General features: G+C 34.2%; 11 protein-coding genes and 1 pseudogene across 19 annotated transcripts; 10 read left to right on the top strand and 2 right to left on the bottom strand.

The window, feature by feature from the left end:
- The first annotated feature begins 16,280 nt into the window (after nt 1–16,280).
- On the top strand, nt 16,281–22,351 carry LOC142629524 (uncharacterized). The gene is made up of 7 exons (XM_075803532.1): nt 16,281–16,491; nt 18,338–18,432; nt 18,843–18,922; nt 19,015–19,070; nt 19,195–19,307; nt 21,674–21,735; nt 21,948–22,351. Exons 1-7 carry the CDS (start codon nt 16,380–16,382, stop codon nt 22,243–22,245), a joined length of 816 nt encoding a protein of 271 aa, XP_075659647.1. The 5' UTR covers nt 16,281–16,379; the 3' UTR covers nt 22,246–22,351.
- Nucleotides 22,352–23,091: 740 nt separating this feature from the next.
- On the top strand, nt 23,092–27,304 carry LOC142629522 (amidase 1-like). The gene is made up of 9 exons (XM_075803531.1): nt 23,092–23,319; nt 23,568–23,720; nt 23,998–24,122; nt 24,199–24,324; nt 24,827–25,009; nt 25,380–25,527; nt 25,661–25,829; nt 26,732–26,866; nt 26,978–27,304. The coding sequence occupies exons 1-9, from the start codon at nt 23,204–23,206 to the stop codon at nt 27,128–27,130; spliced, it is 1,308 nt and encodes a 435-aa protein (XP_075659646.1). The 5' UTR covers nt 23,092–23,203; the 3' UTR covers nt 27,131–27,304.
- Nucleotides 27,305–48,354: 21,050 nt separating this feature from the next.
- LOC142627951 (amidase 1-like) lies at nt 48,355–52,579 on the top strand. The gene is made up of 9 exons (XM_075801852.1): nt 48,355–48,523; nt 48,994–49,146; nt 49,448–49,572; nt 49,649–49,774; nt 50,072–50,254; nt 50,625–50,772; nt 50,908–51,076; nt 51,986–52,120; nt 52,232–52,579. The coding sequence occupies exons 1-9, from the start codon at nt 48,414–48,416 to the stop codon at nt 52,382–52,384; spliced, it is 1,302 nt and encodes a 433-aa protein (XP_075657967.1). The 5' UTR covers nt 48,355–48,413; the 3' UTR covers nt 52,385–52,579.
- A 2,593-nt stretch (nt 52,580–55,172) lies between these two features.
- On the top strand, nt 55,173–59,410 carry LOC142627950 (amidase 1-like). 3 transcript variants are annotated; one of them, XM_075801850.1, is made up of 9 exons: nt 55,173–55,380; nt 55,810–55,962; nt 56,262–56,386; nt 56,467–56,592; nt 56,889–57,071; nt 57,431–57,578; nt 57,714–57,882; nt 58,778–58,912; nt 59,063–59,410. In XM_075801850.1, the coding sequence occupies exons 1-9, from the start codon at nt 55,235–55,237 to the stop codon at nt 59,213–59,215; spliced, it is 1,338 nt and encodes a 445-aa protein (XP_075657965.1). In that variant the 5' UTR covers nt 55,173–55,234; the 3' UTR covers nt 59,216–59,410. The 3 variants fall into 3 exon arrangements, 2 of the variants coding, with proteins under 2 accessions (XP_075657965.1, XP_075657964.1); XR_012842967.1 differs by having other exon boundaries at nt 55,205–55,380; nt 57,714–58,043; XM_075801849.1 differs by having other exon boundaries at nt 55,207–55,380; nt 56,199–56,386.
- Nucleotides 59,411–62,008: 2,598 nt separating this feature from the next.
- On the top strand, nt 62,009–65,842 carry LOC142629383 (uncharacterized). Of its 2 annotated transcripts, none has more exons than XM_075803359.1 (3): nt 62,009–62,182; nt 63,555–63,707; nt 65,331–65,842. In XM_075803359.1, exons 2-3 carry the CDS (start codon nt 63,560–63,562, stop codon nt 65,591–65,593), a joined length of 411 nt encoding a protein of 136 aa, XP_075659474.1. In that variant the 5' UTR covers nt 62,009–62,182; nt 63,555–63,559; the 3' UTR covers nt 65,594–65,842. The 2 variants fall into 2 exon arrangements, with proteins under 2 accessions (XP_075659474.1, XP_075659475.1); XM_075803360.1 differs by having other exon boundaries at nt 62,029–62,166.
- Nucleotides 65,843–81,351: 15,509 nt separating this feature from the next.
- Nucleotides 81,352–85,816, top strand: LOC142628056 (amidase 1-like; annotated as a pseudogene).
- A 3,858-nt stretch (nt 85,817–89,674) lies between these two features.
- LOC142628055 (mevalonate kinase) lies at nt 89,675–94,482 on the top strand. Of its 2 annotated transcripts, none has more exons than XM_075802008.1 (5): nt 89,675–90,083; nt 91,186–91,429; nt 91,536–91,789; nt 92,399–92,812; nt 94,123–94,482. In XM_075802008.1, the coding sequence occupies exons 1-5, from the start codon at nt 89,951–89,953 to the stop codon at nt 94,239–94,241; spliced, it is 1,164 nt and encodes a 387-aa protein (XP_075658123.1). In that variant the 5' UTR covers nt 89,675–89,950; the 3' UTR covers nt 94,242–94,482. The 2 variants fall into 2 exon arrangements, with proteins under 2 accessions (XP_075658123.1, XP_075658124.1); XM_075802009.1 differs by having other exon boundaries at nt 89,687–90,083; nt 92,399–92,831; nt 94,098–94,482.
- A 2,227-nt stretch (nt 94,483–96,709) lies between these two features.
- Nucleotides 96,710–98,984, bottom strand: LOC142626696 (NADPH-dependent aldehyde reductase 1, chloroplastic-like). Its single transcript, XM_075800404.1, has 4 exons — nt 98,752–98,984; nt 97,866–98,242; nt 97,177–97,535; nt 96,710–97,071 (listed from the first exon to the last, which is right to left on the bottom strand). Exons 2-4 carry the CDS (start codon nt 98,102–98,104, stop codon nt 97,049–97,051), a joined length of 621 nt encoding a protein of 206 aa, XP_075656519.1. The 5' UTR covers nt 98,105–98,242; nt 98,752–98,984; the 3' UTR covers nt 96,710–97,048.
- Nucleotides 98,985–106,445: 7,461 nt separating this feature from the next.
- LOC142627460 (putative GPI-anchored protein At3g06035) lies at nt 106,446–108,116 on the top strand. The gene is made up of 2 exons (XM_075801325.1): nt 106,446–106,530; nt 107,475–108,116. Exons 1-2 carry the CDS (start codon nt 106,446–106,448, stop codon nt 107,978–107,980), a joined length of 591 nt encoding a protein of 196 aa, XP_075657440.1. The 3' UTR covers nt 107,981–108,116.
- A 6,279-nt stretch (nt 108,117–114,395) lies between these two features.
- LOC142628476 (uncharacterized) lies at nt 114,396–119,253 on the top strand (the record flags this gene model as incomplete). Its single annotated transcript, XM_075802565.1, has 3 exons — nt 114,396–114,740; nt 117,996–118,069; nt 118,888–119,253. Coding segments are annotated over 3 exons (507 nt in total), but the record flags the coding sequence as incomplete, so codon positions are not given.
- Nucleotides 119,254–123,909: 4,656 nt separating this feature from the next.
- Nucleotides 123,910–125,822, top strand: LOC142629489 (putative GPI-anchored protein At5g19250). Its single transcript, XM_075803488.1, has 2 exons — nt 123,910–124,038; nt 125,198–125,822. The coding sequence occupies exons 1-2, from the start codon at nt 123,954–123,956 to the stop codon at nt 125,698–125,700; spliced, it is 588 nt and encodes a 195-aa protein (XP_075659603.1). The 5' UTR covers nt 123,910–123,953; the 3' UTR covers nt 125,701–125,822.
- A 2,743-nt stretch (nt 125,823–128,565) lies between these two features.
- On the bottom strand, nt 128,566–138,650 carry LOC142627205 (mannosylglycoprotein endo-beta-mannosidase-like). 5 transcript variants are annotated; one of them, XR_012842784.1, is made up of 7 exons: nt 138,540–138,650; nt 137,405–137,629; nt 137,185–137,243; nt 136,143–136,191; nt 135,597–135,827; nt 132,776–133,200; nt 128,566–130,136 (listed from the first exon to the last, which is right to left on the bottom strand). XR_012842784.1 is itself a non-coding variant. In XM_075801013.1 (6 exons), exons 2-6 carry the CDS (start codon nt 137,549–137,551, stop codon nt 133,006–133,008), a joined length of 681 nt encoding a protein of 226 aa, XP_075657128.1. In that variant the 5' UTR covers nt 137,552–137,629; nt 138,540–138,650; the 3' UTR covers nt 132,618–133,005. The 5 variants fall into 5 exon arrangements, 3 of the variants coding, with proteins under 3 accessions (XP_075657128.1, XP_075657129.1, XP_075657130.1); XR_012842783.1 differs by having other exon boundaries at nt 128,567–130,136; nt 132,743–133,200; XM_075801013.1 differs by lacking the exon at nt 128,566–130,136 and having other exon boundaries at nt 132,618–133,200.
- Between the last annotated feature and the right edge of the window lie 5,529 nt (nt 138,651–144,179).

The following is a 144,179-nucleotide window of genomic DNA, read 5'->3' as shown; positions in this document are numbered from 1 at the left end:
GGGTTACAGAAATATGTTCATATGTTCTGAAGGTTCAGTAAGTAGGTATATAGAGTTAAAGAAATATGTAATTTGAGTCATTAAGGGTGTGTTTGGACACCACTTATTTTGCTAAAATCGAAAATTTATTACTGAAAGTACTATAGATAAAGGTAAAAATTAGTTGAAATAGTACAATAGAGCCCGTGAATAGTACCAAAAAATGCATGAACAGTACCATGAGACCCACCATTTTTTTAGCAAAACGCAAAAATATTTCATCCCCAACACAAATAAATGCACACTAATTAGTTTAAGATTAATGGTGACCATATGAGAACAGTTTCACTACTAGAACTGCTGTGTAGGTCTTATCACCATGTCGATTTAAGGAACCACTTATGAATGAAAGAGTAAAGTGTACACAACCCTACTCTCACCTTTGCAATAAATGATGTTAAATATATATATATATATATATATATATATATATATATATATATATATATTAAAATGAGTTGTGCATATTTTCCTTCACTGTTAAGAATGTCAAAAATAATTAAGTGATGTTAGAGGTATTGTAAATTTTATTATATATGTTTTACAAATTAACGTGTCATCAATTACAAAAAAAAAATAAATAAAATTGCATTTTTTTTTTAATTTGTTGAAGTGTCACGCCCCAAACCCAATTAAGTCCAAAGCATGAGAAAAGAACCATTAAAATAAACTGTGGAGGATTTTTATTTTTTATTTTTTGATAAAGATAAATAAACATTGTGAACTCTCCACACTTTAAGTCAAAGATTAATGAGACATTTACAAACAATACAAATTACAAATTATCTCTCCAAATATACATGAAATTCCAAAACTCCAAATGGATCAACATAAAATCACAATCCTTCCTATGATACGCAACCTCAATGACAAAATCTAGGCCTACCATGCCCAGGGCTAGCAAACCTCAAGATCTCAACTTATGATAGAATTAACTTTGGCCTCGATAAATTTAGTAAGTTGAGTCACCAACCAATCATAGCATAAATTTCTCAATTATCACAATACTCCAATCACCACCAATAAAATAAGCTTCATGCCCAAAGTATAGCAAATTGATCTGAAAAATTGTTGGAGAGTAGGATGAGCTAAAGCCCAGTAAGTAGCATAATTAATGGGGTGGGGGGAAATGCAAGTCTCAAGATAATAAGCATTTTACAAAACATGTTATAATTTGGGAATTTCCATTTGGGTCATGCAAATCCATTTTTCTTAATAAAATGATAAGTATGATTAAAAGAATTTAGCACCAAGCTTTCTCAAAATATTTCAACATGTAACTACATACTATATACAGTGAGCTAGCAAAACACCATTCAAAAACCTAAAAATCCAACCCAAGGCCACATGACAAGCTGCCATAAAGACATTAGGTGTGCCACGAAGACATCAAATTATGTCACATAAACATCAATTATGCCACAAAGATATTAGTTATGCCACAAAGACATCAAATTATGCCACAAAGACCTCAAACTACCACAAAGACGAGGTGCCAAGATACTGATGTCACAAAAAGTGTGGCATCTAACTGGGGTAATCACACCTGTCATGGACAAGGGTTGAAACAACATAAAGCTCACAGTTAAATGAAATTGAAACTCGTAGTTCATTTCCAAGCAGTTTCATAAAACTTTATAATATCCAAGCATTTCACAAAGTTTCCAAATTTTTCAAAATCATTTCTTGTCAATAAGATTTTCTATCAATTTCCCAAATAATATAAGTTAAGATAACAGATCTTTAGTATTTCCAAATAATACCATAAATCCATGAAATCCATTATCAAAGGAATTCAAAGATGCTTATCATTTTCCATGCCAAATACTCATACATTTCCCCATATGCAATATCAATCATGATGCGCTTTTCATATTTAATCATATATAGTACGGTCACAATACGACACTTTTTAGAAAAACATATTTCCACACATAAATTTCCAAAATGTGTTTAACCCAAAAACAACGTTTTATGCAATATAATTTATAGAAAAATCTCATTAAGAAGCCACTTATCTCAGAATGCCAACCAATTTTACCTCAACCAGGCACCATGTATTCAAACAATCCAATCACTAGTTCCGTCTCCAAGAATCTTAAAACCTAGAAACACAAGGATGGCCTATCGCAAAGTTTACCATACATTTGTCTCCAAAATCAAGAAGGGTCCTCTAAATCAAACCAACGGCACTAAAGTCTAACTGGGCCATCCTAAGACAAGTACCCCTTTCCCAAACGGGAACCAAACAAGCATACAAGAACTCATAGTGCCACAAAACAAATCTAAAGCATTTTAATTCTCAACTGCAAGCAAATGTGCATATCTCATAAGTTATTCCTTTTGGGTACTAAATGATTAAACCAAACTATAATTAAAATCAACTTAAGTAAAATACATGTCAAGGAAAACATATGAATTTACAAGCCAATTCATTCAACAAAGGTTTGAAGTAAATTCCACAAAACCTCAATGTTTTCGTTGCACTTTCAGATTCACTACATAGCAGGGCAGCTACTTTGTAATAATGGTTTGGTCCATGAACAGTTATCAAATTAATTCAAAAATTTAAGGGAACATACCCCTATATGTATACAATGTACCATAGAAAATTCATCCTAAAAATATTTTTCTATAATTTACTAAAATTCACGCATTGCAGCTGACTCAACTCTATCCCTGATAGATTTAGGATCCCAAAACAAAATTGCTATATTTTTAATACTAGCCCAAATGCTTTGAAACTTGATTTACATTAAAAACCACGTGTCAAAGCATATTAAAAACAAGGAATGAAACTCATAATCTTATATAAACAATTCATCAAACACTTGGTATGCAAGAAAAACACATGCTCACATCACTTGCACAAATTTATAGTTAACAATAAAGTCACACCCACATATACTCAAGTCATTCAAAATGCAAGGAAACCCTCTTTCAAAAATTAACTCCAATCTCCCATATACATAAAAAATAATAATAATAAATTAAATAAATAAATAAAAAACCCACATGATTCTCAAGAAACCCAACTTACATGGTTGCCAAACAATACTTCCATTTCATCACATTAAATGAACAACCTCCAACCAAGTCTTAAATGTCCCAACAAACACAATAAAACAACCCCTAAAACAAAACTCACAATATCAAAGAGCAATCCAATGAAAATAGGATAAAAACCCAAAGATATTAAAAGGTGAGTCATGGAGATTTTACCGTAAATAAGATGAGATGTGGGAGCTTAAGAGATTCTTATGAAGTTTTTCAGGTAAAACTTGCCAGAAAAATAATTGTGGAGGGTGAAGTGATGCACCGGTGCAGTTTTTTTTTTTTTTTTTTTAATTGGTTGGGGCGTTACATAAAGTGCCACCAATCATGTTTATTGCCACATAAGAACCTACTATTATGTCATTAAGAAAAGTCCAGGTTCATTGTTGCATCTAATGTGTTATGACAACTGCCCATTAGTGTAGTTTTTGGGGGATTTTTTTTTTTCCCTAGAGTTTATTAGGATTGTTGTTTTGAACCTCCTAAAACAACTAGTCACATTTATTAAAGTTGGCTTTTAATTCTACAAGAACTTTACTAAATTCTCCATTGTACCTACCAGGCAACCACTCGTGATGTAAGCAGCAACCCCTAGGTGATTTTATTTATTTCATTTGTGTTCTTTTCGGGGGATTTGGAATGGTTTGTGGTTGACCTTCTATGTTGGGGTGTTTTGAACAACATTTTAACCAATTTTGGGTGTGCATGTGTGTTAGGGTGCTGGGACGGAGGTGTTTGGGTATGTACCACCAGTTTGACGAAAGGTCTTAGAAATCTGTAAGAAGTCTCATGTTGCATCAATTACATAATATACTCGTAACTTTAAAAATTCTACATTTATTTATTTTTTGGTAAAAAAAAATTTATTGTTTTGTTGCAACAATAATTATTAGTTATTCTTAAATACAAATTCTCTAAAAGTAAATGAAATTTTTTAGAAGTAATTGTTACTAAAATGCGAAGCTGGACCTTTCTTCTAGAAGAGATCTACTACTATTTTGCTTAAATAATACCCAATATATCAAGAATATCAACTTTGCTACATTTCAAAGTATGGAGAAATCTTCTGAACAGTTGTGACCATCAGAATAGCCCAATTGGCAACCCTCTTAGAGAAGATAAACCAATTCTAGAAAAGCCGGCATCCAAACTACCAAATGTTATTTTAAACCAATTCAGTCATTTGCGTTATTTTTTAGGTTGAAGTGCTAATAATTTTAGAACGAAATGTGCATCTTTGAGTTTGGGAACATTGGAGATATGATGTCACCAAGCCAATAGAAATCACCCCTTCACCCATCTATTGACCTGGGTAACATTTTCAATATCTGATTTCCTTTGAACAATTATATTCAGATCATGATCATGATGATGTTCTAATTCAGGATTTCATTAGCCGCGAGCTCAAATATGGTTTACATGTCTAACAAGAGTAGGATTTATGAAATTCGTGTGTTTTGGAAATATTCTATTGAATGTTGGTCTTTCATAGAGGAAGTAAAAGTAGGTGCTATCATTCAAATGAATTGCATTCATTTTTTCGTGGCAAACTTGTGAAGCAACTATTCTCCTTAACTTGGTTTGTTACATATGTAACTCAAAATTCCTAATACTGTTGTAAATGATGATTGTATGTATGTGCGTAATCTTTAGCTTTTTCCATTTCATATCTAATTAGTGAGCTCCCAAGGTGCCAAGGCTGATGACAGGAGATAGCAAAAGGAACTAAACCTTCTTAATGGCATAACAGCTTTAAAAGAAATATTGCACAATCTCAGTAAGGAGGCTAGCACAGTACCCACTCTATCACATCCTAGAATTTGTATTACTTGAACAAGTCCTGCCTCTCTGTGTATGTGCGTAGAAAGATACAACCAGTGAAGCGTCGAATGAAGAATAAAGCACAGGTTTAACATCCTCGGACATGATAAGCAAATAGTAGGAAGATAAAGTTTGATAGAGAAAATTCCACTCATGAGTAAATATATGGTGGGAAGCATAACAGAGTTGACATTTTTCCAACAAACGCCAACTTGCTTGGCAAAGTTCCTTTCTCTATGCATACATTCATGTGGAATGTTGATGGTGTACTTGTAGTGATAATTACATAAACATGATGTTTTTATAGCAACTATTCGCATTTATTCTTTGCTAGTTTTTTGGAACAAAAGTTGCAAGTGATCTTATTATAAAAGGTTGGATATTCAAGCTTTTGATTGCGCAAGGTGCACTCAATTACTCTGTTCTCCATAAAAAATGAAGAATCAATCTATCTCTGTGTGACATTTGAAGACTGGAATCAAGCAGAATCTCCATTACAAATATTGACTCATATAGATTGTTAAGAATATAAAGTGAGAGAGAACGACTGAATAGTCTGTATATTCTGTATAAACAATAATATACAATAGAGAGTCTTATATAGGCTAGGTATGTGTGTAGTACAAGTAATATGTGTGTAGTACAAGTAATATGAGTAAACTACAAGTACAGTATATTGGGCCAAGCCCAATAGGCTAATCTAGTCTAAGCTATACACTAACATCCCCCCTCAAACTCAAGGTGGCAAGGAGGAAGCCAACTGGAGTTTGGATATAAGATCTCGAAGACAACCAGGCAGGTGAGTCTTGGTGAAGATATCAGTAGGCTGGTCAGCAGAGGAGATGAAGAACAACTGGAGATTGTCTTTCTTGAGATGCTGGCGAGTGATGTGGCAATCAATCTCAATGTGCTTGGTGCGCTCATAGAAGACATCATTATGAGCAATGTAGATGGCACTATGATTGTCACAATAAAGAGGAGTGACAGTGGGCTGTGGAGCATCCATATCAGCCAAGAGCTAGCGAAGCCAGACAAGCTTGCAGGTGGTGTCGGCAAGGGCACGATAGTCAACCTCATTACTGGAACGGGAAACCACATCTTGCTTCTTGCTACGCCATAAGACAAGGGAAGTACCCAACAGGAAATAGAAACCAATAATAGAGCATTGATTAGTCGGATCACCTGCCCAGTTTGCATCTGAATAAGCATAAAGCTCGAGAGAAGACCGAGAGGAGTAGTGGAGACCATGATAAAGTGTGCCTTTGACATATCGGAGAATCCGAAGAATTGCAGCATAGTGGATAGAACGAGGGGCATTCATGAACTTACTAACCATACCCACGGCATGTGAGATATCCGGACGAGTAACAGTGAGATAGATCAGACTACCAACCAACTGACAATAACGAGTAGCATCAGATATAGGTTCACCATCCAAGGGTGTAAGCTTTGCATTGTATTCCAAGGGAGTGGAAACAGTCTTGTTGTCGGTGATGCCGACTTTGGAGAGAAGATCAGAAGCATATTTAGCTTGGAAAAGATAGTATCCATCAGAGGATGAGGTAACCTCAAGCCCAAGAAAATAGCTGAGAGTGCCCAAATCTTTCATCTCAAAATGCTGACTAAGGAAGTGCTGAAGAGAGCGGATACCTGCAGAATCATCTCCAGTAATAATCATATCATCAACATAAAGAAGAATAAGAGTGATACCAGCAGAGGATCTTTGGACAAAAAGAGCAGTGTCATGAGGACTCGAAGTGAAACCCTACTGAGCAACAACTGAGCTAAACTTCTCAAACCAAGCTCGAGGAGCCTGCTTAAGGCCATAAAGAACACGACGAAAGCGACAAACTTGACTTCCTGAGTGTGGATAGCCAAGGGATGGTTGCATGTACACTTCTTCTTAGAGGTCTCCATTGAGGAAAGCATTCTTCACATCCATTTGATAAAGAGGCCAATGGCGAACAGGAGCCACAGCAATGAGACATCTGACAGATATAAGGTGAGCAACAGGAGCAAATGTTTCTTCATAGTCAATGCCATACTCTTGAGTAAAGCCCTTGGCAACGAGGCGAGCCTTGTATCGTTCAACAGATCCATCAGCCTTGGTCTTGATCTTGTAAACCCACCTACAACCTACTACATATTGACCAGGAGGCAAATCAACCATATCCCAAGTGTGATTTTTATGAAGAGTATCTAGTTCTTTGTTCATAGCTTGCTACCAAAGAGGGTCAATATGGGCCTTACGATAGGTGTGAGGTTCATAGAGGGTGGCAAGAGCAAAAGATCAGTGATAATCAGTGAGATAAGGGGAAGGAATGCTTACACGGGTGGAACGACGAAGTTCAGGATCAACAGGTAACTCAAGGGAGGGTGGTGCCACAGGATCCAAGACAGGAGGGTCATGTGCCGGGGACAGAACTAGAGATGAGTCGTCTGGAGAGGCAGCCGATGTTGAAGAATCCTCCATAAGTTCAGGATAGAGTGGGAGGAAAAGATCGGTAAAAATGGGAGACTCTGAGGAAGAGGATGCAGGAAACTGCTGAAGACTCATGAAATGACGATGTTCTCAAAACTCAACATGACAGGAGACACGAAGTTGATGAGAAATGGGATCATAGTAGCGAAACCCCTTTTGAGAGACACCATAACCAAGGAAACAACAGAGACGAGCACGAGGCTGGAGCTTTGTTCGTTCATGAGGAGGAAGAGAGACAAGCAAGCACAACCAAAAACCCAAAGAAAGGAGTAGTCAGGGGTTTGATCGTAGAGAAGCTCGAATGGTGATTTATTATGTGTAGTTGGTGAAGGAATACGATTAATGGTGTACACAGCAGTGAGTGCTGCCTCACCCCAAAAGCGCTCAGGAAGAGAGGCAAAAATGAGAAGGGTGCGGATGACATCAAGAATGTGACAATGTTTTCGTTCTGCATGACCATTTTGTTGAGAGGTGTAAGGACAAGACTGTTGAGGAAGTGTACCATGACTATCTGAAAAGGATAGGAAAGATTTATCATTATATTCTTGGGCATTATCTAATTAAAAGACTTTGATGGTGCGATTAAACTGTGTTTCAATCATTTTATGAAATGTTTGGTAAATAGACACAAGGTCAGACCTATGGTGAAGCAGATAAATCCAAGTATATCAAGAAAAATCATCCACAAATATGACAAAATATCTAGATCCCCCCTCAATGGGAATCAGTGCAGGACCCCAAATATCAGAATGTATAAGATCAAAAGGTGCAGAGAAAAAAGAGTTACTATTATTAAAGGGCAATTTTGCTTGTTTGCCAAAATGACAGGAAGTACAATCAAATTTTTGAAACTGAACTGAACCTAAATGACCTTGAGAAGCTAACAACTAAAGACGAGATAAGGATGGATGACCAAGACGAGCATGCCATAAATCAGGTGAGGGGGTGGCAGTGGTAGCAACTGCAGAAACAATTTGTGAAGGAATCTTCAAATCATGAACCTCAAACATGCGACCAACCTTACGCCCTGTCCCAAGCACTTGACCCGTCCGGGGATCCTGCACATCCACACCACGATTAGTAAATAGAATATCTACGCCTAATTCACAAAGTTGACCAACAGAAAGCAAATTGAGGGATAACTTTGGGATATGAAAGGTGTCACTAAGGGATAAACCAGAAGAAGAGACTATTCATTTATGACTAACAGGCATAGGAGTTCCATTAGTAGTGCAAATAGTGATAGGGTGTTCTAAAGGTGCCTTATCTGAAAATTGGGATTCATCAGGAGTCATATGCTTGCAACATGCAGTATCAAAAAACCAAGGTTCTTTACCTGAGGTGACAAAAAGGGCATTGGAAGTTTGGGATAAAACCTGTTGAACTACTGCCTCAATATCAACCATAGTAAGTGAGGAAGGCAAAGATGGACTTGTACCGATGGATCTGAAGGACATACAACAGCTGCCTGAGGAAGAGAAGCTTTATTCTGCTCTTGCACAAATTTCTACAATTTGCGACAAACTGAGATGTCATGGCCTTTGGCAGGACAAAACTCACAGCGAATAGCTTTGGAAGACTGAGAGGTGGGATGCCCAGAGTTTATTCAAGGAGGAGCAGTGAACACAGCAACAGGAGGCTGTGGAGATGGTGTAGCCAAGACATAATCAGATGATGATGACATGTGATAAGTAGGCCGACGATTCTCCTCAGAAATGAACTCCTTGACTGCAGCATCAAGAGAAGGAGTAGAAGACCGGCTTAGCAGAGAAGCCCTAGTAGGCTCAAAATCCTCACGTAAACCCATCATGAAGTGCATAAATTTACGGCGATCCCGATATTTGACAAAGAGCTCAATGTCCTTAAAACACACCAGTGGAGGATTTGCAGCAGAGAGTTGTTCCCACATAATAGAAGTTTGAGAATAATAATCAGAAATAGACTGACCTGTCTCTTGGCGCATTTGATAAAGCTTTGATTCAATGTGGAACTCCAGGCTTGAATCATTAGTGCAATTATAGCGATCGGCCAGAAATTTCCAAGCTGCCTTAGCAGTCTCAAGACGAGGAAGAAGATTATGAATGGAGGGAATAGAGATATTGATAAACCAAGACAAAATCTTACTCTAGATACTCTCTCATTCCTCTAGGCGTTCTTCATAATCATCCACTGTAGCAGCGGTCTTTAAGGCATCTTTAGCAACTGTGGCTTTGGATTTAGGTTTTGGTACTGGCTTAGGAATTGAACCAGTCACATATCTCCACAATTTACGACCCTTGAGAAAGACAGTCATATTTTGATACCATGCATGATAGCTAGCGAGACCATGCATGATAGCTAGCAGGACCATCCAACATAATGGTGATGGGACGTATGATATCTTGTTCGTTCTGTGGAGCCATAATGAAGAAAATGACCAAAAAACTGGGATTTAGATACCTCAAATGCAGAAACAGAGCTCACAATCGGAATCTACGCAAAAAACTAAGCAAGACAAGTTCTGTTGAAAAATTTTGACTTTGGTCAAAAAGTCAACGGTCAACAGTGATGGTCAACGGTCAAAGTCAACAGCTGGCGTGTGCTGACGTAGGCGGATGACTCAAACACTGATGTAAGCAGGATGACGTCAGCCTAGGGCTGACGTGGACAAACGTGAATGGTCTCAGGCGCGTGGAGCGCGTGTCATGAGTGAAGGCGCGTGGAGGATCTCGTTCCGGCGCGTGCAGCGCGTGATGAACCTCTGGTGGAGCATGGAGGCACATGTAGCGCGTATTCGACAGTCAGAATCTTCAGGCGGCATATGTGGGCGCGTGTGAGGTCATTTCTGGCTATTCTTGGTTGGGTTTTGCTCAGGATTGTCTGTTCTGTCACTATATGTCTTTGCTTTGACAGTTAGATGAACAAAACGGTGAGATCCGAGAGTTGCAGGAACTGTAGGCGTGACGACGGTGACTTGCTTTTGAAAGTGGCTACTGGATGAAGGCGAGGGCAGCGGAAGAACGCCGGAGATGTCCACAGGAACCAGAAAGTCAGAGGAATGGCTTTGATACCATGTTAAGAATATAAAGTGAGAGAGAAAAACTGAATAGTCTGTATATTCTGTGTAAACAATAATGTACAATAGAGAGCCTTATATAGGCTAGGTATGTGTGTAGTACAAGTAATATGAGTAAACTACAAGTACAGTATATTGGGCCAAGCCCAATAGGCTAATCTAGTCTAAGCTATACACTAACATAGATTGTTTGCTGTATGGTGTCCTAAATGAATTCATGCAACTCTATTTTGCTGCAACTCAAGCTCCTTGGAATTTTCCAACTAGTGTAAAAAAAATAATAAAAAAAATTAAAAAAAAAAAAACCTTTTTTCTTTTTTCTTTTTTGAGAATCACAAAAAAAAAATTTGCTACATCTTAACTGCCCTTGCTTAATATTTCAATTCAACTCAACCACACCTTAATCCTAATTAAATTGGCATTGGCTATGAATTCTCATCAACTAATCATTTAAGATATTCAATTGGTATAAAATATTAACTAATAAACTGAAAATCATATCTTTGATAATCATACAAGATATCAGGTTAAAATTCGTTACAACTTCAACTAAATTTAACTTTAATGTCAACTTCCTATGGTCTCAAGAAATGTGCTTTCGAATGTAATAGTATACCAAAGCAGCAATGGCAAACGAGACAATAGCCACTTTATTCAACTGGACAAACTTCCAGGTGGAACAAAAACTTTTTTATTATTAGTTAAATTTTGTTATGGATGAAGGGTTGATTTAATGGCATCCGATTTTCTTTCATTATATTATGTTGCTCGTTCCTCGGTAACAAGTGACAATATTGAACAAGGAAATCTAATAATGTATTGTCCAAAAGCAAGGATTTTCTAAGCTTATTAATACAATAATACTTTGCATCGTGGAAAAAAACTTAACTGATTCTCAAAAGCTTTGAAAAAAACTTAACTGATTTTCAAAAGCTTTGAATCCATTTTTTCAGGGGTCAAAGAGTTGCAACTCATGAAACATCTTCAAATCATGTGTAGCTCCTTCCACCCCCACCCCCCCCCCCCTCCCTCTGCCTCTGCCTTTTTGCAGTTCAATGAACTACGCATGATCCTACAAGCTCTGATATCACCCTTGTAGTTTTGATTGTTTGAATCACTTTGATAAATTGATCCAAGGAATTAAACATCTTCATACCACTAATTTTCAAGTCTATCTTCAAACTTTAAGTTCTAAGCATTATTTTCTAGAACATTCAAGCACAGTACATCATCGCCAAACCAAAGTGCTTTTAGCTTTGTGCAGGCCATCTATGCAATGTCTTATGGAGCAGTGTAGCGATTTAATTAGCGAATGAGCTACCTACCCAAACTAGCAAGCTCAATTGCTATCTAGAGCTACTCTTTAAGAAATCTATGAACTCAGAGAAGGACTAGAATTTATTTATAATTTGTTGTAGCTTGTACTTAATTATTTCATATCCACCACAACCATTGCTGCATTAATTAGGATATTACTGTGACATGGAGCGGATACTAGGACTTGTATGCAATCTGACAACAACTTACCTCGAGGTCAATTTTTTTTTTTTTTTTTCAAATCAAGATTCAAAATTTTCTTAAACTGAAAAGAAGTCATTACAAACTAAAGCTTCAATCAGTCAATGTCTGGCGAACATCAGCCATAGAAACCAGCAAATTAGAAGAGGCTACAGCTCTCCTAGCTTAGGCATGAGCAACCTTGTTTCCATTTCTTCCCACATGAGCAACAGAGTAACAATCCATATTTTTGGCCATCAATTTAGCTTCCTGCAGAATAAATTCAACAGGTGACAGATTCACATCCGAGTCATTTAGAATTTTCATTACCACTACTATTTCCATTTTCCATATTCCAATTTTGAGAGCGAATTCCATGGCCCTCTTAGCAGCTAATGCCTCCACCATTGCTACAGAACCTTGGAAAGGAATTCTTTGCAAAAGCGCCCCCATGACCTGACCAAGATGATTACGAATCACCACCAGTAAGCCCACCTCATTAGTACCGGCCTTCTTGAGGTCAATAATGTCAGTAACAGTAAATGCTATTGTTGAATTAGAGCAAGATAGGGAAATTCACTTAATGACATAACTGGCAAAGAGAAAAAGACTCTTAAAAGGTAAAATCTTTTACATGAATGATCTAATAAGGAATCAATCACAGATAAGGAAAATCACTAATGAAAAACAAATGGTATGAATAATTTTCCAAATATAAAAGCAAGTTTTGGTCAATTCCTTCCACCTCCTTTCTTTCTCCTGCTTCAATTCTAGTTCATTTCCATGATGAAGAAAATGGCAAGGGATGGAAGTGGCATAGGAGAAGATAGTAGCAACAAGGATAAGGAAGTTTGTAGCAATTTGCCAGAAGATAGCAACTCTTGGCCACTTAGGATTAGACTTACAACAGATCATCTTTGTTGGGATAGCCTCAAGATTTCACCTTCAAAGGAGTTTGAAGAACACATATTAGGTAACATGAATGAGGCCAGCCGTAAAGCTCTGAAAGCATGGCTTCCTGTTGAAATATCAATTTACGATGTTGACACTTGTGAAACGTATCCTGCAAAATTGGCAAAGAAAGAGTCATTCTGGTTCAAACCAACACCATTTTCTTATGAGAAGCCAAGAAAGGAAAAAACAATGATGGAGCAGCCAATTTGTTATGATTTGGAAGAAGCAAGGAAAGAGTTTGCTTATTCGATTGAGCCTTTTAGACAACTTGTAAATAAAAGGAATCTCAACTATAACCAAGAAATTGGATTGCGATGGTCAGGTACCAAAGCTGTTGAGAAGTTGGAATTTTCAGTTTTATACGTACCAAGGATGGACTTAAGCAGCTTAAGAATTTGAAAGGTATGTGGAACAAATTTCAGACGCATGATAAATTTTAGTTTAAAAAATGAGAGCATACATAAGTGCTAGGCTGCTAGCTAGTGAGAACCTTCGAATGAAAGGATTATGTTTCTGTACTCTGTGATTTCTGCTTTTACCATAAGTAATTTTGTTGATTCTTTGATATTTGGAAGAAAAAAAATCATTTTCCAATGTGCAGGTTATGCAAGTAAAAGAAAATTGTGTAAAATAGAATTAGTGTTCCTTCTTTTTTTTCTTTTTCTTTTTTGGTAAAGAGGAGATTTCGTAGTCTAATAAATTGAGTAATAGTGGCATTATTCAAAGAACACTAGAATCAATGGACTCTTCACCTTTATAACAACTATCCCTTTTATAAATTTGATGAAATTGTTTTTTTTCCCTCATTTGTTTTTAGTGTATATTCTAGTCTTTTAATTTTTTTTTTAATTTAAAACTTTTATTCTTGCATAAACTTTACACTCATTGGCATTACAGCTATGCTACAACAAGAGCGCTTGGTAACCCCCCCTCTTTCCCTCTTTTTTATACCATTTTTTTACATGTAAAGCTGTACTTTGATATAAACAAAGAAAAAGAAGTACTTATTTTTCAATCTGAAACTGGCTAAATTTAATTCTGCAACAAGTAAATGCAAATGCTTGAAACGCATAGCAAAGGCCAAAGCTCCCACTGCATCAGATTTGCAGTGCTTAAGAAAAAGCTGAACAAATTGGACTTCATGTGGTTTAGATTTTGTGCTACTTAATAATTGACCGTCCATCTTCATCTTGGGGGACCAATCTCATTTTCTCTGCAGATAATGACAACAGTTTGTACATATTTTCAGCTTGTTGAACTGAATTTACCAAATAATTTTATTTCAGCTAAGCTTGGGAGCCTGAAGTCTTGATTGGTTCTTGCAAAATTAGATCTGTCTAGCCTGGTTGTGGTTGATGACTAATGATGACTAAACATATATGAAGCTTTCCTTAATTGGGGTTTGAATCAGCATCTTTATTAGTAATGCATTTACATTGTGGGTTTTATTGCCTTATTCCAAGGCACACCCTGAACCTCATCGCCCATTCTCTCATTTTGGAACGCTAAGACAAGTGTCACTGTGTGTGTGTGACAAGCACTAGCATATGACACAAGGATAATTAGTTTATCTGAATTTACTAAATATCTTGTAGTTTTAGGGGTAAAAAAAAGCACAGATTTATTGAAGATTTGAAGTTGTGTAGGAACGTAGGATTTAATCTTATTTTTGTTATATATCATAGATTTAAGAGGTAAAAGATGACTTCCATATATTGTATATTCCATATATTTAATCACATAACCCATTTAATAATAACTTGATTATATATATATATATATATATATATATATATATATATATATATATAAGAGAGAGAGAGAGAGAGAGAGAGAGAGAGAGAGAGAGAGAGATACAATCAAGTCTAAGACACCAATTGATTTTTGATGTAGTCAAAGGCGGCCCAACATAAAATGAGGCCTAAGGCAAAAAATATATGTGAGGCCTTTAATATGTATATATTAATTAAACAAAATTATTTAATACTAATCAAATCAAGGTTAATTTAATATATTAAATACATAATTTGATGAATAATACCAACTAAACTAATGTTAATTTCATATAAAGAATTGAATATCATAGTTGAACTATAAATATTAAAAAAAATAAAAATATATTATGATTAAAAAATGTACTTTATTTTGGATATATGACAATGCATGGTTAAGTAAAGTTATAATCTAATTTTATTTTTATATCTTGTTTTTAAGAGAGAGAGATAGATATGATTTGGTGTGTTACTATCAGTTTACAAAAATTAAAGTCTCAAATTATTAGGAGAGATTAATCTATAATTGATCATTTAACACATTTGTAACATCTTTTTGAAACATTTTATGGTTTCAATTGGGTTAAGGTTTTATTGGTCTCGTACTTTGAGAGTCTTAATATAAAAAAATAAAAAATATATAAAAAAACAAATATGCTAATTAAAAGCACTATAAAATGTTCAAAATATAATATGACATTAACTCTCATTGATGAACTTCAATTTAACTAATGAATATTTATATCACTTTTTTGTGATTAATAATATGGCAATTTATAAGTCAATAGTAAAATTTGTAGTATCCTTGACATTACTAATTAAAAAAAATGTACAACCTTTAATAAATATATATAATATTAAAAAAAAAATTTGGACATTTAACCATGGGAAGTGAGGCCTTTTTTCCTAAGGAATTTTTTTTTTTTGGTGGGGCCTTAGGCCTAACTTGCCTAGGCCTTGGGCCGGCCCTAGATGTAATCTAGGTTCGAATCTAAAATCTTTACTCAATGACAAAAGACTTATCGAAACAAAATGTGACTCTTAAATGGATTATATGACTATGTATTAGACTCATATGAGATTCGTGAAATCTTCAATTCAAAACTATTAACTATCATTTTAAGGCTACTTCCAACAAATTCTTTCTTGTAATTACTATGATATGAGATGAGATGATTGAGTACAGCTGAGATCATAGTTAAGTACTAAAAATCCTCTAAATACTCACATTAGTTAATAAAATAAACTTTATATTAATAACCTGATAGATTATAACTCAAATAACACTTGTTAGTTTTTCTAATAAAGACGTGCAGGATTCAAAAACTTGTCACTCGCCCAATTGAGCTTGAAGCAATGACACAACTTCAAGTAACTCGTCTCAAAACAACTGGATCCCAAACATAGAGGTGATAAGTCATCTAGCTCCTAATCTAACAAAAATCTTTCTCGCCTCTCATAAATCCTTTTGTTACAAATCTTCCCCAAACCAATTCCATATCTATTCATGAACTAATCTAACAACTTCGAATCCAGTTGACTATCCCACGTGCTGATCATGTTTAACTCACGTGATTTTTTTTCCTTTTTTGGACAAGTAACCCCTAGTAATTGTGTCCCTTTTTTCCAAATACATATATGGGTTTGCTAAAAGATTGTACTTCGTACTTTGTAGCTTTGGCACTGAAAAAAAAAAACACAAACAATGAACCAGGAGGCCAACAAGAGCAACTCTCACGCTTCAGGGGACCCCTCCAACCCATGTCCCATCTGCCTCGGACCCATCCTTCAAGATTCCTATCTTGACAAATGTTTCCGTACGTTTCTTCTCTACCTCTGTGTCTGTGTTTGGTTGCCGAGAAAATTACTAAAAGGAAAAGAAAACATTTTGGTGTTTTGGCACTTTTTGCATTCCCTGTCATGTTAGTTTCCAAATTGTGAAAATTTTACAAAGATTGGAAATTTGGGTTTACTTGGCAATCAAATGGAGCATCGATTTTCTTTGTTATCAGTGTTATAAGCTAAAGGCTGTTCTTTTTTCCTTTCTTTGTTCGATTTCATGAGTTGGGTTTCTCCAAAACCTTGCCAATTGTGATATAAAGAAACCCTTTTGAGCTTTCTCGTTGTCTTTTCAATTATTTTGTTGAAATTTGGTTTATATGAAATATGATCTAAAATTTTTGTTTAAGTTTAATTGTCTGTTGCAGTTTCTTTTTTCCCAGGTGAAAGAATTGTGTGATGAAATAATCAGTGTAGTTTCATGAAATTGAGAGTCATTGAAACAATACTAAGATGATAGATTCATTCTCAAAAGCTATAATCTATATAGTATGTAATCCCCTCTCTTTATAGCATATAAGTTTTATGATTTACATAGTTTGAAAGCTTTCTTATTGAAAAGAAACTAAGAACAGCCAATTGTCCATTGAGACATGTAATGGTAAGTATTGAAGACTAGGAAAACATTACCTGTTTTTTTATGGTGATACGTTTGCAGCCGTTTTGTGAGTGTGGTGCTGATGGGGGTGGGGGTTTTGCCATTTTGCTCATTTGAAATCTAACGGTTTGGAAGAATTTTCCTCCAAACTGATTTGAAGAAAAATTTGGTGCTAGAGAAAATAAGCACTCGGGAAACTAGGGTGGGATGGCTAATATATTCTTGGCAGGATTTTAACTATTCTCCAATTATTCTTTCTGAGCATAAGTTATTACTTGCTTATTGTAACAAGGATAGTTATATGCAAGTCTGTTTGTATTCTGTGGCAGTGGTGTTGTTGGGAAAATCTCAGTAAGCTTTACATATATATCTATAGAAGTAATATAAGTTTTTTTGAAATGAAAATAGCATGCATGTTCACAGGCAGTGTACTAGGGACATGGGAAAATCTCAATAAACTAAAGAACATAAGCATTTGGGAGCCTAGGGTAGGGTAGATACATGCATCTCTGTAGAATTGTGACTGTTTACAATTTATTGTTGGCTTCTTGGAAAGGGAATTTGGGAATATTTGGATATTTGGGCTACAACTCTGTCATGTATCATGTGGTGTCTTTGGAAAGATAGACATACTTTCAAGGGAAAGGAGTTATCCATGCCACATCTCAAGTTTCTCTATCTCAAGACAATATACAAGTGTACTTCCAATTCTTCCAATTTCTCCATGACTAACTTCTTGGACCTATTTTTTAGATGTTAATCTCTCTTTCTTTGGTCCTTTTCGTTTTCCTCACTATTCTTTTATATAGACCTCATGTACTAGGATAGCACTTAATTTTGCACTTTTTAAATGAAATTCTATTACATGGATGTAGGTGTACCTAGTGCCCAAAGCTACAACTTTTTTTGAGGCCTAGGAGAGGTCATGTAGGCAGCCTTTCCCCCCAATTTGTTTTAGAGAGGTTGATTCTCTTAATGAAATTCTATTACATATTAAAAATAAATAAAGTTATTTTGAACACCTTTCCCATATATATGTATTTTTCTTTATTGTGTTGCATACGGCTCAAGAAGTTAGAATGCTATATATAAATTTTCCAATTGTGCAGGGAATTAACACATGATGGTTTTTGTTTTTGGTAATTTCCTTTTGGAATAATGAATTTACTGCTGTAAATCATATTTAGTTATTTATTAAGCCTAGTCATTCCATTTTTGTGTTTCAGATAAGTTTTGTTACAATTGCATTGTACAGTGGACCAAAGTGGTTGCACGCAAGCACTCTAGCCCACCTACTTCTGTAAAATGTCCTCTGTGCAAGGTTCAGTTTTTTTCTACTGTTCTTACAATTCTACTACATGCCAGTTAGATTTCTTCTTCTTCTTCTTCTTCTTCTTCTTCTTCTTCTTTTAATTTCATTTTTCTTTTGGTTTTAATTCTTTTTCCAATTCAATTGCACTCCAGTCTTCTTCCCCTTTTTTTTGGTGGGTAATAGCTTCTGGGATTAACTATGATCTAAAAGATTTTCATTGAAAGCAAGCAATATGCACTCCAAATTTCCTGATCCAAACTTGACGTGTCAAATAGATTTGAAAATCAGCCCTCAATATTGCAAAAAATTATATGCATGCTCTTGTCCGGGTGGAAAAGAATGCAAAGGGCTGTTTAGATTGTGTGTCAACAATACTAGCATTATTTGAGACTTGAATGGCTATTTTGTCTAATTTGCAGACAGAAAATTTTTCTATACTACATGGATATGATGGAAGTTCATTTCAACGGCATTACATTAATCGAGATTTTGGATATAGGTATCATCCTTTTGATTTCTTTTCTTTCAGTTTTTTTCCCTGGCAGTTATTATATTCCTATATTTATGTTACTTCATGTAATGATGTTGCAGCTTTCTCTTAACAAGAGCACACAAGTATAGATTACAATGCTATTACACTGAACCAGGTCTTATGCTGCTTGTCTTTCTATTTATTGGTTCTTCTTAATGCTACCTGTTTGTAACATTATTTCCTGACAAAATCACTATTACCTGTATTTATTCTTTTCGGTTAACCATGTGTTCAATCAGGTATCGTAGATGACATATTCAACATACTATGGTATTGGAAATCTCATAAGTATCTTCAGCCAAACCACTGGCTCCAAAGTTGGTTGAGAAGGGAAATACAAGCTCTTATACAGGTCTGCAAATTAACCAGTCTAATGTTTCCTTATAAACACTATAAATTGATTGTAGATTATGACATAGAACGCAAGCTGCATGTAATAAAACATGTTGCTAATCCTGAATGAAGCTTTCCAACCATTTATTATCATGTTAGCATCAGCCAATTTGCATAGGTTAAATTCTAGAGGAAAAATCTGTATATCCACCAACTTCATTTTTGCTGGGCATCCAAAGCTGACTATGGCCAATCTTATTCATTAAATTGAAAAGACAAAAACAGAGACATACCATTGTTGGTAAAAGAGCACTGAATCTCACTTAAAGTGCAAAGTGTTGAGGGTAAAGCAAAGTGGAGCACTTTGAATCTGATTGGTATTAGCCCAAACCTCAAATATTTACTTAATTTTAACCTTTTAATTATAGTATTTTAAGTTAAAATAAATTTTTTTATTCTATTATAATTACTAAGCAAAATTCACCATTTTAAAAGGATGAGAGAGAGAGAGAGAGAGAGAGAGATTCAGACTATGGTGCATTCATGGAGAAGTTCGTTCTACAACCAAGCCCATCAGCCCATGAGCTTCCTTTGAATGCACTCACCTTTGCTGTTAAAGACATGTCAGTCCTAATAACACTCTTTCACTTTTATTCCTCTGAGTTATTATACTATCTATCACTCTTCTTTGTCCTCCAACAATTCAAAGCCTCGTACTTGTTTTCTTTTGCTTTTAACTACTGGGGTTTCTCAATTTTTTTTCTTTGGAAGTGTGTTGGTGCCTGAAAAATCATGTACAGTAAAATTCAGAATGAGATAGTCTTTTTATGAATTTTAACTATTGGATTTAAGCCATGCTCATTTGAAGTTTGAAGTTTGTGTATCTATATTCTTTAATTGTGTGCACAAGCTTATGCATCAATGTCAGCTATTTTTTGTGATTACCAATATTATTTAGAAGATTTCGTGTGTTTTTGTGGTGTGTGTGTGGATAACAATATCAGTAATTGGGTATTTTTATGTGTTGGTCTGCAGATTGTGTATGTGTGTGTATTAGATTTGTCTTTTAAGTTTTTTATTTGGAAACAGATATAATGTCGATGGATATGTGACTGGGTTTGGAATTCCTGACTTGGCAAGGACTCATCCGGCATTTTGTGCTTCTTCTTCTTTTCTTTTTTTTTGCTTTTTTCTTTTTTCTTTTTTCTTTTTTGTAAAGATAAATAACCGATTAAATGCATTATATCTGAATACTATATATATGGGCCCTGATTTGTTATATAAATACCAATCTTATGTTGTGATACACATTGGCCCACACCTCATTATAAATTCTAGAAGTAGGGGAAAAATAAAAAATAAAAGGAGCACACAGTCCAATATCTTTGAAAGTTATAGATGATAAGAATGAGGGTTGACTGGGTGAATGGAAGAAAGATAACCCAATGAATGTGCTGACAATGATCTTGCATTTGATGATTATTACTTGACGTGGTGTAATGTTGCTAGAGCTGCTGGAGTTGTAGAAGAAATTTTCAACATGAGATCAAAATTGAGGTCACTAGGAAGGACAATGGATTTAAGATCTAGTTCACAAATCTTAAGTCCTAATGAAGGAGAGAGACTATTAGTTTAGATGAAGTAGATGAGGAAGATGATGAATGTTATTATGCTTAAGATTTCATTGCATTGGTTATATTATTCATAAAAGTCACTATTTACCATTCTAGTGCTTTTTGTTATTTGCCCTTTGGGTATATTAGGGTTTAGGGTTTAGGATTGCATTGAATTGCATTGTTTATGTTATTCATAGAAGTAACTGCTTACTATTCTTGTGCTTTTGGTTGTTTGCCTTTTGGGCATATATGATTCAACCATGTAGTACATTTTGATAATGGCTATCAAATATCATAAGTTTGTATGTTTTTAAAGCACAAGAGAATTATATAATATGTCATGTTTAAATTTTATATGATTAGTTGATCACTTGATTGTCATGTTACCTATTGATAATTGTTTTTGAATTTACTTCATTGTTTTAAAGAATGTGCGCTTTACTTAAAATAAGCATGTGCTTGCGCTTATGCCACATACTCAATTCTTTTAACCTATTTCTTTCAAGATGTATCTAAATGTCAGTGAGTTTCAAAAATCCTTTGATTGTTTAACTTTGCTATTTTGAATTTATTAGCCGATTGCAACCAATCATGGTCTAAAAGTAAAATGATGCTTAACGAGATGTCTGAATGAATTTTCCTTAATCTTCATGTGGAATTTTTTTACAATGAAACTACATATGAGGAGGTTGTACCATATTTATTACCTGTTTTATAAGGCAACTACATATTGTTGACTCTTGTTTTCCTTTTGCGACTTTATGTCTAGGAGGAAGATGTTGACATTATCCTTCACCACATACTTGGTGTGATTGTAACATCCTTGACAAGGTGATATGCTATCATTGTTTGCGTCTTCAATTGAATATGAATGGATCATGAAAAACATTCCATACTCTTCACAATCTATTTCCTCATTCTCTGGATATTTGTTTTTGTTGGAAGACAGTGTGGCTTATAGCTTTAAAAAATCATTATATTGGATGATGATATTCTATTGATTTTCACTGTGCCTGAATTTGCACCAAACACTCGTTTTTCAGGAATGACCAAAAATATCATTTAAAAAGGCCTGAAACAAAACAAGAAGAGTTCAAGGCTTTAGTCTCTGATGCAGCAAGGCGTTTTCTAGGAGCAAGAACAGACCGATTTGTAAATGAGGTGGAACTGTTTCTTGCCTCAGGTTTGAACATTGAAGCCTATGATGCAGTTTACATGCAGCGGTTAGGATGGAGTTATCCTGGAGTCACCAGTGAGGCTTCTGAAGGAGCAGCTATTGAACAGACACCTCTAATACCTTACTTGTATATCTTTGATGAGGACTCTGATGGACCTGATTGAATTTCGTTGCAATTAAAGCACTTAGAATTGTTTTCCTTCATAATATATTGTTACTGTGTTTTGTTTTTCAAATTAGTAAAGATTGAAGAGCCTTAACTTGCATATATTCCCAGTGCCTCACCGCAAGTTTATTGGAAGTCTGATTGACTCAGACGAGTAAAGTGACATAACATTTTGGTCTTTTTTCTTTTTTCTTTTTCTTTTTTTTCCTTTTTTAATATAAAGAAATAGTATTCCAGTGACCATATTATTTCACTCTCTACCCTGAGATACCTTGTGAACCCCATGGAACTTGAGATTTTTGGGTTTACGATGTGTCCTTCAAGCCTATCTTGAGCTCACTCTAGCTTAATTTGCGATCTTGTATCTATGTAATAATATTTCTCTTCTTTTTCTTCATTCTTCCATATCATCGATGGAATATTCCCGCATCGAATTTCCTGTGGATGTGGTTTGCTGTAGAAATCTTATTTACACGTCCGACCTCATCTAGTCTTAAAAAATTAAGAAAAAAAGGCCCACCGAAGCAATTGCCCCAATAAATAAAGGTAGCTCCAATTGAAATTTTCCATTGAAATATGATCGTGAGACATCTATTTTTTTTTCATAACATGTGACTTCCACGCAGGTAGATCTTACATTTTTTATGAAATATCTCACATGTTGTGAGAGGGCACCTTCTCATCCCACACTTATCGTTGACCGTTGTAGTCAAAGGAATCTAGATTTGGCCTTTCGTTGTATCAAAGGAATCTAGATTTGGCCACATATCAAAGTATCCATGTGTGTTTCTTGACTTATGTTGCAAATACCAAGGCAACTTCACCACCAATTATTCATAAGACTGCTACGACAGCTTTTTAACCTTGTAAAATTTGCCTTGTCAACATTCATTTCTCTACTTTAAAACGTATAGATGAGCTTCAGTCAGTCTGAGAGAGCTCAGTAGTAAATAGTAATGGACACGGCAAGAGACTCAGACTATGGAGCTTTCATGGAGAAGTTCCTACTACAACCAAGCCCTTCACTTCATCAGCTTCCCTTACATGGCCTCACCTTTGCTTTTAAAGACATGTGAGTCCTATCACTCTTTTTTAAGAAGAAAAATCCCCATGGAATTGGTGGATACGTGAAACTTATAAGAATAGTACTTGTTTTCGTTACTCTTAATGAACTTATGCATCAAACCAATTAATGGGTTTTAACCATGCAAAAGTCATACATCAAATTTCATGTTGGATACATGAAAATTCCCAAGTACTTAAGTACCTTACTTGTGTGCGCTCATTTTCTTTAACAAGTTTTTTTTTATTTGGAAATAGATTTGATGTAGATGGATATGTTACTGGGTTTGGAAATCCTGACTGGGCAAGGACTCATCCGGCTGCCACATCAACAGCCCCGGCTATTTTGGCTGTCTTAAGGGGAGGTGCCACGTGTGTTGGTAAAACTGTCACGGCTGAACTGGCATACAGGTTAGTATTAAGGATAGGGGGTAGGGTAGAAGATGTTTAGGTTGATTCCAAATAATAATTTTGGGAAATGATAACAATTCAATTATGTTTACACAATTTTCTCTATGTATGAATTATGAAATATATCTAGTCCAATCAATTGTTTCCTGTGATTTCCAATTGCTTCCTAAATGGGCTGGGGCTGTCACTTGGTGAATTAGCCATCTTGGAAAAATAGGTCCTTAGAATGATCACATCATAGTTGATGGGATGTAATTGAATGACCTGTTTTTGGCAGTATTAATGGAGAAAACAAACATTATGGCACACCTACAAATCCATGTGTGCCTGATCGGGTACCTGGAGGCTCTTCTAGTGGATCTGCTGTAGCAGTAGGCGCAAAGCTTGTTGATTTTGCTTTAGGTGAGTTTCGGTAAAGAAAATTTTATGTTTCTTGGCTTGCCTTAATAGATCTAACGAAAAGGTTTTTCTATCATAGGAACTGACACTGGAGGAAGTGTAAGAGTACCTGCATCATACTGTGGAATTCTTGGGTTCCGGCCTTCTCATGATGCCATTTCCACTGCTGGAGTTATTCCTTTGGTGCAAAGTTTTGATACTGTGGGTAAGGAACAAATTGTTTGATGGCTTGAGTCAAGTTGTATGTTATATTAAAATGTAGTGGGAAAAAGTTCAACTCTGCACTTGAAAGTCTAGCAAATGCTGATGATATTGTTCAGATTGGCAGATTGGCTTATACTGTGATGCAGCAAAAAAACTTTAGTTGTTTCAGTTTTTCCTTAACATTTCTTGACCATGTTTTTATCATTCCAAGTTGTTACGAAATATTCGTGCACTAGCTATCAGTGTCTGCTGTATGGTGTGTGTGTGCGCACGCTCGCACATTCATAATAACCTATGATACTTTTGAATGACAGAGTTTAAGCATTCAGAAGAGATTTTTCCAGAACCTTTAGGTCATACTGAAATGATGAAATCAAATCAACAATGATTTTTTTAAAACAACAAACCAACCAATTACTGCTCCTTGTTTAAGTATGCTACAGAAATTTCTACAGCATTGGTTGGGAGAGGATCTGATTCTTTGACACCAACTTCTCATACAGGATGGTTTGCTAGGGACCCTGTAATTCTTAATAGAGTTGGACGAGTGCTTCTACAATTACCTGATGTGGATCATGTCAGACCCAGTCGGATAATTATTGCAGAAGATTGTTTCCAGCTTTCAGACATTCCAAAGGATCGAGTTACTCAACCTCTTGTCAAATCAGTGGAGAAGTTATTTGGGAGTAAGTGCATTGACCATATGCCTAATTTATTTGTCTAAATTCTACATATGGGAGTATTCATACAACGCATAAATTTTAAAAAGTTCTATTTGGATTCCGTAGCAATTCAAGGGCAAAAGTGTTATTTGGGGAGGATTTATTGAAGTAGAATGCTGTCATCCTGAAAAAGATGTTAATCAACTAGATTCTCCTTTTAGGAACGCAACAAAAGATACATCTCAAATGCAGAAAAAAGAAAAAGCTTGGCTTATTAGAAATCTTTTGTCGTAAAGAAAATTTTCATTATTTTCTTTGTCAAAATACATTTTGTGTTTAGATCAATGTGTTTCTTATTTAATGAGATCACTTTATGTTTTTAATAATAATGCAGGTCATCTTGTATCACGTGCAATCCTTGAGGACTATGTCAAGGACAAAGTTCCAAGTTTGAAACAATTCGTCAATAAAGGAAATGCAGATCAAGAGTCTCATATACCATCTTTGGAAGCCCTTTCAAGTGCCATGCGATTGATTATAGGGTGCTAATTGTCACCTCTTAATTGATTCAACAATATTGAATGACAACTCTGATATTAGTCCAAATCTTGTTAGATGAAATACTGTTCTAATATAAACATTGCCTGCTGAACTTATTAACCATTCAAATAACAGATATGAATTCAAGAACAACCATGGTGAATGGATCAATACTGTCAAACCTGATTTGGGTCCTGGGATATCAGAACGGGTATGGGAAGCCCTTATGACAACAGATGAAAATTTGGATATTTGTCACTCTGTGAAGAACGAAGCCCGTGCAGCTCTTATTGATCTTCTTGGGGTACTCTTTATCTTTCTCTTTCTTGTAATGTTTCACAATCCAAAGATTCTGCTATATGGAAATCTGATATTCCTTCAATTTTTTTTTTCTTTTAAAAAGAAGGTTAATGTTTCCTTTGAATAAGTTGGAGCTTAATATGTGACAATGGATATGTCTACAAAATCACATTTATATGCTTGTATGCATACATGTATTCATCTTAATAGTTTGTTATTTTCTTTCATAAAGACAAACACCCTATTTTATAAGGGCACGATTGATCCTAGAAAGTCAAAGATTTTATCTATGCATTAAAGATGTATATACTTAATGATTTTTCCTTTCTATATTTATACTTATATACACATCTAACACTCTAATTCAAATTCTCGAGGAATCAGAATTCAAATGTAGGAGTAATTTTATTGTCAACATCTCTTTAGGTTCATCTCATTGATGACAAACAAAACCCAGAAAAATTGTATTTACGTTATTGATGATAATTATGCCAGTATATCCAGCCTATTTCTTGGAGAAATGATCCCAAGATAAAAGTGGAACTATATTCTTTAAGAATTACTATTTGTTTTCAACAAAATTACCTTACATTATTTTGCTGCAAAAGCAATATTAATGTTGTTTTCCAATGTGGTTTTTGTCTTCTTTCCACAAGTACCTAAAAGAGTTTGGAAAGTTTTGCTTTAAATTTTTAAGGACTGGCCAGGGTAGTGAGAGTGGCATATGATTATGATGACTAATGTTTGCTTTCAAAACTGAGCAAATTTTAGGAAGTATACACCCTAACTACCTCTCCTCTCCCCTTCCAATCACAAGAAATCCTATAGTAGCAGAAATTGTGACACCATCTCTCATTTATGAATTCAACTTTTACGCTAGCTTGACTAACAATGATGATTATTCAGGATTTTGGTGTCCTAGCTATTCCCACAGTTCTGGGGCCTCCATCAAAGTTACAAACAGATCCAACTATATCAGAAAATTTTTGTGACAGGACATTCAGCTTGCTGTTGATTGCATCAGCATCTGGATTTTGTCAGGTTCTCTCCCTCTCTCTCTCTGTGAGACATAGCAATCTTATTTTTTTCCTTTGTTTGTTTATGTGAGATCACCTTTGGAAAAACTTATAATTTCTTTCTGCATTTCTACAGGTTAGCATACCACTAGGGTTGTATGATAATCTTCCTGTCTCAATTTCCTTGTTGGCGACACATGGTTCAGATGGGTTCCTGCTTAATCTTGTTGAGTCTCTGTATGACACTCTCAAAGAAGAGGTTGGCATTGTTGAGAAAATGGGTTCCTGAATTTTGTCTCTTCCTAATGTTCTTTTTCTTGCATGCCAAATAGGCTCTTTCTCTTTCTTCTGGAAACAAATGATACTCCAAGTGGCTCTGAAATGTTTCTAATAACTACTTCATTATCATTTTATTTCATTAAATAATGCAAATCCATTTCCACTTGAATGCCTTAACTTCAAAGGCCTGGACTTCCTCAGCTCTAAGTACAATTTGAGATGATTAGAGCATGTTTCACATTGGAGATTAGAGATCCTTTTATGGTAACAGATACAGTTGTTGATTTAATATTTGAAATAATAATTTGATACTGGGGATTCTATTGTATAATGTGGACCAAAATGTTAGCCATTGAATGAGATTAATAGGATGATGATAACTTGGTATATTGTTGATGTATCTGAAAAAACCAACTCAAGTTCCTGTTTTTTTTTTGCTGAGAAACTCAAGTTTATTTAAAACATATAGCAATCACACTTTTGTATAGAAATTAGAAAGAGTACCTGCAAGATCAGTTATGCTTCATTTGGTTACCAAGAGGAAAAGAAAGAAGTGGTGTGAGTCGTGTGACACCCAGCAAAATAAAAGAAAATCCATATTTAACCAGCGATAAGACATTTGTAAATCAAACAAATTGTCTCAAAAACCAAATTGCATGTTAAGTCATCTGATCTCCCAAAATGACCAAATGATTTAAACCCCATAAATTTTAGGTTGGGTTAGGTTCATCACGAAGATCTTTGAAGCCTAAGTCAAAGAAACATGTTAGTTCCCAATGATGACATAAATAATTCCATGTCTATGCTATTACTTAACATGAGAGATATTATGGACCAAGAAATTCCAAATATTAATTTTATTCATTGTCAATTAGTAAGATTCTTAAATCAAACATAAGATATATAGATTTAAATTATTGTAGCCCTTGATCACCTCACCCAATTGGATGTTCAAAACCTATAATGAGGTATCATACTTTGATAATTTCACCTTCAATTTGACATTAAAATATTTAGAACATCAAAAGCCCACATTTGGCCTAAGTCCTAAACTTAACGATTTTAATTATTTGATTATGTTCAAAATTATAATGTTTTCACCCAATTGGTATTATAAAACCCTAATTAGATGTAAAAATTACATATTATTTCATCCGATTTTATTAAACCCTTATTTGATTGAAAAATACTAATTTTATCAATAAAACTAATATTAAAACCCCCTTTTTTTGTTAAATAATTTCACTTCGATCAAACTCAGATCTAATTGGGTGTTTTAAATATTGTATTGGAACTCTTAGGCTGAGTTTGGATACAGCTTCTTGCGTCTGCGTTTGCGTTCAGTTTTTTTTTTTTTTTTTTTTTTTCTTCCAGCCGCAATTATTGACCCATTTTTCTGTGAACAGTGCATTCGTGCACTGTTCACGGACCCACAAATTTCACTTTTCAGCAACTTTTTCATTAAAAATGGGTCCCGCGGTACTATTCACACATTTTAAAATTATTTTACTACAGTGTTTTCAGTTTTCAGTTTTCAGTTTTCAGCAATAAGCTCTATCCAAACGGACCCATAATATAGAGAGATCAATTTAATCAATTAACAAACGGATTACAAAATCCCCAATTTATGCATGAATGATGAAACACTAACCCTAAGATGCAATTTTTAAGAATTTGTTAACAAGCCACTATTTTGATCAATTAGTGGTTTAAATCTTCAATTTGGCTCCTCAATTTTATGATTTCGTAATCAAATGAAAGAAAACATAACTAGAACATAGAAATCCCTAAAGCATGTCTTAGACCTAACCTAACTTTCAAATTTCTCCAATTTTAATTAAAGAAATCTGATTTAAGTGAAATTGATCTCAAATATAGAAAGAAAAGCTTGATTGAATGAAATACAAGAAGGATCCAAAATTAGTTAAAAACATGAACTTTTTTAAAAATATTTTGGCGAGGTTTGTCAGAAGCTACTAGCAACGAAACTAGGAAAAGCAGGGAAAGAGTTGGTTAGGGGCAAGAGAGGCCAACTAACACTAGTTAGTTCTTGGTTTGATCTAAAAATGCTTCATTTATGGCATTTTGGTTGTTAAAAACAATTTTCTGATCAGAATTTTTCATTTTTCGGTGACTCTACTATGACGATCCTCCTACGAGGGAGAATTGGGCTCTAGCGTTTCTAGTTTCTACTAGAAATTAGAATTATGGGTTTATATATCCTAGGGTGCTAGGGTTAGACGAAATATGTTTTTTTTTTTTTTTTTGAAATCTAAATTTAAAATTTTAATTTAATTTGTGCATATTACAAATGAAATTTTCTTTAGTTTGCCTAGAAGAAATGAAAGAAAAGTAAAATTTTCATTAGGTTTCCTAGGAGGAAAAAAAAAAAAAAAAAAAGAAGTGAAATTTATAAAAACCCTCCAATAGTCCTAGTGATCTTACTCCTAGCTAGTCTCCTACCCTTAAAATAGTAGTGAGGTCTTAAATGTACTTTTATTTCCCCTTAAAATAGTACCACTAAGTGAGTGAGCTGGATAGTATCTCTCCATACCTTAAATGCACAAGAACTCAAGGTCTCAGTCTGGGAAAATTTTGCAACAATAGACATGCAAGAGATGAGATTAGTAATCAACGATGTTGTTAGCTGAAATTATGTCCACTGTCTTCTGTATCAGCCTGATTTTCCCGGGTGGATATATGATCTTCTCTATGTGAAAGATGCTACAAACAAAGATAATACCTAAAACTACCAACAAACAGAGAGGTGCTACAAACCTAGGTATTATCTCTCTTTTTATGTATATATATATTATAGAATATGTAACTACTAATAGTAATCAGCAGTATTGTTAGCCGAATTTCTCAGTCTGAAACCCTGAATATAAACCAGAAGCATCCATATACCGTGAGGTGATTTATCACTGGATGTTGTCCTGTTAATCTCTAATTGCAAGAACCTTATGGCGCAAGCATAGACCGTCCATCTACTTCACATATGCCATGAGGCTAACGAATGTAAGGATGCACTAGCTAAAAGGGGACGTCAACAACAAAGCATTTTGGAAGTTTATGATACATGCTCATCTTTTCTTTTGTATATACAGCTTTTGTACGAGATATGAAGCACCTCAGGACTAGTAGACTATATCCTTTGGAGGTTTTTGAGCCTGTTGTTGTATAAACTCTTTTATATATATATAAAACTTTCCCTTTTAATCCAAAAATAAATAAAAACAGAAGCATCCAGATTTATTAAGTACAAAACAACTTCAGCAGGAGGGACTGAATAAACTATAAAATCTACACACTGGTATTATTGAACTAGAAAGGCCTCAAGTTCCTCCTCTGACAGTTTGGACATCATAAACTGAAATAGTTGCAAAAAGTCTTCCTTCACACCTCCACACTTCTGTTTCGAGCAGTAGACCCAGCCCATACATCTTGTGCAACACTGCATTCCCTAAGTGCATGAATCACAGATTCCGGACATCGTTGACATAAACCACACCTGTCCTCCTTCAGAATTTGCCATCTAACTAAGTTCACCTTTGATGGCAAAATATTAAGGCAAGCCCTCCAGCCAAAAACTTTTATTTTGCTAGGAACACAGAGTTGCCAAAGCCTATTCCAGACCCGGTGATTTGCCCTCTGTTCTGAGCTCTCTTCTCCTCCATTGGTGTCCCCAGCTAGCATTCGAGCAACATGATACCCCGATTTTACCGTGTACTTTCCATTGCGACAATGCATCCACACCATTTTATCTTGCACCTGCCTCCTGCTCAATGAAATTTTAAGGATTGCCTCTGCATCAAACCGATTGAATATCATGTAAATCCACTCAAAAAAAAAAAAAACTAATTTGATTACATTTTCTTAAGAGGCAAATATAAGTTTTATGGTGGACCACTTAGGTTAGCCTATGCTTAGGACCGTCCATCAAAAACCCGACTTTGACGAATCTAGCCGACCAATAAAAGGATTCAAACCAACTATTTAGATAGGGACAGATCTTGAGCTTTTGCTTTGGCGATGTAATGGTGAGTTTTTGGCCCAATTTTTTAGTGAAGTGAGGTAGGTCCAAAATAATTTGTAAAGGATATCTGTGATTTTGTGTATTTTTTTCGCTGATTGAGTAGGTTTTTTTTAGGGTAAATTACATAATTGATCCCTATCTTTTATACTATATTTCAATTTGGTCTCTATGGTCTCTAACCTATCAATTTTGTCAATTTGGTCCTTAAACTTTTAGAGTCGTATCAATTTGGTCTTTGCCATTGTCTTAGTTGAAAATATATGACATGTCTAACGGTATAATTAAAAAATAATTTTTCTGTCCCGTCAACGGCCAACAATACAGCCACGTCATACTTAAAAAAATTAAGAACAAAATTCCACTCACATGAGTTAGATTAGGGGAAAAAATAAATCCCTAACCCTCACTCTATCTCGTCAAACCCTCTCTTCCTCACTCTCACGCCATTAATCCCTAACTCTCTCATCCAATAGGAAGTTGCAGGTGTCATTATTGATGAGAGCTCGAAAGGAGTGGCAGTAGTGGATCTCGTAGAAGTGACCAAACGGTTGTGAAAGTTCCAGAAGGTAATGTGACTAACCACTGTGAGCAAATAAGAGGAAATCAAGAAATATGGAGTGAAAGGAAATGATTTGCTTGTATTACCAATAGATCTGACCAAGTCCATTAATATATATACTGTGCATAGCCATTAATATACAATGGCTGTAACCGCCGAACTGAGTTTTAGTATATAAAGTCAATTGCCTGGCCTCTAAATACAAACACATGAATCCCTATCTTTCTACAATAATTCAACGCTTACATAATCTTCAGACGACACAGTATGGTGATAGACCTGGCTTTGATTGGGATTGCTGTGCATATCACTTCTCTTTACAACAATACGGTGCCCTTCTCAAATTCGTTCTCACCACTCACCATCAATAGTGATGCTATTCTTCAATTTAGAATTGTTATGATTTTAGTTTTTTACTGCTTTGATTGTCGTTTTGATATAATAATAAAAATTTATATAATTGAGATCATATTGGTGAAAATGAGAAAATAAAACAACTGAATTAGGGGTTAATGGTGTGAGAGTGAAAGTGAGGGTGAGGGATTTAATTTTTCCCCAATTTAATTCATGTGAAAAGAAGTTTGTTCTTAATTTTTTTTAGTATGAGGGGGTCTTTTTTTTTTTTAAGTATGACGTGACTACATTGTTGGCAATTGATGTGCTAGAAAAGCATTTTTTAATTATACTGTTAGACACGTCAGATATTTTCATCCAAGACATAACGACAAGGACTAAATTAACACGATTCCAAAATGTTATGAACTAAATTGACACGATTGAAAGGCCAAAGATCAAATTGAAATATAATGTAAAGGATAAAGACAAATTATGTAAATTACCCTTTTTTATTTTTGGAAAAAGAGTAGACTGAGCATGTGGAAAAAATTGTCTCTCAATAATATGCAATCATTGAAAATAGTCCTTATCTATTAATATTTCTTTCCTCAATCCAAGCTTTAGTAGTTAATTGGGGATTGTGCTTGAAGGGAAAGCTTAGGTAGTCAAAAAACTTTGTACACCATGGTTCTTTAAATAAACAAAGAAGTTGATGTTCTCATGTTCTGAACAACGATACAGAAACACAAGAAAATACAATGTAAGAAAATTCGAGAATTGTGATGCAATCCCTTTATCAATTGAGTATATAAAATATATGAATTTTACTTTATTTTTTTATGCAAGATATTCGGAGGTCGCAATTATTGAATTGAATGATAGGACCCTTGCGGTCCCCACCTCAACTGAGTGATTGGTCAAAACTAAGGGTATGTTTAGTTGGAGTGAAAACAGGGAGGATGAAAAATAAGGAAAGAAAAATAAGGTGAAAAATGACATTTTTCACCGTTTAGTTCAAGAGAGAAAACAAGAGAGATAGAAAATGAAGAGGAAAATAATCCCTCTGGGCCCACATTTTTTTTATCCTCCCAATTTGGGAGGAAATGGAGAGGAAAAGATGCTAAATGATATAATTTACACAAATACCCTCACTTTATTGCACTCACCTGCCCCTCTCACTTTATAACAATGACATAATAGTCAATTTATATAAACTACATTTTACATCCTCCCCTTTTTTTCTCCAACCAAATAAAAAAAAATTTCCACCCTCCCACCCCTCCAACTAAACACATACAAGGAAAAACCAAATCTTTTCTATCCTCCCATTAATTTTCCATCCTCCTACTTTTACACTCTTCCAACCAAACGGACCCTAAAGTAGGATGAAAATGAAAGTTAATAATGGAAAAATGATTACTAAAATGAAGACAAAATTGCTAAAATGAGAAAAAGAAACGTAAATAAATAATCAAAAGTGTTGGGCACTTGCTTACCACTTTTACTTTATCCCCCTATAAAGGCTATAATAATATGGTAGGTTTTAATTAGCTCAATTGGTAAAGTCTCTGACAATTAAATAAGAGATTTGGAATTCAATCCTCACTTACACCAAAAACTAATTGGTGTCTTAGTCTAATAATAAAGAGTTATCATCAAAAGCGGACATCATAGGCTGAGACCCTCTCTAAAAAAAAATTTAAAAAGCTATAATGATGTGGTGAGATTCGTGAGAATCCTATTGGGCCATGATCATTCTTGTATTTCCTAGCTTAGTAGGACCATTTCTATCACCTATAATTTCTTTGTCGCTCTCTTCTTGGATTATCCAAAATGTTGGAACATTTTAATATTAAATAATTAAAATGAATAAATTTTATAACATAAATGTAAAGATGTGGGAGTGAATGTGGAAGATGAGGAGTTAGTTAAAAATGTTTAATCCCACATTGAAAAGGAGAGAGACTATTTTGTTCTTTTTAATTGTGGTGATTAATGGGCTAACATGAATTGTCTCAAATATTGGGCTAGATATGTGCGCAAGGGGGAGATGAAGGGTGGAGGTGGCCCGAATTATTATTCCATTTTTATTATGGAAAATAATGAGCCATTAACCCACTTAATGGACTATCCGTTTTGGTCTTTTCATTATTCAGAAAACTCCTTATTTCACCATTAATTGTGTAACTCTAGCCCATCAGAATAATATCCAACAATTAATCTTGTAACACCCACTATATCATAATAATGGACCTAATTAATCAGATTTATTTGGGTAGTAATTTCGTGAGACCCATTGAGCCTATAAATAGAATCATTCAGACACAATCCAAGTTACTGCAATATACACTAAAAAAAAAATAAAGAGATTCTTGGCAAGGAAGGGTGTTCTTTCTGGACACCCACTATATCATAATAATGGACCTAATTAATCAGATTTATTTGGGTAGTAATTTCGTGAGACCCATTGAGCCTATAAATAGACCCATTCAGACACAATCCAAGTTACTGCAATATACACTAAAAAAAAAATAAAGAGATTCTTGGCAAGGAAGGGTGTTCTTTCTGGTGGAGCTTTAGGCTTGAACACTTTGTGCAGAGGTTGTTCTAGCCATACGACACTTGTTGGGCTGTTCTTTCCTGGGGGAGACAAGTCAGAGACGGTCTGCACCGGTTACAAAGTTTAGCCAACCAAGGACTTGAATCTCCTTAAAGAGAGCGAGTGCCGCGCCTCAGTCCAAATAGTGTTGTGTAATCTCTTTTTTTAAATTAATAAAAAATTCAGAAGTATTATTCATTTTCTCTTCGTATTATTTCCATTATTATTGTGTTTGCACCAACAATTTTAAGGAGATTCAAACACATGGAGCCTACACAAGAGAAACCAAATGAGCCCGTTGGAGATCTCAACAAGCCCTTTCGCTTTAAGGGAGCCCACTTCAAGAGGTGGAAAGGAAAGGTCCTCTTCTATTTGAGTCTTCTCAAAGTTGCCTACATCCTCACTGAGAAGAATCCGTCAAAGGTTCCTACCGATGAGATGAGTGACGAAGAATATATTCTCCATCAAGAAAAAATAGATAAGTATACAAAAGATAAATATAATTGTCGCTCTTATCTATTGAATTGTCTTGCCGATCATTTCTATGATTATTATGATACAACTTACAAGTCTGCTAAAAAAATTTGGAAAACTTTACAAAGCAAGTATGATACCGAGGAGGCAGGTGCAAAAAAGTATGCTGCTAGTAGATTTTTCCGTTACCAAATGGTGAATGGAAAATCGGTGGTGGATCAAGCACAAGACTTCCAAATGATTGTAGCAGAATTGAGATCCGAAAGCATAAAGATCGGAGACAATTTGGTGGTAGCCGGCATAATTGACAAACTACCACAATCTTGGAGGGAGTTCTAAAAGACTTTGCGGCACAAACAAAAGGAGACATCCTTGGAGACCTTGATCACACGCATCCGTGTGGAAGAGGAGGCTAGAGGACAAGATGCACTCATGACACAAGAGAGCAATGGTAATTCCACCACAAAGGTAAACCTTATTTCATCCAATAATAATATGCCCAAAAATCATTTTCCTAGAAATGGTCAATTGAAGCCAAAAAAAAAAGCCTTTAAAAACAATAATAGATCACCTCAAGGAAAGGGAAACCCGAATAAAAAATTACAATCAGAACCAAGGACCCCCTTCACAAGATCAATTTAATAGATCCTGTTTTGTCTGTGGCAAGAGTGGGCATATTGCTCGATTTTGCAAATTTCGAAACTTGAATCTATCCCGCAGGCTAACGTAAACGAAAAGCCTTTAGTGGCTATGATTACAGACATCAATATGGTGCAATATGTTGAAGGGTGGTGGGCAGATTCTTGTGCTAATAGGCACGTCTGCTATGACAAAAATTGGTTCAAATTGTACACTCCTTTTGAAGAAGAAAAAACTGTTATGCTTGGTGACTCTAGCAAAACCAAGGTTCTTGGGAGTGGCGAGGTTGAATTGAAATTCACTTCTGGACATGTGCTAACATTGAAAGATGTACTTTACACTCCGTCCATGAGGAAGAATTTGATGTCAAGTTTTTTGCTTAACAAGGCTGGCTTCAAGCAAACTATGGAATCTGATAATTATGTAATCACTAAAAATGGATTATTTGTGGGCAAGGGTTATGCTTGTGATGGAATGTTTAAATTGAATATTGAGAATAATAAACATCTACTAGTTCAGTTTATATGCTTTCTTCTATAAATTTTTGGCATGCTCGTTTGTGTCATATAAATAGTAGATATGTGGGAATCATGAGTAGTTTAGGATTAATTCCAAGACTGTCAAAAGATTTTGAAAAATGTGAAATTTGTAGTCAAGCTAAGATTACAAAAAGGCCTCATAAAAGTGTTGTAAGAAATACCGAATTGCTTGAGTTAATTCACTCCGATTTATGTAAATTTGAGGGAATTTTAACTCGTGGAGGAAATAGATATATTATCACTTTTATTGATGATTTCTCAAAATATACAACTATTTATTTGTTGAAAAATAAAAGTGATGCTTTTGAAAAATTTCAAGATTTTTTAAAAGAAGTTGAAAATCAATTCGGTAGAAAAATAAAAAGAATAAGAAGTGATAGAGGCCGTGAGTATGAATCAAGTGCATTCAACTCATTTGTTCAGTTTTTGGGAATTATCCATGAAACTACTGCACTATATTCACCTGCTTCTAATGGTGTGGCTGAAAGAAAAAATAGAATTTTAATTGAGTTAACAAATGCCATGTTAATTGAATCTGGTGCACCTTTACATTTTTGGGGTGAAGCTATTTTAACTGCATGTCATGTTTTAAATAGGGTGCCACATAAAAAGTCACACACCACACATTTTGAGATGTGAAAAGGACATAAACCAAATTTGGGATATTTGAGAATATGGGGTTGTCTTGTTTATGTAAGGCTTACTGACCCTAAAATACCTAAATTAGGTATAAGAGCTACTACCTGTGTTTTTCTTGGTTATGCATTCAATAGTGCAGCCTATAGATTTTTTGATCTTGAAAACAAAATAATTTTTGAATCTGGTGATGCAATTTTTCATGAAGAAAAATTTCATTTTAAATTGAAAAATAGTAGGGGTGAAGAAAATATTTTGTCACAACCTAGTTCTTCTACTTCACATTTATAAAATCAAGAAAATTTTGAAATGGAACCTAGAAGGAGTAAAAGAGCTAGAGTGGAAAAGGATTTTGGTCTTGATTATTATGTTTTTAACATTGAGGAAAATCCCCAAAATTTAAAAAAGGCCATAACATCACCTGATGCAATATTTTGGAAAGAGGCTGTAAATGATGAGATGGAATCTCTAATTTCTAATAAAACTTGGAAATTAGTAGATCTTCCACCGGGTTGTAAGACTATAGGTTGTAAATGGGTCCTTAGAAAAAAGTTGAAACCGGATGGATCAATAGATAAGTTTAAAGCTAGACTTGTTGCAAAAGGCTTTAAACAAAAAACTGATCTTGATTTCTTTGATACATTTTCTCTGGTAACAAGAATTACATCTATTAGATTGTTAATTGCTATTGCTGCAATTTTTGATTTGAAAATTCATCAAATGGATGTAAAAACTGCTTTTCTAAATGGGGACCTAGAGGAAGAGATTTATATGGATCAACCCGAAGGCTTTGTAGAGCCTGGACAAGAAAGCAAGGTATGTAAGCTAACTAAATCCCTATATGGCTTAAAATAAGCACCTAAGCAGTGGCATGAAAAGTTTGATTCTTGCATGATTGAGAATGGTTATAAATCAAATGAATGTGATAAATGTATTTATTCTAAATCAAGGAATAATTTACATGTTATTATTAGCCTCTATGTGGATGATATGTTGATTTTTGGCTCAAATATGCATCTTATAAATGAGACAAAAAATATGCTTAAAAGCCATTTCGATATGAAAGATCTTGGTGAGGCTAATTTTATTTTGGGCATGAAAATTACAAAAGCATGTGATGGAATATATCTTGATCAATCACATTATGTTGATAAAATATTGAGAAAATATAATTTTCATGATCACAAAAGTGTAGCTACTCCTTTTGATTCTAGTGTTCATTTATTTCCTATGAATAATGATGATGAGATTTTTAATCAAAAGGATTATGCTAGCATCATTGGTAGTTTGCGTTATGCTACTGGTTGTACTAGAACTGACATTGCATATGCAGTAGGAGTGCTAAGCAGATTTACTAGCAAGCCTAGTAAAGATCATTGGCTAGCTATTGAGCGAGTCATGAGATATTTAATTGATACCAAAAGTTATGGCTTGTTTTATAAAAAATACCCTGCTGTGATTGAAGGTTTTAGTGATGCCGATTGGAATACTTTGTCAGGTGATTCTCTCTCTACCACTAGTTATATTTTTACCTTAGGTAGTGGTGCCATTTGTTGGAAATCTAAATAACAAACAATAATTGCTAATTCAACAATGGAAGCTGAATTAATAGCATTAGCTTCAGCTAGTGAAGAGGCAAATTGGCTTAGAGATTTGTTATATGAAATTCCACTTTGGGAAAAGCTAATTCCACCTATATTAATTCATTGTGATAGCACTGCTGTAATTGGTAGAGTTAAAAACCGTTATTACAATGGTAAATCCAGGCCTATAAGAAGAAAGCACAGTACCGTGCGATCTTATTTGAGTAGTGGCATCATAACTGTGGATTATATTAAATCTAATGATAATCTTGCAGATCCATTTACCAAGGCCTTGGCAAAAAATAGAGTCTGGAATACATCGAGGGGGATCGGACTAAAGTCCATAGAATCATGAGCCATGTATGAGGATACCCAACCCAAAGACCAGAGATCTTGAGAATTGGGTTCAATGGGAAAAATGAATCATACGATGGTTGTAAAAAATGCACAATTTATTTTGTTAATTATTTATTTTGTAAATATGTTTTAATTGTTCATCCCTATGATGTAAGTGCATTTATCTTGTAATGTAGAGAGGTTGAGTAAAAAACTCTTAATGAAATTTGTAACTCGTATGAGTGGGGTGTCAGATTACAGGAGCACCATTGACAAAATTTCACCTATGTGAGTGTGGGGGGTGGGGCCGCTCCCTATGAGATTTGGACTTAATCTCAAATACACTCATGAAACTGGGATCAGCACATGGCCGTAAAGTGCTAGCTATAAAAGCTCATGTCAACACCTGGGTTGTTATGTGTAAGCAGTGACGATTAATTTCCCTAAAGCAGTTCTAGTTCAAGTCGGAGACCACTACGACTCTGGAGTTGAGATCACTATTTTACTAAGTGAATGTTCAATGCAAAGCACACCTTCATGATGCATAGTGACCCATCTTTGCCTGGTAATCTCTCTTTAACTAAAAATTTAATATTAAAATGAGTGGGGGATTGTTGGAACATTTTAATATTAAATAATTAAAATGAATAAATTTTATAACATAAATGTAAAGATGTGGGAGTGAATGTGGAAGATGAGGAGTTAGTGAAAAATGTTTAATCCCACATTGAAAATGAGAGAGACTATTTTGTTCTTTTTAATTGTGGTGATTAATGGGCTAACATGAATTATCTCAAATATTGGACCAGATACGTGCGCAAGGGGGAGGTGAAGGGTGGAGGTGTCAAATTTGGAAATGAATCAGCACCTTGGATCCTCCTACTTGACAGCCCATTCAGAGTAATTACCATATCCGTTGGTGAGTAATTGGGCCGAATTAATATTCCATTTTTATTATGAAAAATAATGAGCCATTAACCCACTTAATGGACTATCCGTTTGGGCATTTTCATTATTCAGAAAACTCCTTATTTCACCATTAATTGTGTAACTCTAGCCCATCAGAATAATATCCAACAATTAATCTTGTAACACCCACTATATCATAATAATGGACCTAATTAATCAGATTTCTTTGGGTAGTAATTTCGTGAGGCCCATTGAGCCTATAAATAGACCCATTCAGACACAATCTAAGTTACTGCAATGTACACTAAAAAAAAAATAGAGAGATTCTTGGCAAGGAAGGGTGTTCTTTCTGGTGGAGTTTTGGGCTTGAACACTTTGTGCAGAGGTTGTTCTAGCCATACGACACTTGTTGGGCTGTTGTATCCTGGGGGAGACAAGTCAGAGACGGTCTGCACCGGTTACAAAGTTTAGCCAACCAAGGGCTTGAATCTCCTTAAAGAGAGCGAGTGCCGCGCCTCAGTCCAAATAGTGTTGTGTAATCTCTTTCTTTAAATTAATAAAAAATTCAGAAGTATTATTCATTTTCTCTTCGTGTTATTTACATTATTATTGTGTTTGCACCAACACAAAATTTTTTTATATTATAACATAGTGAAGTACCAAAAATAATTTTAACAAATTTTATTTTTACACAAAGAGTACACATTTAAAAATCTTCTTATATTGTTTTCTTCCTATTCTTTTTTTTATTTTTTTTATCAAACATTAACAAATGAAGAGGAGATTCCTTTAAAAATAAAAGTGACAAATGGAAAATTAGGCTAAAGAATTTAAAAATCCTTGGAGACCTAAATTTCCTAACAACTGCAAAATAATGAAGATAATAGTTTTGAAAAAGATATGAAGTATCCATTGATCATGATTTATATACTTTGCAAAGAATGTGACATAATTTGCATACACGTGAATATAAAAATGCTATGCAATTAGGATGCATCAAGAAACTGAGTGTGGTGGGTGACAATTATAAGGACCCTTTTGCTTTTATGTAATCTCATTAAACCTACACAAAGTTCAGATTCAACAGAGAATTTGAAGTAACTTCTAATGTCCATGTCGTTGGATTATAATTGTCTTTAAGAGCGGGCACCCCAAGGATACTTTACAACAATTTGTTTGTGCGTTTGGTTGTGTAAAGACAGATAATTATTCTTCATTTATTAGTGATTAATATAAGATTATATATATATATATATATATATATAAACTTTTTTAGCATATGAAATCTTGTGTTAGAAATCTCTAAACAAAAAACATGGGTCACTTTTAAAGATTGTTCATTTTAATACATAATGTTTATTGGACAGGAGATCATATACACCTAAAAAATAGACAGATACTAAAAAAAGAAAAACTTTATTAATATCGTACTAAAATAAATAAGGTTGACAACTTGACGTTATGTCAATGAGAAACAGTATGGAAAGTGGAAACACAAGAAAAAAAAAACTTTGTAAGAAAGTTCGAGAATTGCTATGTAATTCCCTTCTCAAAAAAAAAATCCCTTGTCAATTGACAGTATAAGGTCTTATTTTTATTAGTCTATTTTTAAATGCAACAGCTTCTTGGGTTGAATGATTAGGAACTTTGCAGTCCCTTTTATTGAGTGATTGGCCAAACTAAAAGCAACATGATTGATTTGATGGGCAATGAACGAAAGGTAATAACGGAAAAAGTGAATGGGAAAATGAAAAAAGGTGATTATGCCATAGTGTTTCAGATAAGAGGAGATAGAATTATAGAAACAAAAAACAGAGGTGATCAAGTGAGCTTGGCCATTGCCTATTGGTTATTGCCTACCACTTTTGCATTATCCCACTATTGCCATGTTGAGAATCAAAAGTGCAATCATCAAAGATGATAAGCGCAAATTATAGTTTTCAAGTAAAAAGGGGGGGGGGGGGGGGCATTAAGGGTTGTTTAGTAACATTATTCTAGTAAAGTTGTTTGTATTTTTTTTAAATACGCGTGAGTAAAAAATGTGTAAAAATAAATGTAATGTTGTTTAAAAGCTAAAAACATGTTGTTAAACCACTCTACCAAACGGGGCCAAAATTTCTAAAGTCTTTTTTTAATATTAGTCTGGGTGGCATGTGCAAAGCACATGCTACTTCTTGAGTGAGAAAGTTAAGATTGAATTTTTATTTGAAGAATGTGAAATTATATACATAAAAAATGTATGTCATACAAAGTTAATTTTGTTCATATAAGAATTTCAATATCTATTTGCTAAAGATAATATCCACTCAATAAAAACTTTTAAGAATAATAACAAATACCATCATCTTCCAACAATAAGCAACTGAGTTTTGCTAAAATCTTGTCACAATATTTAAATTTTCGTAATGTATGATGTCATATGATAAAATTAATTCTTCATCAAATACCTTCAAACATACGCAATCAAAATTTTGTCATTCATACTTTCTTCTTTATTAATCTACGTGAGTCTAGATGCAATCTTTAGTTTAATTAGTTTTTGATGAAACACTCATAAAAAACTAATTACTATTAGATAAATTATAAGTTTCGAAGATTCAAATCTAGAAAATCAATGTTCTCTAACTAACAAATAAAACACCTTATATTACCATTCCAACTTCCTAAACATTACTACCATCCAAAACTCAAAATACGTGAAGAAAATTATTAAGATGTTAAAATTTAGTGAGAGTATTTTTTAAGACATTACACAATAAAATATTTTAAAAATCATAAGCTTTCATTAGGTTTTAATTGAAAGAATAACGATATGACATATTTGCTTTTTTCCAAAATATTAAGGGGGAAATTGCTTGATTTTAAAGTTTTAAGGAGGAACTACCCCAAACATAAGGAAGAAAAGTGTTTTAATCCTAAATTTTGTTTTTGTTTTGTGTGTGTGTGAAAAAATATGTATTTTTACTTAAAATGGTGCATAAAGAAAAAAAAAAAAAATATATATATATATACACAAAACAAAATACAAAAATTTAACCCAAGAAAACTGTAAGTTAAACAGTGAATTTTGGTTCAACAAAAATTGAATAATAAAAAAAAATTCTAGAAAACAAAAAGAATGGCACAACATTTTCATAATACATTTATAACTTTGTTATATTTTAGTTTGAATTGTAAAAAATTAACACCTCAACAGTTATGAAAATATTGTGACGACAACAAGATATTTTAACATTTTCACAAGAGAATTGTCATGTCCACAACATTTTTATCACAAATCATAAATAGTAGGTTATTGCGGGTTGTTATTGGTGGACAAAAAAATAATTTCATTGTTAAGGTTAAATTAGAATATCAATTAACTAAGATTTGTTACGAAAATGCTATGAAAAATGGTGTGGAAGTAACATTTTTTTTCATAATATATTTATTTTTAGTTGTAGTTAGTTTCAATATGATATTTTATTATTTTATTTTGAAAGGAATTAACAACCATTGTGAAAATATTTATAACAATTTAATATATATACATATATATATATATATATTAAAAACAAAAACAAAAACATGTAGATCAAGCCAAGTTAGTGTACTAATTACTTCTCATTGTTCTCAAAACAAAAAAGCTGGTGTACTAATAAAAAAAATATAAAGAGACATGTCAGCTCACCAAATTGAAGTGGTGCGTGTTTTCATTGAAATTTGACAAAACTAAAGCTTTCTTTGAAAGTACTAAAATGGTTCATTTTTATTAGCTAGTGTCCAAAACTTGACTGTAGATGTGGATGCTCTAAAAAATCATTGTTCACATCTCAATCTTTGTCCTCTCATTCTTTTCAATTTGAAATACCAAGGTATTGTTTACAGTCCTAAATAACTAAAGGGTAGAAAAGGCAGTATTTATTAGGGGTGGCAATTCATGTTCACGAGCAGGTTCGTGTCGTGTCGTGTCGAGCCATGTGTATTCAGCTATTCATGTTTAGGGGTGGCAATTCTTTTTTCGCCCCACGTGACACTACTTCATTAGCAACTCATGCGACATCAACATATGAATTGGGCTCACACAATGAATCAAAGCTCACGATCCATATCACATTTCTTACACTCATGGCAATTGGCTTCTTCAACAAGAGCCCATATTCACACAAAATGACAACAAAAGCCAAGGTACGTCATCTCATTTTCAACTTATGATCTAAGCTCATAAGTCTCTTTGGGGAAACTTTGAGAGTCGTGGTTTGGAAGGCCAAAAGATATGTTCAGTAAAACTCCAGTGGTTTAAAGTTGATAAAAGAGACATGTTGCTTGGCGCGTCTTCTCTAACTCCCTAACTTTGACGAGTCCGTGTGTAACGGGTAACATATGGTAAGCATCTGTTATCACATAACACTTAAAATGATAAAATTCTCTATTGCTCTTTTCCTAAAGCTTAATATTCATCACATGACACATACTCAATATTCCCAGCCATCTAACTGTTGGGAATATAACTACTCATTCAATCCCCAACTGTTGCAATACAAATTTAGAAAGTTCATTATATTATTCTACATAAATCTTATTACTGCTTTCAGCTAAAATCCAACTCAAACACATGGCCTAATCTAATTGGCTATCTTTTATCTCCAACTATATACAAAATATTCATTATATCTCTCATACCCAGTTGCTGTCTGCCATAATCAAACCATATATTTCTCTGCTAGCTGCCAGAACAGAACATTTAATACTCTTCTTGCTCACCAAGATTATGTCACAGCACAATGAGACCTAAACTAAATCTCTAAACCTTCATTAACTTTCAACCAATGCTTCTATTACTTGCTAGAAATGTGTTGTAATGGAACCTTGCACCAAAAACACAAACACCCAAAAGAGGAAACATTTCCAGCAAAACCCCAGCAGTGTATTCAGCACTTGACACCTGGCTGGAGGTGATATCATCAGTCATTTAATGCTGAAATCCCAGCTGCCAGCTGCCAGCTACTATACCCAAAATAGCAAGATTCCCTTGAAAGAGATCTTACCATTTCCAACCAAATCCATGAAGTAAATGATGAATACCCTCTCTAGCAGTCTAATATCACCCCAGCTGACTTCATTTGCTTCTGCCCAAAGTAACAGCTGTCTCATGACAGTGTGAATGTCTCATGACAGCTGTGACAGTTGTCTCATGATAGCTGTCACAGCTTTTCCTGACAGCTGAGATAGCTTTTTCAGAGCAGATGTAACAACTAACCCAGCAACCTGGGCATTACTTCTTTTTTTCCTCATTTGGTTAAAACCAAAACCAACTAAACTAACCATATTTTTCTTGCCAAAATACCTTCCTTTTCTGCTGCTCTTTCCCCCAGCAACTCTTACTCAAAATAGCAAGAACACCTTGAAGCTAAACTTACCATTTTTGCCCAAATCTTAAAATGAATTTTCTGAAGATTCATTACTATTTGGGACAGATTTTGGCTGATATTCTTTGCTAAAATACCCCCTTAAACTCAGCTAAATAGGACCCCTCATCAACACCTCAAAGGAACAACCAAAGGAAGAAGAACTCTTTCACAAACCTCTCTATTCTCTCTTCCTAAGCTCTGAATGAAGTTCTGAGTTTTTAGTTTCAAAATCAAGAACTAAACTCTTTATCACTTAGCTCATAAATGCCTTCATAAGCCCTCATCTATCCTCCAGCAAAAAAGCTCAGCAGTAAATTCCAGCAACATTGTTAAACACACTACAACCCTATTACCACTCTCATACTCATTCTCTCACTCTTCATACTCAGAAAATAGACCTATCTTACTGCTCCCATCTCCAAATACTTAAACACATCTCCATACTCTTCTCTTACAAAATCTTTCCTCTTGGAAAACAATCTCTACAACTCCTCCAACGGTTGTAACCTTATATTTTTACTATCTTCAACTATTATATCTTTCATACTTCCATACCATACATATTACAAATGCTACATCCCACAAAACATCTCTTTCCCCACTTCTCTTACACAATCTCATATACATTTACTACATCATTACATATGACTCACTACACTCCTCTAAACTCCATTCTCATACTCTCACTCTGAAGTTCTTCTGTTTTGCTGCTCATAAACACATATCAATACTTTTCTCTATCTCTCATACTAAAAGCTCTTCTCATGAAAGACACAAACTTTTAATGCTAAAACCCTTCTCCTAAAAGGCACCAAGATCTCACATCAAAGCCCTTCTCATGGAAGGCACAAATCCATCTTACATCAAGTCCTTCTCTTAGAAGGCACAAATACTCCATACAAAAACCCTTCTCATGAAAGGCAACACTATTCATAACTTCACAATAACTAAAAAAGTATTGTCAAGAGGAAAACTCATTTAAGTGCATGATAAGAAGGCAAGCTTAACCAGCCTCTACACACAGCTAGGCACACGCTCTGACCTTCCAGTTGCACCCATTTTTCCCCCCTCAATCTTGAAGTTATCATGGCAAACTGCCTCTCTATCACTGGGGTCACTCTGCTCGGATACATCAACTTATAGAAGCTGTACAGCTGAGCTACAAACCATACAAAGATAAGTAATTTTGCCTCCTTATCTTTAAATTTACATAATTGAATACATAGTTACTTCACATTTAAATACATATTATTTTATTCCAACTGCTATTACAACTATTAACCAAGGCTTAAACTCATTTAAATGCATGATAAAAGAGGCAAGCTTAACTAGCCTCTACCGCTAGCATTCTGCTGGAATCTTATCGGCTCACTGATGCTACACAGCTGGGCTACAAACCATATGAAGATAAATGACTTTGTTTCCATATTTTTAAATTTACATCATTAAGTACATGAGTACTTTTCTTTTAAATAAATACTATTTTATTTCAACTACTAATCAAAACTATCATATCAAACGCATGGTGTATATTTATTCGATCATTATCATGATTCTTAGACTTTGGCTTTAATGGTTTGGTAGGCTTAAAAGTACACCGGTAGCCATTGGACCACGTGGCCCAATGTTGAGTTCCGGGAAGCAACTCCCCAAACGAACCCGGGTCTAGCAAGGTCACCTCTCCAAAGGACCACACGTGGCCAAGCAACTGAAAAAGGCCCCCGAACAATCTGAACCCGACTTGTTTAGTAAACGTGTTAGGATTCCTCAACCCGAACATAACCTGTTTATTAAACAGATCGACCCAACCCGACACGTTTAACTCATTTAATTAACAAGTCATATAGAGGTCAAAACAAATGACCCATTTTATAATATATTTGATTAATAGGTCATACAAAATTTATATAATTTTTATCAATTCCCATGTATCTAAAATTAAAATATAATTATAACTATAAATATTGTAATAAACATATAAAAACAACCGTTAATTAAGCAATAATATCAAAATATCTAATAATTTTATAAGCTAAACAGGTCAAACAGGTTTGCATGTTGAACACGAACACGACTCGTTTATTAAACAAGTTAGTCATGTCAACCTGAATACGACCCGAACCCGTTTAGCCTCAACCCATGACCTGTTTATAAACGGGTTAATCGTGTCGAGTTCATAGGTTATGTCAGATTTTGCCACCCTAGTATTTATTGCATACACTGTGTGTAAATACGCAATGTTCAAATACACTTTAAAATGTGTGTGTTTTTCCAAAGAATAAGATCTTTCAACTTTTTCCTACCACACATATTTCAAAATAGTCGCTAATCAAATTATGAATGATGGAGGCATGCTTATCCTTTCAAAAGTTTTGTTAATCAATTGGTACTTTTTTGTATTTTCAACTAAAATACTTAAGAGTTCAATTCACCCCAACCCTAATTATTAACTAATTAAAATGACCCTTACCAATGTTCTTAAGTGTAACTGTTGTATAATGTTTGTATTGGAGATTGTACACTTTTATATTTGTAAAATCCAATTTGACAAGGAAATAACTAAATGAAGAAGATTTGAAATGGAGTAAATTTTAGCCTAAAAAACTTTTTAATTATAGTAAAATATAGTTAACATCTTTGATATTTGATTTTTTTTTTTTTTTAGAAACAAACACACACACACACACATATATATATATATATAGAGGAAGGAGATGAGATAAGAGAATACACTATGGTGGCGTTTGGATAGAGATTATAGCTGCGTTTGCGTTTTTAGTTTTTTTTTTTTTTTTTTTTCCTCCAGCCGCAAGTGTTGACCCAATCTTCTGTGAACAGTGCATTCGTGCACTGTTCACGGACCCACAAATTTCACTTTTCAGCAACTTTTTCATTAAAAATGGGTCCCGCGGTACTATTCACACATTTTAAAATTATTTTGCTACAGTATTTTCAGTTTTCAGTTTTCAATTTTCAGCAATAAATTCTATCCAAACGGACCCTATGAAAAAGATAAGAAAATGAGTAACGTTGGAGTGACCAAGTAAAGTTTAGGAACTAAATTAAGTAGAGTTTAGGAACTAAATTAATTAGTTTTGGACCACATTAGTCCAAACCTCACAATGTTTTCTATATTTTACCCTTTTAATTTTATATTTTAAGTTAAAATAAAAAATTCTATTCTATCATAATTACTTAGCAACATTTTCCACTTTAAAAAGATGTGAGAGAGAGAGAGAGAGAGAGAGAGCTCAGACATGGCAAAAGATTCAGACTATGGTGCGTTCATGGAGAAGTTCGTTCTACAACCAAGCCCATCAGCCCAAGAGCTTCCTTTGAGTGCACTCACCTTTGCCGTTAAAGACTTGTCAGTCCTAATATACACTCTTTCACTTTTATTAGTTTTCAGTTATACCATCTATCACTCATCTTTGTCCTCCAAAAATTCAAAGCTTTCGTACTTGTTTTCTTTTGCTTTTAACTACTGGGCTTTCTCCAATTTTTTATTTTGAAGTGTATTGGTGCGTGAAAAATCATGCACAGTAAAATTCAGAGTGAGATAGTCTTTTATGAATCTTAACTATTGGGTTTAAGCCATGCTCTTTTGAAGTTTGAAGTTTGTGTATCTATATTCTTCAATTGTGTGTACAAGCTTCTGCATCAATGTCATCTATTGTTTGTGATTTTGTGTTTTTTGTGTGTGGATAACAATATCAGCAATTGGTTTTGTTTTGTGTGTGTGTGTGTGTGTGTGTGTGTGTGTTGGTCTGCAGACTGCAGATTGTGTGTGTTACGTGTGTATTAGATTTGTCTTTTAAGTTTTTTATCTGGAAACAGATATGATGTGGATGGATATGTGACTGGGTTTGGAAATCCTGACTGGGCAAGGACTCATCCGGCTGCCACGTCGACAGCCCCAGCAGTTTTGTCAGTCTTAAGGGCAGGTGCTACATGTATTGGTAAAACTGTCATGGATGAAATGGCATACAGGTTAGTATTGAAAATATCAATAGCTTGATTACCATCTATTAACTTTTTTTTTTTTTGGAATTGATAACAATTCAATTCAAGATTATCAACATATCTCTATGTATAACATATGGTCTAAACAAATTTTTTCACATGGAACATGAAATATGATACTGAAAAAATACATGTCTGCCTAGTTTCTAATCGCTTACTAAATAGTTGAGGCCTCACTTAGTTATTCATCTTGAAAAAAAAAGGGCCCTTTAATATTCATATCATAGTTGTTGGGCATATCAATGAAGGGACCGCATATTTTTCACAGTATAGAAGGAGAAAATATACATTATGGCACACCTAGAAATCCATGTGCGCCTGATCGGATACCTGGAGGATCTTCCAGTGGATCAGCAGTTGCTGTTGCTGCAAAGCTTGTTGATTTTGCCTTAGGCAAGTTTCTTTCGTGGACAATTTTCACGTTTCTTGGATTTTCCTCAGCAAATTTAAACAAAAAGTTCTATCATAGGAAGTGACACTGGAGGAAGTGTAAGAGTACCTGCATCATACTGTGGAATTCTTGGCTTTCGGCCTTCACATGATGTCGTTTCTACAATTGGAGTTATTCCTATGGCACAGAGTTTTGATAGCATGGGTAAGGAACTGACCATTTGATGGCTTGATTTGAAATTTCTAAACTTAATATTGTGTGTATCTAAAACAAATTCACCTCTGCACCTGAAAGGTATGGCCATATGGTGATGATATTATTGACATTGGTACATTGGTTTAGACAATGATGCAACAAGAAACTTCTGTTTTTTTGAGTTTTTCCTCAATGTCGAATGACCAAAATTGCTTCTATTTTGTTTAATAGTGTGATTAGTGATTCCTCATCTATTTGGTCCTTTTAATGGCATATACTTTTTTCTAACACCAATTTCTCATCCAGGATGGTTTGCTAGGGATCCTGTGATTTTGAACAGAGTTGGACGAGTACTAATGCAATTACCTGATGTGGATCCTGTCAATCCCTCCCAGATAATTATTGCTGAAGATTGTTTCCAGCTTTCAGCCATTCCAAGTCATCGTCTTACTGAACCGCTTTTTAAATCAGTGAACAAGCTCTTTGGAGGTTAGTGCATTGACTATATAAATTTGTTGGTTGTATAGTTCTATATGTGGGACAAGTTCGTACATCATATAGATTTGAAATAATTCAATCTTGTTTTGTTAGAATTTTAATTACAAAAGTCCTGTCTAGAGTGGATTTATGCAGTATCACCCTAAAAAAGATGGTAATTTACTAGAGTGTCTTCTTAATCATGTGGCAAATGAGACCTCTCAAATGCTACAGAGAGAAAGAGAGAAAGCTTAGATCTTTATCAATTTTATGCCATATAGTATTGTTTCATTGTTTTTCTGTTTCCAAACACATCCATGTTTGCACAAGTATTTTTTTCACTGAATGAGATGTCGCATCATGCTTTTCACAAATAATGCAGGTGATCTTGTAAAGCACGCAATCCTTGGGGACTATGTCAAGGAAAAAGTTCCAAGTTTAAAACAATTTATGACTGAGGAAACTGCAGATCAAGAGCACAATATACCATCTTTGACAGCCTGTTCAAGTGCCATGCGGCTGCTTCAAAGGTGCTGATTTTCAGTATCTTAATTGATTCAAACGACTTGAATGATAACTGTGATATTGGTGTTTATCTTTCTAGATAGAAATACTGTTCTTATATAAACATTGGTTCCTGAACTTACTAATTTTGCAAAGCTTAGGTATGAATTCAAGAAACTCCATGGTGAATGGGTCAGTACTGTCAAACCTAATTTGGGTCCTGGAATGTCAGAAAGGATATGGGAAGCCGTTAGGACAACAGATGAAAAAGTGGATGTCTGTCACTCTGTAAGGACTGAACTACGTGCTGCTCTTAATGCTCTTCTTGGGGTAATCTCTCTTTTCCTATGCTGCTGAATGTTTTAACAAAACTAGGATCGTCAATATGGAAATCCCATAATCCCACAATTATTTTTTTTTTTTTAAATAAGCTTGGTGCTTAATATGTGATCGTGGATGTGTCTATGAGATGACAATATGTGCTTGTATGCCTCTATAGGACACACCCTCATCTTCCATAAAGAGAAACACCCTCGAGGCAAAAGAGGCACTAAAAAGTAAAAGATAATTTGTATGCATTAAAAATTAATTTCTTCACTTAGACATTTGTTCTTTTAATCTTTTTATCTTATAAACACATCTCAATCAAATTCTCTCTAATTCAAATTTCAGAACTAGGAGTGATGTGATTGCAGTTGTTCAGTCTATTTAGCTTCAATTTATTTATGTGTGAAACACAATTTGAAAAAGAAAAAAGGTAAGTGTTTTCATGCTATTGACACAAACAAGATGGAATATCAGGCCTATTTCTGGGAAATGCATCCCAAAGTGAAAGTGAAATTATTTTCTTCAAGAATTACAGATTGTTTTAAACAAATTACATATGTTGCTTTTTTCTTTTTTCTTTGTCAAAAAAGATATATATATATATATATATATATATATATTTATATTGACTGGTGTTTTCCATTACAGTTGTAGTCATATTCTTTCTACAAGTACTAACGGGAGTTTAAAATTTTTGAAAAGTGGTGAGGGTAGTGAAAGTTGCATATAGTTATGACATGTTTGTATTTCAAAATTGAGTAAATTTTAGGAAGTATAGAGCACCATATCTGCATCTCTTTTCTTTTTCTCTCACTAACAACCTGTAGCAGCTAAAGGAAGTGATATCATCTCTGATAAATGAATTCAACTTTCCACTATCTTGAGTTACTCTTCTGGATGACGATTTTTCAGGATTGTGGTGTCCTGGCATATCCCACGGTTTTAGAGCCTCCACCAAAACTACAATGTGATCCAATTCAATTAGAAGCTCTTTTAGTCAAGGCTTTTAGCTTGCTGTCAATTGCTGGATTATCTGGATTCTGCCAAGTTCTCTCTCTCTCTCTCTCTCTCTCTCTCTCTCTCTCTGTGTGTTGTGAGGCATGACGTTCTTTCTTTTTCCTTGTTTGTTTTAAGACCTTTGTTTCTGCATATCTACAGGTGAGCATACCACTAGGGCTGTATGATAATCTTCCTGTGTCAATTTCCTTGTTGGCGAAACATGGCTCAGATGGGTTCCTGCTTCATCTTGTTGAGTCTCTGTACAAAAATATCCAAGAAGAGGCTGGCATTGCTGAGAAAAAGGGTTACTGAATTCTCTCTCCCTAATGTTTTAATGTAAGTGTTAGATCCTACTCAAAGAAATAAAATTGGGATAGGGCTTTCTGCTTGCACTTTGGTGCCACAGAGGCCATTTAATCCCAAAACACTTTAATTCTCCAAGTGACTCTGTAATGTAACTAATAACTACTTGATCATCGTCAATATATTGTGCTATTTCCAACTCAATGGATTATACTTCATAGCCAGACCTTTCTCCAGTTTTATCTTCGGTTTGAGACGATCAAGGAATTTTGCGCTAGATATACCCAGGGCTGGCCCTAGGGTTAGGCCAATTTGGCCATCACCTAGGGCCCCCTTACTACAGAAGGCCCCAAATGTGGGAGCAATTTTTTTTTATTTTTTTATAGATAAATATTTTTGGGAGATATTAAAATATTTTAGTTTATATTTTTTTTTTCACTATTAAGAAAGCTCAAAAAATTAAGTAATGTTAGAGACAAAGATAAGATAAATTAAAATAAATAGGTCTTACAAATAGATCTTACAAATAGACGTGTTACTAATCACAAGTAAATCGAAGAGAAAATTGTTAAAAATACTATAAATACTACTACATAACTTGTATTTATTTAATTATTTTTATACAAAATAAAAATTTTACTCTAACATAATCTAAGTGTATATGTGTGCGAAACTCTTTTCTAGAAACTTATATCTCAGTCATTGCCCCCCATACTCCACAAGAATTTATACTTGTGGAGTGATCACTGCACCAGTGGTGCGTGGTGGTCTCTATATTTTTTATAATTTGAAGTGACAATGAATATGATAGATGAATTTCAACAAACTATTGAATGTATTTTTTATTGAATATTTGTGATTGGTAATATATTTTTGCAATTCTCATGTTGTAAATTTTATAATATTTCTAGTATTTTTGTAAGCCTCACGTCATTGATCACATTCATTACAACATAGGTTTGTAGTAAAATTTGTTATAACTTTAGCATTTTCTCAAATAAAAAAAATCATATTAAAAAGTAAAAAGAATGGATTTTAAAAAAATTATTATATAAAATGCTAGTTAAATATTATTTAAGTGATAACATAAAGGCATAAAGCCCCATTTGAAGAATTCGCCTTAGACCTCCAAAACGCTTGAGCCAGCCCTGCGTATACCTTTTGATAATAGATTTAGATTTAAAACAATTACTTATCCCAGTTTATAATTTAATACCGGAGATAAGATAGTATAACTTGGACAAAGATTGGAGGCATTGAATAAGATGGCTAGTATTGACAACTTTGTATGCTATTGATGTATCTAAAAACGAACTCATGTTTATGTAAACATAAAGCAGTCACATCCAGGATCATTCCTCCCTGTTGCTTTGATCTGGTGATAGTTTCCCAGGAGATGAGATGTATGTGTTTTGGATGCTCAGTGTCTCCCCAAAAATAATTTCTAAGGGCTTGTTGCAATGCGGTCCATTACATTGGCAGGAATTAAGTGGTTTCCATGTGGTAGTTTTGCATTGGCAAAAGAACTGATTTGATGAGTGTTTTGTCTTACCATCCATGGATAAGAGTCTGTGTTGTCATACCCGAATTCGATGAGTGTTTTCTCCTTGTTTTATTTATTTATTAATTTATTTTTATGTGGGCCACCTTATCATAGATGGAGGATATCCCTGCATGATTGAAACATCTGAAGCTATGGATGTGGTTGCTCTAAAAAAATCCTTGTTCACGTCTCAATCTTTGCCCTCTCATTCTTTTCAATTTGAAATACCAAGGTATTATTTACAGTCCGAAATAGCTAAAGGGTAGAAGGGCAGTATTTATTGCACATACTGTGTGCAAATACACAATGTCCAAATACACTTAAAAAGGTGTGTTTTTTCAAAGGGTAAGATCTTTCAACTTTTTTTTACTACACATTTTTCGAAATAGTCGCCAATCAAATTATAAATTACGGAGGCACGCTTATACTTTTTTATATTTTCAACTAAAATATATAGAGCTCAATTCACTCTAACCCTAATTATCAACGTATTAAAATGATTCTTACCAATGTTCTTAAGTGTAACTGTTGTATCCCGTATGTATTGGAGACTGTACACTATTATATTTGTAAAATCCAATCTAACAAGGAAATAACTAAATGAAGAAGATTTGAAATGAGGTAGATTTTAGTTTAACAAACTTTTTAATTATAGTAAAATACAGTTAATATCTTTGGTATTTGAGTTAATGCCAGTCAAATTTAAGACTTTTTAAAACTGACAAATTTGATCTCTAATCACTGTGAGAAAGAAGAGAAAATGAGTAATGATTGAGCGACTAAGAGCATTCATATCCGATTTTTACAAAAAAATTTATTTTATCGTCTCAAAATCTACTCTATCATTTATATCATACTATTTTACAACACATCTAACATCCAACTTTTATTTTTCTATTCAATTTATTAAAATAATTATATACTACCCAATAAAATAATATAATTCAAACTTGCTACAATGCTAGAGTGCCATCCTACCCAATAAAATATAATAAACATTATACAATTTTTGCTATAGTGTCATCCTACATTTAGGATAGAATTGTAGCACCATTGAAATTTTTTTTGCAATTGCAAGACGGGGTAACGTGGATTTTTCAGACTTTACTGCTAAATTTCACCTACATATGACGTATGAGAGACCCAATACTAATGCTCTAAGTAGAGTTTAGGAACTAAATTAATCAGTTTTGGACCACATTAGTCCAAACCTCACAATGCTTACTATATTTTACCCTTTTAATTTTATATTATAAGTTAACATAAAAAATTCTACTCCATTATAATTACTTAGCAACATTTTCCACTTTAAAAAGATGAGAGAGAGACAGAGACAGAGAGAGAACTCAGACATGGCAAAAGATTCAGACTATGGTGCATTCATGGAGAAGTTCGTTCTACAACCAGGCCCATCAGCCCATGAGCTTCCTTTGAGTGCACTCACCTTTGCCGTTAAAGACATGTCAGTCCTAATATACACTCTTTCACTTTTATTAGTTTTTAGTTATACTATTTGTCAATCATCTTTGTCCTCCAAAAATTCAAAGCTTTCGTACTTGTTTTCTTTTGCTTTTAGCTACTGGGTTTTCTCCAATTTTTTATTTTGATGAAAATCATTTGCAGTAAAATTCAGAGTGAGATAGTCTTTTATGAGTTTTAACTATTGGGTTTAAGCCATGCTCTTTTGAAGTTTGAAGTTTGAAGTTTGTGTATCTATATTCTTCAATTGTGTGTGCAAGCTTCTGCATCAATGTCATCTATTGTTTGTGATTTTGTGTGCGTGTGTGTTGGGATAACAATATCAGCAATTGGGTTTTTTTTTTTTTAATGTGTTGGTCTGCAGATTGTGTGTGTATTTGATTTGTCTTTTAAGTTTATTATTTGGAAACAGATATGATGTTGATGGATATGTGACTGGGTTTGGAAATCCTGACTGGGCAAGGAATCATCCGGCCGCCACGTCGACCGCCCCAGCCGTTTTGGCAGTCTTAAGGGCAGGTGCTACATGTATTGGAAAAACTGTCATGGATGAAATGGCATACGGGTTAGTATTGAAAATATCAATAACTTGATTACCATCTTTTAACTTTTTTTTTTTAGGAATTGATAACAATTCAATTCAAGATTATCATCATGTCTCTATGTATAACATATAGTCTAAACAAATTTTTTCACATGGAACATGAAATATGATACTGAAAAAATACATGTCTGCCCAGTTTCTAATTGCTTACTAAATAGTTGAGGCCTCACTTAGTTATTCATCTTGAAAAAAAAAAGGCCCTTTGATATTCACATCATAGTTGTTGGGCATATCAATGAAGGACAGCATATTTTTCACAGTATAAATGGAGAAAATATACATTATGGCACACCTAGAAATCCATGTGCTCCTGATCGGGTACCCGGAGGATCTTCCAGTGGATCTGCTGTTGCTGTAGGCGCAAAGCTTGTTGATTTTGCCTTAGGCGAGTTTCTTTCGTGGACAATTTTTATGTTTCTTGGATTTTCCTCAATAAATTTAAACAAAAAGTACTTTCTGTCGTAGGAACTGACACTGGAGGAAGTGTAAGAGTACCTGCATCATACTGTGGAATTCTTGGTTTTCGGCCTTCACATGACGTCGTTTCTACAACTGGAGTTATTCCTATGGCACAGAGTTTTGATAGCATGGGTAAGGAACTGACCATTTGATGGCTTGATTTGAAATTTTTAAACTTAATATTCTGTATATCTAAAACAAATTCAACTCTGCACCTGAAAGTTATGGCCATGTGGTGATGATATTGTTGACATTGGTACATTGGTTTAGACAATGATGCAACAAGAAACTTCTGTTTTTTGAGTTTTTCCTCAATGTCTAATGACCAAAATTGCTGCTATTTTGTTTGATAGTGTGATTAGTGATTCCTCATCTATTTGGTCCTTTTAATGGCATACACTTTTTTTTAACACCAATTTCTCATCCAGGATGGTTTGCTAGGGATCCTGTGATTTTGAACAGAGTTGGACGAGTACTACTGCAATTACCTGATGTGGATCCTGTCAACCCCTCTCAGATAATTATTGCTGAAGATTGTTTCCAGCTTTCAGCCATTCCAAGTGATCGTGTTACTGAACCACTTTTTAAATCAGTGAGCAAGCTCTTTGGAGGTTAGTGCATAGACCATATAAATTTGTTGTTTGTATAGTTCTATATGTGGGATGAGTTCATACATCATATAATCCAATCTAGTTTCCTTAGAATTTTAAATACAAAAGCACCGTCTAGAGTGGATTTATGCAGTATCACCCTGAAAAGATGGTAATTAACTAGAGTGTCTCCTTAGTCATGTGGCGAATGAGACCTCTCAAATGCTACAAAGAGACAGAGAGAAAGCTTAGATCTTTATCAATTTTATGCCATGTAGTAATATTTCATTGTTTTTCTGTTTCGAAACACATCCATGTTTGCACAAGTATTTTTTTTCACTGAATGAGATATCGCATCATGCTTTTCACAAATAATGCAGGTGATCTTGTAAAGCATGCAATCCTTGGGGACTATGTCAAGGAAAATGTTCCAAGTTTAAAACAATTTATGACTAAGGAAAATGCAGATCAAGAGTACAATATACCATCTTTGGCAGCCCTTTCAAGTGCCATGCGGCTGCTTCAAAGGTGCTGATTGTCACTATCTCAATTGATTCAAACGATTTGAATGATAACTGTGATATTGGTGTGGATCTTTCTAGATGAAAATACTGTTCTTATATAAACATTGGCTCCTGAACTTGCTAATTTTGCAAAGCATAGGTATGAATTCAAGAAAAACCATGGTGAATGGGTCAGTACTGTCAAACCTGATTTGGGTCCTGGAATATCAGAAAGGGTATGGGAAGCCATTAGGACAACAGATGAAAATGTGGATGTCTGTCACTCTGTAAAGACTGAACTACGTGCTGCTCTTAATGCTCTTCTTGGGGTACTCTCTCTTTCTATGCTGCTGAATGCTTCAACAAAACTAGGATCATCTACATGGAAATCCCATAATCCCACAATTATTTTTTTAAAAATAAGTTTGGAGCTTAATATGTGATCATGGATGTGTCTACGAGATGACAATATGTGCTTGTATGCATGCAGGTATGCCTCTATAGGACACACCCTCATCTTCCATAAAGAGAAACACCCTTGAGGCAAAAGAGGCACTAAAAAGTCAAAGATAATTTTTATGCATTAAAAATTAAGTTCTACATGCAAACATTTGTTCTTTTTGTCTTATAAACACATCTCAATCAAATTCTTTCTAATTCAAATTTTAGAAGTAGGAGTGATGTGATTGCAGTTCAGTCTATTTAGCTTCAATTTATTTATGTGTGAAACACAATTTGAAAAAGAAAAAATGGAAAGTGTTTTCATGCTATTGACAAAAACAAGATGGTATATCAGGCCTATTTCTTGGAAATGCATCCCAAAGTGAAAGTGAAATTATTTTCTTCAAGAATTACAGATTGTTTTAAACAAATTGCATATATTTCTTTTTAAAAATTAAATAAATATATATATATATATATATATATATAGATATAGATATATGGTGTTTTCCATTGCGGTTTTAGTCATAATCTTTCTACAAGTACTAACTGGAGTTTCAAATTTTTGAAAAGTGGTGAGGATAGTGAAAGTTGCATAAAGTTATGATATGTTTGCATTTCAAAATTGAGTAAATTTTAGGAAGTATAGAGCACCATATCTGCATCTCTTTTCTTTTTCTCTCACAAACAACCTATAGCAGCAAAAGAAAGTGGTATCATCTCTGATAAATGAATTCAACTTTCCACTAGCTTGAGTTACTCTTCTGGATGACGATTTTTCAGGATTGTGGTGTCCTGGCAATTCCCACAGTTCCAGGGCCTCCACCAAAACTACAATGTGATCCAATTCCATTAGAAGCTTTTCGTGCCAAGGCTTTTAGCTTGCTATCAATTGCTGGAGTATCCGGATTCTGCCAAGTTCTCTCTCTCTCTCTCTCTCTCTCTCTATATATATATATATATACACACACACGTGTGTGTGTGTTGTGAGGCATGACGTTCTTACTTTTCCTTGTTTGTTTTAAAACCTTTGAAAAACCGCATAAGTTTGTTTCTGCATATCTACAGGTGAGTATTCCACTAGGGCTCTATGATAATCTTCCTGTGGCAATTTCCTTGTTGGCAAAACATGGTTCAGATGGGTTCCTGCTTAATCTTGTTGAGTCTCTGTACAAAAATATCCAAGAAGAGGTTGGCATTGCTGAGAAAAAGGGTTACTGAATTCTCTCTCCCTAATGTTTTATTGTAAGTGTTAGATCCTACTCAAAAATATAAAACTGGGATAGGGTTTTCTGCTTGCTCTTTTGTGCCACACAGGCCATTTAATCCCAAAACATTTTAATTCTCCAAGTAACTTTGAAATGTAACTAATAACTACTTGATCATCATCAATATATTGTGCTATTTCCAACTCAATGGATTAAACTTCATAGCCAGAACTTTCTCCAGATTATCTTCAGTTTGAGACAATCAAGGAATTTTGCACTAGATATACTTTTTGATAATAGATTTAGGTTTGGAACAATTACTTAACCCAGTTTATAATTTAATGCTGGAGGTTAGATAGTATAACTTGGACAAAGATTGGAGCCACTGAATAAGACGGCCAGTAATGACAACTTTGTATGCTGTTGATGTATCTAAAAACTAACTCATGCTTATGTAAACATAAAGCAGTCACATCCATGGTGATTTCTCCCTGTTGCTTTGATCTGGTGATAGTTTCCCAGGAGATGAGATGAATGTGTTTTTGAAGCTCAGTGTCTCCCCAAAAATAATTTGTAAGGACTTGTTGCAATGCGGTCCACTACATTGGCAGGAATTAAGGTGGTTTGCATGTGGTAGTTTAGCTTTGGCAAAAGAACTAATTTGATGAGTGTTAGTCTACCGGCCATGGATAAGAGTCTGTAATACCCGAATTCAAGCGGTTATACAGTCTACTAAAGGGATGAATGAGGTACCAAGTTTCCTGGAAGTGATGAGGGGTAGACCTAAATATTTTCCTAATACACAAGCTATTTACATAACATTGTGTGTAACGTGATAGTATGTAATAGACGTTGCTCAAGAATAAATAGGTAGGGTGATAATGGGTCATCGTGACAAACTCCTCTTAAAGTTGTGAAGGGAGAGCTAGCTTTACCATTCCGTAACACCGAGATGGAGGAAGAGGTTAGAGAAGCCATGATAAGATCAATAGTTTGTTGTGGTATTTGGAAGAATTGTAAGGTATATTTTATGAAGGGCCACTCAAGGTCATTGTAAACTTTTTCTAAGTCAATTTTGGCAGCTATGAGGCCCTTTTGTCCTTTTTTTTTTTGTTGATAATCTTCAATATTATTCAAAGAAAGGCAAACTACATAGCACTACAATCAACCTCACAGGCGGTCCTTAAGACCAATGGAAGTCTGAGTTTATAGAAACAAAAGAACAAAAGGACTCCCAGAGAATTAAGGGAGAGTTTGGCAGTTGTATGAGCAGCGTTGTTACAAACTCTTTTGACCCAACAAAAACTACAGCTAATAGAAGCCTCTTTAAAACTTAAGATGTTGCTGATGATATTGCTAATGGTCCAGTCAGGAGTGTATAGGGTGGAGGAGAGTGGATCAAAGCAGTTTTTTTGCGTCACCTTCAAAAATGACATGACTCAATTTTTCAGCTTGAACGAGTTGGACTGCCCAAAGGATGGAGTGAGCTTCGGCTTGGATGGGGGAGCAATGAGGCAGAATTCTGGCCCATACTTTAATAACTTGGCCTTGTTCATCCCTGGCTATCACTGCTAGAGCATAGCTGTGGTTTGCAACGGCTGCACCGTTGAGCTTAGTATATACGTGGGGTGGTGGGTGCCATTTGTGACAAGGGTGCAACTGTCTTTGTTGTAGATGTGCCTATGCTCATTCTAAGAGAATAGTATTCGGCCACATTTTGTCCATGTTTACTCTAACTAAGATGAATCGTTTCTTGGACAATTATTGGAAGAAATTTTCTTAGATGCAAAACAAGAATTTTTTAGAGCAATTAGTACAGCGGATTGCACAGGCTAACAGGACGCAGTTGGTGCACAGTTTCTGGGTTAACTTTTGGAATTAAGACCAGATTAATTGTAGCAGTAATAAAAATGGTTTTGATAAATTTAGCTAGATCTAAGCCCATAATGTCCCATGATTGTTGAAAAAATTGTGCATGAGAAAGTCCCTAAAATTATTTAATAAACAATTTTTTGTGGTATCACACCTTCTTTTAATAGACAATTTTTTTTTAATAAATTATTTACTTTTCTTATTATTTTGTAGTATCACACCTTTTTTTTTATTAAATAAAAATATCATTTTAAAAAAAATTAAAAAAATCTATACATATTATATCATATACTATATTATATAATAAAAATTGGACTTAGAAGTCAGTGATGCACTAAATAGTTGCACCAAATTAAGTTAGGCTTAGAAGTCGTAATTGCGCCAATAATGAGTAGTAATACACATTTTTCGAAAAAGAAAATACACTTGTTAATAATTTATTGGCTTATACACACAAATTCATTGTCATTGTGTGTGTGTGTTTTTTTTTTGGATGTATATGTATAATTTAAATTTATTTTTGAAAAATATTTAAAAATTTAATAAAATATAAATTGCATCTTAACCACTCCCTTAGGACATTCATTAACAAAAATCCTTTATTATATATGTTGACTTGTAATGATCATGTATAAAATTTTATTTTAAATCCATAATTTCACAAATATTTATGTTACAGCAAAATCCTCAAAACTCAAATCTATCGTGTGTTGTTAAATTCATATAAAGTAATTTATATTACAATTTTTTTTTAAAAATCTATCATCAATTCTCCATTATTATTTTTCCCTAAATTTATATATATAATATGAGAGGTTTTCCAAACCAAATTCACTGTGCTCCTTATCAAATAAAAATAATAAAAATTTATCAAATAATAATATTAATTAATTAATTAATTAATTAATTAACAGAACTTATTTACTCAGAATTAGAGTCGGACTCAAAATAAAAAAGCTCCAAGTCCCGGTCGGATAAACTTGACCCGATCTACAAGTTTCCCTTCCTATTTAGAAAACGAATCCAACCAAACCCAAAGACCGAATCTTGGATTCGCAAGCGAGCGAGGCAAGCAAGACTAGTTAGTGGCAGGTTGTGTGTTTTAAAGGTACAAAGATTTTGGGAGTTTCATACTCTAATTTTTCATTCTATTTATGTTTATTCTCGCTCACTGTTATTCTTTTTATGGGTGTGTTTTTGTTTCAAACAAAGGTTTTGACATTGTGGCTACTTTGGTTTGTTATTGACTATGAAGCTCGATATTACAGTTTTTGAGTGTGTCTTTCATCTGGGTTTTTATGTATCTATGTAAATTCACACATATTACAGAGTTTTTGAGTATTTCTTTCATCTGGGTTTTTATGTATCTATGTAAATTAACACATATTACAGTTTTTGAGTATTTCTTTCATCTGGGTTTTTAATTTATCTATGTAAATTAACACTTATATGTAGTTTTTTGAGTATTTCATTCAACTGGGTGTGTATTTTTCTATGGAAATTATATATATATATATGCGTGTGTGTATAGCTCAATAGCATTGCCTGATCTCCTTTATGAGGAGAACTGGGCTTCAAATCCCCCCCCCCCCCCCCCCACTCTTCACTTGTTGCAACAATTGAATTATCAAATATATATGTGTTTGAGTTTGGGATTATCAATTACCAAATGTATGTAGCAGATTATTGTTGTTTGGTTTTTACAATAAGTTTATGAGAGATGGGATGAAGTACATATCTTTACAATTGAGCTTGGGGCGAGCGAGGGTTAGAGTCTTGTAATTTGTTTATAATAACTTATTAACTTTGTTGTGATATAACATTGTAGGAGCAGGATGCTTGATACTACATTTCACTGCTATTCAAATATAGTAGAATATTTAAGTTACAAATTAGTTATGCTAAGTGAAAACCCAATCAAAGCTTTCTTTTTAAGCTTAAATTTTTCTCCTGTGAGTTGTTCTCTTTGTTGTAGTTGCTTGTCTTCTTCAAGGGAAGGCAATTGGGAGATAACTGATTTTGTGCTTTTAAAATGATCAATTTATTTGAATGTGATCTGGTGTAATATCTCATTATGAGGAAAAAAAAATATTTTTGAATGAAAAGAATTTGCTTTTCCTTGGATGACGCATTTAAATGGATCTTTTACCCATATTCAAGTAGAGTATAAGAAAAGCAATATCCGTGTGTGTGTGTGTGTAAGCCTACTGTAATTATTTTATGTTCTGTAGTAAGCAGCATTATAATAGGTTATATTGTGAAATTGAGGATTGTGTTTACAAAATTTGACACAATACAAATAGTCTTAGTTGATTCTTAAGTAGTTGGGACTGTTTATGGCCTTTGATCTGGTTGGTTCTAACTTTCTGCACTGAACTTACATTTTTTACCCTCATCTTTTTCAAATATGTACACATTTATTACATTTTCAAGTTTTAAATCCATGACATGACTTTTTATGCTCTTAAATTTCTTGACAGGGAAGATGTCAGGTTATGAGAATGTTGTTGGGGGTAAGCTGAAGCTTAAGGGAAAAGCCCTGGATGTCAAGGCTGGTGGGGTGAAGAAGAAAAAGAAAAATAAGAAACGTCAGGATCAAATTTCAGAGGTTACAGAAAATGAACTTCCAGCAGGTTGGTTATTCATCTCCAATTAAGGCATGGAATCGTTTAATGAAGCTCTTTAACTCATTTCAGTCTTATTGCATGTACCTATTGTCATAGTTATTAAGATATTAACTTTCCATTATTGTCTTTAATTCACTCTAAATGTGTTTCTGTGCTTAAGACAAGTAATGACAAATTGAGAAAATATTTTATTTAGAGACTGGGATTCCTTTTGAGAATAAGCTCTGGCTCAATTACCACTTCCTTCCCTTCTAACAGCAAGGTGGAGGGTGAGGTTGTGGATTCAAGACCCATTAGGTGCATGTGTAGCAAGAGAGTGGGATTCCATTCATTTTGCCTTTGATGATTGTGTAAAAAATCATTGGAAATTGTAGGTGCCAGGCTTTTGATTCACTATGGTAATGTTGAACAGACTTCTCCTGGTTCAACAACAATGATATGCTGACCTTGATCATGATTCTATATTTGATACTTACCATTTGCATGAGAATAGTCTATGACTTCAACTCTCTATTCCATTTATTTGTAGTGGTGGGGGTGCACTAATCTTTCTTGTTTAATACACTAGAAACCCTGGGTGATGCCTGTATGAAGATGGAAAATTTGTAGGAAAAAAGTACCTAAAAGCAAATTTAATAATTAATAGTTACAAATGTAAAAATAAGTAAATGTGATAGTTTGAATATTAAAAGCAAACAGATTTACATGAGTAAATTTATTTTTTGATTGGTAGATTTACATGAGTAATTGCTAGTTTGCTATATATGAATAGTGCATATAGGTTTTGCTGCATGTTATTAGCATAGATTATTGTTGGACCAATATTTATATAAAATGCACTTTGTTCCTTGTTAATTGTTAGCATAACTAGAAGAATGAGTTTGGTGACCTGAAGTTCCTGTAATTGGATTTGATGCTAATTATGCTAATAATAGAATGGGAGAACTGTTAAATGTATCATTTTAGCACAGATAGTTCCACAAATTCAGTCATATTGTAGCATGGGCATATAGTTCTATTGCTAAGTGGCATTGGCCCATTCTATTCATCTAGTGGCATGTGGAACCAGATTATTGGAACTATAATTTAGACCAATGTGGTGTTCATTTTTAACGGGCTGGATAAAAAGCCAGTTACAGTAAATCTTAGTCACGACCTTGATTACAAGGCTTTAAACTCTACAACCATAGGTAACCATGTGCTCAGTTACTACCTCTGGTTCTGGTGCTGAAACAAGCTTTCTTTGTACTGTGTACATGGTAATGGTAGTGGTCAACTACTTGGTATTGCTGCATTGAAGTCTTCAAAATGGCAGACTTGAAATTTGCTGCAATTTTGATTTCTATATATTTCCAAGAAAGGTTGTTCTTGTCTTGTTCTGAGAGCTGGAAACTCTCACTGTTAACTTGATTTGATTGAAAATACTAAAATTTGCTATGAATTGGATTATATATGTTATCTAAAGAAGACAAAGAGGGAAAAGAATGGAGCAGAGGCTGCTGTAAAATCCAGAGATTGTTTGAACACTATAACCATTTTGTTTGGTCCAGATCTTTTCTACATTCCGTCCTAATTGTTGAACATCATGACTGTATATTTGTCGTTCATTTTTCTTATCAATTGGTGCAGGTGGAAGTGCAGAGCTATCCACTGATCCTAACGAGGAAGATGTAGATGATGCCAAAAAAATGAGTGGCGATGGGAAGACTGTTCATTGTGACGATCATCTCACTCCTGCAGAAAAGCGATATATTGAACAGAGGGATCAAATTGATGTTCATAGATTGGCTAAGGTAGCTAATAAATCTCACCGTGACAGGATTCAGGATTTCAACCAGTATCTTGCAAACATGAGTGAGCATTATGACATTCCTAAAGTTGGTCCTGGATGATTCAGGCAAGTTTATGGGTATGAAGAAGGATCAACCTTTTATGTCAATGCTATATGTATACAAGGTGGTTCTTGTCAACAGTATTTGTGTTTTATTTGATCATATTGTGCTATATAGCTGATGATTTTTTGTTTGGTGGTTCCTTTCTGTTCTGGAACTTGATTAAAAGTTGCTCTGAAATTTGCATTTGCAAGAAAAACTCGTACATATAAGTTATAACTATCTTAATGCTACTTAGTGCTTGACTTTCATCTGTTCCTACTCCAGGTTTCCCACTAGTATATTCCTAAACCATGTCAATTACAATTAGAATTTAGAATTCTCTGATAAAATAAAAATAAAAATAAAAAAAGAGAAAAAATTGAACTTCTGTCCTTGTAGATGTAGCAACCCAATACTAAACAATTTAGAATGAAAATTATATATGTTTTTCTCTAATCAAATTCTAATTAAATTAGGTCATCTCTTACCCATTCTTTAATTTGACTTTTATTCATCAATACTTATTTAATATAAATACATATTCTTAATGTTGTTTATTTCCCATACATTATACAAGTCGGGGAAAATGGGCATTTGCTCCCTAATTTACAAACTATGCAGCAAAATGCTCCTATCTTGAAACTATTTAGCAAAATACCTCTGATTTTAAAATTGAGTTTTGTGTAAAACTCGATATTCTCAAAATTGAGTTAAGTGAAACTCGACATTAGAAATGTTGAGTTTCACTTAAATTTTCAAAAAAAAAATTAATTGTCAAAATATGCATAGAACTCGAAATTACTAATGTTAAGTTTCACCTGTAACTCGATTTTGTTAAAATTGAGTTTCAAAAATAAGGATATTTTGTTATATAGTTTCAAAATACTCCTATTTTGTTGCATGGTTTGTAAATTAGGGGTATTTGCCCATTTTTCTTGCGACTAGTATAGTTTATTGTTAAAAAGCCTCTAAATCCATAAGGAAAGGAAGACATTTTTCGATTCAAGATAATATCTTTTGTAATTGTTGTTGGATGCTACATTTTTCTCAAAAAAAAAAAAAATCCTCTAAATCTGTAAGGAGAGGAAGACATTCTTTTATTCGAGATGATTATACCTAATCTTCTCACTTTAAACTTTAAAGCCTATTTTTACATTAAATTTCCAAATTTTACACATAAAATACTTTTAAAAAAAAAAGATACAAATACTTATGTATAAATGGAAGATGAGACATTTTCCTTCTTCTTCTTTTTTGCCACATCTTATTTTGAAATAACAGAATACAAAATAAAACAATTAATTTCCCCCATAATTAAATATGTCTTAATATTCACAAACAATGAAACTCAAAAAAAAAAAAAAAAAAAAAAACTAACTAATGAACTAGAACAAAATTTTAAACCCTAAATAAAATTTTGAAGCATACCTCTCTTCAAAAAATTTTAGAGTTCTTCCCTTGGATTTGGATTTTGACGAGAGTACAAAGCCTAATCGTGTGTTTGGATGAAGAATTTGTTAAATTCACATTATTATACAAATCATTATTTAAAGTCCCATCATTCTAATTATCATCATTCTTTGTTTGGTAGCAATGTTTTGTAGAAAATGTAAAACGATGGGATTTGTAAATTTTGCAGTTTGACCATAATTATAATTTGTAAAATCCTTCACTATACAATATATTGAATCATTATAAAAAATAAAAAGTTCTATGAACTTTTTTTTTGTTTAAAGTTGGAGAAAAATAAATAAAAAATAAAATGTTACAGTAAAAAATTAAATAAATAAAAAAAAATGAATAATTAAAGCCAAGATAACAAATATATTCCAATGACATTATTTCTAGATAATAGTAACAATATATCCTTATCAAAGGTTTAAAAGCATCAGGTACTTGATGCAAAAAACTAAAACCAAAACTAGAGATTTGGTCCATTCCAGTCTATTTGGTTCATTTCAGTCTATTCAGTCCATTCGGTTCAGTTCAGTCCAGCCCATTTGGTCTATTCAGTCCATTTCGGTCCAATCCGGTCCATTTCAGAGTCTAGTACAGTCCAGTCCATTGTTGTGTTCATGTTGTATAGTTTGCTATGAACTTCTAAATAAAATTAAATTTATGTGCAAAGAGAATTTTTTGTCTTCTAAAAAAAGAATTATTATGCATTAATGGTTTATGTTGATGAGTGATTGTAATGTGCAAAGGGCATTTGGATTTCTATTTTTATATTAAAATTCAAACCTTAGCTTAGACATCGTAAGTACTAGTATGTATCCGTCAATTGTAGTGATGCTAATGATGTTAAGCTTGGATTATTAAACAATTTTTATGATATTGTTTATGTCAAGATTCTCATTATTATACATATTTCCCTTTGTAGCCATATTCTTTTTCTCATTTTATCACATGGAATGGACAGACTATGTTACCAGTCATATATGTAGTTGATCAATTTTGTTTTTGGTACAAATTAATAAATTTGATATAGTATTACTGTACGGACCTCACCCCCCGTCAAGCCCAATCACCCTGAGGCCCATGAAGACTAACACGTATAAGAGCCCTACACTGATCACACATGGTAACGCATATGCCGTCCGAGTAGTTTTGAGCTCGGAATGCTCAGAGTAGTTTGTGGCGTGCCCTTGCCGAGCACATAACTTACGGGCGAGGCTGGTCCCAACGCCACTATCGTTTTCTCCCTCCCGTCACCAAACATCCACTTCGGCGAAACGGTATTGGACCTCCCTTCCATTGCCTAGGGAACGCCCCTACTGAGCATCAAATCCAACAGTGGTGCCAGTTCCAATGCCACTGCCACCTTCCCCACTCACCATTAAACCTCCACCTAGAGGAGAAGGTATTGGACCTCTCATTCCACCCAACAGGGGTATGATGATGATCACCCCACTAATTTTCGCTATAAATAGGCAAGGGGAACTCAGTTGAAAGGGTTGGCAATTATAGGAAAAAAGTGGCAGAACTAAAGAGTCATCGCCTAGGAAACGAAAGGAAAGTATCAGAGTAAGAGGTCAGCTACAGGAGTGGGCAAGCCGAGCACAGCATTACCCATAGAAGGAAATCCAAAAGCCCACCATACAAATAGATTGTGACCCAAATAACTCTTAGGCACACTAACCGTATTTGGGTGCGCACAATTACTTTAGCAATTCAAAAAAAAAATTGACACATAAACGTTATAAAGGTTTTTTGTCAATAATTTATTGGATTGCACCTATATTTCATTTTGACTATGTGTGTTTTTCTTAATATTTGTGGGTAATTTGATTTTTTTTTTCAAATAATATATAAAAACTCAATTATTAAATACACATTAACTTATACCTTTTTAACACGTGTTAACAAAAAACATAATTTACATACATGCTAGTGTAGAAATTCAACCTATCTAAACTCGCCATAATACCATTGTTAAGAGGTTGAACATAGATTTGAGTTTGTAAAGAAAGGTGCTCGTAGGTTAATATGTAGTTTATCGTAACAAATTAATTATTAAAAAGGTTTTGAGGGTTAAATATTTTTAAAGAATGCAATGGTAATCATTAAAATATGTAGCAAAATTATTAAACTTTTGAAAACTTGATAATTAAGGTGGTTGACTGAGTTTATAATTGATCTATATTTTTCAAAAATAAATGGGTACTTTTGTGACAATCGCAATTCTTAAATCTTTCAAATTTCCTGCAATTGATATAGTAGAACTGTGGTGTATGACATTAGCATATTTACGTGTCATTATATACGAATAAAAATATTCATTGTAAACTTGTTGGGCTATTAAAGGATAATAACTTTGAGAAAGTATACATATAATCCATTTTCATCGAAAAACAAACCGGAAACTGATAAATATGGCTTTCTCCACATAACTATGAATCAATGTTGTTGGTTAACATTATTATGAGATGCAACTACATTTGGAGAAACCAAAAATTCTAACATTTGATGCACAGCTTAAAGGTTAGGGACTATAATTGTAATTTACCTTATATATTTTCACTTTTGAAAAATTAAAATTGATAGAAATAAGATTAATCACCTTTGACTTACAAGGAAACAATAAATTTGATGGAATCCCCACCAAGTTAAATTGACCTAATAGGGGTTATGCTAAATTGGTGGAAGACTAATAATGGGGATTATAATTTAGGGCCTCCTGCTCTTTTCTATTTTTGGTGAGGAGGAAATTTGAACCCATTAGAAATATCAAGAGGTGTCAATTGAACAACATTGCCCTCATCATTAGAGACCTAGTGTAAGTCCTACATATAGAGAGCTCTACATCAAACAATAGGTACACATAAATACTCTCTCATGCCACTACAGACTTTTAGGCATCGAAAACTCTACAGCAAGGCTTGCCTCTGGTGCAACTCTTTTTTTTTGCTTCTTTTTGCAAGTATGTAAATCCGAATTGGTTGTGCAAATGTATATTTAAACTACCAAAAATTATATTTGTTGACGTTAGAAACGTAAAAAATCATATATCTTTTTATTTATTTATTTGCTGGGTAATTGTTTATGCAGGGGATAAAACCCCTGAGTTGACGGTCACTAGGATAACCGGATACCATTTTCAGTCAAAAAGTATTATTTAGTCAATTCTCAAGCTCACCAAGACACGATGATTCAAACTTTAAAAAATCATATATCAAAGCGTGAATCATCGTTTCTTGCTGAGCTTGAGAAATGACTAAATAATGCTTTTTGACTGAAAATGGTAGAGAAATTGAGCAAAACTTAATGACTTTATGTACCTCTAGAAGTAGTACTCCTTTGTACTTCGAACTTATTCTATAAACCCATCTCACTGCCTCCTTCAATGTCAACCGCACTATTAAAAGCACATCATTACTTAGTTATGAGTTATCATTTCTTCGTACAGTAATTGGTTGGAGATTTTCTAGGTTATGGGAAAAGTCTCTTCTTTTTTTGCACAAGTTAACAAAAGTTAAATTGGAGAGGTGGCATAAAATTAGATATCTAATTTTGAAAGGATTATTATAATATGGTCCCCACATAAATTTAGATACATGGTGAAAAATTGGACTCTAATTTGAAATTTCAATTGAACTTTCTCTAAGCTTTGCTAGTATGTAACCCGTACTAACGTAAGTGAATGATCAATTGTAGTGATACTATTGATGTTAGTTTGGATTATTAAATATATAGGACATTAATTCAACAGGGATATTTAGAAGTACTAAAATGGTTTTTCAATTTTCATGATATCGGTTACATCAAGTTTCTAATTACACTACTATTACATATATAATTTTAAGAATCACTGTTGGATACTACAAATTGTAGACACCTCATTTTATACCCATTGATGAATTTTGGACCCCGGCCCCAATGATGAGCTTGACATATGTCAACCAAAGGTAATTAAAGTGTTCACAATAGTTTAGAAGTAATCACAACTCAAAAAATGCTCAAATTGCTTTGAAATTGATACTGAAAAATGACCTCTGGTCACTGTTTTGACCAAACCTTTTGATTCACAAAGAATATTTGAGTGAGGTTTATTTCATTGGAAAGTAGACATCCTAGGCTTCAATTTGAACATCAATGTTGCCTAATTTAGATTTATATTGCATGAGTTATGACCGTTTGAAGTCGGGTCATCAGAGCTATCAGGAATTAGGGTATGCGTACACATAAATCAAGTGTGCGTGTGCACACCTGAAAGATGTGTACACTCTCATTTTCTGGGCAGTGAAACTTCATTTTTAAGGGCCCAAAATATCATTCTTTGATGGGGTCAACCCCTAGACCTTTGGGAACGTCCAAAGATATCTACAAAACCCCTGAAAGCCCTAATTTTAATTTATAAATACTCACCTTATGACTCCAATTAACACCCTAGCTAGAGAGAGTTTATTTTTTGCCTTTATCTTCTCTAAAACTCTAGTTCTCTTCTCTAAAACTCATACACAACACCTTAGTAGACACCACATTTTGTACCCATTAATAAATTTTAGTCTTTGGCCCTAATGATGAGCTTGACATACGTCAACCAAGGGTAATTAAAAAGTTCACAATAGTTTGGAAGTAATCACAACTCAAAAGTGCTCAAATCGCTTTGAAATCGATACTGAAAAATGACATTTGCTCACTATTTTGAACATAACTTTTTATCCACAAAGAATGTTTGAGTGAGGTTTATTTCATTGAAAAGTAGACATCTTGGGCTTTAATTTGAATATAAATTTTGCCTAATTTGAACTTATATCAAGTAAGTTATAACCATTTGAAGTTGGGCCAACTGAGCAGTTCGGATTTCTGGGTTTTAAAACTTCATTTTAAGAGCCAAAAACATCATGCTTTGATGTGGGCTAGCCCATAGACCCTTGAGAACATACAAAGATCATTAAAAAGCCCCAAAATCCCTAATTTTAACTTATAAATTCTCATCTTTTGTCTCCAATCAAAACCCTAGCTAGAGAGAGTTATTTTTTGGCCTTCATCTTCTCTAAAACCCTATTTTCTCTTTCCAAAACCCTAGGACAACACCTTAGCACCTTTTTTACAAATTAAAAACTTCTCTTTTGTTAGTTATAAGGCATAAACTATTTTTCTATATTGATTTCTCAAAACATTTTTCAAAACTTTTTGTTCTTGAGTTGTGATTACCAACAATTGTTGTGTTCTTTGATTATCTTTGTCTTTTCCATCTAATCTTTGTGTTGTAGGCACTAAGGGATCAGTTAAAACAATCTCAAATTTGTGATTCTAAAGCAAGGTGAGTCTCTTTTCCATGATTTCCCACCTTGCTACATATGATTCACATGAGTTCTTGATATAGTTTCTCTAGTTATTTTGTTTTATTTGCTTGTTAATTTTATTATGTTTGATATGTTTTAGTTTGATTTTAGATTGTTTATAATATGTTTTAGTTGTTCTTGTTTTATTATTTTTGTTCCATGTAAAGTTTGGCATGTTTATTGAGTTAATGTTAGTTTAGTATAATTATTTGATCTGTTTCTTGATTGATTGTTTATGTTGATGCTTTGTGTTATTTGTTTTATGTTAGTTTAGTTTAGGGTTTCTAACGTGTTTATTTGATCTCACATGCTATATTTTTGTTTGATTAAATCTATAAAAATGTAATTTTTCGAATTTGTGCTAAAGAATGTGTATGCATGGTTTAATCATGCGTATGCGTAATTGAGTATGCGTACACACCCTGAACCTAGATTAGGGAAAAATATTGTTTTTATTTGTTTTAATTATTTTTCACATGTAATTTGATTCTGTTTGACTCTATTTTAGGTTAATTATTTACCATATTTGTTTGAGTCTTTGTGCTATGTTTGGTTTATTTTATAATCTTTCCTTATGTGTATGATTTAATTGTTATCTTTTCCTTTTTAAATATAATATGTTTGATTGGGTTTTATTTGTTTCCTTTTATTTTATGATGTGATATATAATATGTTGTGTGTGTTATTTCCTTAAAGTGCATGATGTATGTTTAGGTTAAGGATTATAGCTCTCTTAATAAACTCTTTAATTAAATATGGCTTAGCAACACATAACGAAGGTTGGCCCACAAGCCGAGTAGTCTTAAGTGCCTAACACCTTCCCAAACCGTACTCAAACTCCGAACCCATAATCTAGTATGCAAACTCATGTATGTAAGTGATTGGCCCAAAAGGCCCAACATGATTGTTCCTAGACCTAATTTAGGTGACGTCTCCATTTTTTTCCACCATGACACTCAATTAAGGCGTACTCACTTGTACCCACACCTTAGCAAGTTTTTTTTATAGATTCAAAATCCCTTTTTAGTTAGTTCTAAGGCAGAAACTTGTTCATAATTGGATTTCTCAAAACATTTTTCAATTAAACTTTGTTCTTAAGTTGTGATTACTAAGTTCTATTGTGTTCTTTGATTATTCTTATTCTCTCAATCTAATATTAGTATTATAGGAACTAAGAGGTCGATTAAGCATACCCTCAATATGTTCTTTGGTACTCATCTTGAATTTTGGGGGGAGTTAGACATCAGGAAATGGACACAATCCCTCAATATCAAGCATTTAGTCCTCCATACCTTGGGACCTCTTAAGCATACCTTTCATGTTCTTAATTTCTTGTGACATCTCTTTGGTTTCCTTTGACTGTTCTTAGGTTCCTTGTTGATCTCAGCCTCTTTTTCCACAAAACAATCACCATCAAAGATTGAGTCTTCATCTTGAAATTCTTGCACTACCTTCTTCTCTTTCCTTGAGCACCTCAAGATGGCGAAGCCTCTCAATGATAGGAGCGGTCATCCTTGTCATCATTTCTTCCATCTTCTTCAAAATATCTTGGTCACTTGATGTCATTTGGTCAACAAAAGTAAGATCAGTGCTTATGAGGCGATTATCAAAATTTCGAGACCAAGAGGATTGTGCAATACCCTTTTTAGGAGCAATGATGGGTCACCTACAAGTACGGTTGTACATGGTGCAGTGTGGTTAGCTTTTAAGGGCTATTTTGCATTGTACCTATAGGGGCGGTTTCCTTGCATGTCTGATCGCACCTCAACTGTGGAGGGGTGGAAACTAGCCTACACAAGGTGCGGTGTACCATGCCGGTTCGATGTGGTTAGTTCAGTTATTTCTCAATTTTCTCAAGAGCCAAACACAATAAATTTAACACAGAAACCACATCTAAATCATTAAAATACCCCAAATATTCCCAAAATTATAAATAAGAAGAAAAAAAACAATTTCACTATCTTTCTGTCAACTCTCCCATTTCAAATCAAAAAAACTTATATAAAAACAAAAAAACAAAACACAACCCATAATAGATTAAAAAAACAAAAGAACAGAATGCACATACAAATTTGGTAGAAAGCATAGTAGGAATTGAGCATCAAAACCTTCTCTAAAAACTTTGAGAGAGCTATATAGTGGCCTTGGAGAATGATGGCTTCAAGGGGCAGAGGTGGAGGAGTAGGCAAAGGCGGAGGAGGTAAGGGAGGTTCTCATGCAAGACTTGAGAGAGGAAAGGGGGAGAGGCAGCATGAGACAGAAAGAGAGAGTTTGATTCTAATCTGTTTGAGATTTGAAATTTTCAACCTAAACTTAAACCTGTTAAAATGACATCGTTTCAATTTTTTTTTTTTTTTAAATTTGATGCTAAAAACGACGTAGTTTTGGACCTAATTTTAATTTTAATATTGGGTTCAAAACGACATTGTTTAATAACTTTTTTTTTTTAACTTATAGAGTAGCTAAATGACATCGTTTTACACGTATTAAATTATAAACTTAACCTAGCTTCTTCTTCCTTCAAGCTTCACCTGCCTCTCTTTCCATCTAGTAGTCTAAGCTCTCTCTCTCTCTCTCAATATTTTTTAATACTAAAGTGTGGCCACCCAAAATGTGATTATTGGAATCTAACTCTATTTGGGCTCACAATTTATTTACTTTATGGGCTTTTGGATTTCCTACAATGGGTGGTCCTATGTTCGGTAGTCCACGTACTCCTATCCCTTGTGTTCTCAGGATTATACTCCTTACTTCCCCAAAATGATCACCCCCTTTCCTTAGTGTTTTTTCTCTCAACTTGTCGACCCCCTGAACTCAATCTTCCTTGCTTATTTATAGCTAAAGTTAATGGGAAAGCTATGATTATTTTCCTGGTGGGTGGAGAAAGAGGTCCAATACTGTTTCCTCTAAGTGGTTGCCTAATCGTGAGTGGGAGAAGGTGACAGTGGCGTTGGAACTAGCTCCACCATTAGAGGTACTACCCGGCAGCAGCATTCCCTAGGTAGTGGAAGGAAGGTCCAATACTATTACTTTAAAGTGGATATTTAGTGGTGAATGGGGGAAGGTGAGAGTAGCATTGGAACTAGCTCCACCGTTGGAGAGACTGCTCGGCAGCAACGCTCCATAGGCGATGATGTGCACTCCGAGTTCCTCCTGCCTCGACAACATGCCCATCGAAGGTGAGGAGACCCCACCTCCGTCGTTCATGTCGTAAATGCTTTAATCCCTAGTCCTCGGGTTTTAGACGAGCATAAAAACTCAGTTGGAATGAGTCTGTGGGTGGTCTGATCAGTGTCAAATCCTACACGTGTCATTATTACAATGAGCTTTTATGAACAAATGAGCTTAAAGGAGGGTAACGCCCATACATAAAGCATACACATTGACACACATCTATTTATATATACATATATGATATAGCAGTACGATGTGGTTCTTATTAGTGTGCAAAACCCACCACCGCTAGCCATATTGGCTGGCTTTGGTGCTCAAAAAACTTTGCTAACCACCGTGCCTAAAACCTACCGTGGAGCCATGAGGCGGGAGGATCGGTGCGGTAAGAGGCAATTCCATTAGTATCGGGTAGTGGTTGAACAAGCCTACCTACAAGAGACTTATCCTTATGAGTTATGAGAGATATTTCATAAAGATAACCAACAATAAATTTATATTCAATTCCCACTTAACCATGCCCCTAGAATGAGACCAAAAAGTTTAGACAAGACCTAAGAAAATAAGACACAAAAGAATGAAGCTTGAAGACACAACAATGAAGACACTAAAAGATGACAAACCTTGACAAGACATGAGCCTCGTGCCCCTAGACAAACTAGAATGGACCTAGGGCCCAAACAAAGGACAAGGTAAGGTAACAACCCTAGACGACATGACACAGACCTAAAGCTCTAAAACGAATAACAAGGAAAACGCAAAGCCTAGACAAGACCAAGGATGGGCCTACGGCCCTTAGACAAGGCAAAGGTGGGCCTAAGGCCCAAGACGCAAAAAGGTGGGCTTAATGCCCCTAGACAAGACAAGGATGGGCCTCAGGCCCAAGACAAAAAGTGGGCTTAATGCCCCTAGAAAAAACAAGGATGGGCCTAAGGCCCAAGACAAGACAAAGGATAGGCCTAAGGCCTAAGACGACACAAGGATGGGCTTAATGCCCCTAGACAAAACAAGAATGGGTCTAAGGTTCAAGACAAGACAAAGATGATACTAAATCCCGAGACAAAACAAGATAAGACACGGATGGGTCTAAGCCCAAGACACAATAAAGGAAAGACTCAAATCATCAAACAAAAATGGGCTACTAGAATAGGCTAACCTTTGAAAAATTTTATTACTAAAGAAAAACTCAGAAGATTTTTTTTTTTTTTTGGAAAAGTTTTATTTTGAAAGAAACCCTTTCTTAAAAGCTCAATTCAATTATTATTTTTTTAAAAAAATATTTACAGAAAGCTCACTTGAAAAAAAAAACTTTTTAGGAATTTATATAAAAAATCTCACTCAAAACTCACTTTTCTTTTTTGAAAAATTGTTATTTTGAAAGAAACTCTTTCTTGAAAAATATTATTTACAAAGAAACTCACTCTTTTAAAAAAATTTTGGAATGTGTATATATATATAAAGTAACTGAAAACTCACACTTAAAAAATTTATTTGATTTTTTTTTTAATTTCACACTTTTTTTTTTGAAAAAAAATTATTTAAAAAAAGAACTTGAAAACTTTACCTTTTTTTTTTTTTGGTTTTTTTGAAAACTTAAAAAGACTTTTTTTAAGAGATTGACCCATCTTACAAGCCCAACAAACAATTCAAACAAACCACACACATACACACACAATTGGGTAACCCTACATGTTTGGGTCTTAAGCTTATCTACGTGTAGGTAAGCTCCTTAAAGCTAACGGGATAGATCATTAGATCACTCACAACTAGGTGGGCCATTATTCCAACCTCGGGCCTAGATAGACCGTAATGGATTGGTAGTAAATCATAAACATACTCAAAGCCCATCATAGTCAATGGCACGGATTGTGAGTTGGTGGGATAAACTTCGGAAACTCTTGGCCTGAATGGAGCTTCCACTTTCCCACTCATCTCCAACCAAGATTATATGGGTACAAAGTGCATGTGTGTGAAAAACAAAATAAAACAGGAGTGGGCTCAATTAATAAAATCTTTCTTTAATTATGGCTTAACAACATGTTGGAGTTAAACTTCTTCTCTATCCCGAGCGGAGTCACCATTGTGGGCACAAGGGAGTACGCCTTAGCCTTGGAGTGGATCGTGACAGAGGGTTAAAAATGAAGTTGCCACCTAGATTAGGTCTAGGGACTATATTGGGCCTTTTGGGCCACTCACCTATATGCATAGGTCTGCATACCAGATTATGGGTCCAAAGTTTGGGTACGGTTTGGGAAGGTGTTAGATACCCAAGACCGCCTGACTTTTGGGCCAGCCTTTATTATGTGTTGCTAGGTCATATTTAGATAAAGAAGTTACTAAAAGATCTCTAATCCTTAACCTAAACAAACATCATGCTCTTAAAGAAAATAACACACATAACATGTTAAAGATCACATTACAATATTAAAGGAAACAAATAAAACATAATCAAACAAAATAAATTAAACATGGAAAGTAGACAATTAAATAAAACACTAAAGGCAAAATATCACAAATAAAGCATACATGGCAAAAATACCAAAATAAACATGAAAATAATTAAACACAATATATTAACCTAAATAGAGTCAAATAGAATTAAAGAACATGTGAAAAATGATTAAAATAATAAAAACAAGATTTTTCTCTAATTTGGGTTCCGGGTGCATACGCATACTCAATTATGCATACGCATGGTTGAAACTATGTGCAAGCATACTCAATGATGCGTACGCATCCTTTAACACAGATCCGAAAAGTCACATCTTTATTGATTTAATCAAACAAAGATATATACATAGAAATCAAACAAGTGTGTTAGAAACCCTAAAACTAAACTAACATAAAATAAATAACACAAAGCATCAAAATAAAAAATAATCAAGAAACAAATCAATACGTATAGTAAACTACTTCAAATAAATAAACATGTTAAACTTTACATGAAACTAAAATAATAAAACAAGAACAACCAAAACAAATTATAAACAACCTAAAATCATATTAAAACATGGATAAAAAAATCATAACATCAATCAAATATGATAAGAACACTTAAGATAACATCAAACAAAGAACCATGTGAATCCTATGTAACAAAGTGAGAAATCATGGGAAAAAGACTCATCTCGCTTTTGAATCACATAATTGAGATTGTTTAACTAACCCCTCAGTGCCTACAATACTAATATTAGATTGAGAGAATAAGAATAATCAAAGAACACAATAGAACTTAGTAATCACAACTCAAGAACAAAGTTTAATTGAAAAAGGTTTTGAGAAATCCAATTAAGAACAAGTTTCTGTCTTAAAACTAACTAAAGAGGGGTTTTGAATTTGTAAAAAAAAAAAAGTGCTAAGGTGTTGTGTATGAGTTTTAGAAAAGAGAACTATGGTTTTAGAGAAGATGGAGGCAAAATATAAACTCTCTTTGGTTAAGGTTTGAATGGAGACATAAGGTGAGTATTTATAAGTTAAAATGAGAGTTTTTGAGGCATTTTAGATGTTCCCAAGGGTCTAGGGGCGGGCCCATATCAAAGAATGATGTTTTGGGCCCTTAAAAATGAAGTTCCATTGCCCAAAAAACGAGTGTGTGTACACATCTTTTGGGTGTGCACACGCACACTTGATTCATGCGTACGCATACCCTAATTCCTGACAACTCTGATGGTCTGACTTTAAATGGTCATAGCTCACTCAATAGAAATCTAAATTAGGAAAAATTGGTATTCAAATTGAAGCTCAGGATGTCTTCTTTCCAATTAAGTAAATATCACTCTAATATTCTTTGTGAATCAAAAGTTATGGTCAAAATAATGAACAAATGTCATTTTTCAATGTCGATTTCAAAGCAATTTGAGCACTTTTGAGTTGTGATTACTTCCGAACTATTGTGAACTCTTTAATTACCCTTGGTTGACATATTTCAAGCTCATCATTGAGGTCGGGGACCAAAATTTATTAATGGATACAAAATGAGGTGTCTACATATATACAATATCAATTCACAATTACTCTCCGTGAAATTCTACTAAATACAACACAAAATAAAAGAATAAACTGATTCAATAACATCTTCTAAATGGAATGGGAATAGATGCATGGGATCACTGAACTCAATTACAGTTTGTTATGTTCAAGATTTTTGCATACAAAATATCTGAATAGAAAAAATTAAAAAAAAAATTCCCCTTAGTTCAGAGAAAATAATAATAGAAGCATCATTATAGAAGTCATTGGACGCTTACCATTACCCTATCAAAGTCTAACCCAAGATTTCCCTGAAGGTCTCCCTGTACCAAATAATACCTTTCTAAATGCAGGATATTTTAGATGTGGGTTGGTCCATTTATTTTTGCCATGAGAGAGGTGCTTAGGAGCCAAATATGAGCACCATGGACTTTTCTTTTCCTTTGGAAGTCTCCGTAATCACTTTATAAGAAGGGCTAACTTGGTTGAAGTCCACCTTCTTTGTTAAGGTGATTGAAAAAAATCCAGGCCATTAAAAGGTATCATTTTTTGTATAGAATGTTAGTAAGGATGAACATGACGAGGTCTTATTGCATTACTTCAAAAAAAAAAAAAAATTCAAAAATATCTATCTCAGTAGCAAAAAATTAAACAACTTAATTTTTATAGAAAACAAACAAAAGCAAAATTCAATTTTGATTATAATTGAATTTTCCTCTAAGCTTTGGTTATATATATATATATATGTGTGTGTGTGTGTGTGTATGTATGTATCTACATAAATGACTTATAAATTTGAATTATTTTTAGTTACACAAAAAAATGTATCATAAATATAAAATCATTCAAACTTTCTCTTCCTCTAAATTTATATATAGAGTAAGTTATATGATTAGGTTTTTTTTTTATTTTATGTTTTATTTATATTGAACTCCTCATTTTCTACACTAAGTTAACTCATTTGACACAAAATTTTAAAAACTTAGTAAATAGTACACATGGTACAAAATTAAATCCTAATTGAAATCCAATATTTATACTGAATTAGCTCACTTGACACAAAAATTTAATAACTTAGATTAGATGGAACACGTAGCGTAAAATTAAATACTAATTGAAATCCAATCTTTACACTGAATTAACTAACTTGGTACAAAAATTTAAAAGCTTAGATTGGATAAGACATTTAACGCAAAATTATATTTTAATTGAATTCTAATTTGAAATTTAATTAGATTTTTTCTTAGCTTTGGCTATTATATATATATATATATATATATATATATATAAACTAGTGTGTAGTCTAGTACATATGCATAGGTACAATTAAAATTTTTAGAAGAAATTCAAATTATACATGATATTAGTTTACACTTTTTTTAACCACACATTTCTAAAATATGTAATGATTTCTCATATACATACATACATACGATTTAGAATTTAATTGGTTTTAGAATTTTCGGTTTTTGCACCCAATAATTTACTTGCCACAAAAATAAAAAATTTAGATGAACATGTGGCGAAAAATTGAATTTCAATTGAATTCTAATTTAGAATAAAATTGAATATAGACTCTTCGATTTTTACACTCAATAATTTACTTGGCACAAAATTAATTAAAAATTAAAATAGAACATTTAGTGTAAAATTGAGAATCCAATTAAAATCTATATAAATTTATAGATATAGTCTTATAAACACAGATAACAATTAAAAATTTTATTTCTATAAAAAAAAATACTAAAAAATTTATGGACTAAAACGACGCCGTTCGTAAAAATTACAGACCAACTAAATTTCTCTATTTTTAAACATAAAGATGAGCGAGCGAGCGAGAGAGAGAGAGAGAGAGAAAGAGAGCTCAGACATGGGCCACATGGCAAAAGACACAGACTATGGAGCTTTCATGGAGAAGTTCGTTCTACAACAAAGCTCATCACCCCATGAGCTTCCTTTGAGTTCGCTCACCTTTGCTGTTAAAGACATGTCAGTCCTAATTACACTCTTTGCTCAGAGTTATTCTATCTATCTCTCTTCTTTATCCTCCAAAAATCCAAAGCTTTCGTACTTTTTTTTCTTCTGCTTTTGGGCTCATTCATCATTTCAACAACTGGGTTTTCTCCATTTTTTTTTGAAGTGTGTTGGGTGCTTGCAGAATCGTGTACAGTGAAATAATGAAATTCAGAGTGAGATGCTTTTTTTATGAATTTAACTATTGGGTTTAATCCATGCTCTATTGAAGTTTGAAGTTTGAAGTTTCTGTCTTTGTGTGTATTTTTACGTTTGTATTTGTGTTTGTATCTATATTCTTCGTGTGTGTGTGTGTGCGCGCGCGTGTGCAAGCCTATGCATCAATGTCAGCTATTGTTTGTGATTATCTATGTTGTTTAGAAGATTTGTGTGTTAATGTGTGTTTGTGAGTCCCAGTTGATATCAGTTTCAGATATTAATATCAGCAATTGGGTATTTTTATTTGTTGTTTTGCAGAATTTGTGGGTGTGGTGTGGGTTTTAGATTTTTCTTGAAGTTTTTTATTTGGAAACAGATTTGATGTGGATGGATATGTGACTGGGTTCGGACATCCTGACTGGGCGAGGACTCATCCGGCTGCCACATCAACAGCCCCAGCCGTTTTAGCTATCTTAAGGGGAGGTGCAACATGTGTTGGTAAAACTGTCTTGGATGAAATGGCATACAGGTTAGTATAAAAAAAAATCAATAACTTGATTACCATCTATTAACATTTTTTTTTTGTGGGGATGAGGGGGCGTGGGGTGAAAGAAATTTATGTTGATTCATAATAGTAATTAGAAATGAGTTTGTATTTCCTGTAAAACTAATATTATTTGGGGAAATAATGACAATTTCAATTCTTGATTATAACCACTTCTTTATGTATGGCATATCCCTAGTCTAAACATTTTTTATTTCACGCGGTACATATCTGTGTGGTTTCTAATTGCTTCCTAAATACTTGAGGCCTCTCACTTAGTTATTCATCTTTAAAAAAGAAGAAGAAGAATGTCCTTGAATATTCACATCATAATTGTTGGGCATATGATGGAAGGACCACATTGTTTTGGCAGTATGAATGGAGAAAACAAACATTATGGCACACCTAAAAATCCATGTGCGCCTGATCGGGTGCCTGATTGGATCTTCCACTGGATCTGCTGTTGCAGTAGGTGCAAAGCTTGTTGATTTCTCCTTAGGCGAGTTTCTTTTGTGGACAATTTTATGTTTCTTTCCTTGTCCTCAATAAATTTAACCAAAAGGTTCTATCTAGCATAGGAACTGACACTGGAGGAAGTGTAAGAATACCTGCATCACATTGTGGAATTCTTGGCTTTCGGCCTTCACATGGTGCCATTTCTACAACTGGAGTAATTCCTATGGCACACAGTTTTGATAGCGTGGGTAAGGAACCAAGTATTTGATGGCTTGATTTGAAATTTCTAACTTAATATTTAAATATATCTAAAACAAATTCAACTCTGCAGCTGAAAGTATGGCCAAATGGCGATGATATTGTTGAGATTGGCACACTGGTTTAGACAGTGATGCAACAAGAAATTGTGTTTGCATTTTTCCTCAATGGCTCATGGCCAAAGTTTTCTCGTTTTACATTCTTGCAAATTATCCATGTGCATTTACCTGTGCCTACTTCAGATTATGTGTCTGTTTGTGTGTATGCATGCATTCATAATTACCTCAAATACTTTTGAATAATATGGTTTAAGCTATCATAAGTAGTTTGTCGCTTTGTCTAGAAGCTTAGTAATATACTCAAATGTCAAAATCATATCTTCAACAATTTTTACGTTATAGAAAAGTGAATTGCTGCTATATTGTTTAATCGTGTGATTAGTGATTCCTTATCTATTTTTTCCCTTTTAATGGCAACTTTTTTTTTTTACACCAATTTCTTATTCAGGATGGTTTGCTAGAGATCCTGTGATTTTAAACAGAGTTGGACGAGTACTACTACAATTACCTGAGGTGGATCCTGTCATACCCTCTCAGATAATTATTGCTGAAGATTGTTTCCAGCTTTCAACCATTCCAAGTGATTGAGCTACTGAACCTCTTGTTAAATCAGTGAATAAGTTATTTGGGGATTAGTACATTGACCACATAAATTTGTTATTTGTTTAGTTCTATACATGGGAGGAATTCATTCGTCATATAAATTTTAAATAATTCCATTTTATTTCCTTAGAACTTTAAGGAAAAAGCACTGTCTATAGTGGATTTATCAGTATCACTCTGAAAAAGATGGTAATTAACTTGACTGTCTCCTTAGCCATGCTGCAAAAAATACCTCTCAAATGCTACGAAAAGAGAAAGCTTTGCCCATCAAACACTTCCATGTTCAGATAAATATTTTTTTCACTAAATGAGATGTCACTTCATTTTTTTACATAAAATGCAGGTGATCTTGTAAAGCATGCAGTCCTTGGGGACTATGTCGAGGAAAAAGTTCCAAGTATAAAACAATGTATGACCAAGGGAAACGTTGATCAAGAGTATAATATACCATCTTTGGCAGCCCTTGCAAGTGTAGTGCAGTTGCTTCTAAGGCGCATATGGTCACTAGCACATTTAATTCAATGACTTGAATGACTGTGATGTTTGTGTGGATATTGCTTAGATGAAAATACTGTTCTTATATAAACAGTAGCTCCTGAACTTATTAATCTTTTAAAGCATAGGTATGAAGTCAAGAATAACCATGGCAAATGGGTTAGTACTGTCAAACCTGATTTGGGTCCTGGAATATCAGAACGCGTATGGGAAGCCCTTAGGGCAACAGATGAAATTTGGATGTCTGTCACTCTGTGAAGACTGAACTATGTGCTGCTCTCAATGCTCTTCTTGGGGTACTCTCTTTCTTGTCCGCTGAATGTTTTGCAAAAATAGGATTGTGCTGTATGGAGATCCCATGATCCCACAATTTAAATATGCGATAATGGTTGTCTACAAGATGACACTGTGCTTGTATGCATGCTGGTATGCCTCTTAATAGGACACGCCCTTATCTTCCATAAAGATAAACACACTTAGCCAAAGAGATACTAAAAAGTCAAAGATAATATCTATGCATTTAAAATGAATTTCTACACTTAAAACATTTGTTCCTTTTATCATATAAACACATCTTTCTCCTGAATTCAAATTTTAGTAGTAAGAGTGATGTGATTGCTGTTTTAGCTTCAATTTATTTATGTGATAAAAATGATTTGATAAAAGAACAAAGAAAAAATGAAAGTTTTTTCATGCGATTGATGAAAACAAGATGGCATATCTGGCCTATATCCTGGAAATGCATTCCAAAGTAAAAATGGAATGCTTTTCTTGAAGAATTACAGATTGTTTTAAACAAATTACATATATTGTTTGTTGCAAAAACAATATTAATTGCTGTTTTCCACCATGGTTGTATTCATCTTCTGTCCACAAGTACTGAATGGAGTTAAAATTTTTTGAAAAGTGGCAAGGATAGTGAGTAGGATACAGTTATGACTCCATGTTTGGATTTCAAAATGGAGTAACCTTAGGAAGTATAGTTCACCATATCTGCATCTCGCTTCTCTTTGCTCTCACTAGCAACCTATAGCAGCAAAGGAAAGTGCCATCATCTCTAATATACGAATTCAACTTTTCTACTAGCTTGAGTAACACTTCTGGATGATGATTATTCAGGATTTTGGTGTCCTCATAATTCCCACTGTTCCAGGGCCTCCACCAAAACTACAAAGTGATCCAATTCTATTGGAAGCTATTCGTGTCAGGGCTTCTAGCTTGCAGTCAATTGCTGGAGTATCTGGATTCTGCCAAGTTCTCTCTCTCTCTCTCTCTCTCTCTCTCTCTCTCTCTCTGTTTGTTGTAATGCATGACGATTTTACGTTTTCCTTGTTTATCTTAAGACCTTTGAAAAACCACATAAATTTGTTTCTGCATATCTACAGGTGAGCATACCACTAGGGCTGTATGATAATCTTGCTGTGGCAATTTCCTTGTTGGCAAAACATGGTTCAGATGCATTCCTGCTTAATCTTGTCGAGATTCTTTATGACACTCTCCAAGAAGAGGTTGGCATTGCTGAGAAAAAGGGTTACTGAATTCTTTCAGTCCCTACGTTTTATTGTAAATCTTATATCCTACTCAAAGATTTAAAAAAATGGGAAAGGGCTTTCTGCTTGCACTTTTGTGCCACAGAGGTAATTCTTCTTGAAACTAGTTCTCTAAGTCACTCTGAAATGTAACTAATTAATAAGTACTTGATCATTAATATATTGTGTTATTTCCAACTTAATGGATTAATTTTGTAGCTAGGACTTTCTCCAGTTTTATCTTCATTTTGAGAAAATCAAGAATAATGGGCTAGATATTCCTTTGGGATAACAGATCAAGGTTTGGAACAATTTACTTATCTAAATTTATCATTTAATATTGGAGACTGGATAGTATTACTTGGACAAAAAGATAGGAGCTATTGCATAAGATGGCTAGCATAATGACAACCGATGTATCTGAACTCATGTTTTTGTAAACATAAAACAGTCACATTTTAGTATAGAAGGGAATCTGCAAGATCAGTTGTGCTTCATTAATTTTCCAAGAGTAGAAGAAGAAAAGTTCAATTAATATTATCTCAACCTTAAAAAAGTAGTAAGGTCTTAGATTTGAGTTATCTTCATCTTCCGAACGATCAAATGAAGCAACATACACATTTTTTGTTTGGTTTATTGCTTATGCAGAGAAAGTGAAAGAAAAATACAAATTAGTATTCTAACTTAACACATCCTCTTCAAATTTTACCCTTTTTTCCCCTTTTGTTTTCTCTAGTGGCAAGCCAGACAAGCAAGCACAGTGAAAACGTTGATGATGATTGATGTGCCACAAACATCATCTTTTGAGTATAAAGGACAGCATGTGATTTCTTGTTGTATGGACTCACATTGAATTTTTTTCCTTTTTATTTTAAGAAAACCATGAGGCCTGGTTTCACAGAACAGAATGAAAAATTGTTCACAATAATGAGGCCCATAGTCAACAAGAAGGTAGGTAGGTGTGTATTGTATAGTGTAGACTCCCTCAATCATCCTCCATTGAAAGTTGAATAAGCAAATATGATCAAAGATGGACTGCTAAATATGATGGGCTTTTGACCTCTAAAAAATAATGGAAGTAAACCCACATTAGTTGAGAAGGAGGAAACCCAAGCGCCTATCAACCTTGTGCAAAACACGACCCAATCAAATGGAACGTGAATCTTTAAGGTGCTGGAGTGGAATCATGAATCATGAATGTGAGTTGACTTAGGATGCTCGAATGGAAACACCCAATCACACAATTGACACAACAAAGTAAAAATGAGCTTGCATACTATTCAGTGATCATCTAACCTTATTTCTTATAAACATTCCGTCCTTTATTAGATTAACTTTATTTTTAGTGAACTTTATTAGATTAACTTTATTTTTTTGTTTAAGCAAAATAGAAGGATACCCCCTGTTTAGACTTTAGATTTAAACAAAACATTGATAATTAAAATTTTGGTATCTATTTAAATTAGTATTAATTATGTGATAAAATCAAATTCACTATTTTTAAAATAAATAGATAGAATTTTTGAAACTCTTTAGTAGAGCTTGTTGGAATTATTTCACAAATAATTTACTTTTGTGATTTTGTGAACAAGATAAAAAAAAATCAATATATACACAAATTTATGAGTGAATGTACAAGAGAAAATATAGTAAAACTTACAGATCAATTGAATGCAAAATGGTTGATGCAAAACTGATGAAAACTGGTGTTTGACACTATGTCCTTAAGCCAGATTTCTTCCTCTCACTGTTTATTCAGTGATGCTTTAAGTCTCTCAGACGTCTACTTCTTAAGATACAATGATCAACGACACGTAAAAAAACATTACAATCTCCTTGCACAATGAACATAATTCTCTCTCTCTCTCTCTCTCTCTCTCTCAAGACTAATGAAATGAATGAATAAACTAACTTAAATGAAATGAGGGATGCCTATTTATAGACATACTGGCAAAAGTTTAGAATAGGTGCAATAATAAATAGACGTATTGTTACATATTTGCACTAGTTTAAAAAAAAATGCAATAGTGAATAGAAATATTGTTACAAACTTGCACCAGTTCAAAAAAGTGCAATAGCCAATAAACATATTGGTTTGGAATTAAGTATAGTGCACACAAACAAACATTGAAATAAGCGCAACTTTTGGGCCAACACTTACAAAATCAAATTCTCATTAACCTTAATGGTTTTGGGAAAGTGTCCATGAGGTTAATTAACCATTTTTCCAACAAAGCTACCCTAATTTCTAATTTATAGTTTTTTTTCAATTGTATTATATTATTATGGTGCCAAAATTGTTATGCAAGATGTCATAAGTTCATAGGTAGATTGATTTTGACAATGATCTTTTTTCTTTTTTTAATATGAGATTTGATCCTATCAATCACATCAATTTCATGATTACTTTTTCTATATCATCAAGTTAATATACTAATTTCTTTTTAGTATAGGCAAGATTCAAACCTTATTTGATAACAAAAAATTTTACTAATTGAATTAATTATAATGTGGTTCTAGGTTCTCATGCTCACATTCACTGATCCATATGAGGGTGACTACCTATCAAAAGGGCACATGTTCTCTCTCTCTCTCTCTCTCTCTCTCGTATGAAAATTAAAAACAAAAAAAAAGAAAAAAAAATTGAATCCTCTAGTTCAATTTTTTTTACAATTAAATTTATATTCTATATTCTTCACCAAAAAAATTTAATTCTATAATTTTCTTGCCAACTAAAATTTGAATATTTGTTAAATTATTAATTTTTATTCAAAATTTTGTTTATGGGATAGGATGGGAATAATGTGATTTAGTGCTTGTTTGTTTTAGTTTCAAGGTGTCCGTTCATGTACATATTCAAAAGTCTTTTTCCCCCTAGAAACATTAAACAAAAATAAGGTAACTAAAATAAACTCATTTAAATTTACACTTATGAGTTAGCAAGTGAGAATTTTTTTTCCTGATAATTTGATAGTAATGGGGAATTAGTAGGGATAAAAATGGGAGGTGCGGAGACTAAGGATGGGATTTCATCCCGCCCCGCATGGTTTTGTCTTACCATATCGTTGCCTTGCCTCTTCTCGTATGACGAGAAAAACTTCTTTGCTCCATTCCCGCCTTGTAAAATTCTATTTTGAGTTAATTTGTCGCGCAACTATTATATATTTTTTTAATAAAACCTATTTCATTAATTTAAATATACTTGAAATTACAATTAAATTTATCCTATTAAATTAAATTAATTTTTAGCAAAAATTGAATAATATTATCCAAGTGTTTAACAAGACAATATTAAACAAAAACAAAAATCTTAATATCCCACGCATTTAAATAAGGTATTGTTGATTTGTTTATTTAAATAACAGAAATTTAGGGCATGCAAAATTTAGAATTATATCCTTTATCAACACAGGGTGGGGCGGGGCTAAAATCTCACCTCATCCTCCAAACTTTTGACAAATGAGTGGGAGAAAGACAAGAGATCATACCTAAACTAATGTGATAGAAGTGGAAGTTCATAACTGTTTAAGATAAGGATGGGAGGAATTATACAGTTCTTATGGTGGACCACGTCATTTGTCCACTATTTTACTAAAAAACTTCCATTTGTTTAAAATTGTTGAGTTAGCTTATGATAAAAAAAATGTTAACCAGATTTAAAAATTTTAAATAAGTAAGAGTCTTTTAATAGATTGATAAATAAGTAATATGATCCACTATGATGACTATGTAATTCATCCAATAATTCATCTCATCTAAAAAAGACATTTTCTTTAAGAAATTATCTTTTTTAGACTTCTTATCTAAAAAGACTCACTTATTTAAATTTGTTGAGCCTGTTTAACAATTATTATTATTATTTTTTTGAATGATGGATAAAGGACTATAATATCTAGGATTCGTGACACTCATGATTTATCATCCTTCAGGCTTCAGTACATTGTGTATTTCAAACTTTTATTAGTTAGCTGAATTGGTACCTCATTTTCCACGCGCCATAACTTAGGTGGACAATTTACCAAACCAAACACATCTATAACTTTAAGCAGAAAAACAACAACAACAACCATTTTTTTGGTCTATACTCTATAGTACTTTTGCACTATATAAAAATATAAAATTGATACTATTATTGTTCACTCCGCCGATTCAATGAAAAAAGTGCTCTCTAAGTCAGTCTCTTTCACTATTAATGAACTTCCACGTACATTCTCAACATTTAATGAACATACGGAGAGAGTAACAAGAATTTAAGGAGCAGCACCAAAATTTAGCAGAAAAATATTTGGTGAAAATTTAGTGTTTTCTTTTATTAATTAAAAAAAAAAAAAATGGAAGTGAAAGCTAGAGCTCCAGGGAAAATCATACTGGCCGGAGAGCATGCTGTGGTTCACGGATCCACGGCGGTGGCTGCTTCCCTTAACCTCTACACCTATGTTTCTCTTCGATTTCCCACTCCCTCTGGTACACACACACACACACTCTCTCTGTGGCTCTCTTTTTGTTACTATTTATTTGCTGTGGTTGTTTTGTTTTGGATGTTTGTGATGTGGGCTTGTGCTGAATTGGCACAAAGATGGGAGATTTGGGCCTGAGTTGAATTGGGTATTGGTTGAAATGGTGATCAGAGGATACCCTTTTGAGCTTTTGTGGTTTTGTGATGTGTGTGTGCTGCGTTATGTTGCTGTGATTGTTTGCTTTGGGTTTAGTTTCTTGATTGGAATATACCCTTTTGAGCATTTGTGCCTTTTCTGTGTGTGTGTTACTGTGCTTAGGATTTGTGATTTTGGGATTTGGATTAAATTGGGTTTTGTTGAACTGCTTTGTTTGTGGAAAGTGCTCATTGATGTCTGTTCCAGGTTCCAACCTATACAACTTTCTCAGCTTATCAACAAATTCAACAATTTTTTTTTTAATAAAAAAGAAAGAAAGAAAGAAAGACTTTTTCTTTAAAAAAAAAAAGTCTTAACCAATCAAACGCTGAGAGACAGATTTGATGAAACTGATGATGAGTGATTCTATGTTTCAACTGTGTTGACCACGTGAAAAACGTTACTGGTTTTCGATGTATTGTTGATTTGGATAGACATACTATAATTGCTTACCATTTATTAAGGTTTTTATTTTTGGGTTGAATTGTTGATTGTTGCTTACCCTTTTGATCATTTGTGATCTTCCTCTCCCTCAGTGCGTGGGTGTGATACAGCGTTTTGTTATGGCATTTCTTTTAGAAGGCAAAAGATACACAATAATAAAGTAGGTAAATCTTTACAGAGACTTATAAAAATAAAAAAAGGGTAAATCTTTACAGAGAGAAGAAAAGGTACGGACCAGTGGACATTAGCAGCTCAATGTTTATTAATACACTAGTTCAAAAGAATTTTATCCTCACAACATTCATTGAAGAGCTAGGGACCAAATTAAATTTATGAAATATGTGATGGTCTTTTTGAGATTTCTACAAATTTGCACTTCTTTTATCTTTTTATTCTGGCAAAATTCTATTTCATTTCTCTTCAGGTTCTCAGATGAATCTGTCACTGATTTTTTGTGCTTTTATTCATAGACAATGATGAATTTCTAAGACTCCAACTCAAGGATTTGGCATTAGAATTTTCATGGCCAGTTGCTAGAATCAAAGATGCACTACCTGAAGCAGGAAGTTTGCTTTCTTCAAAACCCACCTCTTGCTCAATAGAGACCATGAAATCAATTGCAGCACTAGTTGAAGAACAAAATATTCCAGAAGCAAACATTGGACTTGCTTCTGGAGTTTCAGCTTTTCTTTGGCTATACTCCTGTATCCATGGGTATGCTTCCATTAATGGTTGCATTTTTCAATATTCTTTTCTTAGCAATCTATTTCTGACTTCTTCTTCTTTTTATTTTTATTTATTTATTTATTTTACATATCAGATTTAAGCCTGCTACGGTGGTTGTCACCTCTGAGCTTCCTTTGGGTTCAGGCTTGGGTTCATCCGCTGCATTCTGTGTTGCACTCTCAGCTGCTCTGCTTTCTTTCTCGGATTCAGTGAGTTTGGATATGAGCCAGCAGGGGTGGTCAGCATTTGGGGAAAGTGAGCTCGAATTGCTAAATAAATGGGCTTTTGAAGGTGAAAAGATAATCCATGGAAAGCCATCTGGACTTGACAACACAGTCAGCACATATGGTATGTGATCTTGTGAGCTGTGCTAGACAAATCTATCCTTTTTTAATCGACGTTTTGTGCCTAAGAAGTGTCTTTTCCCTGTTGCTCATCATTCTGAGTAGTATTTTCATCTCACTTTGTGCCTGCTTAGAAGTAAGTATTTTACTTTATTGATGGTAATATGAAAGAGTTGTAAAAGTAGTGGTAATTTGAAAAATCTACTTGTGGAAGGGAGAATGAATTCAATATTGAATATGAGTGGAAGTGAATCAACCTGTTTTGTGGAATGGGAGTCATACATTCTCGTATGATATTCATCATTATATAATCTATGCAGAAATTGTTGTTGAGTTACTTGAATAAATCATGTGTTATCTACACAATATTAATGACCTGCACGCACACATTAAACTTGTACACAGTGTAGAAATTTTCAATAATTTAGTACATTTCATATCCATTTCCTCCATGTATGCACCTCCTGCTAAAAAATAAAACAAGGGAAGAAAAGGGAGAACTACTTTGTGTTAATATGTTTGTCAACTTCACCATACAGTATGCTGTTTCCTTTATCTCCCAAACACAAGAAGGTCACTGCATTTGAATTTGCTTTAAATTTGAATGCAACAGGCAACATGATCAAATTTAGGTCTGGTAATTTGACACTCATCAAGTCCAATATGCCACTCAAAATGCTCATTACCAACACCAAGGTTGGGAGGAATACAAAGGCATTAGTTGCTGGTGTTTCAGAGAGGACCATAAGGCACCCAGATGCCATGAGTTTGGTGTTTAATGCAGTTGATTCTATCAGCAACGAATTGTCTACCATTATCCAGTCACCAGCCCCTGATGAGCTCTCCATAACAGAGAAGGAAGAGAAGATAGAAGAGTTAATTGAAATGAATCAAGGTCTTCTCCAGTGTATGGGAGTCAGCCATGCTTCAATAGAAACTGTTCTTAGGACAACATTGAAGTACAAGTTAGCTTCCAAATTGACAGGAGCTGGGGGTGGAGGCTGTGTTCTGACGCTGTTGCCAACCCGTATCCATTTCCTCGTGCTGTTTATATATTTTAATTTCAAGGATTTTAATTTCCTATTTTTTCTTCTACAGGTTCTTATGTTTAGTACATTGTGAATGCCTGTTTTAGATTCCATTATATTATTGGTTGGCTGTGGAAGTCGTGGTGTAGATATATAGCTATGGTGATTGGACCTCATCAGTTTCCATGATATAATAATATAAACTTTTGTAGGAAAAAGAATTTCTGTACTAGAAATTCTCCAGCGGGGGAGGGTTATATACTACAAGAACAATGCCTCATATTTTCTTGTGTTCCAGTTATCCTCTCCTCCTATGTAGCTCTCAACTTGCACCCATATATATTTGGAGTTGTCATTGGCCTTCTGTGCCAGGAATGGCACCAAGTTCATCCACAGAGAACTTGGGAAAGATTTTTTTTGTGGTGGTGGGGGCAGAAGAGAAAAAAAGAGAGGAGGGGTGGGGGCTGTGGAAACCTTATTACTGTCAGATAGAGGTTAATCAGAAACTGCATGGTTTCATTACTTTCAAAAGCATTTCAGTCAAGCTTTACTTGGATGTTGTACCATTTCAGTCTTAGAAGAAATTGAAGTTATTTTATTACTATGAGGAGCTAATTATATATAGGAGAGGGCCCCATGGGATTTGGCTCTGGGTGGGTTTTGAACCCATGACTTCACCCTCCACCCTATCTTTATAGAGAAAGGTGGTGTCATTTGAGCTAGAATGCATTCGTAGTATTTGGCTTTGCATCTGGCCTTTGTGTAAGTTGCACATGGATCTCAATTGGCTTTGCATCAGGCCTTTTGTTCTCTGTATAACTAGTTGCATGCTTTTGGAAATTCTCATAGTTAGTCTTTCTTGGATTTCACTGTTCTTTTAAACTCTTATTATAATTTGATGAGAGGATGATTTATAGCCATCGTATGTGTTAAAATTTTTACTTTGAATAGAATTTATTACCCATAGAAGCAATAATTCTATTCTTTGTTCTTTTTTTGTTTTATTGGTAACTTCCACACACTAGATAGGAATTCAACTTGCAACTTCACCTCCTCCTTGTTCTTACTAGGGAGGTTCTGTCATTTGAGCTAGAGCTCATTGGTAACACCTATATAATTCTATATGAGTCTTTTATTCATAAAAATCTAAAATACATTAGCGTGGAGAAACTTCATCTGTTCAACTTTTACATCTGAACAAAATTAGTAACTTTTGGATTTTCTGAATAATGTCAGGACGTTGCAAAATTATTGATATGCTTTATCTAAAATTTTGTTATTCAGATGCTTCCTTAACCACATGAATCAGTGCTATCAGGAACAGTTGTTGATAAGGTAATTGCGGAGCTGGAGTCATGCGGCTTCCAATGTTTGCTTGCAGCAATAGGTGGGAAAGGTGCTGAGGTTAGCTTTAGTGGTTCATCCTGATCTTCCTTATTTATGAATAAGAGTAAAATCCCCGATGTCCAATAATAAGCATGAAAATGTGTGCTTTGCTGTAACGTGTTCCTCTTGATCTATCTTTTCTGTACAATAATTGTGTCCTTAGAATGATTAATTTGAGTTAATTTATGATTTTATTGAAGTCTTGGGAATATCCATCTTGTTGCTTCACAGGTAAGACAATTGTAAAAAATTTATATGAATTTTCTCTCCTCTTTAGATCCTAGTTTGCGGTAAGCCAATTTTATACAAATGGATTTTTTCTCTTGCTTTGGGAAAGATACTTGATAATTATCATGCAGCTTACATGCTCTATATGAAGTTATTAACATTGTTATATACACTTCACAGAATCTAAATGGTGAAGGTTTAGCAATATTACTATATGAAGTCCCATTAGAGGTTCTTCAATTGTAGTGTTGTCTGCCTAGCCATCAAGGATAGACATCCACTAATTCCAATTGCTCTTATTTTCCATTTCATCAAACTGCTGATGTGATTTTCCTTGATTTTTCCTGGAATGTTTGATAGAAATTGTGTAGTTTAATTTTTTTTGATAAGTAGAAATTGTGTAGTTTAATACAATAACTAAGTTCAATCAATGTTGGGGACACTTTGAAGTTTGGACAACCCATTTGGTTTAACATTTTAGTTTTAATAGGTGTATTGATGAGGTGTATTGGAAATGTGAAAGTAGTCGTAAACCCAGGATAGTAAACCCAGGATAGTGTACTGTTTATCAGCCCATTGCATCAGGTATCATATGGAGCCGTTATATGAGACCATCCTCTCATAGCATGCAAGACCCACAAATGTGAGTCCCACTTATTATTAGAGAGAGTGGCTTCATGGAGCTGCTCCATGGGATAATTTTCCCATTCCATCATGTTATAACAATAAAGGAAAAAAATACATGTAACCGACCCTAACTATTATGCTGAGGATCCATAAATGACACAAAAATTAAAGCTTCTTGTTATTATTGTTATATCATGTCATAACAACCTATCTCTATAGTTTCAAAACTGTCAAATTAAACCTGAATTTTAAAAAGCATATCAATTTAGACCCCTTATCAACCCAAAATGATTAGGATTTAAATTTATATGATTATAAAAGTGTAAGGTTCAATTTGAAATTAGTAAAATTTGTAACAGTTCTAAACTTTCAAATTTTAATTTGAAAATTTTGAACCTCCTATAAGTCACATTCAAGATTCTGATTGAACAACCAAGGAATGATTTAGCTCTCTGGTATATTGATGATTTTCGACCAGTCCCCAGTCCCCCCACCATAGGAGAGTGTTTCACATTCTTCTCTACTCCGAAGAAAATACAAATTAAACAAAAATAATACTAAATGGATCAAATTTACTTCTTTTACTTGTTATATCCTCTAGTCATATTCCACAAACCAGACTAAAGATTTGTAATGGAATCTTGCTGTCCCAACTGTACCTTCATTTTGAATCTCAAATGTTGGTGACATGTTTTATAATGCAATCTGTTGATTTTACTTCAAGTTTCAACTCCGTAGTGTTAGTCAAATGCAAGTAAATGGCTTAAAGCTTTACAAATCTTGATTTATTATTGGAATAGAAACCTTGACATATGTTAAAACACTGAAAAAAGAAATGGCTGAGAAGCTGCACCGACAGTGAAAGGTACTTGTCAAGATCATATCTGGCTCTTTTCAAGTCAGACTGAATCCCAGAACCCCTATCGAAGGAGCTAAAAACATTGGCCGTATCATAAAAGTGTAATAATTTTTATTCTTGTTCGGAAATTCACACTAAATTTAAGCCATAAAAGAAGTGGCCCCAGCATAGACTGCATAGTGATACATCAATAGTTGCGAACTTCAAAACGTTTTGTGAATGTGGAATCAAGAGTTTAGGGATGGAGTAATAGGTTTTTAGAGGGAAGAAAAGGAGGGAAAGGATGGTACAAACAATTGTCTCGCTGATATGAAAAATGGGTTAGAACACACGGGTTTTAAGTTTTAACCACTCATAAATAGTGAGTGAGAGTCCCTTGTGCTATATCACCGTGCACATAGCATTGCTGCTATCTTGAAATGAGAACTTGTGATTGTATTGATCTTAAGCTGATTGCTAGTGCAGTATTGTATAAAGTCCATATAGGATTGTATTGATCTTAAGCTGAATATTGCCAGTGCAGTATCGTATAAAGTCCGTATAGGATCCATCTTTTCCGTGACCTTCATTTCTAAGTTAGAATTCTCCATTTATCTTTCGGCTTTGATGTCCTGGCCAAGTGCTTGTAATTTGTCTTATTGATGATAGGTCTGCCTTGCACTGCTGCAGGCAAGCCTAGTAGTAACCTCTTAAGGGTTGAAACCATAAACCATACTTTGGCCATTTCAAATACTAAATTGATAGTCCATTATATTTCGACTCTCATAGCTTAAGAAATTAAACTAGAAGAGAAACATTGACCATTTCAAATGCTAATTGATAGTCCATTATATTTTGGTTCTCATAGCTTAAGAAATTAAACTAGAAGAGAAACAGGGTGACAGCCTCTTACAACAAGTAGATCACTTACAACTTAAACAAAGCTTAATTTACAAAGACTTTTATTGCTTCTTAATTTTCATACAGCACATTAACAACTTGCCAAGTACCCATTTAACACCATACTGCTCTCTTGGGGTTAGAGCATACAAAAGAATCTGTAGACACTAATTGCCACTCTTTTTTCCATACGACACAAAAAACTTACTATAAAAAGGCAACAACAGGAAGCACCAAACACACTCTTCCAGTCCCTTCAAGCATTCACTACAGTTCCACCTGTAAAACAGATTTACCCCCAAAAAAAAAAACAATAAAGGGTTATCAATCATCTACCTATAAGTACTAAAACATACACAAATTGCAGCTTAAAATTGAACTTACCATTAGGATGAAGAACCTGGCCAGTTATGTAAGAGGAGCAATGATTACAAGCAAGGAAGACATAGCATGGAGCAACCTCAATAGGCTGACCAGCCCTGCCCATAGGCACTTCAGACCCGAACTTAGCACACTCTTCCTCACTGAATGATGATGGTATCAATGGGGTCCAAATGGGTCCAGGGGCCACACCATTGACCCTTATGCCTCTCTCTACAAGCTGGAGGGCTAGAGCTCTAGTGTAAGCCACGATTGCACCTTTGGTTGCTGTGTATTCGATCAGCTTTTTATTTCCCTTGTATGCATTCACAGATGTCGTGTTGATTATGGAGCTCCCTTGCTTCATATGCTTCAAAGCATGCCTATCACCAAAACAACATCAAAATCATCAAGCATGCATAATACTCATTAGTCTTTCACTCTATTCAGTTAGGCCTTCACTTCTGAGAACTCACCCTTTTATTTATAGGCCACAATAATCAACTTTTAAGTTTTAACATGTTAATAAGAGATCAAATAGACTAGTAAAGTTACAATCATGCTTTGTGCAATACAAAAAGCTTATAACACTTTTTTACGATAGATACCCAGAAGAAAACCAAGAAGTCAAGAACAAAACTTGAAATCTTGGTCCTCCCTAGCCTAAGCAATTATGACATTTTTTAAGCCAGATACATGAATTTGTATATTACCTCACTGTGAAAAAGTAAGAGAAGATATTGGTCCTAAACACCCTCTCAAGCCTTTCCTCATCAATCTCCTCCACTGAACATGATTTGTACTGCTCGGCAGCATTATTGATCAGTATATCAATCTGGCCATATGCATTCACAGCCTCATCAACCACCCTTTTGCAATTGTTGTCATATCCCAAGTCAGCTGCTATTGCCATAGGCTCTTTGGCATCAGAAGTCTTTGCCTTCTTGAGCATGTGGAGCGTGTCTTGCGCATCCTTGTCCTCCTGAGCCTTCACATACGTGAAGGCCACGGTTGCACCCTCTTGAGCAAAGCAGTGGCACACAGCTCATCCAATCCCAGAGTCGCCGCCAGTCACTAGCGCTACCTTTCCCTGCAAAACTTTCACGTTAGTTTTACTACTAGTGTGCATGCATGCAATGCTAGGAATACCATCACAAAATGTGTTGTGCAGTATAAGCCAGCCTGAAATGAATAGCTAGAAATCATGATTGTACTTTTTAAATGAAATTCTTGGTTCCACATGAGATTTAACTTCCTCTAGTTAAAAGAAAGTTATCACAAAGAAAAGAATTGCTAGTACTTATAATTTGGCAATAAATTTTCTTCATTGGAAACTAAAATTAACCTAATGAGCCTCAGGAAAGCAAAAATATTTCAAGGATGGCAATGACCTCCAACTAAAATAGTTGTTTTGGATGATACATATGTTATAGACTTTCTACGTATCATATGTATCATCCAAAACAACTATTTTTTATCAGCTCTAACAAAGAAAAATTAAGAAAGAAACTGTTTATAAACTCCATGTGGAGTTACCTAAATATATGTGTGCATGAATTATATGTATGAATGTGATTTTGAAACGGAAAAAAATCCTACTCGAAGCTTATTGGATGGCGTGTAGTCTGAGCTCGTAAATTCAGGGGTAGGTTCCATGACATGCTCTTGCCCAGGCTGCCTCTCCTGCCTTTGTGGTGGAAACTTCTGACCACCTGAAGCCATTCTTGCAAACACTACTCTAAAGGGTCTCTGAGTTACCGGAAATGTTGCCTAAGAGAGAGTATTCCGGTGAGTTTTGAGGTGGGTTTTGGGAGGAAAACAAGAAGGTCTAGTTGCTATGGCCCTAGAGACAGAGACAAAGACGGAAATCTTACAAAGATTGAGGCTTTGGAAATGCATATATACTAGTGGGAATGGTTCAAATAGTTGAGAGTTATATATAGGTGTGTGGAATGTGGGCACGTGTGGATACGTGGAGTGAGGGAGTGTCAACGTGTCAGGTGAGTCCGCATGCAGCGGACTCGTCTGTGGAAACGGACATTTTGGTTTGAAAATAAGGACTCAATGTAAGAGGCAAGAGGTGGAATGGGTTATTGGGGAGTTTCTAGGGTGATCTACTGGGTACTTTTTTGTGGAACTGTGGAAGTACTCTTTTATTAAGGTACTCTTGACTGATCAGTGTCATTATCTTTCACCTGAATTTGGAGGTCAAGGTCCACAACTGATCCAGGAGAGCCCAATATGTATAGGCCTTAGAATTTGATCTTTCTTTGGGGGGGGGGGGGGGGGGGGAATGAAGACAATGTAGTAGGATGATTGATTGTTTTGATCTATCTAGGTCCCTTGGTTTGAGTTCTTAATAGGTTTTTTAGTTCGCCACACTTATTTACATGATTGTATTCACTCATTTACACAAATATTTATCTCATGTATCCTTTTAAAAGGCAAAAAGATAATGTTCACTTTCAAAACATAAAAGTAGATGTGAGAATAAAAACTCTTTTTCATTTGCTGTTTTTAATAGGTTTATACGTCATACCAATGTTTGGATGTCAAAGAAGTGTAATGAACTTCCGTATGGCTTTTCATTCTAATGGTATTTTTGTGTTGTTCCACTTAAGAGAGGTTTAATAAAGAGTGTGCATCTAACCCACTAATCTGACAAAATTAACCCAATCCAATTCAACCCAATGCCCCAATCCAATTCAATCCAATGCCCCAGGTTGATTCTTCGTAGGTTGGTAGGTTTGGGTTGATATATATATATTTTCCATTTAGTTTATATTGTTACCCTTATTATTATTATTTTTTTAGTTTAATTTACTTTGGTATTTTGAGAATTAGTTTTCAATAATTTGGAATATAATATGGGTTTATTATGTGAATTTTAATGATTTATTGAAAAAAAGAAGAAGCTTAAATAGTTGATAAAATATTTTTTACAAGACATAAAAATAGGTTAACACAACCTACCACCAACCAAACCCGACCCATGTAAGGCATCTTGCAAAGCATATAAGAAATGACTACGCTTAACAAGAATGCGTATTATGCACTAGTCACCAACATTGTTTTACCACTCGTATCAAATTACAACAGTTTTTAAGTCTCAAAACCCCATATAGCCATGCTTTCTTTGCTGTGCAAATCTTCTTCAAAGTTCATCCAAAGGTAACTTATTTGCTCCATTTTCCATTGCCCTCATCACCAGAAATATATCATCATGGAATTTAACTCCTTTCATAAATTAACTATCTGGAAGCTTGAAGTAGCTCATGACATGTGTACGGATTGCCTAGGGAGAACCCTTTAATTAACACTTCCCATATTGCATGAGATAAAAGTGTCAACTTGGTTGCAGCCCTGAATTTGCTCCATACTCGCCCTTTATCTTTGAGAAAGTTTTGTTCCTTCTCCTTGTCACCAAAGACAGTATCAGTAAGCACATATTGACATATACTCTAGTACAAAACAGTATGTAGTTGCTGTTCTTTAGATTCTCTTCTTTAAGATTTAGTCATGTGGCTTTTTTCTCATGGAATGGAAGTGTATTTTTAGTTAAGTGCTGTCACATGACTAAATCTTAAAAGAGAGACTTAAAGAACAACATTTAATTACTGTACCTAAGTTTTATCTTATATTTTAAATTCCTAATGTAGTTTGAAGTGAAAGTAATTAGAATCTTTGTCAATATTGAATTTCGGTTTTAAAAGCCTTCCCACAAACTCAATAGATTAAGAATATGTTAACATTCTTCCCTTAGGGCGTGACATAAAAAAAAAAAACTATTATCAACAAATGAAAGGAAGTTAATCTTAGTCCTCCCCTATTTATGGGACCCTCATATATACTTTTTCTGTGATGAACTAATACTTTTTTAATATTCTAAAATTCAATTGTTAAAGCAACGACAAAAAAAAATGTTAAGAAGAATATTTCCTTCTATTCAATAAAATGAAAATAATATTTTCATAATGTATAACTTTAAATAAAAAAACTTAGTCATAAAGAGCCCTATCTTTTAATTTTTACAATTAAATATGCATGATATAGACTTTTCCACTTCTTCATTTTCTCGTCAGTTAATTAGAGTTCACGAAAAAAAAAAATTACCTAGCTGCTTTCTAGCTTATCGTTAAGTTAAATATTCCATTTTTCATATTTCACTTTTTTCAATCATTAATAAATAATTTCTTGTAAAGACAAAATTTAAATATAAAAATTGTTTAAGGGTTGTATATATCTTAAAATTTTTAATTAAATTCAAATATTTAGATAAATTAATAAGAATATTATCTTTCTCAAAAATAGTTTTTCTTTTAAAAATTAGAAAGCTTTATTGATTTATAATCAGAGTACATCATTAGCTAAATAAGGCGGAAAAATACGAAGGCAAATCTTTTGTTTTTGGAGAAAGAAACGAAGGCAAATCTTGTATCAACACAATCCTTTACATAGTTAGCAACAACTAACATTAGCAACTATATTCCCTTCCCTAGTGTTGGGGTTCTTTTTCTTTACCTTGCCACATGTTGTAGTTGGATTAGAACACTAGCATTCATGATGTTGTATTGGATTAGACATTAGAGCACTAGCAATAGATGTGTCAATTGCCAATGGTACACCAAAAAACTTCCACATCAAATCTTCTAAATGCTAAAAAATTTAAGGTCGGTTTGATAATGTTGTTCTGGTAATATTGTTTAAATGTTGTGGAATTACATGTGAGTGAAAACGTATTATGAAAATATGGGTTGTATTGTTTAAACAACACAACCAAACAAGCTCTTAGAGCATCACCGGTGGAAATGCCAAATGGGAAATGTAAAGATTATTTAGCATTAGAGCCAATAAATCATCCAGCATTATAACTTGTAAACGTTCGGAATTGTGAAATTTTTTACAATTGTGCTAGCATCTTATTAATAAGATGCTACTGTAGCACAATCGTATTTCTATAAATTATTTTTTAATTGTCTCTCTCATACTTTTTATAAAAAACTCCATCCAACTTTCTCTCTCCTCTCTCTCTCTCTCATTATTTCTTTTCTTTTCTCTATCTTCCTTCTCTCTCTCATTCTGCTCTCCTCTCTTCAGACTCAATCCCATAGCCACCACACCATGGCCTGACCCACTGTCACCGGCCATGGCAAGCCACCGCCCATTCATTATTTCTCTTCTCTTTCTTGTTGCAGATCAGTGTGATAGCTTGGAGATCGGCGTTTGGGGTTTGGCGTAGAGATCAGTGTTTGGGTGTTGTGTGGAGATCGGCATTGGGTATGGTGATCGGTTTTGGGCGTAGATATCAGCGTTGGGCGTGGGATGTGGAGATCGTCGTTGGGCATGGAGATCAGCGTTAGGCGTGGGATGTGGAGATTGCCGTTGGGCATGGAGATCATGGGATGTGGAGATTGGCGTTGGGCGTTGGGTGTGAAGATCGACGCAGAGATCGGTTTATGGGTTTTGTTCATTTATGGTGCGAGTTGTTTATTTATGGGTCTGATTTTGTTGGGATTTTGTTGGTCATTTGTGGGTTTTGTTTTGGTGGTGGTGGGTGATGGGTAGTGAAGCAGGGGTGGTTTGTTTGAGTTTTGTAGCCTTTTTGGACGGTGGAGGTGGTGATGGTTTCAGTGGAAGAGAGACAGAGGAAGAGAGTTAAAAATTAGATATGGTTTTGGGATATATTATTTTATTGGGTAGATATATTATTTTAAAGAGTAGAATAGGAAAATAAAAGTTAGGATGTTGGGTATGTTGTAAAATGGTATGATATACATAATAAAGTAGTTTTTTGAGATGGTAAAATAGAATAGGATAACTGTAGGTGCATAATTTGTACCCGAACCCAAAAACAAGTGATGGGCTTAGGCCCAAAGAGCCTTATACAATAAAATTTGTAGAGTATGAGTTTGAAACCTAGGTTTGGGATGTTGGAAAGTTGATTAACAGGCTATAATACCGTGATCTATGCAAGTAATAGATGAACGTAACAAAAAACCTTCATCGGACGTAAGCCGATGACAAATTGTATAGTCTTTCTTTCTCTAAGCAAAAGATTACAATTTCTTAGCTTCCAAAAAAGAAGAGCCCCCCTTTTCTCTCCTCTTTCATCTTCTTATATCCTTTTTCTTCTTCCCTGATCCGTCCACGTATAACACAGATCTTTTTCCCAGATACTTGTCCCATCCACCACTTTCTTAAAGTCTTTAAATAGTTGGAAGGCTGAATGCTACTGTTCAGAGGTCATTTCTCCATCAATGCGGCCAGGGAGGTAGATGCAGGGCCTTTAATGCGGTGGTAACAGCTTTTTCCTCAGATATTTTTCACTCGTTCCTTCCTCTAATGGGTGCTTGGACCACACCTTTACCCAACAGATCTTTCAGAATTCTGTCTCTAAACCGTTTAGCAAGCCTCATGGCCTTTACTGGGCCTGTCCGAGGAGATACTCCTCGGACAACTCCTCGAACAATTATTGTGCGGACTGACCTGTGGGCTTAGAGACCCTGATTGGACAGACTTGTACCAACTAACCAGGCCCAGAGCCCAAACGTTTATTTAAGCATTTTTACCCCTCACAATAACATCAACCAATATTGATGCTCTTAGCATTGATAAAGGGTACAATGCCATGTTTTTAGAATAGGCCGAAAATGTTTTATGTGCTAAACATATTTTGGTAATTTGGTGTTTTTTTTTTCCCCACTTTCTCTCTCCCACGTCAAATCCCAAGGCAAGTCCTCTTCCTCTCTCTCTACCTCTTTTTTTTTTTTTTTTTTCAAATGGGGCCACGTGATAAAATATATTTGTTTTGTTAATTTTTTAATATTTAAATTATTTTAATATATTATAATTTTAAAATAGAAGATGTGATGCAGAGTGTATTATAAAATAATGTGTTAAAATAGATATAGTATTTTTTTGACGCGTTAAATGCTAAATTTTTTATAAGAGCTCGAACTAATGCTCTTGGACCTTGCTATTAGCCCCAGATTCGAGACAGGGTTTGAGTACACTACTTTCATAAACATGTATTCTGGTGAAGGCTAGCGGCAGTGCGTGTCGCAAGAATTCCACACAATAGCAGTAACTTGAAAATAAAATAGTTAAAAGACTACAACAACGAGCAAGCAAATACAATGAGTCTTAAAAGACTACAACAACAAAGACTACACGAGCAGTAACTTAAGCAAATACAATGAGTCTTAAAATTTGAAAATAGAGGAAAATTAGAGTGATGTGGTAGAGGATTCTTCACAAACGATCAAGGATCTAAGAAACTCATTTTGGCCTTTGCTGTATTTGACACAAGAACGTTATGTTTTTGTGGGATAATATAATGAAGAGAGTTAAGGTTTTATGAACCTTTTTCTCATCTTCTGTTAAGTTTTTTCCTCTTCCCTTGCCTTTTTCATGTTCCCATGCACTTAGCTTTTATAGTGGTCTTTAAGGGTGTCTAAAATCTCACTGCTCTTAATTTGATGGGTCTTTTGGGTTGTGTCATGAGAAAATGCAATTGGTTTGGCTTGGTATTGATTTTGGGTAATCGAATTAGTAGAAAGGTTGCTTAGTGCTTACTTGACTCTCCTTGAAGGTTTTTAGCCTAATGAAGCTGCTGGATTTAAGGGATTATGCTTCTGAGCATTTAATGCTATTTTTGCATGAAACTTATAGTGTAAATATGGGAGTCGAATAAGGAATTTGCAGTATAGGCATATGCTTCTTGAAATATTAAGGTCATGAAAATGCATGTACTCCAAGCTCGCATGATTCTTCTTCCTTTGGGCTTAGAAAGCATCAAAATCCTCTCTTGGGCCTTCCAACTTTAAGTGGGCTTTAGGCATCATTTGGGATGAGAATGAGGTAGAGTAGAAAATTCATGGGCCTGATCTTGGTTGGACTATTTACTGACTAGGCTTCTATGTCAAGCTCTGCACAAATTGGTCCTCTCAAAACAGGATTGGGACTCGGGCGATTGCACTATTCAATTCTTCTAACATCATTTTTATTTTTTTATAAAATTATTAACTTTTTTTTAAATTTCAACTTTTATTTTTTATTTTTTTTACTTCATTGATTCAAGGGTTGATATCAAAAGTTAACTTTTTAACTTTTAATTTAAATCGTTGATAAAGTATTGCATGGTGCAACAGGCTATTGCACTATATCTTAATCTCTCAAAACACCTAACATAAAGAACAGATAGGATTAAGGCAGAAAATTAGTTAAATTAATTCAATACTAGTCTCATCACACGCGCTTCGCGCGTGTGATGAGACTTTTCTTTTTTAGTGGTCCTATTTTGTAGAAAAAAACTATATTTAATTATTTTATATATATATATATGATTTTTATTTTAAAAATCTAATTTATAAGTGAATAAATCAATTTAAAATTTAATAGGAGAGTGATCCTATTTTTTAGGCAATATTTTAGTGGGAGTTGGAGTTGCATTTTTACCGGATTGTCCTTTAGTTTTATCTATACTTAAACATAAGACTGTAAGGACATTTTTGAACTAAAAAAATGAGTTTTTACCGGATTGCCCCTACAGTCTTATGTTTAAATAGAGACAAAACTAAAGGACAATCCGGTAAAAACTCATTTTTTAATTCAAAGATGCCCCTACAGTTTTATGTTTAAGTAGAGACAAAACTAAAGGACAATCCGGTAAAAATGTAACTCCAACTCCCACTAAAATATTGCCTAAAAAATAGGACCACTCTCCTATTAATTTTTAAATTGATTTATTCACTTATAAATTAGATTTTTAAAATAAAAATCATATATGTATATAAAATAATTAAATATAGTTTTTTCCTACAAAATAAGACCACTAAAAAAGATAAAAATCATATATGTATATAAAATAATTAAATACAGTTTTTTCCTATAAAATAAGACCACTAAAAAAGAAAAGTCTCATCACACATGTGATGAGACTAGTAGACAATTACACGTGTTAGAATTTAATTAAGAAACTGTGTTACACAACGGTCTTTTTATAGGACAATATTTTGCCGAAATGTTAGCCCACACGACACAAAAACCAGAGCTCTATTGCTACTTTGCATGTCTTCCACGTGCAATTTATACATGACCATTCGGCAACAGTTATCTATTTTCTAACCGAACTCACAAGCGGCACCTGGAAATCGCTTTGAAAACTGCTACTACTATTAAGCCTAAACTACAAATCCGTCAATTCTCTCTCTTCTTGTTTCTCTCTTTTTTGTCTAGTGCATTCTAATCTTTCATTTGCAAAGTTCACAGACTCTCTCTTTGACATTGAATCCATGGCTTCTCTGATCAATCTTAGCCTGTTCCTGTTTGTACTTTTCCATGCCATTGTTTTGCTTTCTCACCCAGTTTTCTGTGATGGTACACGCACTCTCTCATTTACTTGTGGTGTTTTGAATTGAAGTATTTTGTTTTATTTTATTTTTTTCATATAATAATACTTTATATGTTAGGGCTAATGCAGTAATACTTGGATATGTAAACTTGCAAAAATCTTTTTACTTTTTATGGTAATTGAGATTGAAGCCTTTTCCTTTCCCTTTCTTTGTTGCGTGCATATCTATTATGTGATAAACTACTAGTGTAAGTGCTTGTATTATTCAATGATATGCTTGGTTCTTCCCATGGGTTGGTATCCCCATTCCCTCCCACTTTGTTGTAACTTGAGAGAAAAAGTTATTATAGGTGTGTACACTAAAAATTATTCTCAAGAATTTATAAATCCTATGAATCTAAAATATTGATTCTTTGGAGATGACAAGAGTCACGAGACTCGCCACGATTTTTTGGAGCAAAGCAAAGTGATGTACATTTATACTTTTTTTTTTTTTGAGGAACATGTACATTTATACCTATACTGTTAAATTAGTGAATATTTACTAATTCCTTTTTAGATTTAATATTTTATTATGATGAATTTAATTATTAAGGAAATTATTTCCTAGCATAAAGCTTTTTTACCATCATGCCTTGCCTTCTCTTGCTCTACATGAACATGGAACTTGGCCTTTTTCTCCCTTTGTAGAATTGCGGTTGAAGAATTGTAAAATGTAGTGGGAATCTACTGTGGTGTATTACTCGCAATTGGATATGTAGACTGAAGACTAATAATAGAAGTTTGGCTAGACTAATGATTGAAGTCATGATTACAATTAAAAACAAGTTTGTGTAATAACTATTTCTTAAAATAGAATCACAAAAAATAGTACCTTTAGACTATTTTTTTATATGTGGCATTACTTGTAATCCATGGCTTCTTACTTTGAGTTCTTCCTAATTCCTATATCATTTTTTTATGTGCACAGAGGACGAAGACAATCTTCTTCAGGGCATTAACAGTTACCGGAACTCATTAAACCGTCCAGCCCTCATTAAAAACGACAAAGCAGATTGCCTTGCCGATGAAATTGCTGATGAGTTGGAGGATAAGCCTTGCACCAGCCCCACCAATGGTGCCACCATTAAGCCAAGCTCCACTACTCAACTTCCTGACCTTCCCAAGCACTTCAAGAAGTGCAAAATTGATGTCAACACCACAGTAGATGGGATCATCTTGCCAGTTTGTGTGCCCAAATTGGTTCCAACTCTTGTGCTTACTAACTATACACGAACTGCAAATGCCAAGTACATAAACAGTTCAAAGTACACCGTAGCTGGGTTTGGTGCTGAGGATGATTGGATGGTGACTGTTTTGGGCACAAACACCACGGGTGGAAGTTTTTCTAGTGCCATCTCTTTGGTTTCAGAGGTTGGTTTGGGTCATTGCCTAATGTCTTTGTTGTTGGGGTTGTTCTTTATTGTAGTGAGCTAAGGTTTTTTGTCTCTCTCACATTGTGTGTGTTTATGTAGAATTTAGTTGTGTAAGCTTTGTGAATTTGGGCTTGTTCCATTCTCTTTGACATCTTCTAATTGTAGTTGACATTTTTCTTATGATATGTGATATATTTGGAACAATTATTATATGATATTGGTCATGCTGGTGTCTGGTGTTGATAGTCACACTCACGTATAGTTGTTCATTGTTTAATGTTAACTACTAAAGTTTATTTTGGGGTCTGGAAATCAAAATAAAGTAAAATTGGGGGTCTAACTTTAAGTCATGGCTAAGGTTCTCTTAGCAAAACAAAAATGGCTAAAGTTGTTTTTTCTTTCGGTTTGGGTCATTCTTTCGATCAATAGTCTCTACTCAATATGAAGTCCTGCGCAATTACATGAACTTGAGATATGCAATTCGCATAAAAAGTATGTCTTTGTGTTTAACTTTTAAAAAAAAAAATATTTATCTTTGAATTGTGTTGACATAAAAGAATGATTTCTATTTAATTGGGGATTGGAGTTTTTAAAAAGTCAATAGAATTTTCTTAAGAGTTTGTTTGGGATGAAATGAAAAGTTCAGCTTATTTGAGTTTTTAGTCTTTTTTTTTGTGGTACTATTCATGTGTTCCATTGCACTTTTAGTATTATTCATGAGTTTCAATAAAAAAATTTTAAAAAAAAAATTCAATTTTAACTAAATAAACTGTTTCTAATAAGATTTTTAGTCTTTTATTTTAGTTGGAACAAAAACCCCTATATATTCTGTCTTTGCCTTAACTTCTTTTCATGTGACGAATAGAAATAAAGTAGTTGTTACCAAAGATGTCTGATAATTAAAGCAAAAGATGAAGTTATTATGGTTTTCATTAAACCATTGAAAGTGATTTCGGTATTGAAGTACTAATTTTTTGGGAGAGGAAAACTTGAAAGTTGAAACCTCATGCTGAAGCCTTTGGTTACATGTTGCAAGCATCTTTATAAAAGCAATTTAATTAGACCCGGCTTCAAGTTATAAGGGGGCCACAGATTAGTTTATTAACAATCGGCTTGGATGGAAGGAATTTGAGTTCAAGAGAAATGAAATGGAACACAATGTTGGGAGTCACCATTCTTTGCGAGCCTTTTTTTTTTTTTTGGTTGTCGATAATTTGATGCTAAAAGAAGAGGGATTTGAACCGAACGTCTCTATAAGAATATCCGGATCGCGAATCAGTTGAGCTATGAGAAAAACTGATATGTATATATATGTCAATGTGGAACTAAAATTGTGTTTTTAAGACACAATTTCTACATAGCATTAATAAGATTGTATTTTTGCCTTAAAAGTGGATGTTTGTATACAAACTCATATCATATGTGAATTGAACTAGTGTTTCTAAAACATGATTTATGTATAAAATAAATACTATTTGAATTTTTACCTTAAAAATATCCAAACTTTAAAGGTTTGGATATCTGATATCCAAACTGATATTTAGAATTAAAATATAGTAGTATTTTTAAGATATGATTTTGATATAATATGAATACTATTGAATTTTTTCCTTAGAGAAACCTAAATCTTAGGTTTGGATGTATCCAAACTAATAAGTAGAATTGAAATAATATTTTTAAGACACGATTTTTGTATAACATGAATTATATGAATTTTTAGATATATCCATATTGATATGTAGATTTAAAATTGTGTTTTTAAGACACGATTTCTATATAACATGAATAAAATTATATTTTTACCTTAAGTGTGGATGTCTGATATTCAAATCATATGTGACCTGAATAGTATTACACCATTTTGGTATAAAATGAATACTATTGTTTTTTTGCGTTAGAAATATCCAAATCATAAAATTTTGAATTTTTGATATCCAAACTAATATGTAGAATTGAAATTGTATTTTTAAGACACGATTTCTTAATAATAAGAGTAAGATTGCATTTTTGCCTTAAAGGTAAATGTTTGATATCCAAACTCATATGTGAACTAAAATAGAGTTTCTAAGTGTGCGTTTGGGATTTGTGGGGGGTAAAAGGACCCAAGTGGGCATATGGGCCTTTGGACTGTAGCATGGAGGGCCGACCTGCTCCAGAATTAAGAATTTGTTAAGTCTACGAATTGGCTCATACGTCGAGGATCCGAGGATACAGCCGAGGGCGAGCTTCTCCTCGGACAGATCCAAGAGAACTCAGAGCTTCATTATGAAGGTCAAGGCACAACTCTGAAAGGACTAATAGTTAAAAGGGGGAAACCCTGAACCTTCGAGGTACACCGGTGTTAGGAAAATACCAAAAGAAAAGGCTGCCACCTCCACATTAAAGACTCTGCACCTACCTCCCTGGCCGCATTAATGGGGAAGTGACCCCTGAACAGTAGAACGGAAACTTCTGGCCACTATTCTAAGGCACTAAGAAAAGAAATATCTAGGGGAGGGGGTTAGAGCAACACGTGGATAAAGTATCAGAAAAAGAAGTATTTAAAGGGGATGAACGCTAGAGAAAAAGGAGCGGTGGGTAACAAAGAAAGAAATTAAGAGTTGTAACCTTTAAGAGAGAAAGAGAAATAATACTGAAGTAGTTCTCGGCTTACGTCCGAGGAGGTCTATTTGCAATTATCATTTGTTATTTACATGTGTTTGTAACTTTTAGTCTGTTATCAAGTTCTTATTACCTCTAACCTAGATTCCAAGCCCACACTCTACAAATTTTATTGTTTAAGGCTTATTGGGCCTGAGCCCGTAGCTGTTTCTGGGTCCAGGTGCAATTGTGCACTTATAGGATTGTTTAAAAAACTAGCTTGTTTTACCATTGAGCTTATTTTTGCTATTATTTATGGGTCCCATTGCACTTTTTGGTACTATTTATAAGCCTCACTATACTATTCATGGGCCTCATTATACTATTTTAGCTACCTTTTAACTTTATCTACAGTACTTTCAACAAAAAGTTTTCAGTTTCAGCTAAATAAGCTGTTTCCAAACAGACACTAAGACACAATTTTGTAACAAAATGAATACTATTTGAATTTTTAACTTAAAGATATTCAAACTTTAAATGTTTGAATATCTAATACCCAAACTAATATGTACAACTAAAATAGTGTTTGAAAATGGAGGAATTAGAATTTGTATTCCTTTGCTCTTTTCCATTATCTTTTGTATAATGGTTTATAAGCCTCAATTAAATAAAAGTGAAATATTGATTATCTCTATTTGCGAGGGAAAATATTAAAGATATAATCATATATAAAATTATATATTCATTTTCTTTTTAGTTTTTCTATAAATTTTTAAATATACTAAAGAAAAATAATAATTTTCATCTCTATTCCACTATTATGTTTTGTTATTAATTCCCAAACATTTTGCAAATGCTTTTGCTATTTGTTAATGCAGTGCTTTGTGGTTTTAAAGGTGAATGGTGTTGCCAAATGAGTCTGATTGGTAAAGTAACTATAACGACCATTTGAATTTTCCAAGCGATAATTTTTGTGTTTAGATGGACAATGTAATTGTAAGCAACATTATGGGTTCGTTTGGAACTGCTTATTTTGCTGAAATTAAAAACGTTTTGCTAAAAGTATGTAAAAAACAAGAAGAAGCTAAAAGCTGAATTTTGGAGCTATGAGACCCAGATGAGACCCACTTTAGGAGTGAAAATGAGCTAAAAAGTAAAATAAACTAACTCTTTCTCAAATTCCAAACACAACTTACATTACCAAAAATATTTGTAAAGGCAGCAATTTAAAGGTCTTTAAGTCAAAAACTATCCTCGTAAAAGTCAAACTTCACTTATTAATGGTACAAGAAACATAGAGATGCCACCAAGAGTACCTTGCCATGCATGGCAGCTTACAAAAAGCAGAGATTCTAAGGAAAAATATCGCAAAAAAGCTACAAGCTCTTGTTTTCATTATTCTCTTTTGTATTGATATATATTGCTTATCAGTCATCACAAGACACAGCTCTTGACTCTAAAACCACGGCTTTCCTTAAACATAGCCTCCTTCTACTCTTTATGCTTGTTCTTCATGATATGTGCACTGCAAACCAATGTATCACAATAATGGTACACATTCTCTTTCTCTTGTATGCGTGTGAATAAGTGAGTTTTGCCCCAAGGGGAGATGCCCTGTTTGGATTTTTTTTTTTCATCATTCATCACTCATCACTCCTCACTCAATTTCCGTCACTCATCATTCATCACTTAAAATACCCCAACTCCCTACACTCCACCTGTTTGGCACCATCACTCAATATTTTTCAACTATTTGCAGGCCCTATACCTGTCACATAGTCAGAGCAAAGCTGCTTTGTTACCCATGAAAGTTTTTCATCCCCATCTTTTTCTCTTTTCTCATTTCCCCTTCACCCATGTTACTCTCTCTCTTCACCTTACACTCTCTACCACTAAGCTCACAAGCTCAGCCTTCTCCTCCACCAGGCACCGGAGCTCACAAACTCACAAGCAGATCACGCTGTGAGTGTCGGTGACCGAAAAGGTTTGTACCGGCGGCTCAGCCTGGTAGTTCAGTGAAGGAAAGATTGAGTCGGCGCAGAACCTTGGGATGTATTATCCGCCGCCGTTGTTGGCTTCCAAGCCTGTCTCTTCTTCACATCGTTTAACAACATTTCATCTTCCTCTGCCTTCCATGGTCCTTCTCTTATACCTTATCTATTTTCACTTCCATTTTTTGTTTTCTCACTCTCAAATTCCAAACATTTCTCACAATGGGTTTTTTTTTTTTTTTGGCATGGATGTGGGCTAGACTAGGTCGAGTAGCGGTGTGGGCGTAGGCTGGCGTGGGTCGGGTAGAGGCATGGGCATGGGTCTAGCGGCGTAATTAGATGGTGCTAATCGGCGACTGGGGTTTTCTATTGGGTGTAGTGGTGTGGTTGTCGGCGAGTTGGCGTGGTGGGTTTCTTTGTTTTGTTTTTTTGTTTTTTTTTGTTTTTCTCTTGGTGGTTCTTGTGGTGGCTATTTCTGTGATTGTGGTTGTTGGTGGTGATTTTTGGCGGTTTTTTTTTCCTCTTGGTGGTTGTTGGTGGTGATGTTTTTGTGTTTTTTTCCTCTTGGTGGTTCTTGTGGTGGTGCTTCTTGTGGTTGTTGTTGGTGGTGGGTTTGGTAATGGTGGTTGTTGGTAGGTGGTGTGGTGGTGGCTATTGTGGTTGTAGTGGTGGTTGCTGGCTAGTGACGAGATGGGTTTGTTGGATGGCAGTGGTGGTTAGTTTTTTTCTTGGTGGTGGCTGGGCAAAAGGGATGAAGTGTGAAGAGGTATGCTTGGATTTGGGAATGGAGAAGAGTTTCTATGGGGGTGGGTTTTTGGTGGGAAGGAAAAAGTTGTTGGTGGAAATCGTAAAAAGGAGAGCCAGACTTGACAAGGCACTGGCAATGGGTCCCATACATGTGTGTTTAATTACGAAAATGTCATTGGAAACAGAGTTTTGAAAACTGAAAATACCTAAAATGTGTTTTCAGTTTCCATAAATCATCACTCAAAAATTAGAAAAGTAAGTGATGGAAACAATAACTGGAAAGAAAATCCAAACAAGCCTCTCAGTCATGGGTGCCACCATTTTTGAGTTATGGGTGATGGAAACAGAGTTATGAGTTATGGAAACATGAAATCCAAACACCCCCTCAATTTGATAAAAGGGAGCTTCCACATGCATCCTTTGTACTCATCCATCTCTATCAATATTTAAAACACGGGTGATTACGATCTCAATATACAGAAAATTTACAGTCTCATTGAAGCAATATATTTTGGTGAAAGACTTTTGTAACTCAAATGCTACATTTTAGTGTTTACAATAAAAACATCCGATAATTCAAATCCTCCATCTTAAACTATCAAATTATTAAATATATAAATAAATCATTGTCTTTTTTATCCTATTGTCAACTACCTCGAATCAAATTGGTTAACTCACTCAAAAGTCAAAAGTTCTCAACCTACCTAGCAATTTCATTTTTTGCACATTTAATGGAAATTCTGTAAATTGGATGAAAGGAAATTTTAAATAAAAGAAGTACAAAGTTTTTCTCAAAACTTTTCAAACTTTTCTTATATTTTTTTTATTAGACGTGAATTTTGACAAATTCACTATTAAATTGCATTTTTTTATTATATATTCCATGCTAACAAAATTTCAAAAAGATAAAAAAATACATAACTAAGTCATTAATTATATGTTTAAATTTTAAGTTTTTATAGTAATAATAAATTATGTATAAAAACATTTATGGACCAAATAGTAATTAATATTTGGTTTAAATAAAATTTAATAGATATGTTAAGAACATAAATAAATGGTTATATTTTCAAAATAAATTGTCTTAGTTTAGCCGGAGTTCGAAGGGTTTAAAGGGCAGGGTCCTCAATGATTTTTGTGCTTTCGTCCCAAGACTAAAAGCCCAAAACGGAACCAAAGTCCAGCCTATCTGACACTGATAGTCTTCTTCAAAAGCTTCATTCTTCGGCTTACACTACAGCAAATGGCGACGATGCTGAGGAGCCCCAGCACCACCTGGGGGAACATGGGTTTCACCGCGTTGTTTGGTCGGAGGTTGAGTCACTTCATGGCCCTCCCTCCGACGTTGGATGCTCCCAACCAATCCACCGTGAGCTGACATTTCCACCGTCCGTTTTGCCCGAGTCCGATCAAAACCCAGATAGCAACAACAACATAGGATTCGGATTTGGATTTGAGTTCCCGAGTTTTTCTTTGGAGCTTCTGGCTGTCCCCAAGAGGAAGGTACCATCTCACTCAGGGACGTAGCTATGCTTGGACCAAGGGGGGCAATGGCCCCCCCTTGGCCAAGTGAAAAAAAGAAAAATATAAAATATATAAAGCATGGTTTTGAATTTTCATGCTCCATTTTTGTTCAATACTTCCCTGCTTTCACAAAAAAAAAAAAAAATACACTTTCTTTATTCAAAATTTCATTAAATTTTTATTCTTTTTGTGAGTTTCTATCTGCGTTCTAAATGATTTATAAAATTTATCTTAAAACATTAGCATGGGATAATTACAGCTTAAGTGGTTGATGAAGTTCCCAAAGAAGCTCCGGATAAACACACACACATATGTATGTATATATTCTTTTATAAGTAGCTTGGATAAAATTTAAAAAAAAAAAAAAAAAAAACATGGTTGTCTTTGGGTTAATCTAGAGCTATGATATGAAGGTTTGGGCTATAACAAATTTTTTAAGCATTTGGGTTTGAGTGTATCTCGCCCCCCTCACTCGAAATCCTAGCTCCGTCCCTGATCTCACTTCTCACTTTTTTTCCTTTTTCTTTTTCATTTCAATCTGGGTTTCTTGGATTGAATTTATGTTATTGTTGAGTATGGTTGTGTTTGGGATTTTGGATTTTAGAATTGAAGTTTAAGGGTTCTGGGTCTTGCTAGTATTGTGCTGATATCGCTTATTACAAATATCTTGAGGTTTTTTTAAATTTAAAAAATAAAAAATTTGGAGTGTGGGATTACTTTCTGTGTTCTGAATTATTAGTCTAAGAAATGTTATTGCTGGGTGTAGTTGTGAGAAGCTTTTGTGAACAAGGGTATAGTTTCTTTCCCGTAACTTGGTCAGGAGTTTCATTTTCCTGTTGGCTGTCCCATCCACTTCTTTGTGTTTTAAGAGCCACAATATTGTTATGTAGTGCTGTTGTATGACTTCACAGTTCACACTTCTTTGTGTCCTAACAGCAACAATTGTATTATATAGTGCTGTTATATGACTTCAGTATGTTCAAAAATGTTGGCTCACAATAGATAATCATACCCACTGACTGTTTGGGCATGTATTGGTGTTCGAAAACTTTTAAGTTCCCCCCTCCCTGAAGAAAACAAAATAAAATAACAATGGCGGAATAGAGAGAGCAGAGAGAATTGAGAGAAAAACTGTGTGTTTGTATATCTGCAACACTAACTAAAATAATACATTGTGACTAGCTCTTTATATATAGAGCCCAAAATAGCTTAGCCTCTAATCTAACAAACTAACAATAATCCTGTAAAGATTGGGATTAGTTACACTATATACACACGTGATTAATGTGCATTAACAATAGAGAGAAATATCTGATAACAGAAATTATTTGTGGAGCCATAAGATCTCTTGGACATTAACACTGAAGACTGAAACTTCTGAACAGTTCTGAATAGAAGGCAAACAGCTTAAAACGACTTTCCAGTGTCAACATAAAAGGATCCTTCAGTAGAACAAAACGTCACTGTTTATATTTAAGGAAAGCGATGCCGTTTTGTACTACTAACTTGAGTTGAAATATAGCCGTTAAACTAGCTGTTATCTGCTGTGTCTTATATTCTTCTATTACTCCCCCCATGGCGAATTTTTAGGCAAGCATTGGTTTTTAAAGACTTAAGTTCCTGTTATTAGACTTTTTAATGTTTGCTAAATAAAAGCTCGTGGCACTATTTTTGGGTGACATCTGATTTCATTGGTGCAATATTTGTGTTGGGGAGTTTTGATTTTCTGTCTTGTGGTTGAGCATTGTAATTGACTCTCAGTCACTCCCCCCCCCCCCCCCCCTTTTTTTTTTCTTTCCCATTATGTGAATGATTTATTTTCTACAATGATGCAAGGTGTCCAACATATTGGTAGAACCAATACAGAACTTTTGGCTTAGACATCAAACTGACTGATAATGCTTTGAGCAACACTCTTCTCACCAATCTACTGTTATTGGCAGAGCAGGGGTGGCGTTAAGTGTTGTTCAAGGGGTTCATTTGAACCCCCTAACTTGAAAATAAAAATATTATATATAAAAAATATTTTTTTATTAGCTTACTTTACTTTAAAAAATATTTTTGAACACCCTGACTTATATTTTGCACACCCTAATCACAGATGAGTCCAACCCAAAACTAAACAATAACACAGGCCAACCTAGTCCAAAACTAAAACACACACATATGAGCCCATCCTAAAACCAAACAATAGCATAGATCATATAGATCCCTCTCTCATGAATCTCAGTTAATTATCTGACTATCTTGGTATTTTCAACTCTAGGAATAAAGAGTGAATATTTGTGAGTTGTGAGTGTCTATTTTATTATAAATTTTTATTATATGTGTGAGTGTGTTTAATATTGATTATGAATTTTTTTTTAATAATTTTTTTTGTGTGAATTGTGATGTGTGCAAATGTGTGCATGTATAGTACAAACATGATATAACTTTATATAATTTAATTTTTAGGAAATACATAGGGTTTGTAATGATTCAAAATATGAAAACTCGTAGAAAGAAATTGTAAAATTTTATGTATTTGCGTGTTTTCTTTGTTGGTAACTCGATATAGTCAAGTTTTATTTTAATTAAATTCTATTTTAACTTATATTTCTTAATGAACCCTTTGGATAAAATTCCTAGAGCCGCCACTGTGGCAGAGGGTACAAATAGAATGTAATTCAAACGTTATCTTCAGCCCTTTAGTCTTGATAAAATAGGTATGCAGGAGCTACGATTCTTTCTATCAGTTTCAAATATATTGTGCACATCCATGAACATATCTTACTTGACATCGATGAGGTACTGGTAATTATCAAAAAGATTGTACGTTTAGTAGTAAGAAAGTGGTATGGCATGTACAATTATAATTAGGAACATATGTAGTTTATAATTATGATGTGGCGTTATCATTTCTATCTACACACACACACACACACATTAGGGATTATCACAGTTTTCTTGGAAGCAATGATCTCTCTCTTGATATGTTTTTCTCTTTTAATGATCATCTGATTCTAGCTTGCCTGTTGGACATGTCATTTTATTCTTCATCTGCTTCAGTCATAAAGGTTGGTAGGTTTTTTGACTTTGTGCTAGCCTAGGGTAAAATTGTTTTTTTTTTTTTTTTTTTTTTTTTGGGGGAGGAGGGGGGGGGGGGAGGGGGATGAGTGAGTGTGTGTGTAGGTTCTGGGTAAACAATGCCTTTTTTTGTATGAAATTGATTTTAAAAGAATGTCCACCATGCAGGTTTCTCCCCATAAGAGAGATATAAGAAATGGGCCAAAGGCTTTAAAACCTTCATCTGTGATTATACGGTGCATGTAAGTATTTTTTCATTACTGTTCTTCTGTTAAGTTCATTTTGCCGATACTGATATCAGCATATGTTTCATGTTTTTTACGGGTTCATATATACCACTCTCTCTCTCTCTCTCTCACACACACACACACACACACACAAAACATATTTACTTTTGAATTCATTATGAAATTAGCCAAATGTTTGCATCACCTTTGTATAATTGGCTTGCCTTTTCAGAATTCAGACATATAAATGAATCTTCATATGACAAAATTCTGTGCATAAAGTCCTGTTTTTCTGTAACTAAGAAACATTCTTGGTTTCTCTGTTCCATTTTTTAGCATCATTTGGTTCACTGTCTTCGAACATGAGTAGTCTTGAGCAGATAAATTATTTTTTTCACCCAGATTAAGTTCTTTATCAGCAGTTAGTGAGGTGACAAAGCATTTGATTAATTGATTAGGGTGGTTCATTGCTGCATTTTAGAATAAATAGGCAGGGCTTGAGGGGTTTACACTTGTGATGGCCACATAAAAATTTAATATATACTTAGGGTTTGTTTGGATACTGCTTATTGCTGAAAACTGAAAACTGAAAACACTATAGTAAAATAATTTTTTAATGTGTGAATATATCGTGGGACCCAGTTTTAAAGTTGTTTTTGCTGAATAAAGTACTTGCAGGTCCCATAAATAGTGCACAGTACCTAAAAAAAACAACACAAATGCGCAAACACGCAATGCAGACGCTATCCGAACTCCACCTTAGATTGACAAATTAAAGAGTATATTATGTTTGCTTTGTTGTATATCTAAGACTTTACTATTTTCTGTCACAGGAGCTGTGGTCGGGTCAAGCTGCCACACTTCCACAGTTGCAGCGGAAGGAGGGAAGGTGTCGGTGAGCAAAACGAGTCATCCAGATAATCAAATTCTCAGATACGAAGTATCAAACCTTGGTGGACTCCTACAATTTTAAATTTTCAGTTTCAACAAGTTTTTTCTTGTAGGAATGCAGGTTATGTTAACCTTGTTCTGTTTCGCATGAATACACATTTCTACTAAATTTTTAGCGTTGTTAAAACCTCATCCATTGAGGCTGGGATTGTGGATAATTAATTTGGTTAACTAAGGCCTCTGCAAACCGGAGTAGTTTTATGAGCAGAATTCAAGATTTTAAATTCAGTGTGGAAGTTTTGTAATTATCATAAAAATTTTCTGATTTTTTTGGTTCTGTTCAATACACTAATAATCTTGATCAGGCAGTTGTTGCAAAAGATCGTTCAAAAATTGGTGAAGGCTGCATTTCTTAATGGTCATCGATAACATTTACTCACCAACAGATATTTACAAACCCCAGGATAAGTATAACCTAAACATTCACGTCACTTTCCCCTTACAATAATCTGTAACTTGGTTAAGAGACCAAGTTCAAAGCATAGAGGTCTGGTATTGGAATAGTTATTTATAACGTGGGCGGGATTGATGTCAAGTTAGGATTCAAATAGGTTGGAATGGAGTGTGTGAGATGTTAAACTTTTTTTTTTTTTGTGTTTTTTATTAACTTTCATCAGTTCATGTCCTCCTTTATGGCTAAATTTTCGTACAAGGTTCAAGTTACTGGTAGTACATGTCAGATGGCACAATTACACACCCGGCCTATGCCCACTTGAGCCTTTTCCTGTGTTCACGTATGGGGTTTCGTTGTTGTTGCTAAATGGGCAAGCCACGGAATGTAATGCTTGAACCTCAATCCGACATTGATTTGGAAGTGATTAAACACACAGCAGGCATAGTCTCCTGAAGGGGTTGGAGGAGTTCATGGTTGTGAACTTGTGGTGGCAGCTAAATTTATGAGTTGTGTAATCAACTTGGACATTTGAAACAGAGCTTGTTTTCAAAGTACTTATGTAAACTCATATGAGGTGTTGGCAAAAGGAAGCATGAGGAGTGAAGTAAAGGAATAATGTAGAGAGCAGACTAGATGGTGGTGCTCTAATTTTCCCTGACTGTGCGACTATCCTTGTAACTGGGAGTTTGAGAATCGATGATATGGGATGGTCGCCTTTTTTTGGTTGAAGAAACTGAGGGCAGGCTTCTTTAGGTAGAGCCGTGGAGGATACAAGAAGAGGAACTGGTGGCCTATTGTCTGGAAATTAGAGAGGCATTAGTAATAGCAAAGTGGAGTTAGTGCCATGATTCTAGAACCAGCTCATTTTAGAATTTAGATCCACATCCACCCCCCAAATCCACAACATCAAATCCATTAAAATGGTGTCATTTTGAAAAGTGAAAAACACTAAATTAAGGGCCTCGTTTAGTACGGGAGAAGAGAAAAGTTCAGGAGAAGAGAAAAGTGTATTTGGTTGAAGAGGAAAAGGGAGAGTGAAAATGGTGGGGCCTAAGAGTTTTCTCTTCGAGCCCACCATTTTGGTGAAATAGTTCTCTCCAATTTGGAGAGAAAATGGGAGGGAGGGGGTAAGTTTGTTTGATGAAAAATTACCCATCTGTCCTTTCTCCCTATTCAATGTTTTTTTTTTTTTCACCCTATATTACATTCGGTTTTTTCCCCCTGATATAATATTGCATACTTTTTTCTTCGTAGTAGAGGTATAGAAATAAATTTATACAATCTACATTTTTTATTCTCTTATTTTTCTTCTCAATCAAACAAAAAATTTTTCTATTCTTCTATTTTTCCATCACCCCAACCAAACTCCATGAGGGAAAATTAAATCTCTTTTATCCTCTACTTTTCCTCCCCTTCTCCATTTTCTATTGCCTCACTTTTTCACCCCAACCAAATGGACCCTACTAATGAGCACAAATTGTGTTGGTTGGACCTACTAAAGTTAGACATCAATTTCGACACCAAACTCAAGTGAAAAGCACACCTTTGAACATCACTATGTTTGTTTTGACATTACCATTTTCTAGAAAATGATTTTTTTTTTCAAAAAGTATTTTCTAGATCTCATTTCCTATATTTGTCAACGACTTTAAAATGAGTTAGAAAATTATTTCTTGATTTTCCTTATTTAGTATTGTGTGAGATAGAGTTGTTTTCTATATTTAGCTTATAGTTTTCCTTTAACCAAAATTTTTTTTGATACTACTAAATACAAGAAAATGTAGAAAATTATTTTCAGATAAAGTTTTCTATTAAAACAAATGGATTTCACAAAGTTTTTTAACACCTGAGGTAATGGAAGTACAATAAAGTAATGTTCTTAGTGAAAGTGATGATGCACTACTAATCATAATATGTCACCTATTGTTAAAAAAAATTGTGCCGGTAGTATTGTTGTTTAACTATTACATTCTTGAAACTGGTAGCTTGCAAGTTGCAACACTAGCCTAAAAAACTGTTCCACCAAAAGCTAATTCCTGTGCAATTACATTAACTTGAGAAATGCAATTCACATACAAAAGTATGTCTTTGTATTTAACATTTTTAAAATATCTTTGAATTGTGTTGACATAAAAGAATGATTTCTATTTAAATGGGAATAGTTTTTAAAAAGTTAATAGAATTTTATTAGTCTTTTATTTTAGTCAGAAAAAAATACCCCTAATTGGAGTTTAAATATTTTGTCTCACTCTTCCTTCTTCACTCTATGCTCCACAAATAAAAAAGTGTCACATGGCCGAGTTGAAAGGCACATATGATTTTTTTCAAAAAAGAAAATAAAGGCTGCTCACGTGGATTTGTTGAGACAATATTCTGTTTTTGCCTTTAACTTCTTTTCATGTGATCAATAGCAAGCTGTTGTTACCATATATATCTGATAATTAAAGCAAAAGATGAAGTTATTATGGTTTTCATTAAACCATTGAAAGTGATTTCATCACTTTCGGTAATGAGGTAATAATTTTTTGGGAGAGGAAAACTTGAAAGTTGAAACCTCATTCTGAAGCCTTTGGTAACATGTTGCAAGTATCTTTATAAAAGCAATTTAATTAGACCCGGCTTCAAGTTATAAGGGGGACCACAGATTAGTTTACCAACAATCGGCTTGGATGGAAGGAATTTGAGTTCAAGAGAAATGGAATGAATTTGTGTGTGTGTGTGGATAATTCGATAGTTGAAAGAAGGAAGAAGGGGATTTGATCTAGATGTGCCAATCAGTTGAGCTATGAGAAGAACTAAAATATAGAACTAAAATGGTGTTTTTAAGATATGATTTCTATATGACATGAATAAGATTGTATTTTTGCCTTAAAAGTGGATGTTTAATGTACATACTCATATCGTATGCAAACTGAAATATTGTTTCTAAGACACAATTTCAGTATAAAATTAATATTATCTTAAAGATATCCAAACCTTAAGTGTTTGGATGTCGGATATCCAAATTAATATGTAGAATTGAAATAATGTTTCTAAGACATGATTTCGGTATAATATGGATACTATTGAATTTTTGCCTTAGAGAAATCCAAATCTTAGTTTTATATGTTTGATATCCAAACTTATATGTAAAACTGAAATTATGTTTTTAAGACACGATTTTTGTATAACATGAATTATATAAATTTTTGCTTTAGAGATCCAAACATTAAAGTTTGGATAACTGATATCCAAACTAATACATAGATTTGAAATAGTTCAAGACATGATTTCTATATAACAATAAGATTGTATATTTGCCTTAAAGGTGGATGTCTAATATCCAAACTCATATGTGAACTGAATAGTGTTTCTATGACATCTTTTTAGTATAAAATGAATAATGTTGAGTTTTTGCGTTAAAGATGTCCAAACCTTAAAGGTTTGGATTTTTGATATCCAAACTAATACGTAGAGTTGAAATCTTGTTTTGAAAACATGATTTCTTCATAATAGGAGTAAGATTGTATAATTTTTTTTAGAGGTGGATGTTTGATATCCAAACTCATATGTGAACTGAAATTGAGTTTCTAAGACACGATTTCGTAATAAAATGTATACTATTTGAATTTTTTCTCTTAGAGATATTCAAACTTTAAATTTTTGGATATTTAATATCCAAATTGATATGTACAATTGAAATAGTGTGTTGAAAATGGAGGAATTAGAAATTATATTCCTTTCCATTATCTTCTGTATCATAGTTTATAAGCCTTCGTAAAATAAAAGTGAAACATTGATTGTCTCTATTTGAGGGGCAAAATATTAAAGATATAATCATATATAAAATTACATATTCATTTTCTTTTCAATTTTTTTAATGAATTTTTAAATTTACTAAAGAAAAATAATAATTTTTATTTCTATTCCATTATTATGTTCTGTTATTAATTTCCAAACATTTCCTTTTGCAAATGCTTTTGCTATTTGTTAATGCAGTGCTTTGTGGTTTTCTAGGCAAATGGTGTTGCTAAATTGACTGGTAAAGTAATTGTAATGACGATTTGAATTTTCAAAGCGATAATTTTTGCGTTTAGATGGATATCTTCCTACACTATGGATATTGGTTTAGGAACTATTTTTAGAAACATTTTATTGGGAGAATGATAAAACAATAAATATTGTTGACAGCTTTTTATATTTTCCATGAAAATAGTGTCAAAACTTTCCTATTATAGTTTATTAACAATTGTCCTAAGAGTATCCCTTAACATGACCCATAATGTAATTGTAAGCAACATTATCAAAGATATCTATAAAGGCGGCAATATAAAGTTCTTAAGTTAAAAACAGTTGCTGTAAAAGTCACACTTCACTTATTAATGGTACAAGAAACAAAGAGATGGCACCTAGAGTACCTTGGCATGCACGGCAACTTACAAAAGGCAGAGATTCCAAGGAAAAATAACGCAAAGAAAAGCTACAAGCTCTTGTTTTCTTTATTCTCTTTTGTATTCATATATATTGCTCATCAGTCATCACAATTCACAAGACACAACTCTTGACTCTGAAACCATGGCTTTCCTTAAACTTAGCCTCCTCCTATTCTTTATGCTTGTTCTTCATGGTGTGCGCTGCAAACCAATGTATCACAATAATGGTACACACTCTATTTCACTTTTGTGTGTGTGCGTGCACACACATGTGAATAAGTGAGTTTTGCTCCAAAGTAGGAGATATCATCCATGGATTTTGCTTTATGTGTGCATGTAAATGTGACATTGTGAATATGATTTTTTTTATTTATTTTATAGCGTGAATTTGATTTTTTGGAGTTTAATTGTTTACAAATATTATATTGAACTGTTACTGCTCACATAGTTAGTATTATCATCAACTTTTGCGTTCCAGATGTGCTACCTGAGTGTTTTTGTACGGGTCCCATGTATAATTGTAAAACTTTGAATGCATGTGTCCCCATTCTCAGTTTTTCACCTGTAATGAACTAGGCCTTGTAGTTACTGTTGTGCGTTCCTAACGGTAGGTGTGTTGTAATAACTGTTGTTTGATCTTAATGGTTTGTCATTACCATTGTGAATCTTTGTGTTTTTAGGCATGTTAATTGTGACTTGAAGTCTTGAAGCACAAAATTGAAAATTCAATTTGATTTTCAGTTTCAGTGGTATGAGAAACAAAATTTTGGAACATCCATTTGCTCAATTCGAATCAGTGGACCATATATAAAGACTTAAGATACAATTCTTATATAATTTGATTAAGTTACTAAACCAATTATCTGTGAACATAATCTAAAAACCATCAGGCGGCCACCTTTTGTAAAATCATGAAGGTACTATGATAAAGTGAATTGAACAGTGCTTAAAGCATTTTGATGTAGAATAGTGTAGCCTGCAGAAGAAAAATGGAACAATGTGACCATTTTTATTTGTTGATGATATTTGTAGCTGGCTTTACAAAAGTATTTGGTACTTTCAGGAAAACACAGCAGAATAGCTTTTGCTTTTCCTCCTTTTCTTTTTATTTTCTTTATAGCTTTACTTTAGCATCTTATTTTAAGATAAATGGCACATTATAAAACTTGAATGCAAATCCAATAAGTTATATACTAGAGTGATTTTGTTTTCCCTGTTTTGGTTAATCCCTACCCCACTCCTTGCAAAGTATAAAATTATCAATCAACATTGGTAGATAGTTTTAGAACATAGAGAAAATTACTACTAAAATAGGTCATCCTTGCTGCATTACCTTCTTATTCTTCATTTTTTTAGTGCTAACCAATGCAATTTTTACATCTACAGATGAAGAAGACGATCTCTTCGAAGGACTCAATGGTTACAGGTCATCGTCAAATCTCCCCAACTTCACAGAGAACAGCAATGCAGCTTGCCTTGCTGAAAAAATTGCAGACAAATTAGATGCCATGTCTTGTGAAAATGCCTTCGACTACAGCTCTGCTCCAGGCAACAAGCCTAATTTCACTGACTTTGACAAGCTCCTGGATAAGTGCGACATAAATGGCAACAACACACTTGATGGGGTCATACTGCCTGTTTGTGTGCCCAAATTAGACCCAACTGCGGTCCTTTCTAATTATACAAATTCTCAATATGCAAAATATCTTAATGATTCCAGCTACACCGGGGCCGGGATTGGCTCTGAGGAAAATTGGATGGTGGTTGTTTTGAGCACTAACACATCAACAGGAAGCTTTTCCGGTGCAGCGTCTTTGATTGCTAATATAAGTACGAGTAACTACCTGGTGGCTTTGTTCTTTGGATTGCTTGTTATTTCAGTGAGCTGAATGCTCAAGGTGCTTGCCATTTATACAAATTTTCCTATTTTCTTCGGTGTGTTTGATGTGTAAAGTTGTGAACTTGGCAAAGAGTGTTTCTTTATATAACATATTATGATTGTGATTGTGCATATTTCTTATGGCAAATTCATTCTTGCTCAAGGTTTTCAGACTTAAACCGTTCATTGAACCATAAAAGAGAGAGGTTCAAAGTTTTTGAGGTTGAACAGAGGTCGAACTGGGGTCGAACCGTGATAATGTCATAATTAATGCCTAAATATAGATATTAAATTTATAAAACTAGCAAAATTGACTAATATATCCATATATGTGAGGAAAATTTAATGATTTTCAAGCATATATTTAATAATTAAATAAGAAAGTTAATAAAATAAAATAATAACTATGAAAACATTAAAATTTATGATTAATTTTTGAAGTAAAGTTGAATATCTTTGAAGGATTTTAATTATAATTTTATTTTATTCCTTGTAAGAGATGGATAATTTAATTAAGTAGAATAAAATTGTGTTAAGTTGTTTTTATTTAAAAAAAAAAATTTGCTAAGGGGTTGGACAGCACGGTTTTAGGGGTTCAATCCCGGTTTTAGAGGTTCACGGAATTGCCACATATGGCCGGTTCTCTATGCTTAAAAAACCAGTTTTTCATCCGATTCCCGCTTTTCACGGTCCGACCTCTCGGTCCGGTCCGGGTCTAAAAACCTTGTTCTTACTTAATATGTAAGATCTGCATAACAAACTTTATGGAGTACATGAAGAATGTATGGAGTTCCATAACTATGCTTCATTAAACTAACAGGGTATAATTAGGGGGTAAAGGGCCTTTATTAGTATCTTCAAATGATTTTAAGCATATTTTTAGCGTGACCTTGTTTATTTAAGAAACTAAAGGCACTAAAACATTATACATGAAGACAACATTGACTAGAGGTGTAAAAAATGACAGATCACAATGAGATTACTAGTTCCCACATAGAAGACGATGTTGGTAATTGAATCTTGGTAATGAAGGGAGATCAAGTACTACCAGACCCTGGTTTTGACAAAGAAGTAGAAGCCTCTCTACTTGAAGAATCATCCATGGTGCATGAAGATCTATGGTTTGATGAAGTCAAAAAGGTTGACACTCCAATTCCACACGTTGGGTTTCTGATTCTAGAAGAGTTTCATAAGGTGGAATACAAGGTTTATCTATTATCAAAACTCCCATAGACAATTCCTCAACTGCAGCAAGTGTCATGTACTGGATTTTTTCATCCTTCAAATCTTAAAAACTCAAGGTTGAGTTTTCTCCAACCAAGGGAGTATAATGCAGGAGCAAAACAAAATTTATTTTAGAAATTATATTTTCAGATTTTGTATTTATTTCATAGGACGTTGGATAATTTGTAAACTTTTATTCAGATAGAGATTAGATTTGAGATTAGATAGGATTAGTATTCTGAGTTCAGTTAGGATTAGTTTTTGTTAGTTGTTATCTTTTATCTCTTTATTTCCTAGAAGCTCTAAGTCTATATAAGAGCCTGCTTTACTTATACTAGCAATGGTCCCGCGCAATGCGCGAATAATGCTTTAAGCTATTATGTGAAAAAATTACATAGAATATCCAAAATATTTAAAGTAATAACATGAAGTAATGTTGCAATAACATGAAAAGATTTTTGTTGAATTAATGATGTAATACAAAATTAAGGAGATGAAGAATTTAAACTATAGAGAAAAAGTTACATAAATTAGAAATTAGTTATTATGTGGTATAATATCTTTTCAAAAAAAAAAAATGTGGTGTAATAAGTTGGTTGTTTTTTTAATCATTTATTTTTTGTTGAAATTTTAATCATAATTTTTGTTTCTACATTGGCTTGGAGTTAGCATAAAAAATTTGTAATTTCATGTAAATGTTTAGTTTTTTTTTTTTTTTTTTGTTGAGAAAAATGTAAATGTTTAGTTGGCTTACGAAAATATCATCTAAAATTTATGATGTCACGTTTTATGTTATTGAAGTATGATAGTGGTAAGTTAAACACTCAGTGAAAATAGTGATATCTTATTAATAGAATTTTATTATAATCTAAATATGTAAAGAAGTTGAGGTGTAAAGTTAAATGAAAAATTACTCTTACAAATTGCCAAATGATTGAATCGCATAGCCTCTCATGTGATGTTTTTTTTTTCTTATATATATATATATAATTTTTTTTTTCCAAAAAAAAAAACCATATGAAATTCTTATATATATAATTAGTGCATACTTACAGATAATTAATGTGTATTCACTTTATTAACAAATTCAATGAATTAAAAGTTCTATATAAATGTAAACTTTGATGAGGTGAAAGCCTAAATGAGAGAAGCTCAACAAATGTGCCACCTGGCAAAACCTCATGCTTTTCCATATGAGGTCTCTGCTTTTATATATATTGATTTGATAGGAGACAATGGATTGATTAATGATATTCTAATTGGAGATTGTCCAATAGTTGGGTGTTGATTCCTAACACCTTAGGTGTTGATGCCTAAGTTTTGCTTTGTGCTGATTCCAAACAACCCCTAAGTTAGGGTTTATCTTTACTTTTCTTGTTAATTTTATTTGTCCTGCATAAATGGTGCTGAATGTGGTGGTGGAACCACAAGAACTTCACTCATAGAAACAAATTAGTGTTACCCTTCCTGTAGCAGATGAGGAGCTGACCAACTAGAAGCTTAATTAAGGTAGGTTTAGCAAGCAAAGAACAATTTCGTGGAGCATAAGAGCACCATCAATTGATATCACATCAATTTTTACTTCCTGAACTTCCTTCAGAAAAATATGATAGATTTTGTAAAAAAAAAAAAAAAAAAAAAAAAAAAATTGAAATGTAAACTTCTAACTACATACACATGCCATTGACATAAATCCAATAAACCCCTTGTCCCCCCTCCTTGCATGCCTGGGGGGCGGGGAGTGGGGGGAAGAAAAAGGATTTTACACATCTCCTTAGCAGAATAATTATTTCCCAGCATTGTTTTTCAATGTGCATGCACTTTACAAGAAGGCACCTCCAAGCAGCAAGTTAGATTGATGATGAGTTAAATTGACATCACCAACATTCAATATTCACATAGATGATTGGAGGCATCTCTCTAATAATTATGGTGAGATTGGCCACATGAGTTTGAAGCAGCATACAAACATCACCATCCAAATGCTAAAACCAATCAACATATTGGGTTGAAGTTTTGGGTTGCTTCTTTAGCTTTTGGTATCAATTGTTCTCAAGCTTGGCTCTAACTATAAGAGAATAAAGCAATTCTACCTCGGGGCGTGCTTAAGATACTAAGATATCAAATAAACGAGAAATAGAATCATAGTTAGAAGCTATAAGATATATCCCAAAATTGTAAGACAGTATATGTGTCAGTGATACGTGATCACATCAAGTTTATTCATAACACAAACCAGAGCATGTTTATCCTGGTCTTTTGGCTGTAATAGATATGGAGCATGAGAATGCAAGTTATATACTAATCAAGCTAAGTCAAGAACATGCTAGCTCCATTTCTTTCACAAGTGTGGCTACAGGGAAGCGATTCTATACAATTCATTTGTATCAATTTTGCACCTACAACAATCAACAATGATTTCCAGGAAGGTAAGAGATATGACTATCTACCTGTCTAGTAGCTCCTCTAAGATAATTCTCCGTGAAGGCGTAATGTAATGGATACAACTTTTTGGGCACCTACTGAGCTTAGTTGTCTTCACCATGGCCTAATCATATGCACAGATGTTTTAAAACTGAAATTTAATTAATATCATTGGATCAAATTCATGTTAATAGTTGTTATAATACTATTGGAACTAACAAACTGGAAACTTTTTTTTTTTTTTTTAAATGAATAGAAAGCCAAACTGGCACCTTGTGCCTTTTTTCAAATGAGAAGGCATGAGGGGCCCTTTTTACACATGAATATGGACACCTTGCAGATGATTCGAAAATTACATACATATATGAGTGAGAGAGGAAAAAAAATCACATTTTGATTGGAAAAATAATTTAAATGATAACTGTCAAATGGAAAGAGAAAAATAAAATAAATCTAGCAATCAACACTTAGATTGGTTTGGAACAATAGAAGAAATGCTGAATTACATATGTAACAAACCATTAAAGGTTATATCCAGAAATTTTACCATTATAGAATTGCTTACAAATTTTCCCCCTCTCAGGTTATAGAAAATAATTCCTATCATATGCTTGCCATAATAATGGATGCTATCAATGACCTCAGGAAATGTATATTGCACTCAAGATCCAGCAGGGATCAACAAATGTTGAATCTGAAGAGTGAAGATATTCTACTAAACAAATGTTTCCCTCTGGTTCCCATTGTTACTTGGATAATCAAAGAATACTCAGCAACCTAGGCAATTATTTTCAATAGCTGTAGCAAATAGTAAAGCATCAGTATCTAAATAATCTGATTACAACGTACAAGCATAGAATAATTCTCCTGAGGGAACAAAAACACCATTGAATATTGAAATTTTAAATACTAAAGAATTGCATGACCAAGAATAAATGTTATAAAGAACCCCATGAAAAAAGGAAGAGATCTACACTACAATTTTCACAAGCATGCATATCTTCAAGTTAAGAGGGTACTGCTACTACTATTACTACTAGTCTAGTACTACTAATAATAATTGTACTGAAAGATTAACTAACTTGTATGACAAGATGAAGTTCTAAAAATCATTAACATGATAGTTAATCATATATCTACTGTTATGGAAGGAAGTTATGCATTTGGAACACAACTCAACCCAATTATTGATACAGACACCTCATCTGATATGCTCAATTTTCCTATCCTCGTAATAAAACAAAGGTCAAGTACCTTAAAAATAGATTTATTTTGCTTTGATATGTTCTATAAATATATAGCTCCACTCAACTGGCAGGACACCATATGGACAGGTTAAAATAGGACGAAAATACATTCTTAAAACTAAAAAAAATAACAAGATCCGTGGAATTTCTTCTCCTTTATCATGGGTGGGAATTGTAGGATACATATAGAAGTTCTGGAATCATGTGATTCTCTCTTTGAAAACCTTTTTTGAATTAGTAAACAATTCATTAAAGGGCATGGGCAGACAACCCATGTACATGGGAAGTACACCAGAGATAATTTGGCTATATTTGAAGAATCCTCTATGGATTTCGTGTTTATATTTTGTTCTTCAAGGCTAAACTTAGTTAAGTTAACACTCTTTCAGTCTTTTGTCTCCCTTATGCTTTTTTGATTGGTAGTCTTTTGTCTCCCTTATGCGCACCAAATAAACATAAAATTCCTAACCAATAAGTCCATCCACGTTCGCATCTATTCTTCAAGACTCTAAACATACCGTCAGCAGTTCACCCAGTGCATTGGTCAAGTTTTTTATTTTTTATTTTTACCAAGATACCCTTACACTCAGAACTGCCATGAATGAGCAGCATAAACTACATAAGAACTGGCACTGTTTACACAAAAAAATTGTTTTAAACACCCTTAAGCATTTACCTGTCTCATTTTGATTGTTTGCTAGGTTGTTACAGAAAATTTCTAAAAATGTTCATATCAATATGCATCTAGCATCCCTTTTCTATTTAATTATTTTTGTTTTTTTTTTTTTTATGGGGTCGGGGGAGGGAGGGGGTGAGGGAGAATCAAATTCGAGATTGAAAAGTAGAAAGACTTATAGTTTGATAAATTCCAACTCAATTTAAAATGTCAAAATCATATAACAATTTCCATAGTCTAAATTTTTTTTTTTTTTATCGGTAAGTTACTCACACACCCAAGGGGATTTGAACCCTCAACCTCACTAGTAAAGGTTTATGGTTGTTAAAGTTTCTATCATTGTCGGAGGTGCCATTTGGCCCAAAGGCCATTGACAATTTCAAGAAAAATTAAATTTATCAGATAATCTCTTTGTTAAAATCAAAACCAAAAACAGTGACCAACTACCCAACAAGAAAATAGTAAATACACAAGGTTTACTGGATAAAGGCCCAGTCAAGTTAAATTTATATTTATAGGAACGCAAAGAATGGCAAATCTTACAATTTCTTAAAATTTTGGCATGAAAACTGTTTCAAGTAGCATAAAATCTTAAAAATCATATTTTTGTGTCGATGAATTGCATCCCAGCTTTCTCTGTCAATTGTAAAAAACAAGAATTTGTAATTTTTTTTTGGATAAGTAAGAATGTGTAAGTCTCTCCCAGAATCGGCAATATCCATAATTGCCAAGTTTTGCAGCCTAAAGAAAGGATCAAGAACAACTTTGCTCCCCACCAAGTTAGCCAAAACACTGTCAATTAAATCACCATAGCTGAAAAATACAACTTCCATTTTCTTTTTCTGTCCCAAAAGTACACCCAACAGCTATAACATAACTATGAGTGTATACCATAGACACAACACTTGCCAACCTCTATCATTGAACAAAGATTTCTACAAATATGATCAACAAGGGAATAAATAATGGATGTTATCAAACAAAAAATTCACAAATCCAATTACCAGAGGCCCAGAATTTTAGAGGTCCTATATAATTGACATTCTTTAAAGCAGGAAATGTCTGACTAACATTTTGCAAACTAAGCCATGAACTTATCAATCAAGATTTGAAGTAGTCTCAATGTCAAACAAGGTTTTAAAAGATTATCTAGGAGTGCATTTAATTATACTAGATAACTCAACCAGCCAAGTCATTAACAATTACTTCTCCCAAATCACCATGCTCTTAACATCAACATTTACAGAGTAAATGTTGTACCTTTAGTTAGGATACTAGACCAATATTCTTACCGAGGTTATGCATAAAATTTGTGTTGAGAAAAGATAAAAGAAAAGAACCTCACCGTCTATGATAAGAGGAAGGGAACTTGTTGATCGTGCATAATTGAGCTTTCAGGGAAATAACAGTAACAGTAATAATAATCATAACTAAAACTAATGATATAAAATAAGTTGATAAACACGTAATTATGTAATAACCTGAAATGCTGTTGAATTTATTCGCTTTGCTACCTTTGTGCCTTTGACCTTCACATCACATGGGAGGTGGTGGAATTCAGCTTCCATGGTGATGGCGCTAAAGAAGCGCATGCAATGTGAAGGTTGAAGTCGCAACTGGAAAACCAATGAGTGTATTCCCCAAGATCTCTTTTGCAGAGTCCACATTTGCTCTATTCTTTCTCAAGATAATCTCTGGCTTCATGAAAGAGAATAAGAGGATGTAATGGGTGCAAGGGATGGTGCTACCCAAGGGGTAGTTCAGCACATGATTTATGATGAGTGTACTTCGGGCATCCACCTCTTGTAAACCAGTAACTAGGACCATAAACTGGTTCTTGGCACCCACAACAAGTATCTCCACCTCTGTAGTCTTGACAGTAGACCAAGGGATGTTTTGAATCGCAAAAATGTTGAAGATGCTGCTGCTCCATCTTCTTCTATGACATGCAAAGTCACAGTCACAATCACAGACATCATCAAATTTATTGTTTATAAAAAAGAAAAAGGACATAATACATGCAAATGGCTTGGTGAATCCAAATACAAATCAGAGAGAGCAAAAAGAAACAGAGAGAAAGAGAGAGCACGTGAGAATTGGTGAGTTTAGAGATGAATAGCAATTTAGTTTTTTATGGCTCTGCATTAGAATTGTAAAAGTAAAACATAAAATTCCTGACCTCTAAGTCCATCCATGTTCACATCTAATCTCTAAACATACCTTCAGCAATTCGCCCAGTGCATTGGTCAATTTGTTTTTACCAAGACACCCTTACACTTGTTCTCATACTTCCTGCTTTTCTCTCAAATGCAGAACTACCATGCATGAGCAACATAAACTACATAAGCATTATTCGTAAATGTGTGACCCATTTTCAACCAAAAAATTCTCTATTGTATTACTAATCTCTCAGTGAATTATCACATTGACACTATTTACACAAAAAATTGTTTCAAACAACCATAAGCAGTTACCTGTCTCCTTTTGGTTGTCTGCTAGGTTGTGATAGAAAATTTCTAATAATGTTCATATCAATATGCATCTATGATGCACGGACACGGACACGGGGATTCGGCAATTTTTGACAATGGATCCCAAACCCCCTCCATCCACTGCCCAAGTTCCCTTCTGGTATGACAATAGATCCCCTCCAACGGCCTTTGTCTAATTCAGAGAACAAAAAAAAGGTGCCATGGGCATTGGACCCCAACTGAAGGATAAGGATTCTATCTCCCTCCCAAACAGTTCTCGCATATTGACCCGGCTTTTGCTTAGATGTCAGCTCCTCAACGTGAACCCTTTTATAAGTGAACCCTTTGATGAAAACCTTGGATGTAATCTTGAGGGTTATTTTCTTCATTCCGTATGGCTCCAGGAGCTTGTAATCTCCACCAAATAAATGGTTGGCGAGAAAAAGGGAAGAATGGAAAATGTAATTTATATAAATTGACTATTATACCCTTGTTACATAATATGTGAGGAGTAGGTGAGAGGGTATTTGTGTAAAATGGATTTCTCATCACTTTTTCCTCCTCATTTTCCTCCCAATTTGGGAGGATAAAAAAAGTGGGCCCAGGAGGGAAAACTTTCTCCCCTATTTTCTATCTCTCCTGTTTTCCTTCCTCAACCAAACAGTGGAAAACAGCATTTTCCACCCTATTTTCCTCTCCCTATTTTCCATCCTCCCTATTTTCATCCCAACCAAACACACCCTTAATCAACCTGAGTTGCACTTGTGTCCCTATTTAATTTTGTTGTGTTTCATCCTCTTTGGATACTGAAAACTGTAGCTAATTATTGTTACTTGGTCAAGACTTTGTTGATGATGTGATTCTGTGTTTAATTTTGATAAATTTCTCTCTCATTGCCTTTTTATTTCTTTACGCAATTTCCTACATGGACATGCAATATTAAATGTGCAAAAGTGCCCTGCCTTAGTAAGGATCCCATGTTACAATTCCATAGAATGAGATTGACTAACTGGTAATGTTATGATCAGAGACCGTGGGGGGAGGGATCATCATTAATGGATTACTAAATAATTACTAATTTTCTAATTTCTTTTTATTATTTGAGTAATAACCTCCCTCAATCGCAAAATCTACAAGAAATTCAATATGTGAGAGATAGTTATGGAAGTATGAACAATATTATGAAAATATCATTTTCCTTCATTAAAAGTTTTTTTTTAAATGGAAAAACATTAAGTGTTAGGTACAGTGAATGTGGGTGGGTCTTTTTAGGAAAGTTAGCTAATGTGGCAATTAATAACTCTATATTAATGACATGTTAAGTGGTGTCTTTTTCACACTTAGATCTTATGAAAATCAATTGCTATAAAAAGGTGTAACTCTTGCGGAATTACACCAAGTGTAACTTGAACACCTCTCTCTCTCTCTCTCTCTCTCTCTCTCTCTCTATATATATATATATATACCAAGTGTCAGAAGCATTAGGAGGAATGTATTAACACCAAAAGAGACAGGGTTATTAATAATCAGACTTCTATGATAAATATTAAAGGTCACATAAGATGCTAGAGCAAGTCTTCTTCACCTCAATTGGGAAGAAGGACGTAGATAGCTCACATAGCCTAGTTCCTAAACTTTATTTCCAAGCCAGTCTAATCTTGTTTTTAGATTTTCCATGTGGGGGCAATCCAATGGGGGCAAAGGCTTAATATTGTGCTAGAGATACTATGAAGTTTGCTCTTAATGGTTGGTAACTTCTTAGCAAAAGAAGAGTGTCTTAAATTTTGAATTGCTTAAGAAAGAGGCAAACCGAAAGAAGACTATTCATCTCAAAATTCTCATAAGAATGAATGCTATCACTAACCTCAGGAAATGTATATTGCATATGTGATCCAGCAGGGAATGACAAGTTTTGAGTCTGAAGATGCTGTACTAAACAAATGTTTCCCTCAACTCCAATTGTTACTTGGATATTCAAAGAACACTCAGCAACCCAGGCACTTCTATTTTCTAACTCTGTTGTAGCATGCAAATACACCCTCTTATAATCGTCAAAAAATGATGAAACCAAGTGGGGATCAATAATTTTCACTCGCTGTATCAAATAATAAAGCATCAGTATCAAAATTATATGATTACAAAATAAATAGAACAATTCTCCCAACGAAACAATAGCATCGTTAAATATTGAAATTCTAATTCAGAGAGAATGGCATGACTACGAATAAAAGTTTATAAGGAACTACAGAAGAAATCTATACTACATGTTTCATAACCATGCATATCGACAGCTTATGAGGGTACCATTAATCTTACACTAGTGCATTCATTTAAAAGTTCCAAATATCATTAACATGATGGTTTATCACATATCTATTGTTATGGAAGGAAGTTATGCAATACAGCTCACCCTAGTTATTGATACAGACACCTCATCCCATATGCCAGTGTTCCTATCCCTGTAATTGTACAAATGTCAAGTACTTAGAAACAGAATTATTTTGCTTTGATATATTCTATGAATATATGGTTCATTCAACTGTCAAGAGAACATATGGATAGGTTACAATAAGAAAAAAACACATTCTTAAATGCAAAAGACACAATAAGAAGTGAATGTCCGTGGAATTTCCCTTCTTTATCATGGGAGGATGCATATAGAAGTTCCGGCATCACATGACTTTCCCCTTCAAAACCCTTTTGTTCAGTAAATAATATATTAAATTGCAAAGGTGCGACCCATTTACAAGGGAAGTATGCAAGACATACAACAACAATTATTAATGAAAATTACAAAGATCAAGCATCTAATTAGAAATGGTAAACTGTCCTGAAGCTGATATCCACTCATATAAGGATCTATGAAATGAAAAAAAAGCTTGGAATTTTGAAGGATAAAACATTATCTGTATATTGTATGTCTATATTTTGTTCTTCCAGGTCAAACTCAGTTAACAAGCTTTTGTGTCCCTTAAAATTCATTATCTTTAGAACTTTGTTGGATTGGATGTCAGTTTTGCCTAGTCTATCTTTATGTTCTGTAATTGATTTGATAGACTCATGTACTTTGTATAATTGATTGTATAATCCCCTATTGTATATTCCATGTATACTTGGGCAACCCTATTTTTTATATCAATAAGAATTGCATTACTTATCAAAAAAAAAAAAAAACTACATAAGAATTATTCTTATAGCTGTGACCCATTTTCAACCAAATAATTCTCCACTGTATAACTGATCTCTCAATGATTTATCACACTGACACTATTCACTAAAAATGTGTTTCAAATATCTGTAGAAACCTGTCTCATTTTGGTTCTGACAGGAAATTTCAAATAATTTCTTATCAATACGCATCTACTGTCTCTCATTTTCCAACAAGAAACTAGAGATAACAATATCATTATGGAAAAAAATTAACCACGATCAAAGGTAAAAAACATAGTCACCTTTTAGGAGCCATCCAATCCCAACCCAGAACGTATTGTGTGGCAACATCATTTCCAATCTACCATGAAAACAAATTAAAGTTAAATTGTATGTATTCCAAGCATATCAAAATTTAGATTTTTACTCCATCACTCCACTCGCATGGGATCCAAAATCATAAATGTAATTCTAAAATAAAATAATATATAAACTAAATAGGTTTTGGATTTAGCTATAAACCTCATGATCACCACCATGCTCCCCCTTATGGGGAATTCTCCCAGGATGATCTGGTAGATGAACAGGAAAGGCAAGCAAGTTTTGACCATCAGGATGCAGAATATCAGTGACATTGAGAGAATGCCTCTGAAACACCCCCTTTGGCATGAGCTTTTTGTGCCCATTTAAAACTTCTACAGAATAACTGATTCCACAAAAATTCAGATCCAGGTGCTGCTTTCCTAACTGCAGAAGGACAAGCAATTAGACCCTTTTCTCTTTTTCCCTTTTTAATTTGATACTGAGAAGTGGAAAGGCTCAGGAACTTCCAGCTTCAAGACAAGTTTAATAAATTCCAATTCAATTTGAAATGTGAAAACCAGATAAAAATTTCCAGGATTTTATTTCTTATTTTTTATTTTCTATTACTATTTGTTTTTCTTGGTAAGTTACTCATACGTATATGGGTTTTGGAGGTGCCATTTGGCCCAAAGAACATTGGCAATTTCCAGAAAAATAAAAATTTTCAGACCATGTTTTGGTTAAAATCTGACCCAAAAACAGTGACCAACTACCCAAGTACTGAAAAATTACAAGAAAATAGTTCACACAAGGTTGACAGGAAAAAACAGTGTCAAGTGAAATTTATAGGGAATGCAACCAAAGAAAAACCTTCCAATTTCTTAAAAATTAGCATGAAAATCATTTCAAGAAGTATAAAATCTCAAGATCATATCTTATGTCTCATGTCATGAATTGCATACCAGCTTACTCTAAAAAGCTGTAAAAACCAGAATCAGCAATATCTATAATTGTCTCTCATTTTACAGCCCATAGAAAGATCAGGAACAACTTTGTGTCTCTACCAAGGTTGCCAAAACACTGTCAATCAAATCACCACTAGCCCTCACTGATTGAAAAATACAACTTTCATTTTTCTTTTTCTGCCCCAAAATTCCGTTAGCAGCTATAACATAACCATTTACATTTTCTTTATTTTTTGTTTAAATTGGCAGGATTTACAAAATTTAATGAATTTCAATGAAATATCAAGACCAAACTTTTGCAAATTACAAGCATCACTAGAATCCAACCCTGTAAAACTAATGCCAAATATGGTAAAAAAAAATGAACTCTAGGCAATAAAAACACTAACCCAAATACGCAAATTTGAGAGCTCAATCTTACAAGCAGACCAGGCTTACGTTGATTTGTGAGAGAGAGAGAGAGAGTGACTGTGTGTCAGTGTACGAGGGTTGGTCGTAGGTGTGAGAGAGAAGAGAAAGGGAGTGAGGGTATTATTGGTAATATAAAAAACAAGAGGTGGGGCCGAGAATGCAACGTGGAATGAGTGTCACTTTGCCGCTTTCACTGTTGGAATGCGTTTAGTTGTTCAGACAATGTGTCGTTTTGTTACTTCAAGAGTCAAGACAGTGATATGTGTCGCTTTCGTATTTTTGCAAGATTGTTTAATCGCTACCCCACTCCTTGCAAAGTATTAAAATTTTCCTCACTGGACTGCAATATTAATGTATTTATTATATTATATAGTCTATAATGAATCAACTCTAATCCTAACTGTCTTGGGCCGAAGCCTAATTATTGAATTCTTACTCTAGAAAATTGAATTAAATACTAATAATTTAATTAATTAATAAGTCTAAAATAAAATCCCTTGCTCAAAAAAAAAAAAAATTCCAATAGACTAATAATAAAAATATAATTGACTTCTAAAAAATTATATAAAATTATTCATATTTCATACATCAAGAACTAATATGGCATTACACCTTTATATTTAGATGGTGATTCACAAAATTATGTGAGTGGCCATTTTTAAGAATTGCTTTGTTGTGATTATTCTAAGGGATGCCTAACAAATTAACACCCTCCTCCATTTTTTACTTTTCTTCTTATAAATTTTTTTAATACTTTAATAGTTCAATTCAAAGAATTTGAACTCTGAATGGTTCCATTAGAAACACAAGAAGTACTAACTAGTTAGGTTACAATGCAGAGAGGTCAACTACTCCCCTAAGAACTCCAAAAAAAAAAATATTCTTATTAGTCTCCAAAAATAAAAATTTACAACTAGTCCCCAAGAATTTAATTTATCCAAAGAGTTCAAAAAAAAAATTAAAAAACAAAAATATCATATGGTTGGCCCATGACATATTGATCATTCTAAGGGGGAAAAAAGAGACTTTTTAATATAATTTTTTTTTAATCCTTTTGCTTTTTGAATTTTATCAGTCAAAACCATTTAGTAAACAAAATATTTTTCCTAATCATTAGGAAAACAAGAGCAAATTGAGAAACAAGAGGTTAAGGGTTTTTTTTTTTTAATTTCTATTTTAAGGTAGTTTTTTGTTCAGTCAAAAAATAAAAAGATGCGTAATTTCCTATTATTGGATATGCATATGTAAGCTTCCCTCTTTTTTAATCAATATATCTATACTACTATTTAAGGAGCTTCCCCTGTTTGGATTCTTATTTTTTTAGTTAAAAAATGCCCCTACAGTCCTATGTTTAAATAGAGACAAAATTAAAGGACAATCCGGTAAAAACTCATTTTTTTTTAGTTCAAAGATGCCCCTACAATCTTATGTTTAAGTAGGGACAAAACTAAAGGACAATCCGGTAAAAATGCAACTCCAACTCCCACTAAAATATTGCCTAAAAAATAGGACCACTCTCCTATTAATTTTTAAATTGATTTATTCACTTATAAATTAGATTTTTAAAATAAAAATCATATATATATATATATATAATAATTAAATACAGTTTTTTCTACAAAATAGGACTACTAAAAAAGAAAAGTCTCATCGCACGCGCGAAGCGCGTGTGATGAGACTAGTTTCATATTAGTTTTTTTCTTCAAATTTTTGAAGGAGATGAGATACTAACTCTTGACAACACATATGTTTGTTTATTTATCATCATTTTTTTTTTTGTTAAAACACAATTTTCACCCTTTAAGTTTACATGAAATATCATTTTCATTCCTAAAGTTTTATTTGTCTTCTTTTTTCTTTTGAGAAAATTGTTTTTGTCATTGTAGTAACTTTAACGTTTCCATAAAATTGTTAATAACTCTTGAGTATAACTTTATTGGGCATATGACGATAGATGGCAATAGGCAGAATGATCAATTTGTGAAATACATTAAAGTTTAAGTGGTGCGGACACGAGATATAGGCCCCCAATTATACACACGTATGGGAGGAAGAACAAAAAGAAGACGGCCCAACCTGTGGCCTTATGGATGGAGCCTATTAGTTATTGGGCTTGAGATTAAGCAAGCCCGAACATTTAATAATTAGGGTTTTGTGTTGTTAGGGTTTTGTGTTGTAGCTATTTAAACACTTTTTTGATTATTGTAACACAGTTTTTGAGAAATATAAAAAAACGTTTGTTTTCTTTTACACTGGTGCCGACTCCAGTTTGCTTGGTGCTGATTCCAAGCAGCCCTTAGGTGCTGACTCCAAGCAGCCCTTAGGTGCTGACTCCTAGGGTTTATCCTATCATTTTTTTTCTCTATTATACTATTGTGGTTGTCCTACGTCAGTTTTGGTATCAGAGCAGACTTCCGGTCCATTCAACGCAACCGTAGACAACCACGCAAAGCCATCAAAAACAAAGGAGTAAGCCAACAATGACAGTACCTTTCAAGTTTTTGCCCCATGAGACTCTAAACAAGCCCAAGCCAGTCCCTGCAATCCGTGTATTCGCCCAAGCCCCACATGAGTTTCTCACCCCCAAACCAACAGAGAAGCCAACGGCGCCTCCCAAGCCAGTGACCACCATCCGTGCCCGCCTCTAATCTCAGAACCCACAGCCCACAAAAAAAAAAAGGAGAAAAGAAGAAGCAGAGACCCACGGACCCAGCCACCACAGCCACCAACCGCCGCGAAGCCCAACCGTCACCAGCCACCAACCGCCAGCCGCCGCGAAGCCCAACCGTCACCAGCCGCCAGCCGCCGCGAAACCCAGCACTTCACCAACCGCCGCGAAGCCCAACCGTCACCGCTGCTGAGGACTTCGACCACCGCCGATGCCAAGGCCGAGACGAACAGCTTCCAGCTCCGCCGATGACTCCGGCGACTCCAGCTGCTGCCTCCGTCGACGCTCCAGCCGATGACTCCACCGTTTCTTTCTTTCTCTTTTAGTTTCTTTTGTTTCTAATAGCTTCTTTAGTTCAATGTTATGTTTTGGGAGTTGGGTTAGCAGATTTTGTTTTAAGCTGTAGTCTTTTACTGTATTTCACCCCAAAAAATATATATATATATTTTATTGTATTTAAAAAAAAAAAAAAAAAGGCACTGTTGCTGTGACAGCCCATTGCTTGTATTGGGCTTTAATTGTTTTCACAGATTCCTCAGTCTAAGTCAATTCACTACTTGAAGAGCAGACCATGGCTGCCTAATGCAATACGTGGAGCCACTGACTAGGGTACAATTTTGACTCTATATTTTTGGTGGATTCAATTTTATCTCATTAAAAAATATTATCTTTATGTTTTTTATGTGCATATCCCACCATACTCCATTATCCTATCCAATTTGTGCTCAGATTAATCGTTTTACTGTTTGTGTCCTCTTTTAGTACCCACTCTAAAATTCCAAAAAAAAAAAAAAACTAATTTCTTTGAAATATCTTATTCTTTTTTGTGGAGCTTCTTGGAATTTGATGCTTATTTGGGCTATCTCGTAATACTGTGAACACTGTCACTATTTGTCTGCAATTCCTTCCTTTGATTCATCGATCTAGTCTCTACATGCACTTTGCTTGACCTTTAATTTTACATTGAGAATTGATTACTTGAATTTTTGGGAATCTCAACTGCATTCATAAATATTGTGTTGCATGCATCTACGTAGTGGTCGCGTCATGTCAAACCCTGAACATCAATCCACGTCCGAATCTAGGCCCTCTTTAGAGCAAACCATAGGAGACCTAGCTAAGAGTGTTCGTGATTTGCTGGATAGGGTAGAGAGAATTGAAACATCTCAAAGAGAGACCACTAACCATGAAGGAGATAACATGCATGGGCAAAATAATAATGGTCACTTTAATAGAGCTCCACACTTTGAACATGATCACTATAATCACTATGGTCCTAGGGATTATGATGATAGGATGTCTAAGGAAAGGATAGAAGCACCCACCTTTGATGGCTGCCTAGACCCATGGGTTTTTACTGATTGGTTACATCAAATGGAGAAATTCTTTGACTATTACCATTGGGCTGAGAATAGGAAGGTGAGGTATGCTAGGATGAAGTTAATTGGGAGAGCTGATCTTTTCTGGGAGGACCTTGAGGAAACCCTTAGGCGACGACGTGAGCCCCCTATTATTGATTGGATGGAGATGAAGGACGCCCTCTCGAGGAATTATCTTCCTCCAACTTATAGGAGCTCCCTCCTTGAGGAATGGGATCGCCTAAGACAAGACACTACTCCTGTGACCGAATACATAGAGAAATTCAAGGAATTCCAGAGGCGAATTCGAATCGTTGAGGAAGAGGTTGTCACACTCAATAGGTTCAAGAAAGGTCTAAATGCTAACCTACTAGGCGAGATTATCACCCGAGGAGTCACCACCTTAAGAGAAGCCTATGACCTTGCTAGGAATTGTGAGTTAGCATCCAAATCTATCTTTTGGCGACGTTCTGAGCTTCGAAGCATTCCTCCCAACCCTCAACCTTTTGGTAGCAAACCTAAACTTACCTTACCCCCTAAGGTCAACCCCAATAGCATCCCGATACAAAAAGAGGACAAGGGAAAAGGTGTGATCAATGAGCCCTCAAGATTAGGCTCTCGCCTCCAATGCTTCAAATGCAATGGGATTGGACATGTCGCAGGTAGATGTCCCTTTAGGACCCTTGCCATTCAAGAGGATGATGAAAAAGTAGAAAATGTTGAAGAGCTAGTGTATGACCCAAATGCTGAAGAAGTCCAAGATGTTGAGGCCGAATGGGAAGATGATCCCAGCTACCTCACGTGCATTAGAGCCATCTCTACTCAGGTTGATGATTCCAAGGCTGTTTTTGGTGTCCCTAGAGTGAATGTGGTGAGGTGTGCTTTGACAGAACAAAGGGAAACTGATGATTGGCGAAGAAGTGCCATCTTCCAGACTTACACTAAGTGTGGAGATAAAACGTGCAAGGTTATTATAGATAGTAGGAGTTGCATTAATGCGGTGTCCTCTAACGTTGTTTCCCGCCTAGGCTTGAAATTGATCCCACACCCTAACCCATATAAAGTTTCTTGGGTGGATACTTCCTCCATAGCCATAAAAGAAAGATGTGTTGTCCCACTTCAATTCCTCACCTACAAGGCAAAAATATGGTGTGACGTAATTCCCATGGATGTAGGGCATATTATCTTAGGTAGACCTTGGCTTTATGATTTGGATGTTACCCTTCACGGGCGATCTAATTCTTGCTCATTTATGTTTGGAGGCAAGAAGATTGTGCTTAATCCCTTGAAACCCAAGCCAATCGACATGAGCAAGAAGCCAGAAGTACCGAGGGCGAAAGGTCTAAACATCATAAGCCCAAAGGCATTTGAAAGGGTAGTAGTTCAGGAATCCATTGTGTTTGTCTTAGTTGCTAGGGAACTTCATGGAGAGACCTGTGAGGAGTAACCTGAAGAAGTGAGGTCTGTGCTCCAAGAATTTAAGGATGTTTTCCCTGAGGAACTCCCCGATCATTTACCGCCCATGCGTGATATCCAACACGCCATAGATTTTGTGCCCGGAGCGACCCTACCTAACTTGCCCCATTATCGGA

This window comes from Castanea sativa, chromosome 3 (assembly GCF_040712315.1).
Source record: "Castanea sativa cultivar Marrone di Chiusa Pesio chromosome 3, ASM4071231v1".
Lineage (NCBI taxonomy): Eukaryota > Viridiplantae > Streptophyta > Magnoliopsida > Fagales > Fagaceae > Castanea > Castanea sativa.
The sequence above is the reverse complement of the archived record's forward strand: the minus strand, read 5'-3'. Positions and strand labels throughout refer to the sequence as shown.

Excerpts from the sequence above, each read along its gene's own strand:
- LOC142629383 (XM_075803359.1), top strand. The coding sequence starts at position 63,560 with ATGTCAGGTTATGAGAATGTTGTTGGGGGTAAGCTGAAGCTTAAGGGA. Across the intron at positions 63,708-65,330 it reads AGAAAATGAACTTCCAGCAG|GTGGAAGTGCAGAGCTATCC; the intron begins GTTGGTTATTCA and ends CAATTGGTGCAG.
- LOC142629522 (XM_075803531.1), top strand. The coding sequence starts at position 23,204 with ATGGACACGGCAAGAGACTCAGACTATGGAGCTTTCATGGAGAAGTTC. Across the intron at positions 24,123-24,198 it reads GCTTGTTGATTTTGCTTTAG|GAACTGACACTGGAGGAAGT; the intron begins GTGAGTTTCGGT and ends TTTCTATCATAG. Across the intron at positions 26,867-26,977 it reads CAGCATCTGGATTTTGTCAG|GTTAGCATACCACTAGGGTT; the intron begins GTTCTCTCCCTC and ends GCATTTCTACAG.
- LOC142627460 (XM_075801325.1), top strand. The coding sequence starts at position 106,446 with ATGGCTTCTCTGATCAATCTTAGCCTGTTCCTGTTTGTACTTTTCCAT. Across the intron at positions 106,531-107,474 it reads TCACCCAGTTTTCTGTGATG|AGGACGAAGACAATCTTCTT; the intron begins GTACACGCACTC and ends TTATGTGCACAG.
- LOC142626696 (XM_075800404.1), bottom strand. The coding sequence starts at position 98,104 with ATGCTCAAGAAGGCAAAGACTTCTGATGCCAAAGAGCCTATGGCAATA. Across the intron at positions 97,536-97,865 it reads TCTTACTTTTTCACAGTGAG|GCATGCTTTGAAGCATATGA; the intron begins GTAATATACAAA and ends TTTTGGTGATAG. Across the intron at positions 97,072-97,176 it reads CCAGGTTCTTCATCCTAATG|GTGGAACTGTAGTGAATGCT; the intron begins GTAAGTTCAATT and ends TCTGTTTTACAG.
- LOC142628055 (XM_075802008.1), top strand. The coding sequence starts at position 89,951 with ATGGAAGTGAAAGCTAGAGCTCCAGGGAAAATCATACTGGCCGGAGAG. Across the intron at positions 91,430-91,535 it reads CTATACTCCTGTATCCATGG|ATTTAAGCCTGCTACGGTGG; the intron begins GTATGCTTCCAT and ends TTTACATATCAG. Across the intron at positions 92,813-94,122 it reads TCTGACGCTGTTGCCAACCC|TGCTATCAGGAACAGTTGTT; the intron begins GTATCCATTTCC and ends CACATGAATCAG.
- LOC142629489 (XM_075803488.1), top strand. The coding sequence starts at position 123,954 with ATGGCTTTCCTTAAACTTAGCCTCCTCCTATTCTTTATGCTTGTTCTT. Across the intron at positions 124,039-125,197 it reads ACCAATGTATCACAATAATG|ATGAAGAAGACGATCTCTTC; the intron begins GTACACACTCTA and ends TTACATCTACAG.
- LOC142627950 (XM_075801849.1), top strand. The coding sequence starts at position 55,235 with ATGAGAGAGAGACAGAGACAGAGAGAGAACTCAGACATGGCAAAAGAT. Across the intron at positions 57,579-57,713 it reads GCCATGCGGCTGCTTCAAAG|GTATGAATTCAAGAAAAACC; the intron begins GTGCTGATTGTC and ends TGCAAAGCATAG. Across the intron at positions 58,913-59,062 it reads GAGTATCCGGATTCTGCCAA|GTGAGTATTCCACTAGGGCT; the intron begins GTTCTCTCTCTC and ends GCATATCTACAG.
- LOC142627951 (XM_075801852.1), top strand. The coding sequence starts at position 48,414 with ATGGCAAAAGATTCAGACTATGGTGCGTTCATGGAGAAGTTCGTTCTA. Across the intron at positions 48,524-48,993 it reads ACCTTTGCCGTTAAAGACTT|ATATGATGTGGATGGATATG; the intron begins GTCAGTCCTAAT and ends ATCTGGAAACAG. Across the intron at positions 50,255-50,624 it reads AGTGAACAAGCTCTTTGGAG|GTGATCTTGTAAAGCACGCA; the intron begins GTTAGTGCATTG and ends CAAATAATGCAG.
- LOC142627205 (XM_075801013.1), bottom strand. The coding sequence starts at position 137,551 with ATGCCAAAGGGGGTGTTTCAGAGGCATTCTCTCAATGTCACTGATATT. Across the intron at positions 137,244-137,404 it reads AGCATGGTGGTGATCATGAG|ATTGGAAATGATGTTGCCAC; the intron begins GTTTATAGCTAA and ends TTTTCATGGTAG. Across the intron at positions 136,192-137,184 it reads GATTGGATGGCTCCTAAAAG|GGATAGGAACACTGGCATAT; the intron begins GTGACTATGTTT and ends GTACAATTACAG.
- LOC142629524 (XM_075803532.1), top strand. The coding sequence starts at position 16,380 with ATGAACCAGGAGGCCAACAAGAGCAACTCTCACGCTTCAGGGGACCCC. Across the intron at positions 16,492-18,337 it reads CTATCTTGACAAATGTTTCC|ATAAGTTTTGTTACAATTGC; the intron begins GTACGTTTCTTC and ends TTTGTGTTTCAG. Across the intron at positions 21,736-21,947 it reads ATTGTAACATCCTTGACAAG|GAATGACCAAAAATATCATT; the intron begins GTGATATGCTAT and ends CTCGTTTTTCAG.